Source organism: Streptopelia decaocto, assembly GCF_964273445.1.
Source record: "Streptopelia decaocto genome assembly, chromosome: 10".
Classification (NCBI taxonomy): Eukaryota; Metazoa; Chordata; class Aves; order Columbiformes; family Columbidae; genus Streptopelia; species Streptopelia decaocto.
This window is the reverse complement of record NC_138665.1, coordinates 3,406,360-3,524,679: the sequence shown is the minus strand read 5'-3', so window position 1 is coordinate 3,524,679 and position 118,320 is coordinate 3,406,360. Positions and strand designations below refer to the sequence as shown.

The following is a 118,320-nucleotide window of genomic DNA, read 5'->3' as shown; positions in this document are numbered from 1 at the left end:
AATTTTTAAGACCCTCCTTCACTGCACTGGTTCTCTCCCATCAATGGCAGGGAGTGCAGTGCTGTACCCCGTTGGTTCTTTCACAGTCCTGCCAATGTCCTGCCAGAAGCCATCGCATGCCTTGTGCCTCTCATTCTGTAGATATGCCCAGGCAAGGCTTACAGGGTGGAGATGAGGGCAGGTTTTCTATCCCTGGACCAGCAGCTGTTTTCCATCAGACTGGAGTACATTTGGGTACCAGTCTGGGAGTATCCTGGGGAGCTCTGCTGGGGGGGCTCTGTGTCAGTCCCTCCTCCTCCTCGCCTTTGCCATGCTCCAGCACCAGCTGGCATCCTGCACACTGCTGCAGCCAAGTTAGGGGCAGGTAATGCCATGTTGCTCAGCCATGGTCTTTTCCCATGCTGAATTCCTGCTGCTGACTTGGTTATCTGGCCTTTGCTTTTCAGGCTTTTTGCTCTCACCAGCCAACATTGGGTCATTTTCTACTCAGTTTTGCTATTGTCTTTTCTCCTTCTTCAGCCATTTGTTGCAGTCCTTGGACTTCCAGTTTTCAGAAGTAGCTCTGATTGGTGCCAATACCCTCATGGACCTTGTTGTAAACTCTCAGCTTTTTTCTTCCCCTCCAGCTTCCAGAGGAGGGAACCAGCGTGGTGGTGGAGCAAAAGGAGACTGAGTGCTCGTGAGGACCTGTAGCAGATTCAGAGAGCCTGCAATTCTAGGAAGATTTGGCTTGTGTAGCAGGTGAGAGGCAATGGCCAGCTATGATGGGTCCCCAGAGTGATGCTTTGGGACCATGGGCACGTGCAGCTCCCTAACTAGTTAGTAGAATGCAGTCTGGGCCCGGTAGAAGGAAGGTGGCAGGGGAAATGCGTTGGAGAGCTGGCATGCTAAACTGGGAGTTCGATGAGGCCACCTCCTTTAGCAACTGAGTCATTGAACAGCTCAGAAGTACTGTAAAAGCTCACCTTGAGAGAACACTGGTTGTAATAAAAGGGGGAAATGGTATATTCTGTAGCTGAAAATGGACTGTGTGGTTTCCTTAATGTAGCTGGCCACTAAGATCGCTGCTTTTTCTGCTTTTGAGAAGGGGCTGTGGTGTATTGAAAATCTATTTTGGAATAATAGCTAAAAATAACTTAGGGAGGAGTTCTCTGATGAACTAAGCCCAAGGCAAGATAATGAATTGGATTAATCGAGGTAATGGTTTCTGTTATCTACAATTTACTGCAAGCTCCTGTTTTCAAACCATCCCAGTGTTCAGCACAGAACATGTTTCTTCCTGATGGTGCCTCGTAGTCATTCCTGCGGTGAAGCCATTAACAGAGGAGCTTCATAAGCACACACCCTTCAGGGGCAGAGCTGGTTATTCCTCCAACAAGATGGAACTGTGCCCAGCGCGGCATCTGCTGGGTATGGCTTGGTGCTTGTGCAAATAACCCTCATTAACCCTGTGGCTGGTGGTGTCTGTGTGGTTAAGATACACGCGAGGGTAAGGGCAAGTTGAACCTTTTGGCAGGCGATGGGATAGCCATCATCATCTGGGCAATGTGATGGGATGATGGCTGGCTAGAGCCTCGAGGAGAAAAAATGTTGATACTTTTATGGTCAGAACTGTTGGACATCTAACTCAATGTACAGCAAGGCTTATTCTCAGCCTTGCTTAAAAACGTGTACAAGTAAGCACCAGAGTGATTTTTGTATTATTATTATTCCTAGTCTATATTCCTGACAAATCAAAGTAGAAGTTTTAGAAGTACTGAAGAAAGTAAATTACTTCACTTTCTAAACATTTGGAATATCCAAAGAAAATCAGAGGTCTGAATCGCTTATGCTTGTTTGGATATACTGCCCATGACATCAGATTATGCTGGATGATGTCATCTTGTAGCCAAACTTTGTCAGGAGAAAAGAATGATCTGTGGTGTTCCTTTATGGTTTATTCACAATGGCTTCTGATAGTGTGTTTTTTAAATTATCCAGTCTAGAACAGACAATCACTTAGGCTGAAATCAGATTGTTTTTTAGAAGTTAAAATTTCAAAATGCTTTTCTCTGCTATGAGAAATCAATTCTCATGAAGGATTTGGGAAAGTACTGGCATTTTGTTTCTGTATTGGATCTTGATGTTTACTGCTTTGTCATGCCAAAAAGGGTTAATTATCAAATACAAATCACTACTCAACTGATTCCACACCATCACTTTGAACTTTATCATGGGGAATAGAATAACAGTGAAACAAAGAACAAACCCAGGGTCTTGAGGACGCAGTCATCTGTTTTCAGTTTTTGTCATGCTTTTCTTCTGACAAATAAAGAATGAGTTTCATTGCACATAATCTATTCCATTAAAAAGCTCAGTTCTTGCCCATTCCTATAAAATGAATTCAAGTATAGAGTTTTATTGTTGTGGATTACTTCTGCTACTTTTATCACAGATAATAATCTGAAAAAGATGTATATGTAGTTTGTATTTCTAGGTCAGGAGCACATAAAGTTACAAAAGTATTCTCTTGTCGATTGATAACTATATGTGTCTTTCAGCCATTTTTCTTCAAAGTAGGCTAATATCTACTTAAAACTAATTACTATCCTGTTGAATAAAAGCAATCAGTGTGGTGAGGCTGTACAGCGGCCCTTGGTTTATCCTGCAAACAGGCTTTGAATCCTGATTCTTGTAGGTCTAGTGGAGCAGCATCTCTGAGTAAAGCGCTGGGGGACAGGGTCCTGTGTGCTGGGGAAACTTAACATAGGTGTGTTAGATGTGGAGAGTGTTTCTCTGCAGATGCACACAATATCCGTCCATGCGCAGATTTTGGTGTGCTCCTACAATCTGGTTTTTAACAACCTCGTGATAGTTCAGGTTTTGTCTCCTTGAGTAATTGTTTGGAGATGGAAACATTTCAATTCTTCCTTGACCTCTTCTCACAATAGGATTTCTATTTTGTCTGCAACTTTAGGTATAAATTACGAATGGGAAGCAATTAAATTTGTTTTTTTAAACTGCTTTCAAATACCTTCTTCCATGTCCTGAAGAAATAGTAAAATAAAAAATATTCTAGAGTAAAAGTAATAAATATATCTATGTAGTTAGTATTAGTCCATAAAGCAGGCTAAATGCCTTGAAGAGGAAAATAAATGTTTGGTGCTCTCATTTTAATCACACAATTGGAATACTAATGCAGAGCTGAGAATAGGTAATGCTTCTGGTTTAATTCATCTGTTCAGTGGCAAAAAAAATAGAATGGCTTTTTGCAGTTTTTAATGGAATTTGTAGCAGTTGGTTAACACGGATTTGTTTTTTCCTTCTGAAATTTAGCTAGAAGGCAGGTGATGCTTTTGTTTTTTAAAACTGTAGCATTGACCATGAGAAAGTATTTACTAACAAAGCTCTTATTTAATCTGCTGTTTGGCATTACTAAAATTCAGCAAATATAGGGTGCATTCTTGCCTAGAATGTTGAATTCTAAAGCAAATTCTGTTCAGTGCTTTGTAGAATTTCCCTAGGATGTGTAAGCTTGCATGTGCTGAAGTGTGAAAATGTTATTTATTTTGTTATCATTGCCTTTTAGAATGGAATAGATATTAAAGACTAGTTAAAATGACAAGGCTTTCACTTATGACTTTGTTATTGTATTTTGCACATTGTGTTATGAAACCAGGTGAGTTGGTACTTTTTTTTTTTTTTTAGTTTACACACTAAAATACAGTAATTTTCAAGACTGGTTATCTTTTTAATAAGTAAATAATACTTGTGTCCCCTGTTCTAAATTGTCTCCAGTATTGGACTTGGTTTTGGAGGTCTGTTCTGTTTTGGTCCTATGGGGAGATGGAAGTTTAGAGGAAAACCCTTCTTCCAAAAGCATGTAGCTTCTTTCCCTCTGAACAGGGCTGTATCCCAATCCTCTTCCTTTCTTACAGATTTTAACATGTAGAAGCTGCCAGTACAAGCAGGGAAAATTGCCTTGGCATACTTATGTGAAACTGCCAGGCCGTTTCCTTATCTAAAGAATTTTCTGTTTAAAAAAAAAAAAAATCTAGCAAAGCTGGGCTTGAGTGAAGCTCTAGCTAGCAGCGTAACTTGGATGCTGTTCAACAAGTTCAACCTTGATAATTCTTCGTATTGCTTACATTATTCATAACTTGCTGTCTTTTTATTCTGTACTTGGGAAACTCTGCTCTGAAGTTTGCTCATGTCCTGCTCTGCTTTGCGTTTGATGGTTGATCCCCACAGAGGATTAGGGTCGTTCTGGTGCTGTAAGTAGCACTTGGCCAGCATTGCAGTGTTACTCTTCGTATGGCTGATGTATTTAAACGCCTCCATTAACTTTGTGTTGTTGAGTCCGGCTTGCAGAGTTGCCCGAAGCCGCAGTCTTCTGATGATGAAGTGGGTGGCAGGGGACGGGGTGAGACCCGACCCTCACTGTCACCTCACTCTTGCTCTGTCCCTCATCTGTCACCTGCTGCTCGTGACTCCGGCCATGCTCTGCCCACCACGATGACTGAGCCCATCGGAGCCCCCGCAGGCTAGAGCCCTATGCTGGGCAAAGTCGTCAATATACTTTATTTTGAAGTGGGGGCCAGGGCGTGTGGGCCCCTGGTGTTGTGGCGGCGGTTAGTGTGGTTGGTGCTGCTGCTCCATCCTGCAGCATCCCGGGAGATGCTGTTCATTGCTGCCAGTTGTGGGTTTGGAGGTTTTGGTTGACACATTGATGTGCTGGAGCCTGTCCAGAGAAGAGCAACAGAGCTGATGAGGGGGCTGGAGCACAAAAGTGATGGGAGCGCCTGAGGGACCTGGGAAGGTTCAGCCTGGAGAACAGGAGCTGACGGGAGACCTTCTCACCCTCTGCAGCTGCCTGAAAGGAGGTTGGAGTTGGGATGGTCAGGCTCTGCTCCCAAGGAACAAGCGATGGGATGAGAGGAAACGGCCTCAAGTTGCCCCAGATTGCATTTTGGGAACAATTTCTTCCTGGAAAGGGCTGTCAGGCATTGTGACAGGCTGCCCAGGGCAGTGGTACAGTCACCATCCCTGGAGGGGTTTAAAAGTTGCCAAGATGAGGTTCTTAAGGGACATGGTTTAGTGGTGGACTTGGTAGTGTGAGGTTTATGGTTGGATTCTATGATCTTGAGGGTCTTTTCCAACCAGAATACTACTGTGATTCTGTGAAATGATGCCACGGGACTTTCTGCGTGACGTCAGGTCCCTGCTGGTGATGTAACCCTGCCTCCAGCCAATCAGAGCGGGGAAGGTTGGGACGGTGACGTAAACGACCCTAGCAACAGGCCTCGTCGGAGCCGCCCAATTAGAAAATCGCTGAGGGCCGCAAGGAGCCAATGGGAGTCGGCGAAGAAGGAAGGCGGCAGGAGGCAGGTCTCCCTCAGCCTCCCTCCGATAAGATGGCGGCGGCGATGGTGGCAATAACGGCTTTGTTTCCTTTCGGCGCCTGAGCCCGGTTCCGGCCCGGCCGCACCGAGCAGTGGCAGCGGAGACATGACCGCAGAGCCCGTGAGGTACGGCCCGGAGCCCGCCCCTGCTGGGCGGTGGGGGAAGCGGCGGCCGCTGCTGGCGGGCGGCCTCCGCGGCTGCTCCGCCCGGCCCGGCCCGCGGCCCCGCGGCGGGGGTGGGGCGGGGACGGGCCTGGGGCGGCAGGCGCTGGCGGAGGTCGAGCAGGGGGCGGGATGGCGGCGGGAGGCCGGGTGGGTAGCGCAGGGGGAGGGCATGGCAGCCGGGCGGCGGGCCCTCGTCTCGTCTGGCCGCGGCCCGGCCGTGAGCAGCGGCGGCACGCACGCCCCTCTTTCCGGGCACGGCGGGGCTGGGCCTGGGCCCGGGCCCAGGCCCGAGGAGCGGGCAGGGCTGTCCTGTCCCGTTCCGGCGGGAAGCGGCGGGAAGCGGCGGGAAGGCCCGAAGGGGCGGGGCCGCCATCGCCCCCCGCCATCGGCCGCCGTGCCCGCCGCCGGGTGCCGCGGGGCTGTGCCCTCCGCCCGGCCGCCCCCGCCCCACGTGTCTGTGCTGTAGTAAAGCCCTTCCTCTCCCGCCCATCCCCCGTGAAGGATCCGTTTTCATGCTGGTTTACAAACATCTCCCTCTGCCCCTGAAGAGCTGTCTCCTAACGTGTTAATTGTTATGAACAGTTTTGCTGCGTAAAGTAAGTAAGCTGACAGAAAAGCAAGTAAAGTCAGTGTTAAGAAAGACGCTGTGTTAAGCTATTAATAAATAGTTGGCTTTGTACGCTTTTGGTTTATGGAGATCTCAGGGTTACTGACCAAGTGCATCCCCCACAAATATTCCACGTGCCTAAGGCGCTATATAAACAATGAAGTGTTATCACTTGACTCTCACGAATGTTGCACATCTCTTCAAAATCGAAGTGCTAAGAGAGGGAGCCATTGCACTGTATGAAATACTGAGCTTTGGATAAAGTTTTTTCTGTGGTCATATTTGTGTATCTTCACCCAGTTTTAGACTTACTTTGAGTAGTTTTCTTTCTCTTGTGTATTGCTTTATTTTAAAGTCTTAGCACCTCTGAGGAAGTAATGCATATGTAATCTACTTCTTACTAACAAAATAAGATTTTTAGAAGATTGTCATTTATGTTGATCACATGCTGGATGCGGGTCATGACTATTGCAAATATACATTATTTGGTGCATGACTTCCCAACAGTTAACAGTTTTTTCTGCATATGTTTTCTTTCTTATTTTTAAGGTAGGGATTGTCTATCTCTCCCCCTTTTTCACTCCCACGTTCTCCCCTCTGTTCTTAAAGTACTTTGACAGCTTAAGCCACTATGTTGGATCAGTTATTTCATGTGTAGACTTTTCTTCCTCAGTCCCTGAAAATCAAGGGTAGAATTTGATTTTTATATAGGAATAAGATCTGGCTTGCTAATATTTATTGACCTTTTTTGTGGTCATAGTGTTACGTATTCTGAAAAGTGCTCTTCTGTTTGGACCATTTTGCTTTTTATTTTGCTATGATTGTTATATTTTTTTTGCTGTTTTCCCATATTCTGCTTTGTCTTTTTTTTTTGTTTTTTGAACCTCTTGTTCCTGGTCTATGTTCTGAAGGTTTTGTGTTTAACCTGTACCGTATTCTTATGTTGTCATTAGTATAAAAATGAGTGTTACTGTTTTAGTTAGTGCTTCAGTTAAAGAGGATATAGAAGCTCATACATTTTGCAGGGAATTTTTCAGATCACCCGCAGACAGAAGGGTAATTTGAATTACTTGTAGTCTTGAAGATCAAAAAGCACGTATGAAATAGATTTGAGATTGTATGTTCCTTTGGATTCAATCTGTCCCACATAATAAGCAGGCCCTGTTGCAAACTACTTTTAAGTAGATGGACATAATATTTGTTTTGGTGCTCCAAACTCCTCTTGTGTTCATGAACTCAGTTCTCAGTCTAAATGATGAACATATTGCATGGGATTTTTGTTATTTTCTGTCAATTCAAGTTTTGCTTAAAATTGGAGTTAGAAAGAATGAGAGGGGAAGGAAAAAACCTCTCCTTTCCATTTCTCTCAAGTCCTGTTGGCCTGTCAGTTGCCTGTGTTTCTGTTACCCTACACATTCCTTTCATCTTCTGCTATCTGCAGTGGACATGGACATAAATAAAGCTAGGAGATTGTTGTTAGAGTTCTTTGGAATATAGGCAAACAATAGAATTTTGATGGAAAATCTTTTCACAGCACTTCTGGAACATAGGTTTAAAAGGAAAGTAATCAATACTAGTCTGCTGGCTATGATGTTTTATACTTCTATTATGAGGAATACTTCTATTTAATATTAAGAACCTAGGAGCCTACCATCGCCAGGATGAGAAGTTTGGAATGCTGAAAAACATGATGAAAGCTGGAGTAACTCACTAAGAAACTTAAAAATGCTGTCTCTGTAAATGTTGATGAAGATTTCTCTAAAACTTTTGCCCAAAAAGCTTGATTTTTTTTTTTTTTTAAGTAGAAGAATCTTTGTCATAGTGACCTAACCTGTTCATACACTGTACAAAATAAGCACACCAGAAAAGACAAGTTTTAAATCTCACTTGAACCATCTGGTAGTCAGTGTAGTGATACTAAATTTTTTAAGGTGGCAAAGTAAACTTTTTAATGATGCAGACTTTCCAACTTGCAGTGTGGTATTTTGGTACTTGGTCTTAACATTTTTGTTAAATTTTCTGCATTTTTTAGTCACTTGAATTTCTTTGTTTTGAGTGCTATTATGGAGTTGTTTCAAGCATGTTATTTGATACCACAATAATCTAATTGGAAATAAGTCAACAGCAATCTTTTGTGTTCTCTGAAGGTGCAGTGACAGTCAGCCATCTTCCACACAGTTTGTGGAGTGGGCATAAGCAGGTTCTTTGACTCTTGCCACAAGGAGAGAAAAACTGTAGGCTGGCTGTCGTCTTCTGTGCCAGATGTGCCCCAGAGCCAATGTGTTTGCAATACTTAAATGAAATTTCTAAGAGAGGAACTTTCTGCAGTGACATCATAATTTCCATACAATACTGTCTGTTAGAGTTTTGTAAACACTGTGTCAGGGTCTCTGCAGGGCTTAGCTGAAGGTACCTGTTTTTTCTATGAAATAATTTGTGGTGACAAGGGGTGTATAATACAAATTCTGCAGTAGGGTAGCCTTAATGTTGTGAAAACTTGAAATTCCCAGTTCTGTTGCAGATAAGCACTTGCACCTTCTGCTCGAAGGGAGGAAAAGTTAGTGCTTTTTATGTGGATACACCTCAACAAAAAAAAAAAAAATCAAAAATAGTACTAAAATGTGCTGTGTTTGCCAAAAAACAAATGCCTGCAGTCTATGACAAAGTACGCTTTTAGACTGGATCACTAGATGGTTCCCTCAGAAACAGGAAAGCCTAAGGATACTGCTGAACCTTGTGAAATCCAGTTTCCTATCACAGGAGCTCAGCTTGTGGCTGCAGGTGATTTGGAAACATGGATTGGTTCATGGGTAGGTCAGTGGCAAGTTGTTCCCATGGTGAATCAGAAGAAACTGTAGGTATTCAGTGGTAAATATAATGGAAAACTTTATATTTACTTGAAAAGGTGGTAGGTGAGGTGCCCCAGTTTACTAAAGGAAGAGTATAAAGTTTTCATGCTTTGTTATAACATCTAGCCACCAGGCAGTTGTCATTCAAGGTGGATGATGGATTGATTGATGTTGTGGTGTTTTTTTTTTTTTGGTTTTGTTTTGTTTTTCAGGAACTTGATTACACATGTTGCTGTCGAGTGTCAAATTTGGTGCTATTTTGGCAGTTTGTTTGCAAGTCTGAAAACTGCGCTGTTGCAGAAATTCATATCTTAGTAGGTTGAACTGTAGGTCTTAATAGGTTCAACTGTTGTTGAAGAAGCCTTGTTGTGCAAATGCATTATCGTGTAAAGCAAAACTAAAAAAGTTAGGCAATAAAGGAAGGACTGATGGTGGGCAAACTGACATGACTTTTACCTTGTAAAATAAAAAACTACAGTTCAGATGGGATACAACCCTTAAAACTTGTAGCAAACCTGATTGGGAGTATCTGGGAGACTTGAAGGGACACACTTTAATTCGTAGAGTTTGTAATGAATGATGCCTTGTTGAGAACCTGTGGTAAACTCCGGGAAGCAGAAGGCAAATGAAGGAAAAGAGAAGACGGTTTCAGAGTTAGGGGGACATGATGCTATTGGATTTGCATCCCTTCTTTCACTTTAAACAACACATGTTTAATGTTTTTAAATGCATCTTTCTGTTTTGTCTGTTATGTATGATAGTTTGAGCTTCCTTTCCTGAATTAATATAGTAAGGTACTCAGTTTGCTCTGATTTTTTTCTCATGAAGGTGAGAATACTGTATTTAGATTTTCAAGTGGTTGCCTTCAGTCAGTCTTTTTCAGCTTGCAGATTATTTTTCCATTGAAGTTACAGACTTCTGTGTGACTTTCAAGCCAAACTCACAATGAGATTTTCTTAGTTTGCTTCCTGGCCCCCTTTTTTTAAGCTCCCATTAAAGAAACAGGTCAAAAAAACCCAAATAATTTTTTACTTTTTAGTGAAGCATGGTAGCTCTCAGCCAAATCCTGATATGGTTGTTTGGCTATCTCAACAAAAAGAAATTGTGTAATCTTCCTTGAACAAAATAAGGGTCTCTCAGTGGCTTTGAACTGTTGCTTTCCCATTCCCTTGTGTGTCTGGAGGAATATAATTCTGTTTACTTGTCTGAACCTGTTATGCTGTACTTAAGCTCCAAAGTTACTTCATCCACATCATTGAGTGTCTTCAACTGTACTAGACATCACTGATTAAGCCCCTATGGATTTAAAGTCAGTTCTAAACAAAGCAAAAGAGTGAATCTGTGTTAATGAAGTCTTAAGCATAGAATCTTCAAGTTTGAAAAAGTGCTGGATGCCTGCGTGTCTTTTCAGTTGGAGTTTTGGTATTCACGTATTTTCTGTCTTTACCTGCTTTAATATGTTACAATTCCATCTAAACACAAGAGAACTTTTTTACTATGGGAATGGTCAAGTACTGCAACAGGTCACCCAGCGAGATTGTGGGGCCTCCATCTGTGGAGGTGCTCAGAACCTGAGTGGCCATAGTTCTGGGTGACCTCTTGTAGCTGTCTCTGCTTGTGCTGGCGGGTTGGACTAAGTGATCTCCAGAGGTTCCTTCCAGCCTAAATGATTCTCTGATTCCTGGTGTATTTACCTGACCAGCTCTAATTTTGCTGCCACAGTTCTAGTCCCTTCCTCCCCAGCTCAGGCTCTCATCACCTCTGCTTGCAGAAACATTCATACCAATGAGCAGTGAGTTGGATTAGGGAAATTATGTAGATTCAGTAGAAGAAATGGCTACTTTTAATATGGATCAGCTTCTGTGCATAGATCAAAACAAATATTTGTACTTAAGTGGAGGAGAAAGGAGAGAAATGAGAGTGTGGGTGGCATCAGGTTTGTGTGTCAGGGTCGGAGAGTTTGCGTCCTTCTGCAGTAGAGCTGGTATGTACCAACTCAAATAGATTGCGTGAGTCCTGGCTGTAAATCCTCACTTGTCTGGTGTAATTAGTGTATCAGTATATAAATAAGTTAGAAAATATTAATCTGATATAGGCTATACAATGTCATGTTGCTTTGCCCTTGGAAAACCATTGTTAGGTTAAAAAACAACCACTAGCATAGAAGTGATCTGTTTCCCTGCCTTGGTAGAACCATATTCTTTTACCTGTTCAACTGATACAATGGCTGATTTTATTTTCCAGTTACATATTTTTTTCTGAGAGAAGTAGGCTTCTTAGGATATTGCAAGAGTGTTCACTCCTTTTCTTATTATGAATAAGAATATAAACAACTTGTAGATTATATCTTTCACTCTTTCAGATAGTCTTAAGCGATTTCACTCATGCGTGTTCAGCCACAATATTGACACTTTTCATGTGAAATGACTATGTAGGCTCTGCACTTACTACTGAAATCTTTGAATTGGGGTAAGTCTAACATTTTTCCTTCTCATCAGGAAAAACTTTCATGAAGGTTTGCAGGCGACAGAATGACTGGCCTGATTGTATCAAGGTTTATGTAGTATGAAAGGAAATCATAGGACGGGAGGGAGGGAAAGGAAGGGAGGCTTGGTACCAATTTCTAAGTTGTATGATTAATTACATCAGTTTCAGCTTTATTTACTATAAATCAATGATTTTAAAAGATGGTCATGTCTGTAACGTGTTAGACATAGAAATGCTTTGGAAAAATATGTTCTGATCTCCTTCAGAACTTTGGGTGCATCCATGTTACCATCTGAATTAAGAAGGGCATTTTTGAAAAAAGTCTCTGGATTGTCCTTACTCAGTTTTGTTGATAATGCAGTGGGGGCTTGGAGTGCACAAACTGGGTCCTTCTGGGTGGAACTAAGCTGAAAGATGTGCTCCAGCATTCTTGATGTGCTCCAACTGCTGGTGCTTGTGCAGTCTGTGGAACCAGACTACACCTAGTTTGAATTACTGAAATGTATGTAGTGTGGATATTGGGTCATTGGCCCCAAACTGTACCAGGTTCTAATGTAGACATAGTCAGTTCTTTCCCTTTCTGCTGTCTTAATTAAAATATACAGATTTTTTTCTGTGGGTTATTGGATTTCTGTTGTTCACGTAGGGGTACAGTTTGAATCAGAGGATGATAGTCTATGGACTGGCAGTTTAAAAGCACATCTGGTTTTATTTTGCTTTATTTTTTTTCCTAAGGATTTGTTACTTTTGTCTACTTAATAGTTGTTCTTTGCAGTATTTCATTTCAGCTTCAAAAGTGAAAAAAGGTTGGGACTTGAAGCAACTGTAATAGATGAGTTTAGAAAACTTGTGTGCTTGAACTATTTTAAAAGCTTAAACATAGAAGAATTTTAGGCAAGTGTTGAGCTTAAGGAAGGTGAGGAAAAAAAATGCAAAAGAGTATTTGTCAACATTGAGGTAAATGAAAAGCTGAAAAGTGCTCCTGTTGCAGTGACTTTCAGGAGCCACTTGAAATGCAGATGAGAGGCACTTATTTAAACTAGAAGTTGGTAGGGTCCTGTGGAAGAATGAGAAATTAATTTGTTTAAAGACAATACAGCTTTAAAACTGTTCTTCCAGATGTTGACAATAACTGGGATATTCCCCACCTACATTTTCAAAGTGTCTGAAGAAAGTGAATAGAAAGCGAGTGAATAACAAGTTTTTTCCAGTGCACTTTCATAGTATAATCCAACGTGACCCAGGTTTGCTGCTGAAATGGGCAGTTCTGCTCTTTCCCTGGCCCTGGCTATGAATTCTGAGCACCTCACCTACCATCAGAAAGAATGATCACATCAGTGTGTGGCAAGTTGAATCCAAATGAAAACTGTTCCTTGAAAACTTATTTGTCCAAGGTGATTTGACTCGCTTTGCAGAAGCATGATTGTTATCTAATGCAGGTGATGAAGTGATGGTGTGGGTTGGCCCTGGCTGGTTGCCAGGTGCCCACCAAAGCCCCTTGATCACTCCCCACCTCAGTTGGATGGGGAGAAAGTACAAGAAGACGCACACGGGTTGAGGTAAGGACAGGGAGATCTCTCAGCGATTATCATCGTGGGCAAAACAGACTTGACTTGGGGAAATCAATTTAATTTGTTGCCAATCAAATCAGAGTAGGGTAATGGGAGAAACCCAACTCAGTGTGTGGTACTTCCTGGGCTGCAGGTGGATCTCTGCTCCACTGTGGACCTCCATGGGCTGCAGGGGACAGGCGGTCTTACCACGGGCTGCACCACAGGCTGAGGTGAACCTCTGCTCCGGCACCTGAAGCACCTCCTGCCCTCCTTCTGCACTGACCTTGGTGTCTGCAGAGTTGTTCCTCTCACATATTCTCACTCCTCTCTCAGCAGTTGCTGTTGTGCAGGTTTTTTCCCCCCTTCTTAACTATGTTAGCCCAGAGGCATTGCCACTGTTGCTGATGAGCTCAGCCTTGGCCAGCAGTGGGTCCACCTTGGAACTGGCTGCTGCTGGCTCTGTTGGACTTGGGGGAACCTTCTGGCAGCTTCTCAGAAGCCACCTCTGCACCACCCCGTGCTACCAGAGCCTGGCCACACAAACCCGGTACAGATAAGCACAAACAAGGGGATAGCAGTCAACAGCCAGATTGAATTAAGTATGTTGTGTCCGGATTAGGACACCACCTGTCCCTTCATTTTTCTTATATATTCTATTGATTTGTAGAATCATTCTACCTAATACATGATTTGCATAATGTGTACTTTTAAAAAATCCTAGTAAGGGCCAGACATTTACTACTTAAGATGACAGTACTTGCTCCGAATTTAGGGAAGAAATGGTATTATTATAAGACAGTTTCCCAAGGTCACAAATCAGGTTCATGGCCAAACTGCTAATAGTAGGATACCTTTCCTTTCATTGCTATTTTAATTAGGCTAAACAGTGTTGAAATAGCTCTAGACTGTTGGTGAAGCCATTTGCTTGGAATGTGCAAGCCTGAAAACACTAGTAAATAGTGCAGGGCCTGTTGCTGTATTGTGCAGGGAGACTGCTTGTTTTGCTTAGTGCTTCTGAGATGGTTCTGAATTTTTACATTCCTCTGTTTTTTTAAAAAAACCCACACATTTTATAGGTTGTAATCAATTTAATAGTGGATGGGTCTATTAATATATGATGAAGAATAAGGATTTTGAAGTAGAAGCTTTAAAGAAGATTATAGCAAATATATTCTCAGCTGAAAAGGCATGACATAAAATTGCTTTTGTACAAAAAACGGGTAAAACCTTGCCCTAAATTGAAATTGCTTTGTGGTTAACTATAGTAAGTGTAACACCTTCGCTTACATTTGACCTGGTATTCCTTAATACAGGCTTATGGTACAAAATGCTGAATAATCAAGAGGAAAAGCAAGTTGAGAAGACTTTTAAATGTTAGTTTGTAGATTATTCTTTTGATTGTTGTTTGTCAGCATGAACATTTTTCTCTGAAAATGATAATTTTAGGCTAGTTAGAATAAGAGTTAATAAATGGTAGTAGATCATGTTCCAAGTATTAGTCACAGACACATGCATACTATTCTGAATTTGTTTTGTATTGAGAACAATAACATTATAACTCATCTATAGTTCCCATTTTCTTTTCTAAAATGCTGTTACCAAAACAAGTTATTTATAAACTAAATGAGCAGAATTCCACATGTGGGTTTTTGGTTTTGTTTTTACTACCAAAAATGTACTCTTTTGTGGCTTTTCTAAATGTGCATTAGTTCTTCAGACCATCTGGAATGGATATGAAATCTCTTTATGTACTTTTACTATCAAATAATAATGAACAAGTCTTTAATTTTTTTTTTTAACTTAATGAGAATAAATTGTTGTTAAATCTCCTTTCTAAAGTCAAGCATGCAGTCTGTTAAAACTGAAGTGTACCATTATAATATTTTGTAATGTTTTCCAAGTATGTCCTCCATCCATGACAAAAAGGGAAACCCAAGTTAAAGGACTGGCAGTTGTGTAGCAGCATGAGTCTGGTAATTAGAGGGAAAGACTTTTAGACAGATTGAGAGAAAAAAGTAAGATACACTTGAGAGTAAACCACGCTCAAGTGATCGATGATATGTGTGTTGTCTCAAAATAAGTGTCCTTTACTCATGTATTCATGCAGAAAATCTTCCCCTTACAAAGGGTTCATGGCCAAACTGGCCAAAATACCTTACAAAGTGGTATTTTGAGTACTTCAGAAGATTTAAAGAAATTACTTTTTTTTTTTTTTAATGGATGTTTTATATGTGATTATTTTTGCTGGTTTAAATAGTCATTTGGTGTAATGTGGTGATACCGTTTCACTCATTGCTCGAGAGAGCAGTCACCTGCATGTCCTTCTTAGAAAACAGGTGATCTAGTTTTAGCAGTTAGCAGTTAGATTGAAAGACAGAAGCTAATAAGTGGATGTGTTCAGAGAAATAGTAGAGGTAGTAAAGGTGAGTGGATTGAGTTTGTGATAAATATTCAAAAGATCCTGCAATGTGTAATACAGGGTCAGAAAATACGTGTTTTTCTTGCTGTCGGAAGACTGAAAGTAGTGGGGAGAGAAAAAGTGAAAGGGCTGGGAGCCTGTGTCCTATAACTGGGTTAACTTATGAAGGGGGTAGTGAAGTTCAGCGGTTGGAAACCCCATTTCTGGTAGCAGATAAGGTATGATGACTCAGCCATGTGAGCTGACAGATGTTGGAGGACTGATAACATCTGGGAGCACAGCAGTGACAGAGTGGTGACTTTAGGTACTGGGGGGTCAAAAGGGTGGCTGCCCTTGGCCTCAGTCAGTGTACTTGCATCTGGAAAAACGTGCTTGTCTCGGGAAATTGTAGAAGCTTGTGGGGGAGAAAATCCGAAACAAACATCATAAAATGAGAGGAAATAATATGTAAATGATGAAGCGGTATAGCGTAGGATAAAGGTGTTACCTTTTTACTGTCATGAGTATATATGCAAAACCAACAGTTCCTGGTGTCTGAAACTGCCTAGTGAAAATTCCTAGGGTAATATTTTTATAAATTTATTATGAATACTCATACAAACAGATCAAGAAGTGATCTGATCCTACGTGGCTGGATTATTTTTACAAAATTAATGCAGGATACACAGTACATATGTATGTAGCTGATTTAATATAAGCTTTGCATAAGCATGTCAATCTGTCATACTCATTGGACCTTTTTGTTTAGAAGGTAGTAGGTGAAATTCTGCTATTATTTGTAGTGGTTTTTATCCCCAAAGTTTACATTTTTGGTAATAAAATATTAAGATTTTATTATTTTTTTACCTGTTCAGCTTCTGACAAAGTTGAATTGTAAATTCTTTTTTTGCTATCTTTGTGTCATAGTAGCGTTACCACTCAAGACTTTCTTGAATTTTGTGAATAATTTTAAACATTAAAAACTATTTTTAAAAGGCTTTTTATTATTACTCACAGAATCTTTAATGTTTTTTTGTCAATAAGGATGCATCTATTGTTTTACTTGGGGTTTAAGAATACAAACAAAATTGTAGGTTTTTTTATTTACTTTGATATTCTCTTGCACAAACAAATGTTTAAGCAGTAACTGGGTTGCTTCTGTAGGTGTGTATTAGTTGAGATTAAACATAATTTCTTTCAAGCTTGCTAAATTCAACTGAGATATATAGGTAACTTCAAGTTTTATTTTAACAGTGAAAGCAAGTTGAATACGTTGGTGCAGAAACTTCATGACTTCTTGGCTCACTCATCAGAAGAATCTGAGGACGCAAACTCTCCTCCAGCATTATCTAAAAACAAAACCATAGGTAAAAAGACATTTTATATTGTTATTTTCAATGTATAGATGATTCTAAAGTCAAATAACCTTGTGGTGTTATTTCACTGGGGCAATTATGCAAAGTCCTGGTATTACTTAAGTGGTGATATCTTAATAAATATACAATAGGCCTTTGATACAATGTTTCTTTCAGTTCTGAATCTTTTCTAAATGTGAAAGAAAGGTAATCCTGCTGGTAATTTACCTTCCATGAAACATGAGATGGTAAACATTCATCTGTTTGCTGTGCTAAGGGTTCCTTGTTCAGTTTTCCTTAATGTGTAAGTGCAGTATCTTAATTTTTTTTTCTGCAGTCCTGGTAGTCGTGGAAGAAGTTCTGGAGGCTGTGCTTTCATAATTACTTGAAAAAGATTTCTAGATGTAATCTGGAAACATTTGAAAACAAAATAATACTTCTGAAAAACCTTGAGTCCCACACTCAGTCAAATTCAATATTGGAAATTTTCACTTCAGAGTTAGAAATAGGTAACAAATATTAAACATTTCCTGCTCTTGTTTGGGGTGACCAGCCCCGGCCCTGGGGCTTCAGTCACAGGGGAAATCCTGCGCTGTCATAGCCCTGGGGCGACTGGAGCACGAGCAGCTGGGTCAGCACTCGGAGCTGGGGACAATGCACCTTGCTGGGTCATTCCACGGGGATGGCACTGGGCAGCCCTGTCACATGTAGTGCAGAGATTCAGGCTGCCAGAATGAAATAAATCTCTACTGAGCATGTATGAACTGGTATTTTCCATGGATTTATCACTTGGGCAGGATTGGTCAAGAGTAGAAGGTGGGCAGCATCCAGTCTCTGGAAGAAATGTCACCCTTCTTCCAAATTTCAGGTGCTTTCTTCAGAGTGGGAGAATGCCTGTAATATTCCAGAGAAGGGCTAAAAACTCTGTTTCTATTTTTTATTCCCCCCTACCTTAGCTTCACATGCAGAAAGAGCTGGATAATTTGGGCTAAAATTTACCCAAACAATTCAGCATAGGTCAGTAAGGCATTTGACACAGTCTCCCACAGCATCCTTACAGCTAAACTGAGGGAGTGCGGTCTGGATGACCGGGTAGTGAGGTGGACTGCGAAGTGGCTGAAGGGAAGAAGCCAGAGAGTCGTGGTCAATGGAGCGGAGTCCAGTTGGAGGCCTGTATCTAGTGCAGTGCCTCAGGGGTCAGTACTGGGACCTATATTATTCAATATATTCATCAGTGATTTGGAGGAGGGAATAGAGTGCACTATCAGCAAGTTTGCTGATGACACGAAGCTGGGAGGAGTGGCTGACACACCAGAAGGCTGTGCTGCCATCCAGAGTCCTGGAGAGGCTGGAGAGCTGGGCAGGGAAAAATTGAATGAAATAGAACAAGGGCAAGTATAGAGTTTTGTATCTGGGTAGGAATTAACCCCAGGTTCCAGTATAAGTTGGGGAATGACCTATTAGAGAGCAGCATAGGGGAAAGGGACCTGGGGGTGCTGGTGGACAGCAGGATGAGCATGAGCCAGCACTGTGCCCTTGTGGCCAGGAAGGCCAATGGTACCTGGGGTGGATTAGAAGGGGGTGGTCAGTAGGTCAGAGAGGTTCTCCTGCCCCTCTACTCTGCCCTGGGGAGACCACATCTGGAATATTGTGTCCAGTTATGGCCCCTCAGTTCCAGCAGGACAGGGAACTGCAGGAGAGAGTCCAGCGCAGGGCAATAAAGATGCTGAAGGGAGTGGAGCATCTCCCTTATGAGGAAGGGCTGAGGGAGCTGGGGCTCTTGAGCTTGGAGGAGACTGAGGGGTGACCTCATTAATGTTTACAGATAGATAAAGGGTGAGTGTCAGGAGGATGGAGCCAGGCTCTTCTCAGTGACAACTAATGATAGGACAAGGGGTAATGGGTTCAAACTGGAACACAAAAGGTTCCACTTAAATTTGAGAAGAAACTTCTTCTCAGTAAAGGTGGCAGAGCCTGGCCCAGGCTGCCCAGGGAGGTTGTGGAGTCTCCTACTCTGCAGACATTCAAAACCTGCCTGGACACCTTCCTGTGTAACCTCATCTGGGTGTTCCTGCTCCGGCAGGGGGATTGGACTGGATGAGCTTTCCAGGTCCCTTCCAATTCCTAACATTTTGTGATTCTGTAAGTTGCAGTGCTAGCAGTCTTATGTTAAAATCACCAACAGTCATAGTATGTATCCAGTAATTACACTACCACTTCACTTGTTTGTTTCTCCATAGTCCATCTACTAAAATACTGCTATTACTAAGCCTTTTGAGTAACTTCATACAAGTATCGAGCATACAAGTATGAACTTGAAACTTTCCCTTCTGTTACGTGGGCTGGTGGATGAAACAGATAGTAATAGGTTGCATGTCTTCAGGTTTTTATTCCACAGTGCCCAAGACTGAGAAATGGGAATTTTCTGTCATACCCTGTACTAAATGAGTTTTTTTTTTCTTTGGTTACATGATCCCAGATTTAATATTGTGTTTTTAATGTCAAAATGTGTAAGAGCAAATACTTAAAGTAATGTCTTAGAGATTAAAAAATGCATTAACTATATTATTTCTGCAGATACAATTGCACTTTCATTTCTTCAGTATTTCTTCACCAATGGGAAGGATGTCTTTCAGCCTATCAGATACTTAACTGAAAGTAATTTCTAAATGATTTCTGTAAACTTTATGCCATAGAGTGGACTGTGTTGTTTTGTGCAAGTTTGTCTGTGAAAGTCACAGTCATCTTTATTCACACTAGTGAAACATAAAGAATGCTATGATGTATAATGTGAAGAAATGTTAATATTTCTTGCATTTCAGTGAATTCCTTTGATTTCTCTCCATAGGTAAAAGTAAAGAACCCAAAAGTAGTCCATCCTCAATGGAGAACAATAGAGAAGAGGTAGGAACAAACATGCTTTTACATTTTAGCAGAAAATTGTACACTGGCTGTGGGGTGCCCCTGAAGCTTCCAAACATCCGCCACACTGGCCGCGGGCACCCAGCGGCTCCCTGGCGCCTCGGCGCTCCGTTCTCTTAAAGACCCTGGCCAGCGGCCTCTGGGGTCAAACAAAAGAGCAGGAAGAGAGGGAGATGTGTCTACTCCTTCCATATTGAAGGAGGGAGGGGGGTTTGCATTCTGCCACAGTTCTATACACCAGACAATTTCATGACTTAAAATAGGGTTTGGTGACACCTATATTTAAATCTCTTTTTAAAAGAATAATGACTTTGACTTTTTGGAGTCTTACTACTGATCTGAAACTCCATAGATTTGATTTAACTGAGCTGGCATGACTTGAAATTGTCTGGCACTTTTTGTTAATGCTTTTACTGCCTTTTTTTTTTGGTAGGAGTGCTGGTGACTTCTGAAGTGTGTTCTAGTAAATGTAAGAAACTCTTTGTTGTCAAGTCAGTTGGTCACAAATGTGCTGACTTTTTAATATTTTCTTGTTTTTAGGGCAGTAGTTCTTCGGAAAGAACCAAATCCTTAGGATCATCACGTTCAAAAAGGTTGGTTTGGAAAGTAAAAATAAATAAATAGCTTTTTGGCATGTAAAACTAGGGAGAAGTCCATGCACTGTGCCACTTATGAGTCCATTAAGTTAGCAGAGTGCTGGTAAAACAAATGCCTCACAATGCGCTTAAAATTCAAACTGTCTTTCAGGATCAAATGTTAAGATCATAAAGCTTAGTTTTTTTTAATTAACAAAAACAAGATTATCCCGTATATTCAAGTCCAAGGTGTTTATACAATTATTCCTTCACTCTTGCTATTTCCACGTGCAGGATTCTTCCAAAAATGTAAATTGGGTCACAGAGAAAAAAGGCTTTATGTACCTTACTGTTGGAAGACTGTAGAAATAAAATGTGCTATTAAGTTGTCCTGTGCAGATACTGCCATTTGCTGTATCTTTGCTTAACCCTTTTTTACTCTTTGAAAAAAGTATGGAGTTAACTGTTTACCAACCACTTTAAACCTACAGGAGACAGATTATTTGTGGCCCAAGTAACAGCAGACTTACTCTAATAAAACTCCTTCTCCATTTTTGCTCTCAGCTGATGCTCATTCAAGTCCTTATTTATTGTTTTTAAATCCTAGTATACTGTGTAGATAGGTGAGCTCTTCTAAATGCACAGTCTCAAGAGCTGCCTTCTAAATGCATTTTAAAAGTATTGTGTATCTCTTTTCACTCTCCTTTTTGTCTGTGTTTTTTTAATCTGTGTTATTTTATCATGTCTGCTGGATTTAAAGTCTTGAGTCCATATTTGTAGGTGTGGGTTTATATTTGGCCTTAATTTCTCCCTCATCTTATGAATCCAGTGTCCCGTTTAACTCTTTTTTATTTATATCATTTTTAGAGTCTTGTTTTCTTTCCTTCCTGTCTATCAGTAGAGGTATTTTCACTCACACATTTGTCATATTCTGTGTGATACTGACAAAAAGAGTGTCCTGCAGCAGTTCATGTATTATCTTCAGCCTACTGAAAATTATGCTCAACATTTAATTTTTTTTTTTTTTCTCCCTGCCTTGACATGGTAAATTCTTTCATTTTAATGCATTCAGTTCTAAATTATGTTTGTGTGAAGTTCTGGCAACTGGCCTTTTTATTCAACAGTCAGCTTTTCATTTCTTTCTGCATTTCCTTTATTTCTTTGCAAGCATCTTTTCTGCCAAGCTGCTTTTTGTCATTTGCTAATATCTGTGTGTTCTCTCTGCGCTGCCTGTTAAGCTTGGAATGGTGTATAAAATTTCTGAGCAGACGTTCACTTGTGTTTAATTCAGGCTTTTTTCCTGAAAGCGTGACTTTCCTTCATACCTTCTTAAAAACACATCAAACCTCAATTCACAACAAACATACAGCAAGCCTGTGAAACAAAAATACTTTATTAGTATATCTTTTTATTTCTCATAGGAGGGGAGAATTCCTGTTCCTAACAAGAAAGTTAGCCTGCAATCTATTTATTGTAATAACTCAGAGCATCCCTTCTCATCATGTCTGCAATGAATTTAAAAAGAACATAGGTTTCCCAGTTAATATGGTGTTTTGCTTGCAAAGCACCAGGTTTACATGTTTTGCCATATGTAATATTTGTCACGGTATGGGGGTTTTTTTCTGTCTATGCAGGAAACCTACAGTTGTAACAAAATATGTTGGATCAGATGATGAACAAGTCTTAGATGAGACTGTAAATGAAGATATTTCAAATGAAAACTCAGAAAACGATGTCGATATGAAAAGTTTGCCTAAAGGTAGTTTGTTTTTCTTTGTTTCTGAATTCAGCAAATTAGTCAAGATTATGATGCAGCATAAATAATTAACAAGAATGCACATGTATTAGTAAAATGCTTGTTTTCGGTCCTGTTATATATAAACATACATGCTCATGCACAAACACACACCCCCTGTGCACCAAGCACCTTGGATATGAACGCAGTGTAATTTAATCTGTGGGTACAGCAGGATGTGCTGGTGGATCAATTTCAGTGTCTACTGACATCTGTATAAAACCAACACGAAACAGAAGTAATTTATTTATCTTCTTTTGTAGAAGTCTCAGACTCTGTCACTTTGTTTTATTTATTTTACTGTTCTTCTCTCTGAGGTTACTGACAATTAGATCCACAAAAGCAAAACTAAGTCTAGGGGAGAAATGTCATTATCAGATCTATTTTTAAGCATCCTTTTCAAACAGTTAATATTGTGAGCTTACATCCCACTCTTCTTTACTATAGTGTGAGTTTGATTAATCTCTTCCATTTCTTACCCACAAAAGTTATAGGAAAAACTGGTGGGACTGCTGTTGTTTACTGCATGAGAAAAAGCAAACTTTGGTGCAGTTACTTGAAAATTTCCAGTGTCCTCACCACAAAAGTATTAAAACCGAGCTCTTAAGTAGGAAAGATGTTTTTTCATTCACATAATTTTGATGAGTACACTTGTTCAATTAAAAAAATGAATTTACAAATTTTGTTAAAGACAATGCAGGTTTTGTTCTATTGCTTTTTCATTTATTTCATGCTGAAATAAATTGAGAGAAACTGGACAAAGGGGGGAAAAAAGAGAGAAGAGAGTAGTTACTCTAAGGCTTTTGATAGATTTAAGTGACGTAACCAAAGTCCTTTATTTGTAGCATTGCACTTCAAATTCCTGTACGACATACACCCAGCAGTATGACAGTCCTGTTCTGCACATACATCATCAGGTGGTGCAGAGAGAGCAGAATTTGCTCCTCACAGCCCATTCAGTCCTTGCCTTTTGTCCTACTACTGCAAAACAGACGTAGTTTGAAGTGTGTGGTGGGGTGTTTTTTATTTGTGGTTTTTTTTTTTCTGTATGAACATCTGTGCATTCAAAACTTCGAGTTTTCATCAACAGATTGCACTATTTTTTTTTTTTTAAAGATGCTATGTTGGCTTTTATTTAAACAGGACTTTTGCACTTCAGTTGGATGTGTAATGGTTTCTAAATAAAATCATTCTAGGTACAGTGGTTGTACAGCCTGAGCCAGTGCTGAATGAAGACAAAGATGATTTTAAAGGGCCTGAATTTAGAAGCAGAAATACCGTTAAAATGAAACCTGAAGCTCCCAAAAAGCGTGGAGGTAAATACAATTTAAAGCATTTATTAAAACGGGTTAAAATTGTTGCTTATGACCACATTTGGTACATCTACAAATTGTTCATATTTCTAATAAATTAACCTAAAAATACCTCCACTCTTCTGGCTCTTTGTTCATTAAGGATTCTAGCTGGCTGAAATTAGCCTCCATTGCTGCCCCTGTAGCGCAGCAGTGAAAGCTAAGATTAGTTCTCATTAAAGTTCTTATGTTTACTAGCTATAGGATGCATCATTAGGTACTCCATATGGACCCTTCTTGCTTTGGATTCAGAACAGTTGCTTGGTTGCAATCAGGTGTTCCAGGTATTCCTTTTTAAAGGAATTATTTTGGAATGCTGTTGAAATGGCAATGTTCACTGACTCACCAAGAAAGCAACCGTATTTGAGTAGGGGCATGTACAGGCATATTAGAAATCAGGGAGCTAACACGACACCTAAAACCTCTAAGAACTCAAAGACTTTTTTGCTTTGTTGTTGAATTGTGGGCAATTCAGAATACCAATGGGCCCTGCTAAGGATTATCTTTGAAAAGCTGCTGTGCCAGCTGGTTTTCCATCACCACTGCTAAAACTGAGGAGAACTTAGGTAGATAACAGTGATAACAGAAATTAATATCTTCTTTTTTTTTTCCTTTCCAAAAAAGTAAAGGAGAGGGAAGATTATGTATAAAGTAGCCAATAAGAAGGCATATATTTTCATTAATACTACTAACAATGTCTTAGTTCACACACCTACAGCATTACCCAGGATATTCAGACAAACAGTTGTGCACACTATTCATTCATTGTATCATTTGAGATACTTGCTCTCTTTTGAAGTGTTATTATAATTTAATAAGGGCTATTTCTCCATCTGTGGTTGAAGAGGACTAAAGTGTGACTGTGTGGAGATGTGCTTGTGCATACATATGGGCTCATGCATCACATTTTGAGCATTTTGACATTTTCTGTAAATCATTAATCTTTGAAAATCAGTTCCATTCTATTAGTGCAAGATGTCCTATTCAGCATATAGGAATGCTTTTTCCATTTGTGTTTAGAACAATTTTACAAGAGGTCCGACAGAAATCTTCAAGGCTATAGTGTTAAAAGAGTAGGACTTTTCTGCCTAAACTTTGTGACCCGTGTCTGCATGCCCAAGACAATTCATACGACCTGCCTTTTTTTTTTCCATCTCTAGAGAATTTGCAGGTCTTCCTTTGTCTGGACTGGTTACTCTCATACTGGTGCCTGACATAAGATAATAGTTGTGAAAGGGACATCAATAATTTGTTTAAGTCATAGCTTTATCCAGGGCAAGCTCAGCTATGTATGTCTGTCACTATTGATAGTCTTTGACATGATTTTAAAGGTATCCAGTACCTGTGTTAAGCTCCTGGCAACTCTCAGGGAAATGGAATAGGTACCGCCTGCTCCTGTGCTGTCCCCATTTTCAGCCCAGGAAGGTAGCCAGATGAGGGACGTGACCACAGCCTACCTCAAGAGCAGCTGGATTAGGAATGTATCAAAACAGTTTTGTTTTGTGATGTGCACAGAGGAGGTAGTGCAGATCCATTTGTTCTGCAGCAGGTCTAGTTCCATGAAGTGGCACTTAGTCTTTCTCCAGCTACTAGAAGGAGGTGCCTTGCCTGTGCACGTACCAAGTTAAGTATTACTTGTTTAAGCAGGTAAGCATATAGTCCCAGCTACTTAAGATCCTAAATTCTATGCTCAGTGCAAGTAAATAAATAATAACAATGAAATTAAAAATGCTAGTGTGTCTTTTTGGAGTGCATCTTTGCATTTTTATTAGGAGTTAGGTGTTCTGTTTATATTAATAGTAGTAGTAGTAACAGAACTCTTGCCTTTCCAGCATCCAAATGCTCTTATGAAAAACCGTAAGAGGCATTGTGTCAATCCTTAAGTTGTGTTTCTGCAGAATGGTTGTGGTTGTATTTTTGCTAATAAACTCACAGTTAAGAATGGGTTTTAAATAAGTATTTTCTCAGTATTAATGAATTAGTAGTTGTTTATCATTTGTAGTGGTAATGTGGTTTACAAAGGTTTGCCTCATAAATTATCCTGTTTGTTCTAGACCCAACATACAGGTTTTGGGAAGGAGGCAGTAGTGCTTCCCCTTAAAGTTGTAGAGAAGGAAAAGTGGCTTGTTCTCCCTCAGATGGCTGTTACCCTCTGTGATTCTTACCCTCATTTAAGATCTGTGATATTTGACAAAGCCTAAGTAGGCATCTGTGCTGCTTGGTATAATAGAATCATATAATGGAATACCAGGTTGGAGGGGACCACAAGTACCATCTGGTCCAACCTTTCAGTGTGGTATTCTTTTCCAAGTAGTGCAATATAATAGATACGTTTATTTGAGGTTTACCAGCGGTGTTTGAAACAGGTGTTTAAGCTGTTTCTGAAGTTGTAAGAGGTGCTTTGCTGTTCCACAAAGTCTGCAGTACATGCAGTCATGCATGCATTGAAGTTGAAAACAACCAATCTTGTATTCAGAATTTCAGACCTGCTGTTTTCACTGAATTGTAAGGGTGTGTTTGTTGTTTTACTGGCCTGGAAACTATTTGAGATTGTGTTTCAGTAGCAAATGGCTGGTAGCTTGTTTTGTGTCTTGACAATGTTCATTCAGTTCCTTAACATTGTGGTGTTGGTGTTTGGGTCTGATTCTGTCTGATTATTAAAAAAAACCCAAACAAATATTAGTCTGTACTCGGACTGTAACCATGAAGTTATACCGTAGCAAGCCTCTATCTGCTTGATCCCAAAAGAACTTTTTTAAAGTGGTTGAACTGAGTGTATGAGCTTTCACAAATTATTCTCCTTTTTCTTGTCTTAATTTGTAAGTTTAACAACCTGGCATGTAGCGATACTCCCGACCCCAAGTCCACCACCTTTCGAAGTGAATTGGGGGACTGACATTAAAGAAACACTTTCTTGACCATATATAGATAAAGGAACAGAGTGGTACACTATTATAATGATTTCATGCATCTTCTGGAACAGTTTTCCATATTTTTCTTTGAGAAACTAAAACTATATGTGAAAGAAAGATCATAATACGAAGATAGCTTAAAATGGTATTTTATGAACAAAGATTAAATAAGGAAGGTTGTACAGAGTTATCAGGGCTGTTTTGAAAGAGTTTTAGCAATGACTCATGTTTAGATGTGTTCTCATGAGGTGACCAGTTAATCCAAATTAAATCTCTCAAAGGAAAAAAAAAGTGTATCTTTCCCCCAAGTGGAGTATAGAAATTAGAGGAAAATTCTTTCAGTCTTTAAATAGCAAGTGGTTGCAGAAATATTTCTCTAATGGTGGGTAGTAATGTAATAAATACATATGAAAAACCTAACAGGCCAAAATATTGTAAGAAAATGAAATAGGTGTATGCAGATTTCTTAAAAAATAAAAATGAAAACAATTAATGTGTGGTTTATAATCCTCTCTATAGAGGAAGGACTACATGGAATTGTAAGCTGTACAGCTTGTGGGCAACAGGTGAACCATTTTCAGAAGGATTCAATCTATAGACATCCTACACTGAAAGTTCTTATTTGTAAGGTATGTGTGAACAGTTCTACAGTTTGTACTGTTTGTTTTTGTTTCAAATGCCATTTAGCAGAAAACAAAAAGGCAAATACAGCTTACAAATTGATTTTCCTGTTTTCTTATATCCCAGTTAAACTCATTGTGATTTCTTTGTAATTTTTTTTATCGTTTTAAGGCTATAATTTTAGTGAATTTTTTATGTTAAATGATCTGTCTGCAATTTCTGCCTACTCATCATGTACTATAAGAGCAGATTCAATTTTGGATCTCCTGGTAAATCATTGTATGTAAAACAACGTCAGAACAAGAAGCGGAAATGTATCTTCCAAGCCATCTCAGTTGCACTTGTGTACAGCTCCGGCACTGTTATTATTTCTGATAACCTCTGTAAGGATGGTCTAATCCATAACCCAAACCCAGCATCTGGGTCTTCAGCGACGTGGTTTTCTGGTGGCTTCAGTTAAGCCTGAAGTTGCCTGCAATGGGAAGAGCCAGGTAATAGGGGAGGAAGGAAACATCCCTACCTCCTCTTGGGGAGACTTTTAATGCTCAAGGAAGTCTAGAGGTAGGTCTCTCGCATATCTCTATAGTTGTAGAGATTCTGTATAAAGATCTCTCTAAAGATAGATGCAGATGTGTTACAATGCACATTTAGCATTTCCCTTCTCTTCCCTCCTGCTTCTCTTTTAGTTCCCAATTAACGTTATATATTCACCTGGCATACTATCGCAGACATGTCCATCTAGTCTAATGTTCTGGCTCATTTCTTCTATTCATTCTGGCTTGTTTCTTTTATAAAATATGCCTTAGAAAAATCAGGTTACAAGTTGACTCTTTTCAATATTCATTGGAGTCTTAACTCTTGTTCTTAGACTCGAAAACCCTTAACATGTAGCTGTGTGTGTTCTTGCGATGCATGCCTGGTTCATCTTTGACATTTGTTTAGGGTGTTGCGTTCAATAGCAGCTCTTGACTGTGAGCTCTGCTAGATAATTACATCATATGTTCTTTCTCATAAATGGTCTGTATCTTTACTTAATTGAACATGGCCTTAAGTTAATGTGAGAGAGAGGAATGGAAGTCCCTGATCTGCATACTCCATGTCTTCCATCACGTTCTGTGCCTCGTTTTTTTCTTCTGCCTAGGCGAACAGTCCTAGACTTGAGAAGCTGTTTTCCTTTGACTGTAAATGTTCAGTCAAGTGACTAAGCATCAGCTTTTACTGCGTTTTTTGTTGTTGTTTGGTTTTGTTTGTTTTGTTTAGTTTAGTCGAACAGGTGTATAACTGTTCCAGAAAAAAGGGCCTAATAATTCTGAATTCAGGTGCTGAAGCCTCTTCTGGATTCTGAATTTGCTGATTCACTGGGTAAAAGGACAGGTTTTAGCTAGTAGCTTGTATTAATCCCTGTTCAAAGTAGCGCTTCAAGTCTGGGAGATCTTTCTTTACTAGCAACTGGGAGAAAAAAGGACACCTTCAAAATTAAAGAATTCAGCAACTGAAGCCACAGCTGCTACTAGCTGAGTTGTGTGGGTTTTTTTTTTTCTATTACAAATATTTCCATGCAAATATTTAGTTTGCATCTGGAAATTGGAGCCTTGGACGTTAACCAGTATAAATACTGAAGACCTTTTTATTTAAAACCTATGGGATTGATTGGTACCATAAGGAGCACACAGCTGAAAATCGTAGTTTATGTAGGATTGTGTCAGGGAAGATGTGGTATTGATTTGTGTAGGAAACAGAGATAACTTATAAATTTGAAGAAAAAAACTTATAGATGTGAAGAGAAGCATTCAGGTGATGTTCTAAAATACGCAAAGATGCAGCCGTCAAACAGAAGCCTATTTAATTTTCAAATAAACCTTGAGCCGTCTAAATTAAAAGTCATGGGTTAGGACCTGTTATACCTGTGGAAGAGGTTTTTTTTAGATTAACACAAAGGTAAAAGGGTTAGAATGCTGAAGACCTTGCAGCTGCTGCTTTTAATTGCTTGCTTCTAATGCTTGCTGAAGTCATATGAATTAATAAAGTCCAGTTGAGATTTAATAAAAAATTCCTTGTCCTATGTCTTTACAGACTTGCTACAAGTATTACATGAGCGATGACATTAGCCGTGATTCAGATGGAATGGATGAACAGTGTAGGTGAGTGTACAAAAACTGAAATAACACTCAGAGCTCCCGCTTTTAAAATACTGAAGTATATCTCTGTCCTTATGTCAAATATCTAAATATGTAATCCAGTCAAAATGGTGTGATCTGCGATGCCTGTGAGCTTACTTGTCAGCCACTTTCAGGTCTTCATTAAAGACTACGCAATCTAGACATAGAGCAAATTTTTTGTTTTCAAATGTGCCTGCAATAGTAATATACCACTTAAGGCTATAGAAAGACTTAATTAATTTTACTGTAAAAGAAATAATGCGGGGTTTTTTAATTCTCAGAAGAAACACGGAAAATAAAATGTAATTCTTTATTTAAAATAGGTGCTGAAATTCTCTTTGGATATTACTGACCATTTCAGCTTTGTAGGACAATGGAGGAGTTTGCCTGGGTTGATGAGGACTGGGTTAGGGAGCAGTTAGGCAATCTGGACATCCATAAATCCGTGGGTCCAGATGGGATGCACCCACGGGTGCTGAGGGAGCTGGCTGAGGTGATTGCTGGGCTGCTCTCCACTATCTTTGCAAAGTCTTGGGAAACGGGAGAGGTGCCTGAGGACTGGAGGAAAGCAAATGTCACTCCAGTCTTGAAAAAGGGAAGAAGGTGGACCCGGGTAATTATAGACCGGTCAGCCTCAGCTCCATCCCTGGGAAACTGGTGGAACGACTTCTCCTTGGTGCCATCTCAAGGCGTATCAGGGATAAGAGGGTCATTAGGGCCAGTCAACATGGCTTCACCAAGGGGAAGTCGTGCTTGACCAACCTCATTGACTTTTATGAGGACAGAACAAGATGGATGGATGATGGCAGAGTGGTGGACGTGATCTACCTTGACTTGAGTAAGGCATTTGACACAGTCTCCCACAACATCCTCACAGCTAAACTGAGGGAGTGCGGTCTGGATGACCCGGGTAGTGAGGTGAACTGCGAAGTGGCTGAAGGGAAGAAGCCAGAGAGTCGTGGTCAATGGTGCGGAGTCCAGTTGGAGGCCTGTATCTAGTGCAGTGCCTCAGGGGTCAGTACTGGGACCTATATTATTCAATATATTCATCAGTGATTTGGAGGAGGGAATAGAGTGCACTATCAGCAAGTTTGCTGATGACACCAAGCTGGGAGGAGTGGCTGACACACCAGAGGCTGTGCCGCCATCCAGAGACCTGGACAGGCTGGAGAGCTGGGCAGGGAAAAATTGAATGAAATAGAACAAGGGCAAGTGTAGAGTCTTGTATCTGGGTAGGAACAACGCCAGGTTCCAGTATAAGTTGGGGAATGACCTGTTAGAGAGTAGTGTAGGGGAAAGGGACCTGGGGGTGCTGGTGGACAGCAGGATGAGCATGAGCCAGCACTGTGCCCTTGTGGCCAGGAAGGCCAATGGTACCTGGGGTGGATTAGAAGGGGGTGGTCAGTAGGTCAGAGAGGTTCTCCTTCCCCTCTACTCTGGCCTGGTGAGACCACATCTGGAATATTGTGTGCAGTTGTGGCCCCTCAGTTCCAGCAGGACAGGGAACTGCAGGAGAGAGTCCAGTGCAGGGCAATAAAGATGCTGAAGGGAGTGGAGCATCTCCCGTGTGAGGAAAGGCTGACGGAGCTGGGGCTCTGGAGCTGGAGAAGAGGAGACTGAGGGGTGACTCATTACTGTTTACAGATATACAAAGGGTGAGTGTCAGGAGGATGGAGCCAGGCTCTTCTCGGTGACAACCAATGATAGGACGAGGGGCAATGGGTTCAAACTTAAATTTGAGAAGAAACTTCTTCTCAGTAAGGGTGACAGGACAGTGGAACAGGCTGCCCAGGGAGGTTGTGGAGTCTCCTTCTGTGCAGACATTCCAACCCGCCTGGACACCTTCCTGTGTAACCTCATCTGGGTGTTCCTGCTCCGGTGGGGAGATTAGACTCAATGATCTTTCCAGGTCCCTTCCAATCCCTGACATTCTGTAATTCTGTGTGATTCTGTGATACCTTAATTTTCCAGCTTTCCAATTCTCAATTGAGTGCTTTTCAGTCATGCTTTTAATAGTGTTTTCAATTAATGGATATCTTTTTATCACCCGAAATTTCAAAATGCAAATTCTTTATCAAATAGTGAAAAATATGTGAGCTTCTCAAATTTGTCACCTTGTGATATGGAGATAAGACTCTTATATTTCTTATGTCTCATTTCAGGTGGTGTGCTGAAGGTGGAAATTTGATTTGCTGTGACTTTTGCCATAACGCCTTCTGTAAAAAGTGCATTTTGCGCAACCTTGGTCGAAAGGAGTTATCGACTATATTAGATGAAAATAGCCAGTGGCACTGCTATAGTTGCCAGCCAGAGCCTTTGTTGGACTTGGTCACTGCCTGTGACAGTGTCTTTGAAAATTTAGAACAGTTACTGCAACAAAACAAAAAAAAGATCAGAGTTGAAAGTGAAAAAAGTAAAATATATGACCATACAGTCAAGTTTTCTCCAAAGAGAAATAATTCAAGTTGTAATGGTGAAGAAAAAAAACTAGATGATTCACATTCAGGTTCACTAACACATTCTTATAAAGCACTAATGATGCCAAAAGACTTGCTTAAGAAAACAAAAAAGCTTGTTGAAGCTACAGCAAATCTGAATTCGAGCTTTTCAAGCTTTTTGAAAAATGCTGCAGAAATGAGCCCAGCTGTGCAACTTTGTCAGCTAAAAGCTTATAAATCTGTGTTGAGTGACATGAAAAAAGCTTGTCTGGCACTAGAAGAAGGCCTGAACCTGGAGATTGAAGCTTTGACTGTTAAAATCAAAGATAAAAATACCAAAGAGAAAAAAACTGACGTTAGAACAGAAAAAAATGAGGTGAAAAAAGATGAAGGAAAGGAACATGTGCCATTAAAAGAGGATGACACCGAAAAGACAGGGAAAAAAGTATTAGAACAGCCTGACGGTGAGCCCATGGATCAAAGTGTTCCAACAATGGAACAAACGGATAACAAGCGCACTTCTGGGGAAGATAAAAGGTCTGGCAGAAATGAAGAACCTCAGTATGAACCTAATAGTACAGAGGCTTTAGACATGGATATTGTGTCCATTCCCTCATCTGTTCCTGAAGATATTTTTGAGACTCTAGAATCTGCTATGGAGGTTCAGGTTGCATCAGAGGAGCAAGACAATGGAAATACAGGAACAGATCACGAGACTCTAAATTCAAATACGAAAGTGAACGCTCCTGTGAAAGATACCAAAGGTGGTACTAAGTTAAAATCATCGGCTAAAGGGACAAAAGAATTGATTGTAAAATTAACTCCTGTTTCCCTCCCAGAGTCTCCAGTTAAAGCTGAAAATCCAGACAGCCATCTAGAAAAGGGAAATAAGGATGCTGATGTAACATCTAAAGCAGAAAATTCCGATTCCGTAAAAGAAAATGATGATGCTGGCAGTAAGCCTTCCCCGGAGAATGAAGCTGCCTCACCTGTGGAGGAATCTGATCTCAGGAGATCACCGCGCGTGAAGACCACTCCCCTGCGGCGCCAAACGGACATCAACCCCTTAACATCAAATTCGGAAGAAGATAGCAATGACACCTGTAATGACAAACGTAAGAGGAAATCATCCAAACAACCAAGGAGGAAAAATGATAAAAGAAATTCTTCTGACAGTGCTGTTGATGGTCCTAGCCCTAATAAACTTTCTAAATCAAAAAAGCCATTTGCATTAGATCAGAGCTCAGATTCTGATGAGATGCCAGCTGTTCTTAAAGAAGTTGCGATGATGAGTCACAGTTCTTCGGATATTGATAGCAATAGTGAAGCACCAACAAAAGATCAGAAGGCTTCAGGTTTTCTAAAGGATCAACCAGTAAAGGATGAAAATGGAAAACGAAAAAGAAAAAATTCCAGTTCTGGTTCCGATTTAGATGCTAAAAGAGGCAAATCAGCTAAAAATTCTGCTGCTGCTAAAAAGAAACGACAGAACTATTCAGATTCTTCAAACTATGATTCTGAATTAGAAAAAGAAATCAAAATTTTGAGTAAAATAGAGTCTGCAAAAAAAGCTAAGAAAAAATACTCGCGAAAAGAAGAGAGTTATGATTCCTCTGAAGAAGAGCAGAGGAAAAAAGTAAGTAGTAAGAGAAGGTTAAATGTGAAGAAACAGAGAGATAAATCTTCTGAAGAGGATGATGCTGAGAAGTCTTCCCCAGAGAAGGAGATTAGTCGTTCTTCTAAAGATAAAAAAACTGCTAAGGGGTCAGCTGCTAAGGAGAGGATAACCAGAGACCTAAAAGAAAAAACTGTCAAGGGAAAGCGGGATGAGTCTTCTGATGCTGAGAAGTCTTCACTGGAGAAAGAGGAGAGTTATCCTAAAGGTGTCAAGAAAACTGAAGATAAGAAGAGCAAGGATAAGAAAACGAAAAAGGCACTGGAAGATTCTTCTTCAGAGAGTACTGAGAAATCTACAAAGAAAGAGCATGATTTAGATTCTTCGAAAGACAGATTCAAAAATAAAAAAGGAACTGAAAGCAAAGCGAAGCAATCTGAAAAACTGAAAAAGAAAAGTTACAAGAAAGAACAAGATGATTCCTCATCTGATGTTGAAAAGTCATCTCCAGAGAAAGGAAGTTGCAATTCTTCTGAAAATGACAAAACTCAAAATCAACCAGCGTTTAAAGAAAATAAAAGGAGGAATTTAAGAGAGAGAGTATCTAAAAGAGTTCAAATGGATTTATCCTCTGATGCTGAGAAATCTCCTCTAAAAGAGGAGAGTTCTTCTGAAGACGCTGTGCGAAGTAAAAGGCAAACTAAAGCTAAAGAAAAGAAAAAAATAAGTCACAAAAAGAAAATTTCCAAGAAGGAACAGAATGACTCATTGTCGTCTTCTGATGAGGAGTCTTACGAAGAGAGTAAGAAAAAGATTAAAAGAGGGTCGGTGAAAGAAAGTAAAAAGGGTAACTTGAAAAAGAAAGAGTCAAAAAAGAAGGTGGTTGTCACTTCGTCTTCCTCATCTGATAAGGAAGAAAATGATGAACAGAATTCAACAGGGGATGGAAGCAGTGATGAGCAGAAAATTATGCCAGTGACTGAAAACTTAATGCTGTCTGCTGGTGCAGGATTTTGTCAGTCATCAGGTGTGCAAAAGATATTCATCTAAAAGTATTATTAATATGCTAATAGAGGAAATTTGTAAGATTTGGGTAACACTTAATGTAGAAGTTTAAATATTCATTTAAATGTTTGCAGCCGGTCAGGTTTCCTGATACTGACTCGGAAGCGCCCATTTCAATTTGTGCGGCCTGTCCCTTGTGGATAAAAGGATGTCACTGTAAATGGAGAGGCTGGAGACGCTGCAGTCTGTGATTCCAGCCGGTATTTCCTTGCAGCACTGCTTTCAAAAGCCTGTTCCACGCTTTGGCTGCCCAGATACTGTTCAGCAGAAGCTGGTTGTAAGCAGCAAGTATCTGGTGAACTCAAATTTGTCAGCTCCTGGTTTTGCACTGGAGATGGCTCTGGAGACTGGTGGCATTGTGGTGTATGTGGTAAAAATCAAGCAGATGATCTTTGTGCCTCACAAGACCCATGTAGCCGTAGAGCAGCTGGTATTGGTTAACAGAAATCTGCCGTTGCTTATTGTTTTCATAGCAGGTTTAATAGTAATAATTATTTTTCTTGCCAAGATAAAACTACTTCATCAGTGTCTTATATCCTTAGGAAATTCAGAACTGCTGAATTGGAAACTTAGATTTAAAGAACTTAAAAAGGAAGGGCAGTTTTCACATTACATGGACGTTAGCCATGTTTTTAACAAATAAGTTTCAACTAGGAAAAATGAAATCTCTTTGCTCTTTTAATGACCATGACAGGTATCTTTTATTCTGTTTGTTTAGGAAGTCAAGAAAGGGAGCCAGGAGACCTGCGTGGTTAAACAGGGAACTGCTGGGTATGCTCAAGTGGAAGAGGAGAGTTTCTAGATCATGGAAGGAGGGGCTGGCCACTTGGGGAGAATATAAGGCTGTTGTCAGAGGGCGTAGGGAGGCAACTAGGAAAGCTAAGGCCTCCTTAGAATTAAACCTGGTGAGAAGGGTCAAGGACAACAGGAAGAGCTTTTTCCAATATGTGGCAGAGAAAACTAACACTAGAGGCAATGTGGGCCCACTGATGAACGAGGTAGGTGCCCTGGTGACAGAAGATACAGAGAAAGCAGAGTTACTGAACGCCTTCTTTGTCTCTGTCTGCTCTGCCGGGGGCTGTCCTGGGGAGCCCCGTACCGCTGAGGCGCCAGAGGAAGGCAGGACAATGGAGGAGTTGCCTGGGTTGATGAGGACTGGGTTAGGGAGCAGTTAGGCAATCCGGACATCCATAAATCCATGGGTCTGGATGGGATGCACCCGCGGGTGCTGAGGGAGCTGGCTGAGGTCATTGCTGGACCGCCCTCCATCATCTTTGCTAAGTCTTGGGAAACGGGAGAGGTGCCTGAGGACTGGAGGAAAGCAAATGTCACTCCAGTCTTCAAAAAGGGCAAGAAGGAGGACCCGGGTAACTCTAGACCGGTCAGCCTCAGCTCCATCCCTGGGAAACTGGTGGAACGACTTCTCCTTGGTGCCATCTCAAGGCGTATCAGGGATAAGAGGGTCATTAGGGCCAGTCAACATGGCTTCACCAAGGGGAAGTCGTGCTTGACCAACCTCATTGACTTTTATGAGGACAGAACAAGATGGATGGATGATGGCAGAGCGGTGGACATGATCTACCTTGACTTGAGTAAGGCATTTGACACAGTCTCCCACAGCATCCTCACAGCTAAACTGAGGGAGTGCAGTCTGGATGACCGGGTAGTGAGGTGGACTGCAAACCAGCTGAAGGGAAGAAGCCAGAGAGTCGTGGTCAATGGAGCAGAGTCCAGTTGGAGGCCTGTATCTAGTGCAGTGCCTCAGGGGTCAGTACTGGGACCTATATTATTCAATATATTCATCAGTGATTTGGAGGAGGGAATAGAGTGCACTATCAGCAAGTTTGCTGATGACACCAAGCTGGGAGGAGTGGCTGACACGCCAGAAGGCTGTGCCGCCATCCAGAGACCTGGAGAGGCTGGAGAGCTGGGCAGGGAAAAATTGAATGAAATAGAACAAGGGCAAGTGTAGAGTCTTGTATCTGGGTAGGAACAACGCCAGGTTCCAGTATAAGTTGGGGAATGACCTATTAGAGAGCAGCGTAGGGGAAAGGGACCTGGGGGTGCTGGTGGACAGCAGGATGAGCATGAGCCAGCACTGTGCCCTTGTGGCCAGCAAGGCCAATGGTACCTGGGGTGGATTAGAAGGGGGGTGGTTAGTAGGTCGAGAGAGGTTCTCCTTCCCCTCTACTCTGCCCTGGGGAGACCACACTGGTGAGGGTCCAGTTCTGGGCCCCTCAGTTCCAGAAGGACAGGGAACTGCAGGAGAGAGTCCAGTGCAGGGCAATAAAGATGCTGAAGGGAGTGGAGCATCTCCCTTATGAAGAAAGGCTGAGGGAGCTGGGGCTCTGGAGCTTAGAGACGAGGAGACTGAGGGGTGACTCATTCATGGTGATCAATATGGAAAGGGTGAGTGTCAGGAGGATGGAGCCAGGCTCTTCTCGGTGACAACCAGTGACAGGACAAGGGGTAATGGATTCAAACTGGAACACAAAAGGTTCCACTTAAATTTGAAAAGAAATTTCTCAGTAAAGGTGACAGAACAGTGGACAGGCTGCCCAGCGAGGTTGTGGAGTCTCCTACTCTGGAGACATTCAAACCCACCTGGACACCTTCCTGTGTAACCTCATCTGGGTGTTCCTGCTCCGGCGGGGGGATTGGACTAGATGATCTTTTGAGGTCCCTTCCGATCCCTGACATTCTGTGATTCTGTTTGCCGCTAACGGTGTTTCATAGAACTTTCTGTATGTGACTGTTAGTGTAACTGTTGGCTCAGATACAGTAGTTTGCGAAGCTGCAAGTAAAATGAATAAAATGGCAGTGTATTTATGAAGACAGCGGAAAGGACATACTTGCATTTTGGCTTTCCTGGAAAGCCCTTGTAGGCAGACACTAAATGCAAAATTAGATGATTCTCATTGTAGTTTCTTTAAAATCAAGACAAACAACAAAAAACCTATACATGACACCCTGCCTCCAACAGACAGAACACTCAAATTTTAAGTTAAACATAATGTTCTTTTTTCCTACCAACTTGCTGCTGACCCACTTGCTCCTGAAGTTTTCCTGCAGTTTAGTTTCTGGAGAGTTGTTACTCTTTGCCAGTGTAGAGGTTACTTTTCCCAGGTGCTGTGCTGCTTTGGATTTAGAGCCCTGTAAGAAAGCAAAGTTTGATTCATGGTGTTTTGGATCATTGTAGAGTGACAGCTGGAAAATAAGTTTCTTATTCTGCATACTATATAGCCCTTTAATGTCTATTTTTCAAGGTCCTCTGATGCAGTACATTTATTTGCATCTCCATGCATGCAATACTGGGACCTTTAGGGCTTTTCCTGCCAAAACCAAGTTTTCCTCAATGATGCCACTGCTGGGGGAGGTTGCAAATAATGAGTGGTTTGCGTAGTGATGAGCTGGTGTCTTGTGTGTGGTATAATAGCTGCCAGCCTGGTAAAACACTCTCCCTAGCTAGTTGATTGATGGTTCCAGGTGACAGTAACCCATATGTAACAGTTCTCAGCATCACTGGACCATCAAAGAAAAATACTTTGAAAATAAAATTGCTCAGGTACAGTGTATGTTCACAGACTTGGTATTGAAATGGTCCAGGAGGAAAACGTTGGTTGTAATATATCAGATGGTGTCTGAGGCAGTGGGAGCAGTTGTTTTATTTGCAAGTCACAGGTGGAAAGATTGGATAATTATTGGATGGGACAGACAGATAAGAGTGTATAAATTGGAAAAATTAGATAGTGATGTGGGATGATTGACAATAAAGTTAGACTGAGAGAGTATTGGTTTCTTTTAGCCTGGAGAGAGAATGCTAGAAATGGGGAGTCTTAATTGCTGTCTTCTAATCACCTAATGAGTAGTTATAGAGAAGGCTGAGCCAGATGCATGACAGAATAATGAGAGGCTGTGGATACAAGTTCTCGCAAGGAGAAATCTGATTAGATACTAGGAAAAAAATCTGTAAATTGAGAATGGTCAAAGCCTGAAACTGGTTGCCCTGTAAAATATTAAAATCCTTGTGCTTGGAAATATTTAAAACTTGACTGGCCAAGGCCCTGAGAAAACTCACCTCACTTTGGAGCTAGCTCTGCTGTGAGGGTGGACTTGGAGTAGGTGGTGTCCAGAGGTCTCTTCCAGCATTACTTATTGTATGGGTCTCTGAGAATCTGCCTTGGTTGTATTATTTTAAGAGGAGCCAAACTTACATTTTCTCTTCAGTTTGCTTTTGGCTTAATAGGTGAATAAATAAATGAGTCTTTTTTTGTGTCTGAACAAGGTAGGTAGATCGTTGAATGAGACTTAGCATCTGGTTTAACCAACAGGATACTTACGTTTATCTAAGCCTAAGAGTGAGGAACTTTTTGTGAGAATCTCTTTTGCAGTCCTGTGAGATATCAGCCTCGTGGTAACTCCAGGACAAGAGTATGTTTAAAGCGACTCGGAGCAAGCCTCTCACGGCCTGGTTTTAGTGCACTCCGCACAGGTAGAAAACAAACAGTAGAGATTAGGAATGAGCGGATCTCAGCTCAATAGGATTTTAAGGTCCCTTTTCCTCAGCCTAATTTTAATAATTAGATTTGTTTTACCAGAAGAACAAGAGAAAAGAAAGGGGAAAGGCTTGGGAGTGTGCTAGAAATAATGTGAATTCCTCAGTTCAGCCAGGAGAGTGCAAAGGAGTTCAGAGGCAGGTATCATACTGTGCTGTTCTTTCTCTTTTATGTGTCCCGTGCTCTTGGGTTTGATGTGTTACCCATATGAGACAATACTTGCAGTAGGGATAGCACGAGTAGTTTTCAAAATGTAAGTCTTCACACAGGCACAACAGATGTACGTGCATTGTATTTGATACTCTGAAAGCAAAAATAGACAAGGATTATCGTTCTCGAGTACTTCTTAGTGGCAGCAGAGGAGCTTGTATGTTTGGTGATTCTGTAATATATTTATTTGGATCTTCTTTTCAATTTACACAGATCAACTAGTGGAGCTTCTGAAATGGAGCTAGTAACTTCCTAGGAAACTTAGTTCTTAAATCCTAAGTGGAATATTCAGCCTCTGGATGTTTTGGTGTAAAATAAAAAAAATCACAGTATGTGTTGTAATAAGGAGCTAATTGCAAGTTGTGTGTAGTAGCAAGCATAATGTGAGTTAAAGTGCTGCCTGACAAACCAGATACTTTTATTAATAAACATTTTTGGTTTTGTATGTCAAGATATGTAACTGACTTTTTTGTTGGCTACTGGAAAAGTGGTGGTACTACCAAGCTATTTTTATGTGGGGATTCTTGACGGAGAGACTAGTTTGTATGCTGTGTTGTTTATTGCTGATTTTACATGTATTAAGTGTTCATGGTTTTTTTTGGTTTCCCCTTCCTTCCTCAGGAGATGAGGGAGAGACTAAATCAAGGACTGTTCCAGTGGAGGAGGAGGAAGATGACGATGATGATCCCGAGAATAGGTATGATACCATCCGTAAGATTATAACACACCCTAGGCGTGGGCGCAAACCGGCGCAACGGAAGAGCAAGCAGGTTGTAAAAACCACGACTGCCTGCCTTGTAAAGACTCGCTCACGGGCTTCCCGCAAGTTTGAACAAGGGGCCAGAAAACAGGCCAAAATCCAGAAATCAAAGAAAGTTTTTAGAAGTGCGAGCTAACACACCTTGCATAGGGTGTGTTATAAATGCACTACAGCACGGTCCATTTTATGTTCCCATTGCAAGTATTTCATTCAGGCAGGTAAAAACCTACTGCTGAGAAATGTTAATTTCAGCTAGTTTTATGAATAGAAGGTAAAAATTTGCATCTGTGCAATATGTAGTGCTGAAATATTTGCAGATTGAACTTGGTTATTACTGTTACGTAATTTGCTTTTTAATTGAAACACCTTTTCTCAATAAAGAGAAAACACAAATATGGGGAAAGCAGTATTAGATATTTTCAGTTGTTGAATAAACTGAGTTTTAATTCATTAAGGAATACCTGCAGTGACTAATGTGATAGCTAAGGCGCTGATTCTACGAGCACTGTGCATAGGCTCAACTGGTATCAAAGAGATTAATTATACATAACAATTTTAAGTCTTTGCATAGATTTTTTAGAATTGTGGCTTATATGTATTGCTTCAGTTTCAAGTTCAAGAAAAATGAATCCTTGTAAGGTATAATATAGTTAGACATGTCAGACTTCACCAGTACCATTGTAGCTATCAAAATTAACCTGGCTAGAAAATGTAAAAGCTTCTTTTCCTAATGAGTGAATGCACAACATGAAGTATCGCTCAATTGCGAGCTGCAGTTTCATTTTGGAACTTATTGTAGTTAGACTACCGAGTTCAACACATTTTTACACAGTATTTCAGAACCTTTTTTTATCCATATAGCATGTATGGGACCAGCTTCATAGCTTTGCACAGTTGCTGATGGAGCCTTTTTCTGCTTCTGAGTGCTTTTATAGCCTTTACAGAGCTCAGTTTGGCATCGAAATGTTGCTGCTGATGTAGTTATTGCTTGTTTTCCGTCACCGAATTTTAATCAAATAATTCAATTTTTAAAGAAGGATGCTCTTAGGGACTCGACAGCACAGGATCATAAGCAGAACATGTAAACTTTGGTAACAGGAGATCTTTTTAAAACTTTTTTTTTCCTTTTTTGTTTTGTTTCTCAAGTGTTTCTGGTTGATAACTAAACCAATACACTTTTGTCTAGGCTAAGTTCTTACCATAAAAATGTTACTGACAGATATTAGTTATTAGTTTAAGAGCTATATTGGGAATTGAGTTAACCCAATTGATAACAAACAAATCAGTTATGACTTTGAGTTTGAAAGATCCATTTCTGTACTTTGTTTTTAAGCTGAAGCATTGTTGGAAGTTTTTATTTAGAGAATAATTTGAATATATATTTATGAGATGGGGAGGTATTTTGTCAATAAACAGCTTTGTCAACCTTCAGACCTGTTAACTGGTGACTGCAGTCTGATTTTACATTCATCGTGCATTGTACTTGGCACCAAACCCAGATATATAAAATGTAAAAAGATGGAACAAATTTCAAGACATTAAAAGCTTGTTCTTCTGTTTACTCAACACAAAGTGTTTAAATAGTTTACCTATTATTCAGATAAGTTGCCTATTTTCTTCCAGGCCAAAGAGGGTACGTAGTAGTGTGGGGACTCTCGTGTTTGCAAGTCCTTAGTTTAGATGTTCTGTTATTTGCATACCTTTGGATGTGCATGACATGAATATTAATAGTCTGGAAATTATCTTTGCCAAAATGCAATATCTAAGTGAGTCATAATGTGACATACAGTACTGTATGGTTTCATCTGATATTGTGTAATTATCTATTATTGGTCCTTCTGATCTTATCAATGGTACTGTTTTAATGTGTTTGCAGTAGTTTTGTTTATTAAGAAGTTAATAGTGTATTCAATGCAGAATGCCTTTAAGTATTTGATGGTTGCAATAAATTTTTGTAAAACGTTTTTCTTGTCCAAGCATTTAATTTAATACAACTCTGACAGCTTGAAAATCGGACTGTTTCAACGAAGACAGTACAGTATTTAGAACAAGGTGTTTGGCAGTTTTCACTATTTTTTTAAAAAACATGTATGACATTTCATCCAAATACTCATCTCTTAAAATATTTGTTACATGGTTCAACATTTTTGAGTGATATACCAAAGGCCCATTTAATTCAGTAGTGTTCTAGCTGAAAGAATGGTGGCTTTTATTAGCCACGTAAAAACGTCCTCCCCCCACACACCCCAAGAGGCTTGTTTTGGGCACCCTTATTTCTACATATAATTAGTAGGTATTTATGGGCACTACGCGTGAGTCAATATAATCTAATTGGTGGTAAAACGTCTTGATATTTAACTAATATTTAAAATTATGACTTTGTAAGAAGAAAAATTATTTTTACAGTGGTAGATTGTCTCACCAAGATTTTTGACAATCTATAAATGAGTCCATCGCATTTGCACTCTAAAGTTCATGAATAACAATGGTGCAAATTGTCATGTGGACTTAACTCTGCATCATGAGAGGCTGCACCTACTATTCCATTTTTGCTGAGGTGTCCGAGGGATAATTTTAAATAGTACTATACTGTGACTACGCAACTCCTGGGCAACTTCCAGTTTGCCTGTCTCTTTTAAAAAATGTTCTCTTCTAGCGTAAGTTAAAAAATGTATAGTAACCAATTCATTATTTATAAATTTATATTGTTGGTGTCATTCTTACAAAGGTTAAACATTTGAATCCTGATTTCTATAAAATGATACATCTATAATGTTATTTTATTCTGGAGTTGTTTTTATATGTCCTGGTTAAGATTCCAGTCCCATTCTGTAAGACAGCGTATAAATACGTGTTGGGAAAACATCCTTTATACAAATTTCACATCACATTTAAAAAGATGGAGTGGGTAGGCAATGTGACGCGCTCAAGGTCACAGCAGATAAGTGGCAGAAATGAATGAAATGCAGAAACAACTTTGGTTTTTTTGCTACCTGAAGTCCCATGCTGGAGCTCATTGCTCTCTGTGCCTCTTAATTTATGTTTATAGTGTTCAACTGTTACATCTAGTTGGCCAAGAATATCTTTTATGTCCTTGACTCAAGTAAATATTATGGTGTCTCTTGGTTTTCATGGGCTTCTCTGGAAGAATGTGAGCAGGGGAGCTTTCACACTATCAGAGCTTATTTTTCTTGGTACTTGCAGTTGGATGCTTATCCAAATATTAAAATGTTAGCTAGCATGTGAAGCCTCTTAGCTTAGAAACCTGGTCACTTTAAATGTGTTTCTGTCTTCAAATAGGAATGTGACATATTATCTGAGCCACATATAATTTAATTTAAAACCAGTTTCAAGTGTCCAGTACTCGTGAGCCATTTGTTACGTCAGTCATTTGTCAGATGCATTTACAAGACTTAATCTGTTTGATTCTAATATTGCTTACACTTTTAATCCCTATCAGATACATAGTTATATTAAAAATAGGGATCTTTAAAATTCTGAATGTCTCAACAATGTCTTATGTGTAGAACATGTGGAAGAGAATGCTGCTTTCTTTTTGCACTAAAGAAACAGGTCCTACTCAGTTTGGTTCAAAGTGGTTGAATCTTGATCCTAGCTAAAAGATGTCTAATTTTCGATCTCAGAGTATAAAAACAATAGCTTATCAATATTATTATAAATAATGATTTGGAAACTAATAAGTTTACCCAGTCCGGTTGGTGATTATGATGATGATTAGTAGGAAAATAACAGCATCTTCTATATATGGATAGTAGATTTTGTGTGTGATTTTTAGGTGAATGATAGATTTGCGCTTTTTTGATTTTAAAAAAAAATTCATAAAAGAGCAAATAAAAATGTATATCTTCTCTTGTTAAGAACAAAGTCAGCCTTCTTTAAAAAACGTATAAATGAATTTTTAAAAGTGACTTATGTCAAAGGTAAGTATTGTTATCCATATACGAGTTGTGTTAACTTTGCTAATGCGAAATAAGACAGTATTACTAGGCAGTACTTTCTGGATTGAATTTTAAAATTTTGCAGTTCTTTTTAGTGTTTCTGGTTTGTTTTGTTTTGCAAAGCAAAACTTTAATGATGATACTGTTATTTTTTTAAACAAGAAAAGTAGCTGCTGTCTATATTTCCTGGAGTAGGATTCATGGTTAAAAATTGACGTTAAAAGCTTTTAAAGGGAACCAACCTATGATATCCCAAGCAGTTCCATTTTGAAGAAAAAGTTCTTCTGACCATTAAGAGATGGAAGAAATATAGTCTCAATTTCTTATGTAAGGAGCCATTTATTCCTGTTGCTACTATACACAACGTGGTGGGGTTAAAAAACAACAACAGAAAAAAACCCCAAGTCCCTTTTCCAAATTCTCGGGAAGGAACTAATGCAAAAAACATTTGGAAGAGGATGTTACTTATCTAGGGACTTCAGTAAAGTTTTCATTGCTGTGATCTGTTGATATGTTGGAATTAAAGCTTACTAAGAGCGCTGCATTTTAAAGGTTTAATCCGCTATTTCTTCACAAGCCATTTCTCAAAAGAGGGGGAATGTTTTGGATGCTGGTGCATAGTCTGTGACTACTCACTGAGCAGTCTTAAGTGTTTGTTAAACCATTTCACTTCCATCTTTTAATAATAACTGAATATACATTAAGCACTAGAATCTTCTTGGAAAATATGCTGCCACTAAAAAAATAGAAAATACTGTATGAAGTGTTAGGTAAGATACCTTGGGACAATTCCCAGTGAAAAGATCCTTTGGTTTAGGGGCACATTGCTTGCTGAAAAATGAAATGCAGATTCTTTAAAACCTACTACTTCATTGTCTAATGTATCAGAAGCTGCACTTAGAAGATCACTGTTGCTTTGCCATGTCCGAGTGGAGCCCAGATGGTGGTTCAGTTCCCTGGGTTTTGAACTGTTGTTTTGACTGGTATAAAAGCTTCCCCATTCTAAACTGTGTACATAATTACACACATATACATTAGTTCTCCTGAAAGACAAAACAGACCAGATTTGATCTGGGAAAAAAAACCCCTTCATTTAAAATTGACAACCATGGAGTGAAAAATATTTCCAACATTTATACGAGGAAGGCCTGATCTCATTCTTTCAGTTTGTTTTCTTTTTCCCCTGGAAGTACGAGTTTGTGGATAAGTCCTGTATTTTCCTGTGCTTTTGACATATTTTATATTTTGCCTTGGATAGATTTACATAGAGTTTTTTTCTCTCTCTTTTTTTTTTTTTTTAATATTGCAAGAGCATCTAAAGAAATAGTTATCCCATAATAACTTCTTGTATGTTAGCTGGAAACGTTCTTCTGCTGAAACAAAACTGAGAGAAGCTGAGCGAACAGTTTGTGGAACAGGAAATAAGATCATATTTTTCCTTTGAAGTTTAGGTCCTAGAATGTTTTATCAAACCTCTTCCCGTGTGTGTGTATATACCCAGATACATTTTTGCTGTAGTTGCTGTAAGGCCAGCGCTTGTAGTTCCATGAGGGATTCAGTGTGGGTTTTTTTCCCGAGGCACTTAATATCAGTTCATCTTGAGACGTCGGGAGTTGCTTCAATTACTACGGCATCGCTTTTGCAGCAGGGTGAGCCCATGCAATTAGAATGGTAACACAGCTAAGGCAAGCTGTGGAGAGGTAGGGGAATAAATACTTCTTCTCTTTTTAACCTGTGCGTTCGTGCATATTGCAGTACTCTTTTTCTCCTTGTTTAAAACACGCCATCAGTGATATGCTGGTTTTAAAACTATTCCTGTTTACATGTACACTAGTTGAGTAGGTTCAGTGCCTCAGGAAATGAATCTCATGGGTTTAAATCAAGCAGGATAACCATTTTTTGGGGAAATGATTTGAGTATTAGGATTTGGCCTGCAGCATCTTCATGTTCTTGTTACAGCCAGAATTGATAGAGGTGCCTATCCCCAGACCTGACAAGAATCTGTCCATATAGACGGTGAATAAAGTGAAATGTTGAAGTTAGTACATTTCATAGCTATCTGTAGTTGTTCTGTAAAGCATAAAACTTTTTTAAAAAGCATTGTACAGATTTCCTTTCTAAAAGCCAGTTAACACGTTACATTTAACATGAGATTTTTGCTGATATATCCTGTCTTACCGCAATGACTTGTCATCATGTGTCCTTTTTTAGTTCGGCTTTCAACCTTTTTTTTGAAGTTCTGAATGGTATAGGATTACACTTATCGTTCGTAGATTTACTTGAACAATGGAATAAATAGTTTTTTCTGTTTTACTTCAAAGAATTGCCAAGAAAATGCTTTTAGAAGAAATCAAAGCTAATCTTAGCTCTGATGAGGAGGCATCTTCAGATGATGAATCGGATGAAGGAAAAAAGAAACGTGGAAAGCAAAATGAACAGGCAGGAGATGATGGTGAGCACCAAAAAGCACCTGGGAAAAAGTGCTGTAGAGCCTGTCTTAATTTCAAAGACAACTTGGGGAAATTATTAAAGTTTCTTCTTTCAACAAAATAAGTCATTCATGTTGATAGGTAGTTGCCACATAGAGGCCAATGTACATTATCATGAGCATTATAATCTCTTTTATGCTTCTGTAAGTGTATTTTTTGTTAATAATCTGATTTTTGTAACCAATTCAGACGTCCTAAGGACTTGTGACGAATAATGTATACAGAACAGAAAGACGTGCAAACGCACGGAGAGATTTGATTAACATGTGCAGTCATTGCAACAGACAATCCAACTGTTCAGGCATTGTAGAAGACTTAAAATTTGAGGGAGCAATGGTATGTTGTTGCCTATAATTTCCTGGAAAAGCACAGAACATAGCCTAAATTAATTTAGATTTTAATTCTTGCGAAATTTAAATAAGAAAAAAATGACCAGTGTGCATATTGTACTGACTCTTATCTCTGACAGGAGGGAATAAAAAAGAAGCTAATTCTGAATCAGATTCTGAGGAAGAGGAAGAAGAAGAAGAATCAAAGAAGCCAAGATACAGACACAGGCTGCTGAGGCACAAGCTGACAGTGAGCGAAGGAGAATCTGGTGAAGAAAAAAAGGTGAAACCAAAAGAGAAAAAAGAAGGGAAGCGCAGAAATAGAAGGAAAGGTACATAACCCAAATGTTTTTTGTCAAAGAAAGTGCTTGCTTCTATAAAATAGGTCCAAAGCATGTCAGAATGGAAACCTCAAACTCCATAATTCTCTCTATAAACTTATTTGTATATTAAATTTAGAATTCTTTTACCTGTCTTTGATAAAGTTTTATTGAAAATGTTCAATACAAATGCAGCTCTCTCCACTTATTGTATCCTCTGTTTAGATTAATCTCTTTGAGTCTTAAAATATTGATCTTACATAACAGAGGCAAGCCCAGTATATCTAATTTGTGAAAATCAATCTTGTCATGTATGTAATTTCCCCCGCTTGGACTGCTGGTAGGCACTTGTGCATCAGAAATTTCTCCGTCCTAGAACTGAAATGTTGCAAGCTTTCCTTGCGCACCAGATGGCACTGTGCTCGACTCAGATTTTTCCCTTTCGTTATTGCGTTCAAGAGCAAGGAATCAGTCAGCCCCTTGCGTGGAATCATTTTGAGCAGAGGAGGGGAGCAATAGTGAAGATAAATGCTGGACTGCTGCGTTTGTCAGTGGAGGTGTGAATAGTGTTTTGTGGCCCTAATTGAGGGCGCACAGCGCTTCGCTGTTCCTCGCGTTGCACCAGTGCAAGCCATCTTCTGGATGTCCGGATTGCCTCACTGCTCCCTAACCCAGTCCTCATCAACCCAGGCAAACTCCTCCATTGTCCTGCCTTCCTCGGGCGCCTCAGCGGTACCGGGCTCCTCAGGACAGCCCCCGGCAGAGCAGACAGAGACAAAGAAGGCGTTCAGTAACTCTGCTTTCTCTGTATCTTCTGTCACCAGGGCACCCACCTCGTTCATCAGTGGGCCTACATTGCCTCTGGTGTTAGTTTTATCTGCCACGTGTTGGAAAAACCTCTTCCTGTTGTCCTTGACCCTTCTCGCCAGCCCTCTGACAATAGCCTTATATTCTCCCCAAGTGGCCAGCCCCTCCTTCCATGATCTAGAAACTCTCCTCTTCCACTTGAGCACACCCAGCAGTTCCCTGTTTAACCACGCAGGTCTCCTGGCTCCCTTCCTTGACTTCCTACGTGTCGGGATGCTCTGATGTTGTGCCCGGTAGAAACAGTCCCTGAACACTGACCAACTATCTTGGGCCCCTTGACCTTCAAGCAGCCTTGCCCATGGGATTTCTCCCAGCAATTGCCTGAAAAGGCCAGCGATTGCTCTGCTGAAATCCAGAGTTGCAATTCTGCTTGCTATCCTGCTCCTGCCACATGAGATCCTGAACTCCACCATCTCATGGTCGCTGCAACCAAGGCAGCCCTCGACCTTTACCACTTCAACCAGACCCTCCTTATTAGTGAGGATGAGGTCCAGCAGTGCACCTCTTCTGGTCGGCTCCTCCACCTTTTGCATCAGAAAGTTATCGTCAAGGCAACCTAGACTGTGGCTGGCCAGCCGAGTAGTCCTTCCAACAAACATCAGGGAAGTTAAAATCCCCCACCACAACCAGGGCCTGTGATTGTGAGGCTGCTCTCAGCTGTCTGTAGAGGCCTCATCAACTTCCTCACCCTGATCTGGTGGTCTATAATAGACACCCACAATAGTATCACCCTTGCCAGCCTGCCCCTTAACTTTCACCCACAGACTCTCAACTCGCTCCTCATCCGTGCCTGGACAATACTCAATACTCAAAGTTTGTAACAAAAGCTTCTGTTTAACTAGAAGTCATCTTTTGTTTTCTGAAGTTCTGTACTGTTCCCCGTCGTGTTCTCACCCACTGTCTATGAAATGTGATGCTAATATAATACTTTCTGTCATTTGCTTGTGAAGTATAGGTAGATGTGTTCATGCATAAAGATCTCAAGTCTTGTTGGCCTAACATGCCATCTGCCAGGGCTTAACTAGTGCTTATGTGTTAAGTTTTTTAATATTGCTTTTTATTAGGATGTTAAATAGGTCCCATACTGCCTTAAATGAACTTTTACAGTACTTGTTGATCTTAAACAGTTTATTGCATAATTAGAATATATGTAATGTTGCTAACTTTGTGATAATATTCAACATGAAATAATTTCTTTTTAAAGTGAGCAGCGATGATTCAAATGACTCTGAGTTTCATGAGTCTGCAGTTAGTGAAGAAGTCAGTGAGTCTGAAGATGACCAACGCCCAAGAACAAGGTATAAATAAAACTTAACTGTGCATATCCTGTGTTTGGTTTTTGGTTTTTAATAGTGCAGTTTAGGCAGTGAGATGGTAAAAGTTAAAGACTTTGGATCAGTCCTTAAGATCTTTAATAATTGTTGTCTTTAATTTGATATTTGCTAATTAATTTAGTAGCAAATGTGAGAATTTTGAATTTATACCACACTATGTGTTACACAGCAATTTGAGCTAGTAAAAAAATGTCAAATAATGTCAATGTAAATTGAGGAATGGTGGATGGCAATAGAGAAGTAATATTTGACAATTCTGAGGTTCTTCTGGTTTGTCTGGAGTAGACGGTTGCTGTGTGTGTCCAGTGAGGTGAGAGGGAGAAAACAATTTAGAAGTAAATCTCTGATTGCACAAAAGGAGCCTGTATTCTATTAGCAGTGTAGTTCATGTACCTTTTTATTGTTGTTTTTCAGTGAGGCAATGAATTATTGCTGTTAATCAGTAATACTCCCTTTTTTTTTTTTTTTCATAGATCTGCCAAGAAAGCTGAGGCGGAAGAAAACCAGCGCAGTTACAAACAGAAAAAGAAACGAAGGCGTATAAAGGTTCAGGAGGATTCTTCAAGTGAAAACAACAACAAGGTACTATATTGTGTTTTGATTTACTAAATGGGAAAAGGAGTTCCTGTCTCTTCCACCAACTGCTTAGGTGCTTGGGTGTATCAAACAACTCTGTACAAAGTACAGTAAAAAATTATAACTTTTCTCAATGTTTGTTTAGTGCTAAAATTTGTAAAAATGGCGCCATTATGGAGAAAAAAATGTTACATTTGAATAAAACTGCTTCCTGTCTAGATCTTGATAAAAATGCACAATATCGTTTAAGTAAACAGAATTCTTAAAATAAACGTAGAAGATGACCCAAATAGTAGATTAAGGCTTTGCTAGTATTAGGGTTTCTTTTTCTGTGTGGAGTAGGCAATAGCTGATCTGATCTAGCACCACTGGCACAGAAAAATAGTTCTTTATTAATAGTCATTAGTTACTATCAAAGGATAGCAGGACTTTGGGTGTACTGCCTTCACACAGCTGGGCTTATCTTTTATGTCTCAGGATACACTATAGTTAAGGTGACGCTGCTTTTGTCATGCTGGAGAACTTGTTTTTCTTATGAGCAAAACTCCATCTGTGTGTGTGTGTGTATATATATATACAGATTTCTGGGAGCTTGTCTGAAAATGAAGGATTTGATGGTCTGTGCCATAATTTTCTTGCTAATGCTGAATTTATTTAATTGTAATAGAGTAATTCTGAAGATGAGGAGAACGATGATTCAAAATCTCCTGGAAAAGGCAGGAAGAAAATAAGGAAAATTATTAAAGATGATAAGCTTAGAACAGAAACACAAAATGCACTTAAAGAAGAAGAAGAAAGAAGGAAACGTATAGCAGAAAGAGAACGGGAGAGAGAGAAATTGAGAGAGGTATGTTCTGTTTTCTTTGCAAAATGCTAGGAAGACGAATTGTTGATGATAAATTTAAGACCTCATATTTCTACCTAAATTTAATTTGATAGATAGTTTAAAAAGTACTTACGTGTAGCCTTGTAAGCCACAAGTTTGATTTGTAGTTTCCTGCAGGTTAATGTTGGTATTTTTATTTAAGACTACTGAAATCTTTCCAAAGCTGTTTCAGTTGCCTACTGCTTTACTTCCCATGGGGAAAAGCACTCTCCCAAAGTAAGTTGTGATGCACAGGTGTTTCTCTTTACTGAATAAATTATGGCTTCCAATTTTGCTCAAGCTAGTGTCTTTCGAATCTTGGTATGACTCACATGTGAAGTATTCCTGTGATGACCTGTTTCTGCTTGCAGGTGATAGAGATAGAAGATGCTTCACCTCTGAAATGTCCCATCACAACCAAACTGGTTTTAGATGAAGATGAAGAAACCAAAGAACCATTAGTGCAGGTTCACAGGAGCATAGTTACCAGACTGAAGCCACACCAAGTAGATGGTAAGGGAAGAGAGTTTTAATTTCTTTGTTTTTCCCTTCACTGGCACAGCACTATATGCAACCTGAACTGGAGTCATAACTCCTTGGCAGGCAAGTGCCAGAACATCAGGTTTAGTGCCTTATTTTTGGAACAGCTGGACAAAAGTAAATGAGATCAGCAATACATAATTCTGTTTTGCCAGCAAAGAACCTTATATTCTAAGTTGGAAGGATCCTCAGAATCATCTGATTCTCCACACTGAGGCAGAACCGGATATGTGTTTACTCATTTTACTGAGGAATTGGTATATTCACTTTTTCCAGTTTTCATTGAAGATTTAAAAATCTCACAAAATTTTTGTGGCTTTCTCAGCAGAATTTTTCTTTTTTCTGATACCTGATATGGCTGCGAATCAAGCCAACTTCTTTCCATATTCTGTTTTTAGTGAATGAGGAGAAAAGGAGAATAACCCATCATGGTTTTCTTCACAGTTCATACTGTTATTTTAAATTTCCTTCAAAGTTCACAATCTACAACCTTTGCATTTAAGTAAGAAACCTCTGGACTTGCTTCAGCTCTTAACGGGAGTTGCCCTGGAGCAGACACAGCAGTCAGGCTGGAGCCTCATCTGTGCTGTGTATAGCACAGCAGAATACAACTCCACAATAAATATGTTGCAAAGAACAACAGAATCACCCAGCAGACCCTCATGTTGTTAATGCATTTTGTTCTGTAGCATGTATTTCCTTTCCTTTATTTTTAGCTGTCAGAGTTCTTACTTGATTTTATCCCCCTCTTCAAGCATCTTCACATCTGTTCTGTCTTGGCAGAATTTCTTCTAGTTAGTTTCAGAGAATTTTGCTAATTTACAAAACTAGTTTTAGTCTTTTCATGAATACCTTGCCACTTTTCCTTCCGGCTTCTCTTTTTTTGCTGACCCCAGGATTACAGTCATCTGCAGTCTGCACAGTAATGCTTTCTAATCTAGTTACCACATCTTCAGTGAAAACTGTAACTATAATTAAGTTCAAGACAAAGCTCATATCTCATAAAGCCCATTGCACAGAAATGACTCAATTAGCCTGAGCATTGTTTTTCTAAGAGTTATCATGATCTTCCAGTGATCACGCCTATCTCTTATTGAGTGAACATTAATCAAATGAATGTTTAATAAGAAAATTTGCAATCATTTTCTTCAGGTGTTCAGTTCATGTGGGATTGCTGTTGCGAATCTGTAAAAAAAACAAAGACATCTCCTGGTTCTGGGTGCATTCTTGCTCACTGTATGGGTCTGGGGAAAACGTTACAGGTAAGAAGCAAAAGTTGTCTTGTTTTCTGGTCTGTAGCTTGCTTTCAAAACTGATCCAATTTTCATGACTTTCAGAGCATAGCAGGGCTTACTGTTTCCTAGTCAGTGATGTGCTGAGGGTTTCTGGAGGAAAACATTTTGTAAAGAGGTCTTGAGAAAGAAATTGTGTTTCATAGTATACAGCTGTGAAAGTTCTGATCTGCGCTTGTGCTTTCTCTGCTTTTAAAGTATGTAAAATTAAATGAGATAATAATTGATATTAAAGCAAAAAGGTCATATTTAAGTGATGTGTAGCTCCCTTGCAACTTTGAAGAAGAAAATGCAGCAAACAGGAGACTGGCTTCAGGAACCTATGTTTCTATGTTTAATAATCTTAAGCAGATTGTGGTTTTTATTGTCTCCCTCATTCATGTGTTGCTCCTTAAACTCTTTATTTTCCTCAGTGGTTTCTCAGTTTAATTTTTGTACTGGTCAGTTAGAGGTTTATCAGTGTTTTGGCTTTTTTTTTCCTTTATGCCAGAATTCTAGTGTCTGAAGTCAGATGCTTTGTGGTTTAACATAAACAGTGTTTTGCTACAATTGAAACTCCTCCAGGCTGAAGGGCAGGGCATTTGTTTTCTGTTTCAGAAACTGTCCACATGTACATTCATATTTTTGAATCATGCATCACAAACAGTTAAGACCAGAAACTTTGCCTTCACAGTTAAATACAGGACATACTTTGAACCACTTTTTCACTTCTCTGTTTCTGTTCTTTGGCTTTACAATTCTTTGCTTCCTCAGATCTTCAGGTTCAAGCCTTTATTGTCACTTCAGCGCATGTTCCTTCTCCTTTACACTGCTGAAGACTGCTTTGTAAAAATGTTTAAACAAGAATATTGTAGCCTTTCTTAAAACAGAATTTCCATATTTCTTGGTCTGATACACTGGCTCTTCTGCCATGTTGAAAGTTGCACAGTGTTGTGATCTAACCCCTTGGGCAGCTAAATGCCACACGCAGCTGTTCATTCACTCCCCAACTTGGTGAGATGAGCGAGAGAGTTGGGAAAAAAAAGTAAACCTAGTGGGTTAAGATAAAAACAGTTTAATAGGACAGAAAGGGAGAAGATTATAATAATAATGATGATGATAAAAATAATAAAAAAGAATATATATAAAAGAAGTGATGGACAATGCAGTTTCTCAGCTGATGGTCAATGTTCAGCTTGTCTCCGAGCAGCGGTTCTCCCAGCCGCCATCCCCCAAAATATATACCAAACATGACATCATATGGTATGGACTGTCCCTTTGGCCAGCTGAGGTCAGTTGTCCTGGCTGTGTCCCCTCCCAGCTTCTTGTGCACCTGGCGTGGTGTGAGAAGCTGAAAAGTCCTTGAGTACTTATCAACAACTAAAACATCAGTGTATTATCAACATCATTCTCACTCTAAATCCAAAACACAGCACTATACCAGCTACTAGGAAGAAAATTAACTCTATCCCAGCTGAAACCAGGACATCCAGTGAACAACTTGCCAGTTCTATTAGTCTTTAAAATCTGAAGCTCAATCCCCATCTTAAAATGTTTCGTCTGAAACTAATCACCCAAGCAGTTGCTGTAAAACAATGCTCATCGCCATTTTTCAAGCTTATGCTCTTGACCTTCAAAAGAGGCAAAAGATCAGAAACAGTTTTCTTGAATTCCCTGCATCTCAGTATTCATGCTTCGGAGTGTTGAATTCCTTTTGTGTTTGCTTGTTTCCAAGTGATATATCTGTCTTTATAAATTTTGGATTGCATTTTGCCAGGTGCAGCATCACCACAAATACTATGAGCAAAGAAGTGGGGTAAGTTGCCCATCTTACTCTGCTGCCTGGTCTGTGCCCCAGAATTCCATTAGCAGAAATCAGTTGAGAGAAGAACCTTTCCCTCTGCCTCTGGGAAAGAGAAAGGGAAATTTCTGAGAACTCTGAAAAAGGAGGAGGGTGACAACCAGATACGTGCTTGAAAAGGCCCTCAGGGGCCACTTTGGTCTCCCTGTTGTTGGCCTTCATTGATGCTTGTTTCCTCATTTCTGGACAAGGGAAATATTCTCATATCTTCATCAGGACAACTGGCTGGTGAAATGAATTGCTGTGAACCACTTTTATCTCTAGCTCATGCTGAATCATGAGAAATCTCTATTGCAGCTTCTGCAGACGTTGGAATTGATTAGAACTGGTTTCAGCTTGGCGTCAGGGCCTTCATGTCTCAAGAACGGTTCTTGGCTGTAAAGTCACTTGAGAGGAGATCTGCCCAGTGCGCTGGTGAGTTTGTGACCGCCAAGTCTAGATCATGTTAGCACCCAGCACTTACACAACGTTTGTTTCTAAATTCTTTTATTCACATGCTCCAAATATGGATGCGCTTTACTCATTCCTGGAGTGCAGTCTCTTTAGCATGGTGATGATGGTTCTCAAAGAGGTTATTTTCTTCCTGCAGTGAGGATGGGATCCTCAAAGCGTCTGTGAGGAAATGCCATCTCACCATCCTCTTCCATCTTGGTCAGTGGTGGTAGAAGCTTCCCCACTGGATTGGGAAGCCCTATCCCCTGGCCTGAAGGCTCAAGATCTGTTCATTTGTAGAGAGGTCAGTATATCAACCTACACAATCCAAGTTGTGTCTCAACATTTTGGTGCCGTAGTCAGCAAGTGCCTCCAGCCAGCTGTACAACTTTTTTAGTCACTTAGGAAAACAAAATGCTCTAAGATGCTGTTGACAAGCAGTTAATCTTGGACACCTGTAGGTTTGGAGTGAGGTGTCTCAGTAGTTCTTACTCTCTGTGGTGCTCACATCTGCCTTGCTAGCTGGTGTTTGGCGTAGTGAGCACACCTGGATGCTGCTAGAGAGCAGACTTGGCTTCAAGTTTTTCATTATTATTTTTACAGTCTTGAAATAGGCTCCAAGAGAAGATCTGCAGAGATGCTCTAGCAGGAGGTATCTGTTATTCTTTGCTAGTGTTAACTGTGCCTTACTGGGTCAGACAGCTTCTTTATTCATGTGTCTTCCCCTCTCAACCATTGCTACCCAGGGCTCTTCAAAAAGTGAAGTTACATGAGAAGTACCTAATCCTGCTCTCATCTGGCCTAATTCAGACAAGATCCTGAGAATCTTCTTTCTTGACCTGTGAATTGCAGGGTATAGTCATGGAGAGCTTAGACTGATGTAACACCTTCGGATTCTTTGGTTCCCCTGGATTCCTCTGCAAAGAACAAACTCAGGGGAATCAAAGGAAGCTTGGGGTTTGCTGTTTCCTGATTTGGGGGGTTTTTGTGGGGTTGCGGGTTGTTTTGAGCAACACAGAGCTGTAGATGATCAGAGGGACTGCGGTCATTCACTGTATGTACTGTTTAGGTTAAACAACCTGCGATCTTGGTTGGTTGTGGTGCACAGCAGGTGGACAGTATGTTTGTAAGAAGTCCAGCAGCAGTACGTATAGCTTTGCTTTGATTATAGAAGTTGGGGTGACAGACACAATACTTCGACAATCTGCAATCCTATAGCAGATGACTTTCATTCATGCTTTGAAAATCACCTTTGAAGAGAATATTTTTACATGCTTAATTCTAGCTTAGATGTTAGGGTTCTTCAGGAGTTAATTACACCTTTTACTGGAGATTTGCTGTTGTGCTTTGTTGTAGCAGTGCAGTCTAGGTGACTTTGTACGCTTATACTTTATATAGCTGATACTTTACTTCAATGAAACATTTCACAGCAAAGGTATTTTTGAATGTGCTGTAGATGTGTTCATGACGTTTTGACTGTAATTTTTTGGTAATCAAAGGAAGACACAGTAACAAATACTTATTAAGTATTTTTATGGCCGGTGTTTGTAGCTTAGGTAGTTGTTTTTTTCCTGATGTGGTCACTACTGTGCGCTGTAATGCCATTTGCTGTTGAGCTCTCGGAAGAGCCAAGTCAGCGACGCGTTTTAGCAGACTTTGCAAACTGCAGAGAAGAATGTCAGTAAAGGATCTGGGAAATAAGGGAATTAGGGACTTGCTGGCCATCCAGGACACAGGACTTTTGTGATTAGTCTTCCTGGGTAGTTCTTGCATCCAAACATGAGATGCTTTCGTCTCGATCGCAAAACCACTAGTAATTCCTTTTGTATTGCAGTATCTAAAAGCAGTTCTTTGCCCAGTGTTCCAAGAATAGTAATGCAGTTTGAAATTACTTTGAACAGTCTATTAAATCAGAGTTGCCAGACACCAAGGTTTGATCTGGAAAGAACTTTTCCAGATATTGTATGGTTATGTGGATTAGAGCACAGTCTTCACCAGTAACAGTCTGGTGTGTGAGCTGGAGCTGCCATGGGATCACTGACTCTACAGCTTCCAGGTTTTTACAGGTTATCTCTAGTCCTATATTTATTTGTTACTCCTCAAAAATAGGCAGAAACACCGAGTGACATCAAAAGATTTAAGTTTTTTTCCCCAAGCCTCAAGGAGGTGTCACAATCTGCAACATACAGCCAGTCTGGCTACAGGCTAAATGGTTGGAAAGCATTTCGGTAAACTGTTTCAGAGCTCTTTTGAGAGCATTTGCCAATATGCTGAAAAAATGTGGAAAACGTTGATATAAGACTGAAGTTCACTTTGAAGAAAGTTGAATTTATTTCATGTTTGGGGTAAGTATTGGAAGAAAGCTTAAAAATGACCTAATATACATTTTTGGTTTATGATAATGATTGATGAACTGTAAAGGGAGAGTTTCTTATTTGTGAAATTGTTCAGCAATCTGGGCAATACAAATCTGCTTGTATCTCGATGAGTGAAGGATGTATGCAGCCGTGTAACACTGAGTAATAAGTATATGACTTCAAAATAAATGTGTATTAAATGTTAAGCAGCGAGTTGTTTAACAAACAGAAAAAGAATGTTTGAACAAGACTGTTGTTGCTAAATTTTGTATGTGAATATATACTTGGGCGTTTCTTTCCTAGTGTTTAATATTTGGTGTATAATTTGGCATTTTGTCTGGGTTTTTTTTCCTTTTGCAGGTAGTAAGTTTTCTTCACACAGTCTTGCTGTGTGAGAAGCTGGACTTTCGAACAGCTCTGGTAGTGTGTCCGCTGAACACTGCCTTGAACTGGTTGAATGAGTTTGAAAAATGGCAAGAAGGCTTAGAAGATGACGAAAAACTAGAGGTATAAGGCTTAAAAAGAGTTCTTAAAAATCAAATAACTGAACAGTTTGCATAATTGCGAAGCTCCCTCACCCAAAATATAGACTGAATGCACTTTAAGTATGTGAAAAATCTACTTGCATTAATACGCTTTAGTTATTTAAAAGTTACACTGGTCCTTTGTTATTTTAAAAGAAATTCAAGCGTGTTTGTCCCCCTTTGGACAGGTCTGTGAACTAGCGACCGTGAAACGCCCTCAAGAGAGAAGCTACATGCTCCAGCGTTGGCAAGATGAAGGAGGTGTGATGATAATAGGCTATGAGATGTATCGGAATCTCGCACAGGGCAGGAATGTGAAGAGTAGAAAACTTAAAGAAATATTCAATAAAGCTTTGGTTGATCCAGGTAAGTGAAAATTAATATGAGTATGAATGATATACGTTGTGCTTTCTGGTTTATGCATATGAGCTAAGTAATCTTGCAAATGGACATCTGTCAGGCAAATAATTTTAAACAATAACATTAGTAAGATTTATCACATTTTCTTTATTGTCTTAGGCTGAGTTATATAAATGGTTGTTCAGAAACTACCCCATCTGCTTTTGTCAATAGACTTCTATAGTCTATTGCCTTAAACACAGAAATGACCACAGGAATATATACCGGAAATTTTCCTAATAGGGATCTTTTTTGCTTTCTTTGCAAGGTAATTTCAAGTGACTCTGTTGGGAACCTACGGTTATTTTAATCTGCTGATTTGTGACAACCCCAAACCACTTTATCCTTAGTAGAAATCTACCATTAAGGGCATAACTATACATGAAAAATAGTTGAGAAATGTACCTTAGAAGTGTGAACAAATGTTAATTAAGTGCTAATGTATATCTGTCGGATGGTCACCAAGAAGAACTAGCGAGTTTAAGGTTTGGCAATATTCACCTAAATAGCAAAATTTTCTTAGTAATTCTGAACTGTCAACTGATACCTGAAAACAACTTGTGGTTATCCAACATGTGGTGTATTTTTAAAATGCTTGAAATGGTGGGTAAGGTAAATGGTTTCTTTGGTTCTGTAGGTAAGTTTTGTTGGGTTTTAATTATTCATCTGGACTTGAGGTTTCTTGACAGCATGTGGTTGATTTTGTTTTGTTTCTCCTCACTGATGAAATACAGCATTGGTCTGGTTTATAATTGTATTTAGTGAGCTTAATTTTGTGACATTTCAAATAATGGTAGGGCTGTAAATTTTGTTCGAACAGTCAAAGGGATTATTCTAATGGGAAAAATAACTTTGTGGTTATTGGCCTGGGCCGGCTGGTATTGGCATCCCCAACTCTGCAGAAAGCCTGTCTGAGCAGCTAAAACATTAATTAATTTTCTGCCAGTTTGACTTGCTAAATGGCATAATTGCTGTGGAGTCAGGGAAGCTGCAGGACAGTAGCTGATGAACTATTTTTGTGATCATATTGAATCCAGAGGCGTTATTTAAGCGATGAAGAAAATGCGCTTCTTACCAATGGATTTTCTGACTCCTCTATTAAAGCTGCAATTACTGAAAACAAGGAAAAGGGGGAGAGAGAGGAAAACAGTGTCCTGTCAGTCTTATTCTGTATCTCATTTGCTCAGGATATTGCGGTTGGTCATGTTCTGGTGCAATGATGAAAGAAAATTTTATATGCTCCTACATTGATTGAGTTTTGTGGGGTTTTGCCTTGTGGAGGGTGTCAGGGAGGCTAAACATAGGGGTCTTTATAATAGTAATATTGTCCCTTCCTTTGTGAATTTGTATTTATGTAATTTTAAAAACAGCAGGCTGCGAAGTGAGGTGGCATTTTGGGCACGTAGTTTTATGGAGGAGACAGAGTGACTTGTGTCACCTTCCCTGTCCCGTCTCTTGTGTATCTCTTGGTCTTTACATCCTACTTGTAGGTGTGGTTTTGACCTTTTTCCAGACCTCGTTAGACCGCTCAGGACAACATGATAGAGCAGTATTTGTGATTAGGTTGTGGACTTTTGTAGATTTAATAAAGTTGGAAACTGCAGCACATCGAGCCTTGTAGGTTTTGAATAATTCCACATGAACATGGAACCCTCTGTTTTATTTTCAGATGACTTGGTTGGTAGGATGGAATCCTTTTGTTGCTGCAAATCTTTCTTTATTTTAACTCATAATAAAAATAAGTGTTCATCTGTTATTATCCATTGGTTTTTGGAGACATTTGGGTTGGCTGAGCTGATGAGCAGTGTCTTGCAACAACTGTTATTGGTTTTTTGCTGTCTCTGTGAATCACAGCACTGGCAATACAGCAGCCTGCCAATAAAAAGTTGTGAAGCTGTGTGCTGGCTTACTGCTCTGCCTGTAAATAGGAAAACCATTGCCTCTGGGAGCCTGTTTAATTTAAATAGTTGCAAATTTGGTATTTGAGTAATAATTTAATGATACGTGTCTGGTTAAAATGAATACTGCTGGGGTAGACGTGCTATAGCAGGCGCTTGTACTGCACTGTATACAACAGAAGAGGGGACCAGAGAGGGAAGGTTTAGCCAAAGTTTATGGGTGGAGAAGTGATTTCATTAATTAACTAGCTCTGCTATGTGAAATAATAGCAGGATTATATACGTGTGCAGGGCAGCAAATGGTTTCCCATAATGCTTTGTGCAAATGATGAAGTGCAGTTTGGTTTATTGATAGCTGGTGTGCTTTGCTTGCAGCATTTCAGGAACTTGGTATTTTTTTTACTTGTTGCTACTAATAAAAATTCCCTTAACTGTTTAATTTGCAAAGTTATATTGGTATATATATTGGTATATATATACCAATAATTGGTAGTTATATAAGCTAACTTGTAGACTTCAGAGAAGAACTGTGTGTATATCTGTATATCTATCACTGAGTATGTCTTATATATATCAATATAGTAACATGCAAGTACAGCAATAAGGATAGGAAGATGAAGACTATGAACTTGGAGGAAACATTGAAGGAGTAAGGCTGTTCAGCTTAGGAAAAAGCCAACTAAACTGACATTTTCCACCATGTAGGAGCTGGTTACTGGAAAGACTGGTAACAGTTATTTTTTACATCAGCTAGAGAAAGGGCAGAATTTATTCTGATTTACAGCAGAAATAATTTAAATTAGGTATTATTGCGCAGTGTTTCAGCAAAACAGAGAGGTCATGGGGTTTCCTTCTTGTGTCGGGGAGGACATGTCCCTTTCTCATAACTCCTATCTTAGATGAAGAAACTGGACTCCCTTGAGGTCCCTTTAGGTTACATTCCTTTCTAATATTTGAGAAATGTTCTCTCTGTAATGAATTGCACTCAAGTTTTTTAAGAACAAGGAAAAAACCCACAAATTTATGAAAATCCTGCCACTGAGTTGCAGCCAAGATGTTAGTTCAAGATACCAGCACTATGTGCCTGCCAAACAAACCACAAATAATTTCGCTAAGGTAGTTTTTTTTCCACAGTTTTGCTGTCATTCACTTACTCTAAACAACAGGTTTTGAGGTGGGATTTTTTTTGTTTCTTTTTGTTTTTTAACTAACCACTTCATGTTAATGAATCACAGTCTTTACTGAAACTAATTTCTGGGGTATTTGCACAGTTTTGATTGCTATCTGTCACTAAGACTTCATTATCCTTTTCCTCTAATGTACTTTGATTCTGATTTAAGCATAATGTACTAGACCAAACGCATTTCTGAGAATGATATATTAATGCACAAGCTGTCGCATCTGGTGGGGAGATATTGCAAATGCCTCAGTTTTAGAAAACTGCTCCAAACCATCTCAGTAGTACTGTACACACACTGCACGAGCAGCTCACTCGCAGGATCCTCGCTTATCCGGAAATACTAGAGTGAGGACCAGAGAAAGGATCTGTCCCTGTTAAGAGATGTTTGCCTAAAATTAAAGGAAGGCTTTGTGTGTAGTCACTCAGGGTTTTGCATGCTGTCAGAACCGGGAAAGGTACAGAAGTTGTGAAATAATATGGGGAAATGTTTCTGTGGCAGATGTGAAAATTCAGAAATAAGTAGGCTTGAAAAAGTATTAGGTGTGTTCAGAATTCATATGTGTATTTTCATAATTGCCTTGCAGTCTTGGTTAAAAATACTTTTTTTTACTCCTTGGAAAAAGTATCTTCTTGATTCCTTTTCTATTAGCATGTAGGATTCAAATCACTTTTTCACTGAATCCCAGAATGTCAGGGGTTGGAAGGGACCTGGAAAGCTCATCCAGTGCAATCCCCCCATGGAGCAGGAACACCCAGATGAGGTTACACAGGAAGGTGTCCAGGCGGGTTGGAATGTCTGCACAGAAGGAGACTCCACAACCTCCCTGGGCAGCCTGGGCCAGGCTCTGCCACCCTCACTGGGAAAATGTTTCTTCTCATATTTAAGTGGAACCTTTTGTGTTCCAGTTTGAACCCATTACCCCTTGTCCTATCATTGGTTGTCACCGAGAAGAGCCTGGCTTCATTCTCATGACACTCACCCTTTCTCTATCTGTAAACGTTAATGAGGTCACCCCTCAGTCTCCTCCAAGCTCCAGAGCCCCAGCTCCCTCAGCCTTTCCTCACACGGGAGATGCTCCACTCCCTTCAGCATCTTGGTGGCTGCGCTGGACTCTCTCCAGCAGTTCCCTGTGCTGCTGGAACTGAGGGGCCACAACTGGACACAATATTCCAGGTGTGGTCTCCCCAGGGCAGAGCAGAGGGGCAGGAGAACCTCTCTGACCTACTGACCACCCCCTTCTAACCCACCCCAGGTACCATTGGCCTTCCTGGCCACAAGGGCACTTAAAATGGCACAATTAAGATGATTGGCACTGGCATTTAATCATGAAAGTGGTCAAAGCTGTAATTGATTCCCTGTTGTTAATCACTGTCCTAGAGTTAATTTTTCTTTACAAGCCAGTTTAAATTTAGTCTGAGGAAAAGTGTTCTTGGTAGGTTATGAAAGATTAGATTGTCTGTGCTGATAAAAGCTGATAAATACTCCTTTGACAGCCTTTTTAGAGCTGAATGGATGAACCTGGCTGTTGTGTTTGCATAACATTTTTCAAAGGTGTTTAAACTTGACTTCAGGTGACTTCATGTTTGATAGTACTGGAATTGAGGTTGGGTTCAGATCTGGTAAAACATATTCTAAGTTATTGGTTGGATCATAGAACATCTTTTCCTTTCAAGGAAAGAGCTTCCAGAAATTGCCCCAATTCTGAAAACCATTAGGGTGTGTAAGTCTCTTCTGCCAAGTTTGGTATTACTTATCTAAAACCCCAAATTGTAACACTTAATAATTCTACTAGAGTGGCTTTGTGTACCATGGAAATGTATTGTGATGCGGTTTTGACATTGCTTGTGCAACTCACCTAAAATAGCAGCGTAGAATCCTTGGTATTGTCTTCTGCAAGAAAGTTGAGGACATTTCCGTAGTGGTGTTCAGCTACAAGCTGGTAATTCATTTGTCTGTAATTCAAGTCAGATTTGATTGGGTCTTGTCTTAGGTAAGAACTTCAATTGCACTGTTTACCCCTGTTGATACTGACCTGTTGCCTTAATGAAAAATTACTGGTTACCTGATTTTTGGTTTTCTTTAGAATTGACCAAGCACCAGTAGATGGCATCCTAAGCTGGGTTTAAGGAACAGTTTATGAAGTTTTGACAGGGTGAATGGAAATGTAGATAAGTTTTAGAGGAACATAGTGCAAAGCTGTAGCTAGTCCTTCCTGTGAAGACTTTACAAGCAACAGCCTGTAGTTCACCAGGATGGCTACTGTGAGTGTTTGTGCAAAGGCTGGGTGAGAGCCTTAATGGCACTAAAAGAAACCACTGCAAAACACACACATGCACATAAGTTTAAAAACAAACACACAAACCAAAATAAAACCCCCAGAAACTTAATAATATTAGTAGAACAAATTTTGGATTCCTAAGGCCGCCAGTTTCTTTGTGGTCATAAAAGATGGAACAGATTTAATGTTATTTTCTTTCCAGGCCCCGACTTTGTTGTTTGTGATGAAGGGCACATACTGAAGAATGAAGCATCTGCTGTTTCTAAGGCAATGAATTCTATTCGATCTAGGAGAAGAATAATCCTTACAGGAACACCACTGCAAAATAATCTTATAGAATGTGAGTAGTTCTCTGGTTTAAGGAGTGTCTGTTTCCTTGACTATACTTTTGCCTTTCAGCAATATATAGATAGATGTCGTTTGGTTAGAAGAAATTAATTTGATACAGTGAAGCTGTTGGCTAGGTTTTAGTATCTAAATAAAGCCTAACAATTTGTTTTGGCATTTAAATCATCTTAAGATGTGGCTCCATGATGATTTAAGCCAAATTGAAATGAAGGTCTTGGGAATCTGGTCTCTCCTCTGTCCTTTCCCTCAGCGTGGCCTTAGGTATATCCAGTTCCTCAGGGAACCTGCGTGAGGAGTATCAGAAGGTGAGCAATGCAGAACTGAACAGCTTTCTGATGGCTTAGTTCCTTGCTCTGCCCGACCAAAGAATTGGAGGAGCCTCAGCACGTCAGAGCAAAGGGAGAGAATGTTCAGAGGGGAGATGGGTGGCCCAGTTCTTCCAGCAGCACCGTTTTAAATTGTTTTAAACCATTGTAGAGCAGAGTTCTTACTAAACAGTGATTTATCTTACTACCTTGGGAATTTATACCTTTTATAGTTTGTAACATTTGCTCCTGTTTATTAATACACTGTAATGTTTGTTCCTATGATTAATATGCTTTTGACTATACTAAAAAAAAAAGGAAAATATTTTATGATTGCTTTGGTGTAACAGCAGCTTTCAAATGTTGTGTAACAAACATGATGAGGTAGTTCAAAATCTGACATTAAATTAAGAAGTTAGCTCTCTGCCTAGAGTGTGTGTCAATTTAAGATGCCCTTTCTGGAAAATATTTGGGTTGTTTGGTTTTTTTTTTGTTAACATACAGCTCTTAGTTTAGATAAGACACATTTATTTTCTGTTAGAATTAATCCTAGTACTGTACTTGACATTTTGAACAACTTAAGTCTGATCTTTTTGTCCTAGATCACTGCATGGTTAACTTTATTAAGGAGAATTTGCTGGGTTCAATTAAGGAATTCCGAAATCGATTTATAAATCCAATTCAGAACGGTCAGTGTGCAGACTCCACTCCAGCAGATGTCAGAGTCATGAAGAAGCGTGCACATATTCTCTATGAGATGTTGGCTGGATGTGTGCAGGTAAGAAGAGTTTTACTGTAACTAATTACTTGAATTAGCTGCAGGAGGGGCAGCAGTTATTTTATCTCATTCTGATAAAAGCTCTCAAAGGTGAGTAAAGTTGCTGTTTGAGAGCTCTGTTGAATCCAGCTATTACTTTTGACTTAAATATTTTCAATATTTAGTAGATCTCTGCATTATTTATTGCTACTAGAAAATCTTACAAAAATTTTGTAGCTTTTATCCAAATATCAGTGTATCCTGAGCAGGATATATATGTATATGAGAGCATACAGCTGTTTTCCTGCTAGGAGACTAGAAGATTATATAACAGAGGAGGATATCAGTTGCTTTGAAATATTCTCCTTTAATTCCATAGACACATTTAAATAATGTGCATTTTAAAACTCAACTGCCTTAAAAACTGCACAGAAAACTGGTGATCCGTAGTTTGTCACTTGGTTCCGAATTCCTATTTATTCTGATCTGTGAGAATTAGAACAATGAGGAAGAGAAGGGAGGTTAATCAGGTCCAGAAGGGTGAAGAACTTCTTACCTTAAAGACGTTAGCTGAAAACGACAAACCAGAACTGCATAGATGGTGCAGGAACACAGAAAAGACAGAACAAGAGGAGGAACATAAATAGCAAGTAAATCTCAGATGCTGGGCATCCCGTGTTTGTGCAGCATTGGACGGAGCCCAGGTGGATTTTTTCACGCAGAGCAGAGCCCGTCTGTAGAGAGCAGCTCTCCCTTTTGGGCATTTGAGCTACTCTGTGATTTTCTTTGAAGAAAGCAAGTGTGCAGCAAGCTGGCTGAGCTGTCCTGCAGGCAGGGACGTGGTGCAGCCCGGCGCAGGCAGGTTGGCTCTGATGGAGGTCATGTACCTCCCGAGCCTGCAGCGCTCTCTCGCTCAGGATCGATACACCAGTCTCCGTTTGGGTGAAGGGGGAGGTGGAGAGAAGCAGACTAGTGGAAGAGGAGAAAAAATGAAAACACAAGTACATTTCGCATTGCCCCAAGCAAGTATTCAAAAACTACGTACTGTGAAACAGTGAATGATTAACCTGAGTGTGAGTTAATCAGTGATACAAACATTGATATTAGCTGCTGGACTTAGAGACGCTTTCACAAAAAAAAAAGTTTAGTATTTTTTTTTAAAACCCACAAAAGTAGTTACCAGAGCAGCTACTGAAGTTGCAGGCAACTTTGGAAGGACTTGGAACTGGGACATGGGCTTAACAAGTCATATTTTGACTAGAGAACTGAATTCACTAGGTAAGACGGGCTTCTGCAGACTGTAACTGGATTGTCTTTAGTGGGCTGTTTTCTTCTCTTTGTGGTTGGAAAGCGACTGAATCATTGTATTTTACGCATGATGCTTTGTCGTTTAAGATGCCAGAAGTTCTTAAGCTCTCAGTAGTAATTTTCATGTTTATATGACTAAAGTACTGTTTGTAAAATTACAGAGGAAAGATTATACAGCATTAACAAAGTTCCTACCACCAAAATACGAGTATGTTCTAGAAGTTCGAATGACACCTATACAGTGCAAACTCTATCAGTACTACTTGGATCATTTGACAGGTATGTGCCTACAGTTCCCTGAGGTAACAAGATTAATGGTCATTTAATAAGGGGTGTTTTGCTGTAGCTGGTAGGTAGGAGATTTTTTTTTTATATGTATTATTGACTCTACAGATTAATTTTGCTGCTTCCTGTAAAATTTAACTCAGCTCTGAAATTTGAATTATAGCAAACCATTTGGTTGCACATCAAAAAAAAGAAATTGAGGAATAATAATATTTGCATCTCTTAACAGTAGTCCACTTTCAGGTTTTCATTCATCTCTCTTTTTTCTAAACATGAAACATAATTGATTTAGTGTCTTGCTCTTGACTTGAGTAAGGCATTTGACACAGTCTCCCAGAGCATCCTCACAGCTAAACTGAGGGAGTGCAGTCTGGATGAGCGGGTAGTGAGGTGGACTGCGAACTGGCTGAAGGGAAGAAGCCAGAGAGTCGTTGTCAATGGTGCGGAGTCCAGTTGGAGGCCTGTATCTAGTGCAGTGCCTCAGGGGTCAGTACTGGGACCGATATTATTCAATATATTCATCAATGATTTGGATGAGGGAGTAAAGTGCACTATCAGCAGGTTTGCTGATGACACGAAGCTGGGAGGAGTGGCTGACACACCAGAGGCTGTGCTGCCATCCAGAGACCTGGACAGGCTGGAGAGTTGGGCAGGGAAAAACTGAATGAAATAGAACAAGGGCAAGTGTAGAGTCTTTTATCTTGGCAGGAACAACCCCAGGTTCCAGTATAAGTTGGGGAATGACCTATTAGAGAGCAGCGTAGGGGAAAGGGACCTGGGGGTGCTGGTGGACAGCAGGATGACCATGAGCCAGCACTGTGCCAGGAAGGCCAGTGGTACCTGGGGTGGATTAGAAGGGGGTGGTCAGTAGGTCAGAGAGGTTCTCCTGCCCCTCTGCTCTGCCCTGGGGAGACCACACCTGGAATATTGTGTGCAGTTGTGGCCCCTCAGTTCCAGCAGGACAGGGAACTGCTGGAGAGAGTCCAGCGCAGCCACCAAGATGCTGAAGGGAGTGGAGCATCTCCCGTGTGAGGAAAGGCTGAGGAAGCTGGGGCTCTGGAGCTTGGAGGAGACTGAGGGGTGACCTCATTAACGTTTACAGATAGAGAAAGGGTGAGTATCAGGAGGATGGAGCCAGGCTCTTCTTGGTGACAACCAGTTTTAGGAGAAGGGGTAATGGGTTCAAACTGGAACACAAAAGGTTCCACTTAAATTTGAGAAGAAACTTGTTCCTGGTGAGGGTGGCAGAGCCTGGCCCAGGCTGCCCAGGGAGGTTGTGGAGTCTCCTTCTGTGCAGACATTCCAACCCGCCTGGACACCTTCCTGTGTAACCTCATCTGGGTGTTCCTGCTCTGGGGGGAATTGCACTGGATGAGCTTTCCAGGTCCCTTCAACCCCTGACATTCTGCAATTCTGCCTCTTTTAGAGGGGAGAAAGCTGCCTGTGCAAACCATGGCTCATGTCTTCAGAGCCAAGCTCTATGCTGGTTGCTGATGCCCACATTAATTCATGCATTACGTCTGTATTTCAAAAGAAGACACTCTGATTTTCATTAAATAGAGGAGTCTTGCTATTGAAGATAAATATAGAAGGGGGATCTGCAGATTTTCAAAATTATGTCTTTCTGTGCACTGTAACAGACATAAACTAAACTACACATCTTACATGTTATTTTACCAAATTTTTCCTTCATTGGTGAAAAAGATACATGTTTTCTTTCACTTCTGCAAAACAGGAGATGAAAAAGTCTGTAGAACTTGTTAACTTGAAACGTGTTAAGAGGAAATTTCTCTGTGGTGTTAGCTCAGGTTTAGGAAAGTTGAATCTAAGAATTTCTGATGTCCTTAAAATTCCATTTCCCAAACTGATGGGCGACACAAATGGGAAGATACCTGAAGCTATTGTATGATTAAAACATAGCAAGAACTTGCTTTATTAAAATATTTCTACTCAGTAGATGTTTACTGGGGTTATCTTATGTATTGAGCAAATATACTAAATAAGCTTCGTTCCTGTTGTGCCATAGACATTTGATGATTGTGATGCAATAAATACTATTTCCTTGCAGGTATACATTCCTTAAATTATGCATATAATAAATATGAAAAGCAATCTATTTCAGGAACCTAAAAATAATGTGCTGCTTAATGAGAAATTGAGACTACAAAAAAGAGATTTAATTCTCTTTGTGCTAATTTCTGCTTGGACATCGAAAAAATAGGCTGGGCTTTTTTTAGATTTTTTAGATTTTATCGTAACAGAATATTGCAGTGTTACAAGTCATTAAACAAAGGTAGCTCAAAATAGTAAGCCAAGCTTGTTCAAACCTAAATACCAACTTTTTTGTGTGTTTTCTACCTGGGGCTGCTTTTCAAGAGCTGTTTTTACAAAACCTAAATAAACATTACTGTCCTTTTAAGAGGATTTGGATTCATTCGATACTGGGTAGAAATGTGCTTTTATGCAAAAATGTAATCATGTTTCTCATTATCAAGAAAAAGGAAAATCTAATTTCGACAACTTTAACTAGGAAAAAAATGCCTGTGACTCAGTAATTTGACCTCTTTTACAAGAGACGTTACAAAATGATGTGCATCTGGAAAGAACACTCAGTACTTCACTGACGGGCGTTCAAAGGGGAACAGTATGTGGCAAACTTACTTCAAGGCTTCGTTCTAAAACCTGAACTTTATTGTCAGGTGTAGGTGGTGGCAATGAAGGTGGAAGAGGCAAAGCTGGAGCTAAACTATTCCAGGATTTCCAGATGTTGAGCAGAATCTGGACTCACCCATGGTGTTTGCAGCTGGACTATATTAGCAAAGAAAATAAGGTAAATTAGATATATCAAAATACTCTCCATTGAGAACTTTCCAGAGAAGCTTTGCCAAATGCTAGGTAAAGTTTCGTCAAGTTAATGGAAATCTTTGTTGCTGTGGGGTAATTTTGCTGCTGTTTTTGTCATATTTTTCTTTCTGGGTATGTTTTCATTCTTAAAACATTTTGCAAGGCCAACCCTTTGTAGAACTTACCATTGTTTAAACGAAGAATGAGCAAATGGCTAAAAGGTTTAATAACAGCTTCTAGATGAGCATGCCTAATAAAAGTTCTGTTTTTTCTCTTTTGAGGGCTACTTCGATGAAGACAGTATGGATGATTTCATAGCTTCAGATTCCGATGAAACTTCAATGAGCTTAAGTTCTGATGATTATGCAAAGTAATTTAGTTTTCATTTGTTGTTGTTTGTTGGATTTATTTCACTAATAGAACTTAAAGGAATTCCATAGAAGTGAATTTTTACTTTTTATTTTATATGTCTGTTAGTATATGTTCTCTAGCAGTAGAATTTTCAAAAAATAATGGGGTGTACAATGTTACCTTCATAGGAAAAAAAAATCCAAGGGGAAAAAAGCGAAGAAAGAGTGTAGCTCAAGTGGAAGTGGCAGCGATAACGATGTTGAAGTCATTAAAGTCTGGAACTCAAGATCTCGCGGAGGTGGAGAAGGAAATGCAGAAGAACTTGGAAACAACCCTCCATCTGTAGCAAAATCAGATGAAGGTGAGTATGCTATACAAGTCAATAAAATACAAGGCAGCTTCATTCTGCAAAAGGCAATTTGAGGGGGCTGTCAGGAATTCTGCTTTGTTGCTAAACAGCAAATTCCTTAATGCCATGAAATGCTTCTATATTTACAACTCCTGATATTTCTAATAATATACTCGTCCTGGAAAAACAAGGGGCATCAATTTAGAACAGAGGGCTCTTCTGACAGGGAGGCTGCATGGTTCATTTTTTTATTTCGTAAGTACAATACAAAGTCAGCAGAGGAACCGTGCTGCTTTTCATGTCTTTTTAAACATACTGGTGAAAGATTAATGGAGAGATGAATATGCACATCATTCATTGTTGCACCTCGAATTTGAAATGGATGTTGAGCAAGCAGATATAATGCAGCAGGAATTGGGACCCTTTTTAAAGATTATTATTCAAACTACATATAGCTGTACATGCCTGGATTTTCCTTTAGTAATCTAGCTTTTACCTTGTGTCTGTTTTCATAGAGCTAGTTTTCTAGTTGTATCATTTATTGTGTCTCTTAATCAATTTACCTAAATAAATGATTTTTTAGGGAAAGTTACAGTGAGAGTTTTCTTTTTTTGGTCCCCATCCTGATGACAAACATATTGCAAACGTGTAAGGGGAGGAGTGTGAGAGTGTGTGTGTAAAATACATACACATACAGATTAAATGTATTAAAATAATTACTTACAGTATAAGCAGGATGAGTTTCTGTCCCTAGATCACTTAAATGTTTACCTCTCTCATGCAGCCTTGTTCAATTTAATGTAGATACAGAATTGCTAAACAAAGGTGATGCTGCAAAATATGTTCTTTAAAATATTGTATGAAAGAAGGCTCCAATGTGAGTTCTGTCAAGATCAGTTCAGTCTTGCAACTGAAATTTACTGGTATGTCAGGATGGAATTTGTGGTGCATAGTCTGAAAATGTAAATGTTTTAAATTGCTCATGAGATAGAACACATCTATTAGGTAAATAAAAATTTCAATAGGTAAAAGCTTTCGTGTGAAAAAAAGTGTTATAAATCTAATTAATCAATTCTTATCACTCTACTGCAAAGGAGGTTAAATTGAAGATCACAGAAATATCGTAAAAGAAATTAAGTAATGTAAATCAAGATAACTGATGATTCTTGTCTGCCTTGCTCGTTCTGGTTATAATGCTTAATATAGGCTGTCACCAGGTTGAATTCTCAATGACCAGTGGGAGTGGTGTTAAAGATTGGCATGTTACACAGAATCCCAGAATGTCAGGGACTGGAAGGGACCTGGAAAGCTCATCCAGTGCAATCCCCCCATGGAGCAGGAACACCCAGATGAGGTTACACAGGAAGGTGTCCAGGCGGGTTGGAATGTCTGCAGAGAAGGAGACTCCACAACCTCCCTGGGCAGCCTGTTCCACTGTTCTGTCACCCTCACTGAGAAGAAGTTTCTTCTCAAATTTAAGTGGAACCTCCTGTGTTCCACTTTGCACCTGTTGCCCCTTGTCCTATCATTGGTTGTCACCGAGAAGAGCCTGGCTCCATCCTCCTGACGCTCCCCCTTTATATATCTGTAAACATTAATGAGGTCACCCCTCAGTCTCCTCCAACCTGAAGGGCCCCAGCTTCCTCAGCCTTTCCTCACATGGGAGATGCTCACCAGGGCAGAGAAGAGGGGCGGGAGAACCTCTCTGACCTACTGACCACCCCCTTCTAATCCATCCCAGGTACCATTGGCCTTCCTGGCCACAAGGACACAATGCTAGCTCATGCTCATCCTGCTGTCCACCAGGACCCCCAGGTCCCTTTCCCCTACGCTGCTCTCTAACAGGTCATTCCCCAACGTATACTGGAACCTGGCATTGTTCCTACCCAGATACAAGACTCTACACTTGCCCTTGTTCTATTTCATTCAATTTTTCCCTGCCCAGCTCTCCAGCCTCTCCAGGTCTCTGGATGGCAGCACAGCCTTCTGGCGTGTCAGCCACTCCTCCCAGCTTGGTGTCATCAGCAAACCTGCTGATAGTGCACTCTATTCCCTCCTCCAAATCACTGATGAATATATTGAATAATATAGGTCCCAGTACTGACCCCTGAGGCACTGCACTAGATACAGGCCTCCAACTGGACTCCGCCCCACTGAGCACAACTCTCTGGCTTCTTCCCTTCAGCCACTTTGCAGTCCACCTCACTACCCGGTCATCCAGACTGCACTCCCTCAGTTTAGCTGTGAGGATGCTGTGGGAGACTGTGCCAAATGCCTTACTCAAGTCAAGGTAGATCACGTCCACCGCTCTGCCATCATCCATCCATCTTGTTCTGTCCTCATAAAAGTCAATGAGGTTGGTCAAGCATGACTTGCTCTTGGTAAAGCCATGTTGACTGCCACTAATGGCTCTCTTATCGCTGATAAGCCGTGAGATGGCACCAAGGAGAAGTCGTTCCACCAGTTTCCCAGGGATGGAGGTGAGGCTGACCAGTCTATAGTTACTTGGGTCCACCTTCTTGCCCTTTTTCAAGACTGCAGTGACATTTGCTTTCCTCCAGTCCTCAGGCACCTCTCCCATTTCCCAAGACTTAGCAAAGAAGTTGGAGGGCGGTCCAGCAATGACCTCAGCCAGCTCCCTCAGCACCCGCGGGTGCATCCCATCCGGACCCATGGATTTATGGATGTCCAGATTGCCTAACTGCTCCCTAACCCAGTCCTCATCAACGCAGGCAACTCCTCCATTGTCCTGCCTTCCTCTGGCGCCTCAGCGGTACGGGGCTCCCCAGGACAGCCCCCGGCAGAGCAGACAGAGACAAAGAAGGCGTTCAGTAACTCTGCTTTCTCTGTATCTTGTCACCAGGGCACCTACCTCGTTCATCAGTGGGCCCACATTGCCTCTGGTGTTAGTTTTCTCTGCCACGTATTGGAAAAAGCTCTTCCTGTTGTCCTTGACCCTTCTCGCCAGCCCTCTGACAACAGCTTTATATTCTCCCCAAGTGGCCAGCCCCTCCTTCCATGATCTAGAAACTCTCCTCTTCCACTTGAGCACACCCAGCAGTTCCCTGTTTAACCACGCAGGTCTCCTGGCTCCCTTCCTTGACTTCCTACGTGTCGGGATGCTCTGATGTTGTGCCCGGTAGAAACAGTCCCTGAACACTGACCAACTATCTTGGGCCCCTTGACCTTCAAGCAGCCTTGCCCATGGGATTTCCCCCAGCAATTGCCTGAAAAGGCCAGAGATTGCTCTGCTGAAATCCAGAGTTGCAATTCTGCTTGCTATCCTGCTCCTGCCACATGAGATCCTGAACTCCACCATCTCATGGTCGCTGCAACCAAGGCAGCCCTCGACCTTTACTGCTTCAACCAGACCCTCCTCATTAGTGAGGATGAGGTCCAGCAGTGCACCTCTTCTGGTCTAGCTCTTGCATCTGACACTTCTGAGTGGGTGTTTCAGACCCCAGCAGACTTGTTTTACAAGGAGGATAGTTATTTTGGTGTATTTTTACAATGAGAAACTGAATTTTGTATTTCTTTCTGATACTTCTATATTTTTAAGGGGTTAAGTCAAATTAACAAAATTAACTGTATTTTTAAGAGCTTAAGTCAAATTAACAGAATAACAGAATCTATTTATAAGACAGTAATATGTTAAACATAGGATTGTACCCATGTATGTATTTTACAGGTTTTAGTGTAGTAGTATGTTAGCAGATGAGCAGATAAACACTTCCTTAAGGAACTTTGCAAAAGGTAGAATATGATAGCGGAATTTGTTTGGGTTTTTTCCTCTATTGGGAATTAATACAAAAGGTGGAGGCGAGTTTTGGTTTGGTTTTGTGTTTTTTTTTCTTATATGCTTGTGTTGTCTTCTAAATTAGCTTTTGGAAAAAAGATCCTAAATCTGAGCCTAACAGAAGAGGAAATGTTTTACAGATTGCATCTTAAACACCTGCATTATTGTAACATTCGGAAACATTCTTCCAGCGAGTTCATCCTCATAGATGGACTAGGTAGCCCAAAAGACCACTCTTTCTCTTGGTCCAGCAATTTGAGATGTTTGTTTGAGATGCAAAATAATTTGCTTTATGGAAAGCTGCTTTTTAATGGCTGTAATATTTGTGGATGAGTTTTCAAAGCTGTTGGTAAATATCCTTAGGGAAGAGATGGAGGTGGTAGGCTATTTGGCAGGGTATTTGGCCAAATATCCTGCAACACGAAAAGGGGTTATCTGACCCTTATTGATTACCTGTGCTATTGATAACTGCTAATCTGGTAATTGTTAATAATGCAAACACTATTTTTTCTGTGCCATATTTAACTCTTTTCATATGAGCTAAGCCTAATAATGAAGAAACAATTCTGTGGTTCAGGTGTTTCAAAGCATTTAAATGGAAACCATGCTTTTATCTTCTAAATTTTTTTTACTTTGATTTTTCTAGGCAAAGCTACATCATCTTCCAATCCTGGTAGCCCAGCACCGGATTGGTACAAAGATTTTGTCACTGATGCAGATGCTGAAGTGTTGGAACATTCTGGGAAAATGGTGCTTCTCTTTGAGATTCTTCGAATGGCGGAGGAGATTGGAGACAAAGTGTAAGTCGGTTCTAGAAATATTTTTAATGACGTCTTAAATATGTTAGCAGGATAGTGTTCTTTAGTCAGTCTTCATAATGCTGTAGCTCAGTTTCCTGAAGCAAGTGTGCATACTACCTTCATTTTTATCAGTTTTCCCATACACACACAAATTCCACCAGGGTCTTTCTCTGTGTCTGGAAAGGCCGCTTGTTTCCCAAGGTGGTATCGGAGTGAGGAGGGAAGAAAAATAAAGCAATAGAATAATAAAAATAACCTCCGAGGTGAATTCTGTGTTTCCCTGTTTCTGTTTTCAGCCTAGTGTTTAGCCAGTCCCTAATATCTCTGGATTTGATAGAAGATTTTCTGGAGTTGGCCAACAGGGAGAAAACTGACAAAGATAAGCCTCCTATTTATAAAGGTGAGTGCCACCTTTATAACAGTTGCAAAGTTAACGATTCTTTTACAAGGCTGTATTCAGTTGGAAGGGAATGGATTGGAAATAATAGCTTTCTTTAGAAGCATTGTGTGCTCTGCGCCGTTCCTGGAGTTGGCAGGATTGTTGGTCACCTCTGCAGGTGCTCTCTGGTCTGCCCTTGTGGACCGATTGCATTCTGTAGCATCTGTGCTTAATATAGCCAAAGCAGATTAAATGTTCATCACCAGCAGAAAGAAGGGAAGGCAAGCACCTATATCCTCCAAAAATGTTCTCAGTTTTGAATAACCTATAGTCTTCTTCCATTATTTTAAAATGTCAGAGAATAGTATATTTTATGTTCCCTATTTGTTCTTTTACTATTTAGAGAGTTGTGTATATCCAGTATTATCAGTCTGGTTACTTATGCAATGAGCGTTTTCCTAATTTGACTGTTACATTTATAGGTGAAGGAAAGTGGTTCAGAAACATTGATTATTATCGCTTAGATGGTTCAACTACAGCTCAGTCAAGAAAGAAATGGGCTGAAGAATTTAATGATGAAACTAATGTGAGGTGAGATCTCTGCTGATATATATGCTCTGTTTTCCCCCTTCGCTTTCTTTTGTTCCCTATTTCTGTGTTACTTATATTAGCTTAATGACTTCTTAAGACTTCACAAATAATCATCACATTGTTGTCAGGTGCAGAACTTGCACAAAAAATATGCACCACCACCAAGAGGCTTCTGTGTTCCTGATCAATACCTGTTCAGTGTTTCCTTGCTGGTTTTGTGCTTCTTTAGGTTGTAAACAATTTGGATCAGAGACGGGCTTTTTATTAACATTATTTAGAAGGACATAAAGATGTAGGAAGGTCAGAGCCCCGTGGGGTCTGGCCAGGAGACAGCAGTGGCTTGGCCATCCAGAAGCACATTGAGTTGGGACTCTCAGGTCTAATTTGTTCAGGTGGTTAGATACAAACTTGTAGAGGTTTAAGGAAGTTAAGGCGCTTCGCCTTACAAGATTTGTTTAAAAATTAAATATGCAGTTATGTTGCAGTCATTTATAACGTACAGAAAATTTATTTTAAAAAGTTAAATGAAACAAAATAAACTAATTCAATGTTACTACTCTGAAATAGTTTATTCTGTCAAGTATCTGTCAAGAGCTCATTTTAAGCTGAACCTGAGATAGTATTCAAAAAAGCAGATACATCAAAGAAACTCTGTCATTCTAGAGTTATTCTGGAGGTTTTTTCTAGCCAGGAAACAGTTTCATTAGCATGGGATATGCCTGTTTAAAATTACAGTTTAACTGGATATAACTAATTTCATTAGAGTTGGAAAAGGCAAAACCAAAAAGTTTTTCTTGCCCACCAGTTTTTGTTGACAGTTGATGTACAGGAGGCCCTGACCTGTATTTCTGGGAGTGTATGTTTTGCTAAAAGTGTTGTCCTTGTAAATTCTGCGTCTGTCTTGTGCTTAATATGGTATTTTAATTAAGTTTTTGAGTTATTTTAGTGTGTGAACAGCTCCATAGTAACACAGCAACATGGGAACAGTAGTAGTTTTCCAAAATATTAAAATTTTGTAACTTTTCTCTGTTCCAGAGGCCGCCTGTTTATTATATCCACTAAAGCAGGTTCCCTCGGAATTAATCTCGTGGCTGCTAACAGGGTCATCATCTTTGATGCTTCTTGGAACCCATCGTATGACATCCAGAGCATTTTCAGGGTTTACCGCTTTGGGCAGAACAAAGCTGTGTTTGTGTACAGGTTCTTGGCTCAGGTAGGTTTCCATCTGATATTTTTATGATATTCTGGTCCTGCAAACAAATTTGTAAACTCTGTCTATTTGGCCTGTAACTCTTTTGCCTTGCGTTGAGGTCTGTAGTGGTCTGCACTGATCCAGGTGTCTCCCAGCATTATTTGGCCACTGAAGAAGCTCTTGAAGGAAAGATTGGTAAAATAAATAACACCTGAAATCTTTTCCTGCTAAACCCACTTCGTCGGACACTTTGTGTAATGCAGATTTTGGAGTTCTAGCAGTGATTCACACATCCAGACTGGAAATATTGTTCTCAGCTTTTTTAATTTGCACACCACTAAGAATTCTTAATAGAAACGGCGGCATCAAGGGTGGCTGTCGTTAGGCAAGAGCCTTGCTCCGTGTCGCTGCCTTCTACAGCCCCTGACGGTCCAGCAGGAGTGAAAACACTGGGAGCTCAAGAATTTTTATAAAAAGGCGTCCAGTCGTGATTTGAAAACTTCTATCACACCCTATAGATATTAAAGATGTGTAATAATTCTGATGTATAATAATTCTTATGGTGGCGGCTCTCTGCTTTTTTTATGTATAATGCCATTATTTCTGTTAGGAAGTATCTTGCTTCGTTTTCTAGTTCTTCAGGTGTTACAGAGTATACTGAAGACCTTTTCCCAGTAACTACTTAGCTCTTGATCAAGTATTTTACTTGCCAACTTAAACAGATTGCTTTCTGTAACGTGTTACTGTCTGACATGGGTTTTTTCTTCAGGCTTCAGTCTATTTTTGTAGTTTTCTGTGTACACTTTCGAACCGTTGATATCCTTTTGAAATGATGATGTTCAGAACAGGCTGTGCTGTTCTCGGACTTCTCACAGTATTTTTTTCTTTTGAAGTAATTTTCCTTTTTTTTCATCAAGGATCTAATTTGTTTCATACACAGCTGTGATGAATTAGGCTTGACTGCTTCCCTTCCCCTCTCCTTCCACCCCAGTGATATGGTATCTGTTTTGCTTTTTACAGGCTGCTCAAAGCATCAAAATAAGGTACATGCTGTGGAAATTGCTGTTTTTTTGGTCATAGGCCTACTTAGGGGAATGGAAGCAAAAACTTAGGTCTTCAAAACACTACTCAATATACATTTCTGTCTAGTCAACAGCTAGATGACATCTGCCACACCCTCAATTCATATTATTTTGCTTCCAGGAGGTTTTGTTTTCTTTTTTCCTCAGCAAACAAAGTGTTTTTTTCAGGTAACTGTAGATACAGAGTCAAAGAAAGGAGGAAAACAGAGCACTGTTATGTTGTTATTCTAGCTGTTTTATATCTGTTATTTTTTCCTATATGACAAGAAGGTCCAGCAGTTGCATGAAAGTGATTTTCTTTGTTTTTTAGGGAACGATGGAAGATAAGATCTATGATCGTCAGGTAACAAAGCAATCGTTGTCCTTCCGGGTTGTTGACCAACAGCAAGTTGAACGTCATTTTACAATGAATGAACTGACAGAGCTGTACACTTTCGAGCCAGATTTGCTGGATGACCCTAATTCAGAAAAGAAAAAGAAGAGAGATACACCAATGTTGCCAAAAGTAAGTTGATGCGCATCACTAGTACATCTGTTTAAGGACATGGGGTATTTGATTTTGGAAGGAGAACAGTGCTGTGTTTTCACTTTAGAGTGGTGGTTTTTACTTTGAATGGAGGTGAATAGCAGGTGACACAATGAAATATGTAATATGATGCATGGTACAGTGAGCGAGATAATGAGTTTCCCTTCAATGTAATTGGCAGTATGTGAAAAAGATCTTCAGTTAAAACCCAAAAATTTTAAACCAGAACATACAAAAAGCTTTTTCACACAATTTGAAAGAGTAGACGTTTTACTGTAGGAAAACATGGAAGCCAAGATTCAGCTGAACATCTGAGTGGATGCTGGTGATACTTTAATTTGTGATAATGAATCTGTGAGGTGATACTGTATGTCAAGGTCTATTTTTACCTTCCTAGGTAACACTTCTGAGGAGTCTGTGCTCTCCTTTGCCAGGCCTTTTTGGTCTTTTAGTTCCTGTTTAACTCTTTGTGTAGGGACCTTTAATAGATCTGGTGGAGATGGGGGATAAGTTGCACTTGTGTAGTGCTTAAATGAGGAAAATTGGACAAGCTAAGATTTTGTAATCTCTGTGTAGCCAGTACTAGCAGACCAGTGACCTTTTTGTAGACATGTACACAACTTAGTGAGAACTGATACTCTGTACTCTGAGAGAATATGAAGTAGTGGTGTGAGACCTTTATCTAACTTGGTGCTAAATTAACTCTTAAGATCACAATGATTTATTTTCACTGAGGCCTCCCTAAATCTATTTGTAATGGATGTGGGATATGTAGTAGTGGTTCACTGTCACTGCTCTACGTAGTAGTGGTTTAGTATCCTATGTGATACTTAGGGAACTGAAATATTTACTAACTGAATTATAAAAAATATCACTTTTACAGTCAGGCAGGTGTAAACTTCAGGGGAAAAAATAACTGGTTCGGTTATTTTATTCTTTTTTTAACCAAGTCAGTTTATTTTTAAGATTAAGCTAATTTTTTTTTACTTTGTCTAATTTATATTCTTTGTGGATGTGGTCTGCTAAAGACTAATTCATCATTAAGCTGTTGTGCAATTATCTTTGCTTCTTACCAGGTGAATAGCTAGTGGACAGTAACGTGTAAATGTGCGGACCAAAGTTGGTTGACTGGTTCAATTTCTGAGTTACTCATGTGTTTAGGTCATTATACAGTGTCTGGGTGTCCGAGGGAAGTTTTCCAGTTTGTAAATCTATTCATTTCCAATGAAAAATGGTATGTTTTCAATTCTAGACTATCGGTAGACCACTATAATATAATAAACTGTGTTCAAGCATCGCATTGGCATTGTTAGTAGTTCTCTGAAATGTTGTGTGCAGCAGTCTATCAGACCACCTACGGTGTGGGTGCAGCTGCCGAGGGGATTTGGGACGTGTCCGCCCAATAACTGTTAGTCACTGTTACATGCACTTTAAAACCCTTGAAAACAAACTTTAATGACTGTATCTAAGCTCTTTTTACTGCGTTGTTTCTCACTGTAAGCAGCAAATTGCAAATAACTGAAAATTTTATTCTACCTTTTTACTATGTTGTACATTTTCATTTTGGCAAATTCATTTTTTTACCTCCTAAAATGTCTTCCTTTAGGTTGTAATTAATAGTACTTATTTTATCTTTTTTACGTTCTTCATTACTTTGTGCCATATACATTATGCTTGTACAAGCTCACAGCTAATGCGTCACCATTTCCTGCTGCTGCTTATTTTTAAGGAAATAAAAATAGGTTGCAAAGCTATGAAACAACTGAGTATCTTTACTCACAGCATTGCTCAATCCAATGCAATTATTATATTTTGAAAGTTACTTGTTCTCTTTTACTATAATAATGAATGAAGCATAATGTAAAGGAGAAAGTTTATAATCTCCAAACTTACTTTCTAATTCAATTTTAAATACTAAGTTCCATATTAATTCCCTTCCAACCATCAGTGTAAGGCTTGTATAATGTAAGTTGAATATAAGCTTTTAACCAAGTCCCTGGCTGTAAATAGAGAAATTCTGGAATTCTCTTTGTTCATGGCTGTAGCAAATGATATTGAATGGAATTTTGTCCTTTTAAAGATGCGCATCTTGGTACATACTCTGTGCAAATTTGGTTGAAGAGGCTACAGAGGCAGATTCATCTTATCTTAGCATTTTTTGTATTTCTTTGTTGAAAGCAGGGAGGGCTTTGCATTGCTGGTGGCCCCCCAGGACGTGGGAAGCTGCCACTAACCCCCAAATATTCTTTCCCGTTCTTTGTCCCCCTAAATTACTCTTGGTAGCGAGGAGGAACGGTGCTGGATGCTGAGAGCTGCAGGCGTGACGTGTTGTAGGAAGCACCTAACTCCAAATGCCTATTTTTGGCTGGTTGCTGGTGGTTGGTGTTTTCACGCATTGTTGGTGTAGTTGTGGTGAAAACATCTTCAAAGTGTTAGAGGGGGTGAAAGTGTTTCTGGGAGTATTAATAAAAAATGAGTAGCTGTCATCATGATCCCACTTGTTTTGTAATGATTTTTCACTGCATTTGTCTTCCCTGGGAAGCTCAGCTGATTGGGATCTTTTGTTTTCATTTTATCCACAATTAGGTTCTTGCTTTGCACACAAAACTGAACTTAGTCCAGTAGCTGTAGTGACTCCTTCCTCAATTCCTGTGAACTGCTTAATTGAATTGTGGCTCATGCCTTTTGTATAATATCGTAAGTTTAACTTTTAAGTTTTATTTCTGATTCGGTCTTTTTTTTGGTCTAGTCAGTTCTCTAAAATCCTACATGAACCATCACAAGGAAGTATCAGCCATAGGAAATACTGCAATGGATGCGATTCTCTAAATTGTGCAGGGTTATTCATTCAGAAAGTTGATTATTCCTTATTTCAGTGTAATTTTAGTAGAGGTGCATGATTCAGCTTTATAATTATGAAACTCTAAAAAGATTATATTAATTTAACAACACACTCATAGCACTTGTTGAAAAAAGTTTACTAACAAGACTATTGATTTGCTTTGGAAAAGATTTTATTGTAGCATGGATGAACTAGACAGCACTTGGTGAATAACATTTTCTTTAAGATCATGTTGCATTGATCTTCTGATGCTTTGTTCCTGGTAAATTCAGCAAACCCAACCTGATCTCTGCAGCTCTTAGCTGGAAACAAAGGCCCAGCAAACTTTACCTGTATGACTCTTCCATCATTGAGCTGTCTCCCCCTTGCCCACAAAGACTGAGCTGTTCCTGTATAATTACCAGTGAAGCAAAATGGGCATTTAGGCTAAAAGAAGGCTTTAGTTCTGCCTGTTACAGGTATAATTGTCTCTCTTTGTCTTCAGGCCTCTTTTACATCTTCAAAGCATAGCCTGTTGAACAATGATACCGCTGTGTGATTTTACTGTTGTGCAGACAGTAAGGTAAGGGATTACCACTGTAATCCTTAGAATTGGTGTGAAATGCACAGTAAAACCACGTAAAGAGACGACTAAAAGTGTCAAGTGGAGATACAGCTGAGCTCTGAAAGAACAGATTCCTCAAACAAAGATGTTTGAAAATACAGATTGAAGCACCGACCCCTTCCAAGCCTCCTTTTTAGAGGGAATTCTGAATAGGAATTAGGTGAAAGATGGGAATGATGTTTTCCGTCTTTTTTCCAACCGTCTAAGCGTGAATGTGGGTGACCCTGGCGGGATTATAGGTCTTCTGCTGGATGTCTGCTAAGTCAGAAAGAGAACTTGGTGACTTTGGTGACACCCCCAGCAGTTGGGTTCTTGAGGTGTCTGTATGTTCAGAGCTGAGCACTTGGCTTCTTCTTGCAACCCCAAGTTTTAACACACCCTTCAAGTTCTTTGATGTAAGAAAAAAAAAGGGGGGGGCTTAATTCTTTTGCTTTTAATGGGTTAGGATAATTCCTTCTATATTGTTCTAAAAGTCAGAGGTAAAGCTGTTACATGAGTGAAGAAACAAATACGACTTGATTTTTTAAAATATATCTTGAGAACTTTGTTTTTGCAATAATCCAGCTTGCAGTCAAAGGCCAGTTTTCTTGGAAAATGTTGTTAAGTGGCGAGAAGATGCTGAATGTTGCCCTTTTCTATAAAAAGTCACACGGCAAATATGCAGTATGTCGTTTTCCTGGAAACTTATCAAGGTTTCAGGTTTAGCAGCAGTTTTCTGCCCTTCTGGTTGCCGAGGACCAGGGCGTAGGGTTCTCAGGGGAAAATACAGATTGCATTTGAACCGTAACTTCACAGCACCATTCCTCGGCCCTTACCCCGCTGCAGCAGCTTCTGCAGCTCGGACAATGCAGATACTTGGTTTTAGCAGGATATTTTCATTATGAACGTTGTTCGTGTTAATTATTAAATTAGTCTTCACTCCCACTGTTTGATTTCATTCATCCGCCATGCCTGCAGAGTTGAAAAAAACGCTTTCCAAATTCAGTCCAAAAAAGGTGTGACAGGTATCTTAAGACTGAGTAATCAGTCAAATTTGCTATATTTAAGTATAGAAATAATTACTGTATATAGGCCTATAGTTTTATGCAAATGTAGTGACTTATTATCTAACGCAGACTAAAGGCATAAAGAGGTTTTGCTGTTATTTCTATAGAGAAGCAATTCAAAAGGAAAAGCTGCTGTAAAGTGAGACAATTGTCTTTAATGTGTCATATTTTGGGTGTTACATTTTCTTTGCTCTGAATTTAACAGTGCATCTGGAGTATTTTTTTTAAATCAATGTGATTTATGGCTGGACTATTGTTGGGATTTTTTTTAAGTAGGTTCTCACAGACTTTTACACTCATCTCCCAAAGGATTCTGTACTGGGCTGGACTTGAGCAATATGCAGCTAATGGGAAAAAGTGTTTTCACCACTAACACTGATAGCAGGACTGGGTGATAAGTGCACAACTCGTGCCTTTCCTCCGCCAGCGTGACCCGTGTTTCAGAGCAGTAGATACGAGATAGAAGCGGCACAAAGACAAAAGGGGGACAGTGCGTGTCCCTCGGGACAGGCACTATCGCCCCGCCCCGTTCCTCAGGTTCAGTGGATTAGAGTCACAGTCACATTTTCGTGTGAAATGAAAACTTGGCTCAGTTGAGGTCATGTAATGCAGATTGGAAAAGCAGATTAAAATCATACTTCAGACTCAGTGGGATATAGTATATCATTATTTTATACTAGCTCAGGACATAGCCAGGGCACGTGCTTTGCTTTACTTCTGTACTAGGGGACAATTTTGTGAATTTTGGAATCAGAATGATTTTCTGCTTATTTCAGTTTATTTTTATTTTTAACCTTGGCACTAAATGTTCAGTTGGTTGAGGAAAAGCTTATTTATGACTTAACAACAGAATTCACATTCCTTCGTGGAAGATTTCCTTTCTAATACACTTATCTTTCCATAGCATTTCATTTCCATCAGGATTTTTCAAAATCAAACCTTCTTTAAAACTCAGAACCTTTTTTCAGTATCTCTTAATTTTTTTCATTCATCTCCAGGATTTCATCTTAAAGCTTATCAACCAATTGATAATCGTTCTATCAAAAAGGCAAACAAATGAAAGGAATACTTATTCTGGTGATTTTTTTGTTTATAAGGTAATTTTGTTGTTGTCGTCGTTGTAAAATGTAATGAACTAAATGGCAGTACCTTCCATATCCCAGTTTTCAAGCTTCGTCATTAAAGTTAATGCAAAATAAAGTTTAGACAAAGAAAGGCAAACACACAGTTGGATGTAATTTAAACCACATTTTGAAGACTGTTGGCTAAGTGAGTGTGGATTATATTCCAGTATTGTTTTCAATAATAGTGTTGCCGTGGCAATTAATGTATATGCATGTCCAGGAGCCCTCCCCACACTGATGTATAGCTATGGTATGCTGAGAGCTCTTTAACTCTCTTAGCTTACTTTTGTAGTATCTTCTTGACTTCTTCACCCACTTCCTCTGGATGTTTTCATCATATCCTATTATTTCAGCCTTTTTCTCTGTCTGCCTTCTCTCCCAGCACCCCAAAAATACCATTATTTGTTCTTTGGACCCATTAGTTATGCAGATATTACACTGTTGAGGAGCTGGCCATGACAGGATTGATTCAAATTTAGGGAGAGCAAAAGGCAGAAAGATGAAACAAAGGCTGGCTTATAGAATTGGTAATTTAATTGGGTTTTAAACCACTGGTCAGGACTTCCACATGCAGTTCCCAGTGTTGTTGCCAAAACCTGTTTGCTTGTGGGTACAAGCCATTCTTTACAATTGGTGTTCTGTTGAGATGAGAAAATGTCAGGACAGTTGATATTGCTGTTGGTACAAATGCCCGCGCAACAAGGGTGTGATGTGGAGTGGCTCTGTAGGTGTTTGTGTAATTCTACCGCAAAAAGTATATTCAGTATATTCCCTGTACTTCTTTTCAGGACTGGTCTGAAAGTTCAATGAGATGGTTTTGTATTATGAGTCTTAGACTGAAGGCGGAGATAGATTGGAGCTTTCTTAATTTGGAAGGCTCATCAGTGCTACAAGAGCACTTAAAATATACACGTTCAATAATTATCTCCAAAACGGGACTCCTGCGGTGCAGCATGAGCACCTTCCAGTAGTCTTATAGAACCTATTTCTCTTCATCTTTTGCAGCATTACCTTTATTTTAACGTAAAGATGCATCTTTGAAAAACTGTGGAATACTGACTCAGTGAGAATGAGGACTGCAGAACCATTACTACCTACCTTAAATAGCAGCTCTTCACAGTCATTTTCTCTGTTTTTATATCATGTTTTAATTGAGATAATGATCTGTCATAATGTGTCGTCTGTAGTCCAGACAAGGGCAGTAGCGACTCAGTATTTTGGTTAGCAGCTTGTTTGTTTTTATTTTATCTGGGAGATACTCAATATGCTGGTAACTGCATTTTAAGAAGCACTTGTATAGTTTTTTGTATTAGAAATCTTAGACCGAATACTGAGCTTTGTTGGAGGTTTTTTTTGTATGTATATATAAATAAAAGGACAGATATATGTATGTAAAACGTTAGTATGTCTGCTTCACAACAGTTTGCCATTATAAAGCACATTGTAAATATTTCTGTTAACCTTAAATTAAGCATTAGGGGAATTGTGGAATATAGAGGTCTAAATTGCAACCTGCTGATCAAATCCGATTCATAGCAGTGGTTTGACCTTTCTTAATCCAGAGGGGTGGGGGGCTATTTATCTCAACATGTGTCTTAATAGTCCTAAGAAGGGAGCCTTTTCTGTTGAGTGCTGATGGACGGTTGATGGACCAAAGTACTACTTAGTGTTTTAAATCCAGCAGAGGTGCTCTTTTTGTATTATGGATTATTGATAGGTCCTCTCACGTGTCCAGCCTAAGCAAAGGAAAAACCATTGAGCACATTCCATTCTTTTTAGGTTCTTAAACCACATTTATTATTGTGGAATCTGAGTGCATTCCTGTGGTTCATTAAGTGATTGGACTGTCATCTCTGTAGCAGATTGTTAATCCATTACCCTCCCTCTGAGGAAAATTGTACTTTTGAATTATTGTTTTCATTTTGTTTTGCTGTGAAGTGCTCTGAGCTGCTCTTTGTGAAACTGGGTCAGAGTTAGACATGCACAGAGAGTCAATATCATAGAGCTACTGAGGGACCACTGATGTTATTGTCTTTGCATTCGAACAGGATACAGTTCTGGCAGAATTGCTTCAAATCAATAAAGAATATATAGTTGGATATCACGAACATGATTCACTCCTGGACCATAAGGAGGAAGAGGAACTCACTGAAGAAGAAAGGAAGGCAGCATGGGCAGAATATGAAGCAGAAAAGAAGGTAAAGCTATCTAATCACAGTTACATATATGAAAATAACCTTTCCAGATTTAAGTAACACTTGCCTTTTCAGTTTGTTTTAGGGAAATCAGTTTTCTAATAGGCTAAGTAATTGATACGTAAAGCCAATTTTGACATATGAAAAATGGAGATACCATGTCTCGTTTGATCTTCCGATGCTGGTCTTCTGTGTGTGTTTTCTGTGTTACTTTCATTTTAAAATTACTTTTCACACACACTTTTTTCCTATTTCATAATGAAACTCAACTGGTGTCCTGTGGGATACCTCTCTTTTACCGTTTGAGGGAAATTTCTGGCTCCATTCAAAGTATACACTTGATTTCAGCATTTTTTGCCATGATCCCACGAACATATGAGCATCTGTCAGAAAGGACCTAAAAGCTTGCTTTTGAAAAAATTATTCCCCATGTCTCATTTATTTGATATTTAAGCAGATGGTAGAATGAAGAAAATTGTAAATTGGCTACAGGTTTGGGATCTTTTTACTCTAAAAGGAATATGATAACTTGGTGTAACTGGAGTCTAATAGCAAAAAAATCCTGGAAAGGCGAAGTTTGGTATTCAGATCTGATCAGTAATCTGACAGTACGAAAAGTGGTTGTGTAAATTGCCACTGACCTTTTGGAGTGAACAAATGACAAAGGAAATGGAGTATTGGAGAAGGTTTTGAGAGAGAGAATAAGTAGGAAGATACAATACAGTAAGCACTGAAATTGCCCTGTGAGGAATCCAAATGGGAGATGAGCTTTATATTCCTGCTAATAAATTATACATTTCACTTCTTGAAAATTTGATTACAGTCAGGTCAAACTCAACTTCGGGTAGTGGGTTTGCAATATAAAAAATGTATCTTAGGATACACTAATAAGCCTTAGTCATTTTTTTTTCTTGGTATATCAAATAATTATAATTACACTAAGCTCCCATATTACTCAAGACTAGAACTTAGGTTCTTCTGTGATGAAAATGCCCTTTTAAATTGAGGTTTGGAAAGGATCTTCAGTTTACTGAGGTAGGTTACCCTTCATGCACAATGTCTTCTCTAAGTGCCGTGTTGTCTGCCCAGAGTATTTCATGGGTTATTATAGAAGGCCGAAGCTATCACAGTTATTCAAATCTAAGTGCATTTTGTGTTTTTAAGGGCTTGACTATGCGTTTCAACATGCCAGCTGGGACCAATATGATTCCCACGAATTTCAACTCTCAAACACCATATATTCCCTTCAATTTGGGTGCTCTGTCAGCAATGAGTAATCAGCAGCTGGAGGTAAGTCACAGTGCAGCCGGTGTGATGTGCCTGTGTTCTGTAAGCACGCATATATTCTTTTGTCACAAACAATGCTTAATGGCATTCTTAAATATCTTGATATTTATGTAATTATCTCCTATTTTAAATATTGTGTGTGTAGCTATATTGAAGTCTAACTTGTCTGCATCTAAACCCGTACCTGTGTAGTATCTCAGGATTCTGGCAGATTAACTGCATTCCTTGCAGACATTAATTCCCACATCTAGCTTTCTGCTGCTGTCTGTCTTCTCTCCAAGCTCCAAGAAGGAATGGGAGAGAGGAACGTGTGCTCTGCTCCTCAGTTCTCTAAGGTCTCGGTTTGCCACCTCAGCTGAAGTAGCTGGGGGCGTTTCTTCCTAACGAGATGCCAGGAGTTGAAGTCCGATTGTCGTATGACCCCTGCTAGTGTCCGGTGAGGAGTCTCACTAAAGAATTGAAAACCTCAGGGGGACTTGGGTTGAATATACCCAAGGAATAATACACAATATATTGCCAGTATTATGCTACAATAGATAATTAAGCATAGTAGATAGTATTCTGAGCCCATAGAGTGAGCTGAGATAAAATCAGTATCACAGACAATTGGGCTGGGTTGAAATGTAGCACTCCTGTGATGATCTGAACACCTTCTTTTATAAATACTGTCCACTGTACAGATTGGCAGATTTATACATGCTGTATGGTGAAAATCACTTGTGTGGACGCTTAGACTCATTGACTTGTGCAAATTGAGAGAAAAAAAGTAATTAAAGTCTAGGTACACAAAGCAAAGATGAAGAAAACTTATAGAAGATTGGGAAAGAAATGTGTTCTTTGTATCTGTGCTTTATAATTAATTTTCTCGTGTTTTCTCAGGAGCTTATTAATCAAGGAAGAGAGAAAGTTGTGGAAGCAACCAATAGTGTAACTTCAGCAAGAATTCAGCCCCTCGAAGACATCATTTCAACCATAGTGAGTGGAATGGATAACTGTAGATTTAATTCAGGAGATGGGAAAACGTTATACAATAGTCATTTCTTTGCCTGATAATATTTGTGGTCACTCAGCTAATTATTTGCATTATTAATTAAAGTAATTTCCAGTTTGTATTGACCTTTATCCCTTCAGCTTGCAATAACCTTTAATGGTATCTAGATGACATGAGGCCCTGGAGGACTAGCTGTTTAGATCCATAATTACTTGCCACGCTCTGAAAATGCTCATTTTCTACAAATAGGAATAATAATTATACACAAATTAAGGTGTATTTCCTATATGTTGTCCTTATCTATATATCTTGGGCTGTCACATTTCTCACTTGCACCCAGTAATCTAGAGGTGTATTACCTTAATTAGCAGTTAGAAGAGCTAATAACTCGTTGTTCTGATTCTGGTGAAGTATAATTCTGCATTTACTGGAAACTGGGCTGTTTTTTAACTCTTGATGATGCAACTCTGAACATAATGCAAAACTTCCATTACCATTACGCTTTTGTTCAAGTGATCAGTGCCAAGAAGGTTTCGTTTTTGTTTTTTTTCCTTTTCAGTGGAAAGAAAACGTAAACCTGACAGAGAGCCAAGTCCAGGCCCTGGCACTGAGCAGACAGGCAAGCCAGGAGCTGGATGTCAAGCGCCGAGAAGCCATCTATAACGACGTCCTCACTAAACAACAGATGGTAAAGTGTCTTAAGATTTATTTGATCAACTGTCCACGTTTGAACTGGGATGTTGAGTATGGACTTGGCATGCGTGCGTGTCTTCATGACCTAGAAGTAGACATTTAGATACATAAATATGTACTTACAGCATGTGTGTTTCAACGCGTTGAATGTTTGCTGGCATGGTGTAGCGCTGTATGTGACGTGACAGCGGGAGGCGGTGACGTCTGCAGTGGATCTCATCGGAGGAGCCTCCATGAGACGTTCATTTAAAAAAATACTCACCAGATTTTCCTGTTAAGTAGTTTGCTTGAAGGTCGTGAGGCTTAAAGAGAAATCTGATTCCAGAGCTCAGAATGCAGCTTACAAAACACACGTCTTAGAAAGTATCAGTATTGGTTTTTTAGCTTAGAATTATTTCGCAAAATCTGAAAGTTGCCTGGATTGTGTCAGTGGGAAGAGTTTTTTCTTAGGCAAGCAAACATTTAGTGACAGTCTGCGTGCAGGACTTTCAAAGGGATGCTAAATGCTACCTGACAAATAATGTCGTAACTTGTACCTGGGAATAATTTCACGGTATAGTGCATGTTGCTGTAGCGACTCTCCTAAATGCTGCACACAATAATATCAGCAAGTCATTAAGAGAACCTAGCCCTAAATGGTGTTACTAAATGGTTTCCACAGTAATCGGCTTGTGAATACCATCAGATTAGTGATGGTGATAACAATGGTGCTTTTTTCCTTCAGCCATACTATCCCTAACAAATTGATTTTAACTCCGAGCTTGATACTCAGAGCATTGCGAGGGGTCGTGCACTTCCAACAGCTCTGCTTTCCCTCCGCAGTTAATCGGCTGTGTGCAGAGGATCCTCATGAACAGAAGGCTCCAGCAGCAGTACAATCAGCAGCAGCAGCAGCAGATGTCATACCAGCAAGCAGCAATGAGTCATCTCATGATGCCAAAGCCTCCCAATTTAATCATGAATCCTTCCAACTACCAACAGATAGATATGAGAGGAATGTATCAGTCCATGTCTGGCGGTATGCAGCCACCACCGCTACAACGAGCACCACCCCCAATGAGAGGCAAAAATCCAGGGCCTTCCCAAGGGAAATCAATGTGATTTTGCACTAAAATGTTAAAATCAGAGAAAGAACTTTTATTTTTTTAGGAATCAATGGCTTAACAGAACTCAACTGTAAAAAAGGAAAAGTTTGGTTGGTCCCCTTAAATGCCATGTTCCATATTAGCGTTTCAGTTTTGTTGAAGTAGGACATGCTGTTTTCCCTGTTGTCAGTGATGTTGCCTAGAATCTTCTTACATATGTTGAGTACAGGAGATAACAAGTTGTTTTCAGTGAAAACAAGTCCTCCCGTAACAGTAGCATCTCCGCAGGGTTCCTGTTGAAACTCCTACGCGTGCTGTGAGGAGCTGCGAGGCTGTCTCCGCGTCGGAGCAGCTGAGGAAGGACTGCAGGTCTGTGTGTTTCGGTATTACCTTATGTGAATTGTACACAGCTGAGTTCTTGATTAGAGTTGATTCCTCAAATTATGGAATACTTTTTCGCTTTCCCATTTCTTTATATTAGTGGGAATATTCTAACCGAGATAGTCTAGTTTCCTTTTGACTGAGGTCTGGACTCGTACTATATCATCTGTGCTGAACGAAACATAGGAACTGAAGATACTCTTAGAAACAGAATTGAGTGCAATATTCTTAAATACTACTGCTCAGAAGCTTTTGAGTCGTGCAGTTATATAGAAACTGTGTATACAGCCTTAAATAGCGACTTGGGGAAGGTGATGGTTCTTCCCTAGTCTTCTGCCATTTTTTACTTTCGGTTGTATGTGATGGAATAACAGATGATGATCTGAAGAGCGGGAGGTGTTTTTCCTTCACACGCTGATTTACTCTACGCGAGTCCAATACAAAGCACATTTCTGTTAACTCCTTAATGCTGGTGCTACTGTCTTTTCCCGTTGCCGGCAATGGGAGATGGGCCAAGAAGAGGAAATTCCTGGTATTTGGGGGGTTAAAGTAGCGATGGTGGCCAGCATCAGACCCTGTTGTGTGAGCAGCTTTAAAATGGCAGAGCTATTGCTGATCTGGAATCCATACAAGGAAAGCGCTGTAGCAACCTGCAGAGCTGCCAGAACAGTGAAATAACTTTTCCTCTGTTAGAGAAGAGTTTTGGTTGTGCACTCCTCCCCATTCCCTCTCATTTGTGTGAAAACAAGGTTTAGTACACACAGAGCTTGATTTTGTTTTGTTTTCTTTTAATGTAGGCCAGAGATTAAATTTCTGGCTTATCATATATCGTTAGCACTCTCCCTACCCAGACTTTTTGTGCTTATGGAGATCTAATTAAATACAAATGGGGCTTTTCTTTGAAGATAGTTTGGTTGATTCTTCCCCCCCCAAAAAAAAGATGTGTAGAATCTGGGGGTGAAGTGACAGGAACCCTTGGGGCAGCGCGTGTGGGCACGGGGAGCTCTGCAGGAAGCAGCACACGAAGCGTTGGCTCCAGATAGTGCCGGACTCTCCTGACTCGCTGACGTGAACGACAATTGTTTCGTTTCCTGGAAAGTTTCTGGAGTTTGAGTTCTTGCCCTGAATGGACAAGTGGTTTTTGCATCTAAACATGCAAATCTTACGCGATAGTTCAATTCGGTGATCGAAAATTGGTTTGTGACCTGAACCAAGTTTGATCTGTTGGAAAACCAGGTAACAAGCTGCCGTCTTGGACTCTTTTGTTACAAGATACCACACAAGAACCTCAGTATGTTCTCGTGCTTTGCCAGCTCTACGATTACAGTTAATTTGGGTGGAGGGGAGCGAAGAGAGATGTATTACACTAGAAGAAACAAAGTGTGAGACTTGGAGACAAACATTTGAAGGCAAATGCACCCGGCAACTCTCACCGATATTCCTACGTGTCGAGAATAAGAGAAATACTTTCTACCAAACCTGGGAATGTTCAATGGAGTTTTATAGTAACTCAGAGACTTAAATGTGGAAGTTTTAGGCAACATTTAAAGGCACATTTTTTTCATTCTGGACAAAACTCTGGCTAACAGCAGACTAACGCATAAGAAGAAAGCAGAGATAAGCATTGAACTAAGACTTGGACCACTTTGCATACATGTTTCTCACTTGACATTTTAGCTGCATAACAATGTGCTTTGAGTATAACATCAAGCTTTAAAGGATATTTAAAGACAGAACATACATCAATAAGATAATAAAAGGCTCATTTTTATATTTGTTTTAGATGTTTTAACTAGGCGAAATGGCTTAAGATGACAAATAAAAATGTTGCTTGTAATACAGTTTTGCCTGCTAAATTCTCCACATTTTGTAACCTGTTTATTCCTTTGGATGTAAAGCGTTTTTGCTTAGTATTGTGATATTGTATATGTTTTGTCCCAGTTGTATAGTAATGTTTCAGTCCATCAACCAGCTTTGGCTGCTGAAATCATACAGCTGTGAAGACTTGCCTTTGTTTCTATTAGATGGCTTTTCAGTTCTGTATTAAATATCTTAAGTACTATAGAAAAGGTGTCACCTCTTCCTATAAGGCTGTTTTGTAATATATATAAGGACTGGAAATGTGTTTTTAAAGAGAAGAAGCATTCAAGTATGACGATATACTATCTGTGTTTTCACCATTCAAAGTGCTGTTTAGTAGTTGAAACTTAAACTATTTAATATCTCATTTAATAAAGTGACCAAAATACATCCCCGTGCCCTGTGCTACATTCGCAATCCAGCGTGAGCTCCCAGGGGTTCCGGCCGAGGCCGTGGCGTGGGAGAGCTGCTGTGAGTCTGAGCTCTGGTGCTGATCTGCAGCGAGGCGCCTGTTCCAGCTGCATGGAGCCCTTCATTGCATGTACAGAAAATAGTCGTGGTCCAGGTTTTCAAGTTATAGGGATTATTAGTAGCTTCTGCTGCCAATCTGCCTGTTGAAGAGTGAGTTATCACCTGGCAATGATTAGAGTGAGGTGTTCTTGGTCAAATTAGAATAACCTACTTGCATGTTTTAACCTCCTAATTGTACTTCTCCATTTCTTAAGTTACTAAATCCCACCTGTTGGGCAAGAAGAGCCTTTCCTATGCAAAAATTCCCATGGCAGTTGTGTTTTAAATCTGCCCCTTGCTCCCTGTACTTGAAGTTTTTTGTGGCTCCCGGCCAGAGCTGGAGCCGCGTTACCGCCCCGGCTGGGGCTGCTGGGGACCTGCCGGGGAGCTGGTGTGGAAATACCCGAGCGGTGCTTTGTGGGGCAGGATGAGCAGCGCACCTTTATGTATCCTTGCAACTCTGTTCAAACTCTGCTGGGGGCAGTGGGGGGGGTTGCACGTACGGGCTGTTGTGTTGGGCTGGAGTGACCTGGGACGAGTGTCTGTACAGAACAGCCCTGCAAGGTGCTCTGATGCTCAGCAGCAACATTCTGATGTGTCGGGTGCTACGTGCTTGTTACCCCGTGGCTTTTTTTGTCTTTAAAAGCAGAACCGCTCTGAGCAGGGTTGAATGAAAGTAAATTCATCAGTTCAAGCAAAAAGAGTTTTGGACTTGGATAAATTTTCAGCCTTTACAGAAAGACAAATGTCCGAAGCGTTACCAACTGGCACCACCAGCCACGTGAGCACACGGTGTCTGACCTGCCCAGGTGCTGCAGTAGCCCCACATGCACCCTCTGTGCTATAGAATATATGTATATATACATATATATATATATATACATCTATCTGCTGTGGCCGGTGAGGAGGTGGCCTGGGGGGAGGTGGTGAGCAGAGGAGGGTGCTGTAGAGGGCTGAAATGGGGACGCTGCCCCGGAGAGGGGCTGGGGGCTGTGGGGGGAGCCGGGGTGACCCCTTGGCCTGAGCTCAGCCACTCTGGGTCTGGTCTCCCACGGCACCTGGGCTTGTGTTCAGTGACCGGTGTGCACAACTGTGAGATGCTGACTGTGAAACAGTAATCGATACCTGGGCATTAATCAAAGCCTAAGCCAGTGACAACAGCTGCGTTTATAACTCAATTGCACAAAGTGCATTTCTCATTTCTGAGGGTTCTTGCGGGTGGACACTTGCTGTGTCTTGTGTGATCTGCCACGCTTGGTCACGGGTGTCTTGCTGCTAAATGCTTTCTGGTACAGCGAGGGAAGGGTTGGCTTTGCAGGTCTCTTTGCAGCCAGCACAGGTCCAAGTCTAAATCCTTAGTGTTTTCCATTATGAGAATTTAACACCTCTGAAGGAGTTACTTGATTTGGAAAAAAATAATCAAGTCTCATGCTCCCTGCTGCATGATTTAGTCTCTTGGTTTAAGTTCCTCCTTACAATTCCGCTTCATGCTGCCGTCTTGGCTGCTGGAGCTGTGTGGCTCACAGGCCCTGGTGCTGGCTTTGCTGTTTGCTCCCCGCTCCTCACTGCAGGTGTGTTCTGTCTCCTCCTTAAAGCAGGATCAGGGCTGCATTTGTAGAGCTTCAGCCGCAGAAAGGGTTTTCCCACCTGCAGCCCAGGAGCTGAGCTCGTGCTGCGTTCCTGACCGCGTCTCCACCTCGCTGGCTGCCCGGGCTGCCCGCAGCACCTGCACAGGCAGCGCATCGCACCTGCATTGCACCCGTGAATCACTCTCAGCACAAGTCCCTGCTACGTCGTCTCCCATCCAAGTGGTTTTCCAGCAAGGCCTGGGCGCTTTGTTCTCTGAAGAGCAGAGAAATGAGTTACACGCATCTGCTGGTAAAATAAACGATACTGAGATATCAAGCAACCCAGGTTTTACCTTCTGTCTATTTTATGTCCTGTGGCTTAGGGGGAGCCCTCAGTAACCTCACTTTGTTTCCTCGAAGCACCTTTGTCACTATAAAGCTTTCTGGACTGGGCTGAAGCTGGACTTTGCCCTGCAGACGGCTCCCCCCGCCGGGATAGTTGGTGTTTCAGCCAAACCCCTGGAAACGAGTTGACTTCACCATGGGGCTACAGGAGAAGACATTACCCTTTGGATGAGGTACTGGGGTCATCTCCTACCACCAGCGCCATCCCAAGGGTCGCAGCTGGCTTTGTCTCACCATCAGCCAGAATTTCAGCCCTTCTCCTTCGGGGATGCTCCGTCCCTGGCTGCCCTTTTGGGAACGTCTCAGCCGCGGTCCAGCAGCTCCAGATGTGTGGCCAGGTGAGGCAGCACCAAACTGAACCCACCTTCGGCACTCAGGTTCTGGACCCCTTCAGCAGTTTTGGGCTCCATCACGTTCTCCAGGGGAGGTGAGTCTCTGGGGCCCCTGCTCCTCCTCCCTGCGGAGAACGGAGCCCTGAGCTGCTGTCCCAGCCAGGATTGCTCCCCGCGGGCCGTGGGGCTCGGCAGGGCCGGCCCAAAGGCCACGTGTGCGTTGCCACTTGTGGGTCTATCTCCTCAGCCCCCTCCAAGACCGTCCCTGTGCCTCGGACCACGCGCCAAAGCTGGGGAGCCAGGCGCTGCTGCGGGGTTTGTGCTGTGATGCGCTGGGCAGCGGGCTGGCTGCACGCAGAGGGCTCCCCTCCGCTTCTGCGCCCCCCTCAGTGAGACTCCAGGAATCGCCCACATCTCTGGCACCGACCTCCCCCTCCTGCCCCGCACAGCTGCTCCCGGGATAATGTTTCCCTCACAACGTGCCCACGGCTCCCAGGGGAAGGAGAAGGGCTGAAAGCGACGCCTTTTGTCCTGTTTATTGTGGTATTTTGAGACCCGCGACTTTTTATGTGTCACACAGCACGGGGGGGCGAAGGGCCAGCGGGGCTCCTGCAGGACTGCGGCCACTTTGCCTTCCCTTGGTGAGACGTTTTCCAGTGGCTGTTGTGACTTTGAAGTGCACCGAAATGATACAAGCTGAGATCCCGAACATATGTTGACGTTTCTTTTCGCTAATTTAGGGGAAAGTCTCTCCGTGTGAAGCATCACAAACATATTTTCCTCCAGAAGTTTCCCAGCAGAGCAGACGCAGCCCGGCCGAGGCCCCGTGCGGCTGCAGGGCCCATCCGGCCCGAGGAAAGCGCCTGAGCCGCGGGAGCTGCCGCTGTTCCCGGGCGGCCTGGCCGGGCAGGGCTGGGGGTGGCGGCCGCACGAGGGGACGGTCCCGCGCAGCGCCGGCCGCCGGCCCTGCCGCGCCACTCACGGCCAACAGCCGCGGCTCTTAATCCTGCCGCTGGTGAGCTCCCGGGTTTGCTGAACCAGAACCAAACCCAGTAAATTCCAGTGGAAAGCAGCCATTCGCGTGGGATTTAGCAGGGCTGAATTCCCCCTTCGGAGAACGTCCCACATGGGAGATGACACCGGCCTTTGCCAAAGGGTTTCCAGTGAATTCTTTGTGGACTTTTGTTGCTGGCAAGTATCGGGGGGTTTGAACTCAGATCCTGAAAAGGTGTTTTACACCATCCCTTTCCCCGCGTGCCCCTTCGCAGCAGTAGGCTCTGCCGAGGCAGCTCTTCGGTTTGGGAATTGGATGAACGAGGCCATTGCGTTGTCCCATGACCCACGACCCACATTGGCTCCCTTTCGAGTTGGTGAAAAATGTATTGAGATCCAGTTTTGAGCCTCATTTTGAAGAGGAGGAGCAGGATTTTAACCACTAGATGTATCTTCCAGCACAATGGCAAGCGAGGCCGGCTCATCCCGGGCAGCAGAGCCAAGCTTGGGGTCTGAGGGATTTCCCTTTGCGCAGGAGAAGGTCAAAAGTACACGGTGGGCCACTTCTCACGAGTGATGGCGCTCCCGGCATGGCGGCTGAGGATGAGACGTTTCAGCAGTGACTCAGAGGAAGAAGGTAAATAAACACTTTTTATTTCAAAGACAGGATTAAATTCCTTCATGTCTGGATGGCTCAAGGTAAAGCTCCGGTAATCTCCTCATTGCGATCCGCAGCCCCGCCGTCTGGTGGCCGCGGGACCCGCTGTGGCCGCGGTGCCGGTGGAGGAAGAGCCGGCCGGGAGCGGCGCTCGGCGCCAGGGCTGCGCTTGTGACAAGGAAACCCCAACCCAAAGCCACCACAGCTCTATTTGTGAGGATCTTTTGCGCGCTCCGGAGAACAACTTGTCACGCCAAGTTCTCATCCGTGCCGCAAAGCACCTGTACAACAACACGCTCCTGCTCCCACCGTGTGCTTTAAAACGCGTCTCTTCCTGATCACAGGGGACAAGACACAAACCAGGATCATTCCTGGAAGCTTCCCCTGCAGTTTTGTGACAACCCGCGCAGACGTGTGGCACAAGGCACCAGTGCCGGCTGCTGGGCTGAGCTGCAGAGCAAAACCTGCACCGGCAGCGTCCCCACCCGGCCGGGCACCTTCTGCAGGGCAAGGATCGTAATCCACGCTAATCGCTTAAAAACATGGGCGTTTTAAAACTGCTTTTGTCGCTTCCTATTTTTTCTTCACTGAAGTTTGTCCGTGGTGTTTCAGGTAGGTCTTGTGTAAAGTGTGGTGGTTTTATTGCAGGAATGATGGGTCCATCCAAACATCAGCAGATGCTCCAAACGTTTCTCTGCTTGAATTTCCAACAGGGCAGTTAATCCACAGCGGCTGTGACACGTGCAGAAGTGTCTCGGGGGGTTGGATTTGCAGTTCTTGGGAATTACAGTTCCTCAGACACCCAGACGCTTCCAAGGTCCATTCCAGGTAGAATTTGATGTCATCCGTGTACAAGAGTTAGTTGTACAAGCTTAGGTAATTTATTTTTACCACGTGAATGGTCTTAATGTTCATATTGATGGGGAAATACTGGGTTAATTGGTAAGGAGTGTCAAAAAAAAGGGCTAGCAAGAAATCTACAATATAAAGACAATTTTATTGCCGATAAGCTCTTAAAACTCATTTTTTTTTTCCTGTTTCAGTAGGACCTTATTCTTCCTGATGAAAATCCGGTCATAGCATCTCTCATTAAAAATAAAATTATTTTGAAATAAATAAATATATAAAATAAATATCACATACATTTTATAAATAGTTTTGTCCCTATGCACAGTATCCATGCTTACATCTGAATAATGTTCCTCGCCCCATTTCCACCCCAACAGCAGGAAAAACCCCACGCATCGGGACCAGTCCATGTAGCATCGTCCACGTAGCAAACTCCCGGGCTGCTTAAGCAGGGTACCGTTCGAAAGGCTTTTTTCCTAGCGGGTAACCATCCTGAGCTCAGCAGCAGCGTCCGCAGCAGTTCCATGGTCTTTTGTTTTCTTTCCTTCTCTTCATTTTTAGGGTTTTTTTTAATTTTGTTTTTTCCAACGCCAGGTGATCAGCTTTGCTCACCTGCTTGTTCCTTTAAGCAACCGTAACATCCAATATTCGGCCTCTCTCGTAGCCACCGGGTAAAGAAAGTGAATGAAAATGAAAGAGTATATGTAGGGTTCCCTCCCTACCCCCAGCCCCATAAATAACCCAGGTTCGATATACGCTTGAAACAAGGAGGAACAGCAGTGTCTGAATTCAATGTAAGTGCTTTCCTATGTCATCTACGCTTACAGGAATGATGGAATGACTATTAATATAGTGCTCTGGGAAAAAGCTTGGGAGCCCAAGTATGTACACTGACGGGGCAGCTGCAGAAACATCACCTGTAGTGGAAGAGGTCTCTGTACATCGCAGGGATTTTGGCAGGGTCCACAGGCCTGGGTAAAAAGTGGGTGAACTTCTGATGTCTCTTAGTCCTGTACCCCTCGCGGGGGGAGCCGTCCTTGTTCAGAGCCACGTAGTAATGCCTCTCCGAGTCGGGGTGCTTGTAGAGGGTGGAGGCGTACGTGTTGTACCAGTTCTCTTCAAACTGCTCGCGGAACACGCACTCCCGTGTCAGCTTCTTCTGCGTTGGAGTGCGGGAGGGAGGGGAAGAAAAAGACATTTGTGTCAAAAACAAATGAAGAAAGAAATAATATGTTCCTCCTTCCTTCACTTTATTTTCCTGTAGTTTTCCTAGCTACATTCTCCTGGCTCCCCTAAGGACAGCGACTGCGCTGCCAGGGATGTTTCCCCCTGAGTGAGAGCCGGAGACGGGCACAAACCCCACAAATTGGGACCCAAAGGCCTCTGAAGTTGGAGGAGGGAGACGACAAAAGGAGGAAGAGCAGGTGGGTGTGCGCGTTGTAAAGATGCCCCATTAACAACCAACCAACCAAACCAAACCAAACAAACACCACATCAGGGCCATAGCAAAACAGGCAGGTCTCTGCGATTGGGCTGTGAGTTGGGAGCTCGGCAGGGTGGCCGTGCCACCGAGGGCCCCCGCCCCGGGCACGGGTGCCACGCAGGCACCAAGAACACCCTTGCAGGGGAGAGGCACCCAGGAGGAAAAGCGGGCAGCGCATCTGAAGGGTTTAAAGAGGAGCGAGCACCGCTTTGAAAGTTGAAGGCACGTAAGGCTGCCAGGGGAATGAAAGCATTCCTCAGGGCTTTCATCTGCCGACGCGCCGCGGAGCTGGGATGTGGGGCCACAGCGAGACCCGGGAGGTCTGGATGGGGAGCAGCGCTCCGGGGATGTCAAACCCCGGCCAAGATTTACGGCAGCGATAGGTGCTGTGATGACCCTGTGGCAGCCCAAGGCCAGGGGGACGGATGGCACCAGTGTCACCATGGGCACAACCAGCCTTTCCCTCGGACCGGCGCAGCTGGGGCCGTCAGTAGCGGATGCTCAACAACGGCTTTTCAGTTTGTGCCCATCGCTCCCTCCTGTGTCCCCAGGGCTGTGCGAGGATGGCACCATCCCCTGCCCCACAGGGACATGAGGGCTCCGCCACTGCCGTGCTGTGTCACACAGGGACCTGCCATCCTGTCCGTCCCACAGGGGGCTCGCTGGGGGGACGCAGGAGCCCTTGCAGATGAAGGGCGGGCTGCAAACGGAGGATGCTATCACAGCACAAACACCGTACCTACACTGGAAACTATTCAGGTAGGGAATGTGTCTTACCTAGGGCATGCAGGCTGCTAAGTAATTGTTATTGCCTGCAGTAGATGTTCTGTAACATGATCCAGGAGCTCACCTGTGCTCAGGACCTGTTTTGAATGTTTTGCTGTGAATTAAATAAACCCTGGGGTGAGCCATGAGCCCTTCACAAGCCCACACCGCAGCCCCGGCCATCTGAGACCGGGAACGGGGGGTTTCTCTTCCCAGATCTGTCAATAAATACAGACTTCTATTTTTTTCTTCCCCTAGGATGCCACCTACTCAAAATATGTTGGAAGCTGCTGACCAGCTGAACTCATGTGTGATGGCCTTGCCCCAGTTTGCCTGCTCTTCACCGGGCTGTTCAGAGGTACAGTGCCAAATATTTGGAGAGTCTGCGGTGACTCTGCAAAGTGCCATTTATTTCTTTCCAAGCCCTGGGATGTGCCCCCTGAGCCCGATGCTGTTCAGGCAGTGTGCACGCTGCTGCCTGTGACTTCTGCTGCTCTAAGTATTAGTTGCATTTCTGAAACTGGTGGAAAGCTTAATGGAAACGTTGGCACAAGGTTAAGAGGGACAGGCAGAAAAGCCATCTGTCCCGAGGGGCCTCCACGTGTTGGGGAAGGGATGGCCAGCTCTGGCTGTATCAACACACTGATCGTGTGAAATTGGCACAGAGGGAAATAATAAACCTGCTGAAAATTTAAAAATACCACTGTATATTAAATGCCATTGTAATGCTAACGTTGTTGTTAGGCGCTGGCTTATGGACCTTTAATTAAGAATAGCATAGTGGCTTTCAGTTTTGAAAAGCCATTATTGTACAACCCAGGTATCCCAGATTTAAAACTCCAGGGCTATGTTTGTATCAGCAATCTGACCGTGTCCCTGCAGCGTCCCACCGGTGCATTGTCTGGGGCACAAGATGCACAAGGACAGAGAGGAAACTCCCACGATTACATCTTCAGGACAATTCTGCTTCCAGATGAAGTGTTGTAAAATGTGATCATAATTTTATTTCCATATGGTAACACGAACACAGGCCCTAGAAGTTAATTAACCCATGGTGAAACTGTTGATACATAATCCGAGCTGCGGGGTCTGAAAGCACAGAAGGGAACATGCAGCTCGTCTCCTCCTTTTCAGCAGGTTTGTAATTTAACTGCTGTCTCTGCATTTAACTTTTGGGTAGAGGTTATTACAGGAATTAAGTGGAAAAAAAACCCCAGTTATTGGTGCATGCTGGTACTTGATTCTCTCTTATAAACATCAGTAACTGCATCTTAAATAGTGAAAGGGTCTGTGGTGGTCTCAGATGGGAATGGGAGAAGAAAAGATGATGGAAACTTGTGGTTTACTGTTACTGTTTGCTAAGCAAAGGTTTTCTGAAGGCTTCTCTATATACAGAGTTTAAATTCTACACTATGAGGCTGATCTGATTTGGTTAGAGGGAGCGTGTGCCTTCGGCTTTGGTTTAAAACTGGTTTATTTTATTCTGTTTTAAATTTACTGTGATCCATCCTTAAAAATCAGTGTCCTCATACAGGGTAGTGCTGTCATCTAGAAAGAGACTTTTTAGAAAAAATCACACACAGGTGATGGGTTGAATTAAAGGCAATGGGGCATCTGAAGAAAAAGCACCAATGAAGAGCAGCAGCTACAGAAAAGGAAATTTTAAAATGGTTATCTATGATGCAATTATTTTTTTAAACAGAAGTGATTCTTCTAGCTACCTAGAAATAACTGTTTTATATTGAGTTGAGATAAACAATTAGGAATTAAGTGAACCTGTAGGAAGCACTTCTGCCCACTTGTTAAGACCTGACGTTTTGACTGCAAGTTTTGACACTTAATTAAATAGAAAGAAGCAGAGGAGAGCTCGGCTTTCTTCAGGTTGATGGAGACTTGACCCATTTTGTGAAGCTCTTGGCAGCACCCCTACCCCACAGCCCCACTGAGCTTTGCAGAAGCTGTTGCTGTGTGTGGGTGTTTCATCCAGCCAAACCCTGATGTACACCCTCTTTTGGGGGCTGGTTCCTTGGAGCACCTGCCTGTGTTCAAAGTGGTTTACAGGGTGGTGCAGGTTCAGTAACACTGGGCAGAAAAGCAGTGCAGTAGATGTAAGCTGGTCCCAGCTGCAGCCGCGGCTCTAAGGGCACGGCCAAAATCCAGGGAGCAAATGATAAATAAGCTGCCGCTAGAAACCTGAGCCTGGCCTGGCAATGGGGTGTCTTCTGCTTCCTCTGTCCATCAGCAGCGCAGGATGAGGCAGAGTCCGCTATAGGTGACGTCAGGAAGAATTTATATGTATTTGGGAGTTTGTGTGGAGTGAAAAAGTAACAAGGAATTTACACTTGGTTTTTGGCAAAACGTGGAAAATTTCAGTCTGAAAAGGGCTCCTCTAGAAGATTATAAGCCACTCCCCTAAACTAACAGGAGCTGTAGAGAATGTCATAATAAAGTAACACTCAGACCACAACTCTGGCTTCTGGTAGTTAAAGAGCTATGACAGAAATGTAAAGTCTGCAGATAGGTGCAGATCCTGATCAGGTGGAGGATAAAATTGATGTGTTACTCAGGCAATGACAACACACGAGCAGCCCCTGGTTTTATGCTAAATTTCCCTCCTGCCTTGAGCTGACCCATGCTGCCCTCTGTCTGAAAGGCAAAACCTCAATAATCCCCGCTCCCCAAGCATTGCCCCAAGCATGAGTGTCTCCTCCCTCCACAACCCTATTTCATATATATCATTTATGTTATAACAGTGGCATCGCGGGTAGGATGGAGGTGTATGGCACCCCAAGGACTTCAGAGGCCTGTGACAGACACAGCTCATTACACCGATGATGTATACATCATATGGTGTTGTAATCAGCACAAAACCTTCAACTTACCGACCCATACAGCTCGCCTCTCTCATTCATGCCGAGGTAGAGTCCTGAGTCCACCCCACGGATGCTCACCAGCCCCACCGCCAGGCTAATAAACTCCAAAATCCCTAAAAGAGAAAGGAAGTCCAAATCATACAGAGAATAAAACTGACACCAGGCTCCGGTGACAAACGTGAACCAGCCTTTCCCAACCCTCACAGAGCTCCCTACAGCCCCCATTTTCCTTATTTATAACAACACGGTTCTTAAATCTGTAGTCCCATCTGCATGCAATCTTCCAATTTCCACTGTAGGCTTCTCCCCAGCATTGCCAATTTGACTTGCCCAAGAGGAATTATGTTCACTAATGATAAAAGGTTTGCTAGGTTTTGTTGTTTTGGTTTGGGGTTCTTTTTTCCCTAATTATTACCAAGAAGACAGATGTAGAAACTTGTGCCTGGCCCACCAGAAATTTCAGAAGGTTGTTACCACGCTGGCTTTTATTCTTCACCAAATGAGAGTGATTTCTGTCACCATGGGGCTTCTGGTTTGAGATGATAGTCCCACGTGTTTAGAAGTGCTGAGTTTAATAAAAACAAGCAAAAAGCACTAGCAGAGATCTCTATGAGGGCCGTCTTCATCCTGGTGCTCCAGGGGGGTACTTGCCACCCCCGTGCTGCCTGCTGCACCCCTGCTCCTGATAGCAAGGGGGACAGCGGCTGTTTTGTCAGAGGAAAGACTTGTAACAGGAAAAACCTTTGCGGAAGCTCTTAAAGCCAAACAACCCCAAGTAGGTGCACTTCTAACTGTTTTGAACAAAGCCAGCATCACAAGTGGTGGTGACCTTCAGACTTCCCAAGAAAACCTCCCGAAGGTGTTAGTGGGGCTGTGTTAGGCTCTGGATATCACACTCTCCCTAGCTCGAGGTCATGGACAGCCTTTGCTCATGTCCAGTGCTGAATTAATCAGCTGGGAGGTGACAGCAGGGGAAGGAAGAGGGTTTTCACCATCCCACCTAATGGCCAGACTAGATGTCTCCATTGACAGGAGGACAAAGTTGCTCTAACCTTTAGCCTGGCTCCAGGTCTCTTAATATAGCTCCCAAAACGTCCAGTCCTGAGCAATTGCTGCTCTGATCAGGTTACCTCCCCGAGCTCCTCTTAAAAGGAGGCCTCGAGTCTAAAATCACCGCGTGACGAGCGGCCACCTGAGCCGGCTGACTTCAGGGGCAGCCACGGCTCCGGGTCACCCCTCAGCCTGGGGCATGTGTCTTCTGCTCGGCCGGGCAGGGATGCGGTAACTCTCAGACGATAACTGCATCACCGCCTAAATATCATAGAATCATAGAATAGTTTGGGTTGGGAGAGACCTTCAAAAGTCATCTAGTCCAAATAGTCTGAAGGTCATCTAGTCTAAATATAGGACAGACCAGGCGGTGATGGACACCTCTGTCTCCCTTCGTTCAATGCAGGCTCATCAGTTTGGCAGCTAAGCTGAGTGCAAGAATTAGTCTTCCTGCCTTAAATCGGACTTTTTGTCCTTCTTTTGCCCTGCCTGCTCTGGGGCTTGTGCATCAAACCCGGCCCTCCCTGCGGCCGGCGGGTGCTGAGGGGGGATGAAACACAGACTTGGGAGATACAAGTCCTCAAGACAAACACAGAAACAAATGACAGAAAACACGCTTTATGGACCAGCACAGTCATTTTCCAAGCTGCTGGTCCTATTTAGAAACCAAGGAATGTCTGAGTCAAGGAAACCAAGAGGTTTGCTTGAGTATACCCTCAAGTACGCTCTGTACGTGGCATGGGAAGCCAGGTCTCCAAAGACCTGGTAAGGAGCAACCCAGGAACAGAATTAGTGTTTCCTCTCTCTGAGCAGGTGGGTGAGACATCCCTCATCTGGTGCAGACTTGCTGCTTTTGCAAATGAAAATTTCTTCAAGGTGTGCCTGTGACAATTTCTCCCAACAATGTCCCTTGCAATATTCCCCTTTTCCAATCTTTGAGTGGCACTTAGAGACGTGCACAGAAGACGACTATGTTGAAATAGCATTAAGAACATAACTTAAACCCACAAAAGTCAGGAGACAGAGTGAAGGCTGAAAATATGTGGGCGGATATCCATCCTGTCCTTAACTCACTCCAATTGCTAGACAAAATTGCAGCTTCGTACATCTGATCTCCAGCAGCACAGGGAGCGGCCACTGGGGCCAGCTCAAGAATTTTCCTTCCAATTGTAGCGGTGTGTTTTTGTGGTAGAACATGCTTTTTTCTTTTTTTGTTCCCACAGGACTTGTCTCTTCTTTCTTGCTTTGATAATTCGTTCTGTTTGTTCCTTGAGCCTTTCTAGGCAATATTTGGAGAGATTTGATTAAGTCTCCGACTGGATTAATTTACCACCAAAGCACTGAATAATCTCCTGAGATTTGCTGTGGCCAGACCCGTGTGCTCTCGCCTTACTATAAACCATCCCTCAAAGAACAATTCAGCTCTTTGCACCTGTCTCTTCTTACATGACTACATTCAGGAGCAGGGGTACAGAAGCATCAGATGTTGTATTAATGGCTACAAACCTAAAGCTTCGGCTAAAAACCTCAACAACTGTTCAGCAACAGGTGCACTATGGTCTGAATGTGAAAGTGTACAGCAAAACTTTCTCTGGAGGTTTCATCAGCTTCTCGAGGAGACTGTTACAGATCCATTAGCAGGTTCATACCCAAGAAGAGCTTCATTTGCTGCCTTTATTCATCTGCGGTACAAACTCAAGGCCTTTTTCTCTCCTCTCTTGCAGTGAGGAGTAGCACCATTGGTGTCACTTGTTCAACGCTGCTGTAAAACAAACACAGGGCAGAACAGGAGCAATTCCTCCTGGCAGAGATTTTCCTGGCAGATTTATCTCTGTTTCATTCTCAGAAGAATTCTCATAGGGGCACTAATGTCAGCCCAAACCTCCTCCAAATTTTGACCATCCTTTGTTTCTTGGTTCAGGGAGGTTCTTAGCAGATGCAGTTAGAACATATACATTTTTGAAAACTCTTTATTCCTTCTGGAATGACTTAGGTGGAGCTGCCAGTTCAGAGAGACAAATTGGACACTTCTCTAGTGTGAGAGCGAGCTTTCTTCCAGCGATCCTGGAGGGCTTCACCAAATTTTGTGTTAAGGCTCCTCTAGGAAAAACAGGCTGCAGCCCATTGTTCTCGCATGATTCTGTATTTTCGCAAGTATAAACCATCACATTCCAGAAGACAGGTGTTATTTAGGAATGCTCCAGTCCTCAACAGATGAGAGGGAATAGTTACAGTGATTGTTCAGGCAGTGTGGACAGACGATGCTGCTACCTCCCCTGTGTCCATTAGGACCTTGGCACCCTGCTCTGCATCACCAGGGCTTTTGCTCTTTATTTTCTTCTCTGGAAGACTTGGATGTCTTGCACATCTGGTAACTTTTGGGATGGCTGCGCATGGGAGGGTGCAGATACTGTCCATCTTTTCCTGAACGCCTTCCAGTATGAGGAGACAGGGATGCAAAGTCCAGTTCCACCCTCCATCCCATCTGCAGCTGGATCTGTGCCTCTGCTGCCGTGTCACAGCCATCCGTGGAGCACATTAATTATCTGCTCATGATATCAGGGAGCACCTTCCAGCCATGTGGACTTGATCCACCAAACCACCAGGCTGCATTTCTGAGTATTCCCCCAGATGCCCTTAGATTTAAGGCAGCTTTAAGTTGCTGCCCTGAAACCCTCATCCAGTTCTGTGTCCCCCATCACAGTTTTGTAGTTCCCTCAGGCTGCCTATTTCTGTAATAAGTTACTGCTTTCTGACTGCTGCATGCAAAATTTAGGAATGCACTGATACATGACATCCTAATATGAACCATACCAGTAACATTGGAATTTAAATATTCATAGCTACTGAATGCAGATGGTGAATACTGTGTGCCAATACATTATTGCTTTGAGTCTCTGCTGAAGCGAGGTTTAGTCCAACTTTATCTGAACACGAGGATTCCAGTCTAATCCTTTGGGGCTTTGTCTTGCAATTACAACAAATAACTATTTATTTTACACTGCCTCTGGGAAAAGCCTGAAGCAGAAAACTATAATATTTTATATCTGAAGTCTGGTCTAGTTTTCGTAGCTGGATGCTGACTGCTAAAACACTTAGGGAATGCCAGTGTTTCAATTTATTGAATGCACTGTGTGACTTGAGCTTAAGTGTGCAAAATTCATTAAAAGTTTTAGCCCATTTAATGTGTTTTTTCCAAGGATTGTTCGGAAATACACTTATATTACTCAATCTTTATAAAAAACGGAAGAGGCAAATGCTGCCATTTGAAACTGTTTACTTGTATAAAGATAAGTAAAAAGAACTGATAGAAATACTACGTGGCAGATTGAACTAAAACCAAACATACAATGGGTTTGCTTTCAGTTTCTTTTAACATGGAAACCTATCGTGTATTGCATCGTGAAAGGTTAAAAGATATGTGTCTTTTGGGAGGTAATTAAAGAACACTTGCCCCACGAGCCTATTCGTACCCGACTTTGACCCACAGGTTATGGCTTTCTTGCTGATTTAGGCAGGGACACACTCTGCACACACCTGGTGTTTATGGAAAGCGCAATACAGAGATAAGCTTCCCCCATTGTTCCAAAAAACCCGCCTTAAACTACCAACAGCAGCAGCATTCCTGAAGTATCAGAAAGGATGGGTTGCAAACAAGTAAAGCCAAAAAAAGAATTCTTTTCACTGAGGAGTTAAATCACCTGAAAACTATAAAAACTCTTCCAAGCACTCCTTGCAACCTGTTGACAACACAGCTGAGATCACCAGTATGGGACTTGTTGATAGCTTGCACAGACACCTGCACTAGATGCTGAAGTAGCGGGAATTCTTCTTAGCTGCGCTCAAACTTACTGCACTTCTTTGCCTGTGGCTTGGGATGCATTTTTTGAAGATTACATACAGTCTCATTAGAGATCCCTGCTCTTGTGTGACACCGATACAGGCGCTGCAGTCTTCCAGCTGTATCCCAGGTGGCAAGGTAAATCCACGGTGCTCTGCCTATTGTTTCATCTTCTCCTTTCTTTCCGAGCTCCCCTAAGCATTTTTCCTGCTTCGGCTTCCACTTTCCTTCCCGACAACCTCCCCAGACTGAGCTCCTGACACCTATCCAGCAAGTGATCCCTGCCCGCTTTGGGGAGACACTCTTCTAATGAAATTCATGCAAGTACAAGAAATCTGCTCACAAATATCTGCAGAGAGCAAAATTAAAAAACAAAACAAAAACGAGGAGGAGGGAAAAAACCCACACAAACAAAAACTCAAAAAAACAAGACATGAAAAATTTAGGAATTTCTTTTTCCAACGTACTCCCTCCTTTCTTTTGCCTCCCTCACACTTCAGAGGCACAGCTAGAGCTGGTTCCCCCCCCACCTTTTTTTGGCGGGGAGGGGAGTTTCCCCCTGCTAAGGCACGTTTTTGTGCACCTGCAGGCTGAGCACCGGGAGAGTAGGAAATTGGAAATAAAAGCTCCCGCATTGCTGCGGAGTGAGCGCATTTCTTTAGGAATCCAATTATATCTGTCCCGGGATGATTTATATTAGCGGGGCAGTGAGTTGGGTACGGGGCGCACCTGCTCCCGGCACCCACCCGGCCGCGGCGGAGCGACCCGGCCCGGCCGCCCCTCTTACCGAAGCGGCTGTGGTCCTGCCGGGTGCCGTGCACCGTGCCGTTGGGGAAGATCTCCAGGTGGAAGCCGGTGCGGCAGTAGAGCTGCCGCCGCCGCAGGATGCCCTTGAGGTGAGCGAAGTCGGTGGGGGAGCCCCGCTGCAGCCGCCCCTCGATCTGCCCCAGGCGCTCGTTGAGGAAGCCGGGGGAGTCGGCGAGGGGCAGCCCGCCGCCCAGCGCGGGGGGGAAGCCGTGCAGGTCCGGGTCCAGAGCGCCCAGGAAACCGCCCACCTCGGCCATGGGGCCGCGGCCCGCGGGCGGGCGCGGCGCGGCGCGGAGCGGCCCCTCAGAGCGCGGGCTGCGGCCGCCCGGCCCCGCGCTGCCGGCCCCGGCCCGGCCCCGCGCTGCCCGCGCCTCCCATAGCTGGATGTGTCCCGCGCTCGGATGCGAACTGCACTTTATATACGTACACACTCCCCTTACATTGACATATTGGATATTTAAATGCAAGCCACACCTCACTGGCATCCTCTTTGGCTATTGCTTCCCCCCCCGCCTTCTTCTCTGATCCATTTGGCTTTTTTTTTTTTTTTTCCTTTCAAGAAAAAAAAAAAAGCCAGCTTCACTCCCTCTTTTATTATGAAAAAAATGGCAGGAAAAAGCTACACATCGCACTGAGGCATAACAGCTCTTGGCAGGTCCCCGCGAAGCCGCCGATGAAATCATGGAGCCCCCGCACGCAGCCGGGATGCAGCGCGGCGCTCCCGCCCGGCGCTCCCGCCCCGCCGGCCGCCCCGGCCGCTCCCGTCCCGCTCCCGCCCCGCCGGCCGCCCCGGCCGCTCCCGTCCCCCCGCAGCCGCCCCGTCCCGCTCCCGCCCCGCCGGCCGCCCCGGCCGCTCCCGTCCCCCCGCAGCCGCGTCCCCGCAGACCCGGCTCGCAGGCGGCGGGTCGGGCAGGGTCTGTCAGGGTTCCCCTCTCCGCCCTTGCCCCCAGATGGACACGGGGGAAATAACATGTGAAAGGAGGGCTAGAGAAGCGTTTTTTCAGGTGAACGTGTGAAAATGGAAAGCGGTCTTTTTGCAAAGCGATCCCGCGGGCGCTGCGGCCGGTTTGCAGGCGGCGGGAGGTGAGGGAAGGAGGGAGGGCGAGCGGCGCTGCCCGGGCTCCCTCGCCACCTTCCCCATGTTGGAAACAGGTGTTTCCGCGCTCTCCCCGGCCCGCCGACACCGTATCTGTGACGGCAGCTGCCGGCCGCGCTGCAGACAGACGGAGTCAGGCTCGGGGAGACGGGGGGGCCGGGCCGGGGGGACACAAACACAGACGGGCCCGGGAGGGAGGGCGGGAAGGGCCCGGCCGCCCCCTCCGCGCCTCCCTGCCCGCCAGGCGGCGCTGCTGCTCGCGCCATGGCCGCCGCGCTTGCCCGGGGCGCAGGGGAGCGGGCTGGGCCTTCATGGCCCTGAGGTAAAGTGTCTTCCATGCCCTTCTGGGAACCAGGGACAACCACAGACAAACCCCCAAGTCACCAGCCCGCTGCTCTGGGGGTACCAGTCTCTAGAGCTGAGGTGCGGTTTGGTGCCCCTCTCAGCAGGTCACCCCTGCGGTGTGTCCCCACAGTGGTCTCATCTCAGTGGGGTCTCTCGCTCAGGGGAGATCTCCTCAGCAGGGCTCTCCTCAGCAAGTCTACCCCATGGTGGATCTCCGTTCTCTCAGCAGGTCTTTCACGTCAGAGAGTTCCCCACAGTGGGTCTCCCCCGTGGTGGGTATCCCCTCAGTGGGTATCTTCCTCCAGCAGGCCTGCCCGTGGTGGGCATCCATCCCCTCAGCGCGCCTCTCCCTCACAGTGGGTTTCTCCCCTCAGGAGGTCTCGCCCTACAGCACAGCGCTTCTCCTCACATCCACCCCAGCGTGAGGGTTCAAAGGGCCCTGACATGCAGCCTCCTTTCCCCGCAGGCCCGGGCAGTGCTTTGTTGTGAAGATACGAAGGGAATTGTGATATGACGACATGGAACACCCACACATGTGTCTGCAGAGGTGAGGAATCTGTTTTTTTAAATGGGAGGTGGTTTTTCCTGTCAGAGCTGTGGCTGTAAAAGGGGTGTGTTTGATGCAGAACTTGACACATGAAGCCTAAGCCATGTTTTTTTATAGAAATATAGTCTGCTCTAGAGGTAGTAAAATCTACAGAAGTGTGTTTTTTGGCTATTTGTTTATCATGTCTGGTTACATGGAGATACAACAATCAGAGGAGTTCAATCATCCCACTGCAAAGATTATTATATTATATCTGTAGTATCTACATGAAGACTCAGGTGTGAAGAGATAACTGAGGGAAATAAACTGTGCTTTGGTGAAAATTAGAGAGGTCCTAGGTGGGGGGGGATGGACACAATGATGGGGCGCCCCAAACCCGGAATCACTATTAAGGACATAATCCTGTAAATGCTGTGAATTTAATGCACAAAATTCGTATAATGTGAATCATCCCACTACAATCAAATATACTGTTCTGTATAGCCTGGTTTTACTGAAGTAAATTTGAGTTTGGCCTCTGGATTCATAGCAGTCACCTTGTTTCTGAACATGTCTGAATGTCGATCCAGGGATGTTAGGAAGAGAGAGGAAAAAAGTTTCTGCATTCAAGGACTAACCAAACTCTGCAGAGGCTTCTGCCACTGACTTCAATAGCCTCTGGATCTGTTACAAATCTTTAAACCTAAATCCATACAAGCACTTAGAGGAACACTTAGGATACTGAAAAAGGTAACAGAGTTCAATTACATTACAGTAAAATCCAAGATAAAGTAAAGAACACAAACCTGCATGCTTAACTAATGTATAACAAAAGCAGTGAAATCCCCCCATCCAAGCTGACATTCCTCACTTAACTCTCATGATTATGGTCAGCTTTTGAAGTGTCCGCAATACATTTTATTGAGAAGTTGTACAGGCTGGTACAACATGGTCTATTTAGGCACAACAGGATGCGGAAAAGGTAGCTTTCTCTTTTTTTGGTCTTTAATTTCCTGGTTTATTTATGTTTTTACTAAGCTGAGGAAAAAGCAGAGATATTTGTATCCTGTGTTGTCTGAAGAAAAGAAAACATGTATTTTAAATACTGAAAGCTAGAATAACTCCTTTGAAAGAAGAAATGTGTTCAGCAATTTTTTTTCATGTATTACATAGAACACAATTCTGCACTCACTGATTTCTTAAAGGAGGACAGAAACTTGTATACAATTTGTGTCACGGAACATAATGTGTTACCAAATTAATTTTCTGCTCTGCTTTATTTCAGTTTATGCAGTTCCCCCAGGTTTATTCCTTGATTACAGCTTGTATTGTTTGTCTTGGGAACTGAAATGGTTACTGCCAAACTGCTCTTTCAATTTACAGAAGAATTAGCAATGATATTTATACCCAGTTTGCTAAAATGGACCTTGCGGACCCCTGCCCGTACACTGTAGAAATGTATGTTTAGCAAGGTAGTAAAAATATTAATGGCATTTTTTGGCAAAATAATTACTATTCATGCAGGGCAGCCACATTTGATATCTGACTATAAAGTCAAAGTCAGATCAGGACTGAGGTCAAAATAGTAAATTAATTTGAAAAGAGTAAGATAAATGCAATGAGCAAATCTAGATACTGCATATCCTCTGCCTGGGTAATCCATTTGGTAAAGAAAAGATCAAGATGGCTGAAAAAAAAATGAAGTAGCAATAGCCATGAATGCAAAATCAGACGTGAAGAATATCCACGGATAACGAAACAACAGAGCCTTGAGCTTTAACAAATAATACTTCTGCCTCCTTAGCACTTCCTACCTTGGGATCTCAAAACATTTTACCTACACTAATGAATTAACACTCACAACCAAGGGTTCTGCGCATCTCCTTTTTCCCAGACAGTCACTTTTTTTCACTAAGAGGTGTTGTTCAAAGTATATTGATGACTTTCTGTATTTGTTTGGGATTTCACATGCATGGCAGCCCTGCTGGAGCAGTGGCTCTGGCCAGGCTTCTATATATCCAGAAACCAGACGCGTCCAGTGCGCACGTGCGGGAGCCCTTCTGCCTTTTGTTGTGTGGCGACCATCTGTGTCGCACATGCAAGGAATGTCTGAGGTTTCCCGGCAGATGAATAGGGCAACCTCCTTTGTGAGGGGGTGAATAAACAAATTTTCTTAAGGGGAGCTGAGGATGGTTTATTGGTTTTTATCTTTGACTGTTTTTACTTAAGCTAGTGGTATTATTATCTTTTGTAGTACCACTTCCAGGCCCTAGACCCTGTTTGTGCTGGGTTAAGAAGTGCGTAACAAACCAGTGTCTTTGACCTGAGGAATCTCACTGCTCTGCTTGGTGGAAGGATTTCTAATGGAAGGCAATGTGAACGAGGCAACAGAATTTTAGTCTATTTATAGAAGTATGTATATATTTTTGTGGCAAGTCTAGAATTGGTGACAGAATTAAGGTAAAGGTCTAAGGATAAAGCTCCAGACCTGCCTACCTGAGTGTTGGGATCAGGTACCTAAATAAATGATGTGATTTTCAAAAAAGGAAGTACTCACCTTTTCTGGTTACTATTTATTTTGGTGTCAAACATGGATCTGCTGGTTTCTGTAATCCCAGTATGGATTAAGTAGGAAGCCCAATCGTTCTGGCTCACCTCTGAATCACAAGAAACCCCATTTGGAGAGAAGTGCTGTAACTAAGACCCCTGTAGTCCTCAGGGGAACAAGCTATGGTTGAGCACGTGCAAACAAACATCAGACCTTTGTTGACTCTCATGTACACAGTTTTGTTTTGATTCTTATTCTCTTACTTATTCTTCCTGAAAAATTACACCTTTCCTTGGCATGGCTAAGCAGAGGTTTGATGCCTGGCTCAGTTCATGCTAATGCAACTCCAGGTACTGGAGGGTGAATGAGGAATGAGGAAGGCTTCTTTGCTGGGGTAAAGAGTGGTAACTCTTTTTCTTGAGGCTTGGGCTAGAATTATAGGAATACAGAGTCATTAGGCCTTTGGTATTTGGCCAAGTGTACTGGAGAATATGGACCTGTGTAATTCTACCCCTCGGTATATTACATGCCAATGTAACTCACCATGTGGCCACTGATTGATGCACGATTTTTCTCTCCACAGTGCTTGTATCTTGCATGTACCTTTTGGGTTGTAGTTTATACTGTCATTTAATGCCAAGACGTTAGCATTTCCTTACCAGCTGTTGAACCAAGGGGCATGACAGAAGTTAGAATAAGGGTATTCTGCTAAATCCCTTAATTGTCGTCATCTTTTTTTTTTTTTTCTTTTTTTCAACGATGGTTTGGGAAACAGTTAAGAAAAAGGTGGTAAGTAACTTGTTATAGCAGGCTTGTAATGTGGTTCCTAGGTTCAGAGCTGCTCAAGTGTGGTGGGGTGCCAAGTTAGCAGTGAGTTGCTTCCTTCTCTACTTTCACTGCTGGAGAAGGAGAAGATAAGGAGAAGATAAGGAGGCCATTCAAAGTTGCAAAGCATGGTTCTTGACGACGTCTGTAATGAAGACCTAGAGCATGACTGAAAGTTTTAATCTGTATTTCGAAGTGGTTTGGCCATATTCAGCAAAGTTGACAGGCAGATGCATCAGTAGTTCTCCAGAGTTTCTTAAGCTAAGAAGCTTTCAGTCACTAGGATGTAAGTCATTGTGTGCCCTACAGATGAAATTTGGAGCTAGTTCTTTCTACTGCATTTGTCTCTTTTGCTATAGCTAGGTAATAAAAAGGAGGATAACATCATAACTCCTTTCAGCAGAGCATAGACTCAGAACACAAAAGCCAGTTCTAGTTCTACTCAAATAAAAAATGCCATCATTTATTATGTTACTCTTCTAAGTGTGTGCCTTTTAGCTATAGCAGCCTTTTACAGAATTATCCGTGACCGTGGAGAGTTATGTGTTTATATCTGCATCAGTTAGTATTGGTCATATATAAAAATGAGTCACAGCAAAGGTCTGTCTAGCTCCATATCCTGCCTCTTGATAATGGCTAATAACTTGTGTATGGAAAACAGGACGAGTATAGAGTGACACTTCCTGTGGTAAACCCTCCCGGCTTCCAGTGGTTTCTGGTTTAGAGACCTTCCTGAGCTGGAGGCTGCAGCTGTATCATTGTTTTTGATATTCCTTGATGGACCTTTTTCCATAAAATTGTCTAATAGTTTTTTTGAAACCCACTTGTATTTTTGGCTGCCGTAACATCCCGTGGCAATGAGTTCCACAACATCATTAGGTATTGTGTGAAAATGAACTTCCTTTTGTTTGCTTTTAAACCTGCTTGCTGCCTGCCAGTTTGAGTTGGTGCCCTATTTTTTCTGCTAAACCTACTTGAAAATAGTCATTGTGGTTTACCTTGTCCATGCTGTAACAGCTTGTCTAGAACTTAATTGTTATTCTCCTTGTTTTCCAGATTAAAAGGCTCTGGCTTGCTTAGGTTTCCCTACGCTAAAGCTTTCTAACACCTCCTGTGTGGCTCTGGTACACTGATGTTCTTGCACTTTCTGTAGCTTTGTATTTCCACAGTTACTGAAACTATGCTCAGTATGGAAGAGATTTCTGCTTTGTGCTCATTCTTCTCCTAAAAACTCCTAACAGGACATTTTTTTCAAAGTGCTGAGGCTTTGCTGATCTTTTCAGAGAACTATGCACTTCTCCAGGATTTCTTTCGTGGCTGATAACAGCTGATTTAAGGCGCAGCAAGAATGGCTTTTTTCCTCATACAGTATTTTTCATTTACGAACTGAATTTACTATTTAACACCCACTCACTGAATAAAGTTTAGGTTTCACTTTTGGGAGTGGCTTTGTATCATCAGCCATCTTCCTACAGCATTTGCAGATCATTTATGGAATATGAAACAGCAGTAGTCACGTCACAGACGTCAGAGTCTGCTGGGGAGCTCCCCACATCACTGACATTGAACATCTGTTTCTCTTGGTTGTGATCTTTTCACCAGTTATGTCACTTGTTCTCTTTTTCATTCTTCTTGCAGTAAGGCTTGTTTATGAGCTAGATTTAGAATCATAGAATCATTTAGGTTGGAGAAAACCTCCAAGATCATCAGGTCCAACCATTTCATACCATATTTCACACCTCAGTTAACAGTCTGGCAACTTCCCCTGGGGTATCTGTGGGGATTATCAGTTAATCCTCATATCATTTTGTTATTTTCATCTGTGCTGCTGCCTTAAATTCATTCTTCTTGCAAAAGACTGTAGGTTTCTGTATTAAACAGAGATACAAAGATTCATTGAACTTTCTTGCTATTGCCTTGTCACCTGGGTGTGTTTTTAAATACCTCAGTAAACTCTTGGTACTGAGAACTATTCAGACTGAGGCAAAGATTTACACATTGTATTTTTCTGTGATCAAGTTGCTTTGAGATTTTTGGCCCAGTAGCAGAACTTCTCTTCAAGGACAATGACACTGGTTCTCTCACTGGAGAACTAAAACTAGAACATATGAGCATGTGAGGTGGAGTTAGGAAGTCTGAGCACAGAGTTATTCTGGAAGTGCATGATTAGATGGGACATCCTAAAATAAAGAACAGAGAGACAGAAAAGAGAAAAAGAAAATAAATTAAAAACCTTTTCCTAATTAGGCTAAAAGGCTACAGTTTTGGCATTTTTGATGACTGAAGCTTTTCAAGCTGAACTGCTAATGGTTCACGTGAGTAACATTACTCAAGTTCATTTATATAGTACCAGATTAATTTGTATAGTATGCTTATAAGGTAACACACAAAAAATGTTTAAAATGTAAATAACCCAATTTTCTAATTATTCTGTAATTATTCTTTTCTGTATATAAATTATTTATACCTTACTAGGTTTGTTCTTTTCTCTCACCAATTAGTTAGCTAAAATACAGCATTATTCTCCCATGGTCAAAAAAGCAACCAGGTACTCTGCAGACTTGGCTAGATAAATGTTAATTGCATGATAATTCCATGATGAAGCAACCAACTGCCCTACAAATCATGTTGCTTCATCACTCTTTCTCTATGGAGAGAAGAACTAACTGCTTATTAAAACCACTGTAAAGGATTATTTTTTGTGAGTTCTGCAAGCGGCCAAAGGTTAGGGAGGGCATATTAAAGAGAACACAGTCTTGCTTGCATCTGATTGAGACCCACTGAAATGTGCATTAATGTGGTTCAGAATGAGATGTGCTTCTTTTCAGGACAGCTACCTGAATTTCATAACATGAGTTTCATTAAAATCTGCCATGAGAAATCAGGAGTTAACAGAATCCAGTTTCTGTAGCATTTACATTACACAAATGCAGTACACAGTAATCACAGTTCAGTTAGATTGAGTTTCATGCGAGGTCTCAAAATGTTTATTTTACAGTATCCTTTGCTGTGTTTGTGTAGCATTGCTGTTGCCTTTCTCCAGATGGGGACATGTAGGAATGCAAAAGGCAGGTGGTTTGCTCAAGGACATGAGAATCTGTCTTTCGTGCAGTTTACTGGTGTCTTACTAGCACTTGTATTAGCTGTGCTTTGGTCTGAGTAGTCACCTGGATTGTGTTGCATTTCCTTTGTGAGCTGCCAGCATTCCTTCATACCGTGTCTTGCAAGGAGGTTACCCTAAGGATGTGTAGGGCCCTGAGCAACATACGCAGAGTGAGCTGGCTACAAAGCCTTCTTTTGCTGGGGATCCTCTAAGTGAAACACAACTGCATCATGTGGTTCTTTATGCTGAGGAAGGTTGAACCACACTTACATTTCCTTCCTCAGTTAATTGTGACAGGGTTTCTATGTCCTAAGTATAACAGGTGGGGAAGACATGAAGGCTTGGTCTGCATCCTTTTTGGGAAGTAGTTCCACCATCAAAAATCAAAGCCTTGTTTTGGTGTCAGGAGCCAGTAGTTCTGGTGCTGGGTGCTATAGCTCTGTCTGGAGCATCACCAGCCTCAGAGTTTTGCCTGTGGGTGGGAAGCTGAATTCAGGTTGACACTAAGAGCCGATGTTGACTGTAGTGAGGACAGAAACACAGAGCTGAGCATAGCTGAGACTAGACCTCAGAAGTCTGGGTACTCAAACCTCTGCTTTAATAGCATCTAATGTTTATGGCCTTGATAAAATTAGGGAAGAAAGATGAGGAGCATCTTCTCATGCCATTGTCTAAAAATGTTGGGAAATCCTGTTGCTGAGGTTTTCTAAAAGGTTAGAAGCTTCTCAGGTATCTCCCTCAGCAATGAGTGTGTCAAAATGTGAAAATTAAAATATCCTTCACAGAAACTGGGAAGCATCAGTGTGTCAATCACTTTGATGATCTTGCTGATCCTGGGGCTATGGCTTAATGTAGTGGGAGTCTGGTTCTTTCATTACAGAAAACATAATCAAATGCAAAAAAAATAAATATAAAATAACACTTCTGCAGCTTTCTTTATAAACAAATCAGAAACCTTAAGGCCAGGATAAGAACACAGTGGCTACCAACTGGAATAACTCGGCTTAGAACTGATAGTAGGAAATGATAGATCTCCAGTATATGCTACCTCACAGGAAGATTGTAATGAAATCCAGCCAGCTTCAAGAGAAAAACAAAACCTATTGAATTTATTCCAAGGGAAGAAAGAGAAAAAGAACAGATGTATGAAGTCTTCTGTCCACTTACTGCAATCTACAGTGCTGACTTGGAAACAGATAGTGGCTTAGCCTTCTTTTTCTCTTGTGCTTCCTTCTGTAGAAATGCCCTGGCTTAGACACCAAAAAGATTCAATTTGGGGTAGTAGAGAGGCGAGGGAATAAGGACCTCACACAAGAACTGACCTAAACTCTGAGGAGGTTTGTATAATCTAATTTACAATAAAATGGTATTTACAGTGTTATCAGACAAAGCTTAGCAGTGTTAAGTTAAACAGCATATAATGTGATTAGTGGGGGAGTCATGCCCATGATGTCATACACATTCTCT

General features: G+C 41.5%; 2 protein-coding genes across 6 annotated transcripts; one reads left to right on the top strand and one right to left on the bottom strand.

Annotated features, from left to right (window-relative positions):
- Window positions 1–5,347: 5,347 nt before the first annotated feature.
- On the top strand, window positions 5,348–92,666 carry ATRX (ATRX chromatin remodeler). Of its 3 annotated transcripts, XM_082061879.1 has the most exons (35): window positions 5,348–5,507; window positions 16,695–16,807; window positions 19,644–19,699; window positions 20,258–20,310; window positions 21,927–22,051; window positions 23,284–23,403; window positions 26,871–26,980; window positions 29,046–29,113; window positions 31,294–34,211; window positions 39,637–39,712; window positions 46,056–46,186; window positions 46,693–46,884; window positions 48,944–49,037; window positions 49,547–49,655; window positions 50,317–50,496; window positions 50,886–51,027; window positions 52,207–52,316; window positions 57,336–57,482; window positions 57,688–57,865; window positions 63,458–63,595; window positions 64,511–64,686; window positions 66,135–66,252; window positions 68,958–69,088; window positions 69,384–69,472; window positions 69,642–69,814; window positions 74,245–74,398; window positions 74,695–74,798; window positions 75,260–75,368; window positions 76,404–76,581; window positions 77,953–78,147; window positions 85,833–85,982; window positions 87,144–87,269; window positions 88,146–88,241; window positions 88,817–88,945; window positions 89,773–92,666. In XM_082061879.1, the coding sequence occupies exons 1-35, from the start codon at window positions 5,488–5,490 to the stop codon at window positions 90,049–90,051; spliced, it is 7,287 nt and encodes a 2,428-aa protein (XP_081918005.1). In that variant the 5' UTR covers window positions 5,348–5,487; the 3' UTR covers window positions 90,052–92,666. The 3 variants fall into 3 exon arrangements, with proteins under 3 accessions (XP_081918005.1, XP_081918006.1, XP_081918007.1); XM_082061880.1 differs by lacking the exon at window positions 23,284–23,403; XM_082061881.1 differs by lacking the exons at window positions 5,348–5,507; window positions 16,695–16,807; window positions 19,644–19,699; ... (1 more) ...; window positions 21,927–22,051; window positions 26,871–26,980 and having other exon boundaries at window positions 23,313–23,403.
- FGF16 (fibroblast growth factor 16) lies at window positions 88,977–108,895 on the bottom strand (the record flags this gene model as incomplete). 3 transcript variants are annotated; one of them, XM_082061883.1, is made up of 4 exons in its annotated part: window positions 88,977–89,035; window positions 98,509–98,750; window positions 102,722–102,825; window positions 108,391–108,701. In XM_082061883.1, the coding sequence occupies 4 exons, from the start codon at window positions 108,665–108,667 to the stop codon at window positions 89,029–89,031; spliced, it is 630 nt and encodes a 209-aa protein (XP_081918009.1). In that variant the 3' UTR covers window positions 88,977–89,028. The 3 variants fall into 3 exon arrangements, with proteins under 3 accessions (XP_081918009.1, XP_081918010.1, XP_081918008.1); XM_082061884.1 differs by having other exon boundaries at window positions 98,509–98,747; XM_082061882.1 differs by lacking the exon at window positions 88,977–89,035 and having other exon boundaries at window positions 97,721–98,750; window positions 108,391–108,895.
- Window positions 108,896–118,320: the final 9,425 nt, after the last annotated feature.

Coding starts and splice junctions, on each gene's coding strand:
- ATRX (XM_082061879.1), top strand. CDS start 5,488: ATGACCGCAGAGCCCGTGAG. Junction 49,038..49,546: donor GACCAACGCCCAAGAACAAG/GTATAAATAAAA, acceptor TTTTTTTCATAG/ATCTGCCAAGAAAGCTGAGG. Junction 66,253..68,957: donor CTACTTGGATCATTTGACAG/GTATGTGCCTAC, acceptor CTTTATTGTCAG/GTGTAGGTGGTGGCAATGAA.